General features: G+C 39.6%; 1 protein-coding gene across 2 annotated transcripts; it reads left to right on the top strand.

Annotated features, from left to right (window-relative positions):
• The first annotated feature begins 59,790 nt into the window (after positions 1–59,790).
• Positions 59,791–123,152, top strand: pcdh17 (protocadherin 17). Of its 2 annotated transcripts, none has more exons than XM_039609281.1 (5): positions 59,791–60,573; positions 61,342–63,928; positions 87,821–87,879; positions 88,310–88,482; positions 118,349–123,152. In XM_039609281.1, the coding sequence occupies exons 2-5, from the start codon at positions 61,643–61,645 to the stop codon at positions 119,044–119,046; spliced, it is 3,216 nt and encodes a 1,071-aa protein (XP_039465215.1). In that variant the 5' UTR covers positions 59,791–60,573; positions 61,342–61,642; the 3' UTR covers positions 119,047–123,152. The 2 variants fall into 2 exon arrangements, with proteins under 2 accessions (XP_039465215.1, XP_031585437.1); XM_031729577.2 differs by having other exon boundaries at positions 61,342–64,138.
• The last annotated feature ends 21,027 nt before the right edge of the window (positions 123,153–144,179 follow it).

The following is a 144,179-nucleotide window of genomic DNA, read 5'->3' as shown; positions in this document are numbered from 1 at the left end:
CTGCAAACCTTGATTATTTGAGTTACCGAGCCATTCTCCTATGATCTCTGGCATCATCAAGGCATTTTTACCTTGACGACTGCCGCTCACTGGATATCCCCCCACCCCTTTCCCTCTGCAAACCCTAGAGATGGTTGTGTGGGAAAACCCCAGTAGATCAGCAGTTTCTGAGATACTCAAACCAGCCCATCTGGCACAAACAACCTTGCAGTGTTCAAAGTCATTTAAATCACCTTTTTATCTCCATTCTGATACTCAGCTTAACCTTTACTAATTCCTCTTGACCATGTCTACATGTGTCACTGCCGTATGATTGGCTGATTAGATGTTTGCATTAACTTAATTAAAAAAAGGTATACCTAATGAAGTGACTGTAAGTGTTATAACCTGTGACATTTTAATATCTATACGCATCTACTTGACAGGTTTCTTCTTCTCCTCTTTTCCTCTTTTCTTGTGTTTGATACAAAAACCAGCTGGCAGACACTCTAAGAACCAGCAATGTGTTATTGTCAGAAACAAAGAAATCTTCATGATAATGATTACTGCTTTTATCTCTTTTTAAACTGTTTTTTTTCTGCACAACAAATAAATAAGTTAAAAAATATCCATGTTAAGTAAATTGCCTTCAGATACTGTAACCTTTTTTCTGTTATACACTTTAGCTTTCTTTTACCTTGTCTTATTATCCTGCTTAATGTGATTGATTTATATAGTTTACATTACACATATGTCCATAGCACATCCCTTGCTGGAATAATAAGACAAGCCATCACTGATATCAGACATACCAAAGCCTACTTTAAGGCAGAACATCCCCCTGTTAAACTATGCCAAAACCTCCCTTAATCCCTGTCCAATAGTCTCAAAACTGTACTCTTGGGGGGAAAATGTGGTTTGCAGAGCTGTCATTGTTAAATCACTACTGATATAATGAACTGTAAGACCTGTAAAGAGGACTCTTATAGCAAAATGTTCAGCTTTCTGCAGATCCTTTGGAATTCTACCTCTTAAATTGGTATACCGAACAGACAGCACAGCTTTTGAGAAACAATTCCAAGAGGGGATTATATAACATTTGTTAAGGGTATTAATCATTTTCTTTAAACCCCTGTTGTGCGTGGCAATGATGGGAACCCTATCTTTTGGCAAGTAATAAGTGATGGCCTCTGTGCTCTGTGTGTGTCTTGGAGTTTCACAGCCCCAGAGGTACATTACAGTTTCTCTTCTACTCCCTTTGTAAAAATACGAAGATGACCTTTAAAGGAAGAGGGGGTTTTTTTCAGTTTAGTTTATGTACCTAAATTCTAAAGTGTGTATGTATATTGTTTAGTGTGAATGTTAATTCTGGCAACGTGTAGGCAACATGATTGGATGTAAGAAGAAGAGTGTTTCAGAGATCAGCATGGAGGCTTTGTGACTGTTCGCACTGGCACACAGTTTAATAATTCAACAATATTTTTTTTAAATGCAGTGAAAGCAGAGGATTTCATCATGTACAGTACATGTCATCATAACAAGAATCAGGGAAATCTCTGTAAGCAAGGGACAAGCTCAAAAGCAACACTGGCTTTAACTGATCTCCAGGCCCTCAGGCAGCACTACCTTAAAAACTGACAAGAATCTACTGTAAGGAAACACTTTTAAACACCACTGTCAGTGAACATGTTTTGTTGCTGTAGAGAGGTTATTTTTTCTGGTTGGATCTCAGTAAAACAAAGTATGCTGTAATTTTCAGTGAGCTTGTATTGTTTGAAAAACATTTTATCTGGGAAAACATCTACATTGTCTTTGTGTTGTTTTCATTTAAATGCGGGGTTTAAATGAGCCGCAAATCAGAAAAATATCTTTTTATCTACATTTTACACAGAGTCCCTGCTAGGAAAAGAAAGAGCTCCTGCAAAGACTCTGTATGGGTTCACACCAAACTGGGGATGACGATGAAAAAATAGATGCACTCAACACAGCCTGGCAGATTATTAGTGTTAGACAAGTTACTTGAACACTGTAATCAATTACTCAAGGAACTTGAATCCACACCCACACAACACATCTTTTTTTAGGAATCGATACAGCACATTACAGTTTAACGGACAGAAAATCCTGCAATTTCATATAAATTACTAATATTCCTAAACTAGATTATTGTGTTCATCAGACACACTCACATGAATGTGAATGCATTCATTTATTTAATTCATATTTGCCAGATGGACGCTAATAGACTGCTCTATCCATTCAACAAAGAATGACCAAACTGATGTCAGCACTACATCAAACTCCCAACAGGACAGAGATCAAGGCAACCCCCAAATGTCAAACAGAGAGTTAGTGGGATTAGTCATGTAATCGCTGAATTTCATGCTGTAATCCCTCACATTACTCACTACTCAAAAAAGTAATACTATTACAACTAGAGATGGCACGATACCACTTTTTTATGTCCGATACCGATACCGATATCATAAATTTGGATATCTGCCGATACCGATATTAATCCGATATAGTGTGTTTTTTAATCAATAAAACTGTTTTTTTAATATCTTGCTGCATTTTGTATAAGTTCATACTCAAGTTGAAATAAACAACAACACTAAAGCTATTCTGTTATACCTGTATGTAAAAAATACACTGCACCCAAAATATTTCATAGTTCAGCAACACTGCTCAATCTAATAAACTTAAACCTACTCCATCCTCCCTATTCTGGTATTTTAAAGAGTACTTAGCAGAAATATTAAGCAACCTAACTAATAGGGTTGCAAACTCCCAGCAAAAAAAATAGGGAACCACCCCCCACCCTCCACCTCATGATGCTTAATCGACATAATCAACTTTAATTTGATGCAGTGTGAAAAAAATGCACAGAAATAAATTATTTTTCAAGAATAATTAAATAGATTCAACATCTTTCTTCTACAGAATTGCAGAATTCACAGATGGTACCTTCCCAAAGGAAAAAGTACTATAGCTTACTAGGGTATATTAGACTTAACAGTTACTATATACAGTAATGGACTTCTATACATTTTACATCAGATTAAAAATTTGGGTGTAAGATTCAGATAATTATTTATTAAAAGTTAGACATTTTAAATGAGAATAAGAAAGAAAAGTCTTTGTGCCCCCTTTTCCCTGTTAATGCCCTATCGGCCCCCCTGGCTAAACTTTGCTAGATCCGCCCCTGCACAGTTACCAGCCGTCAGCTACGTAGAAAAGGATCCTGGTGTAGAAAGTAATATTAAATACATTCTAACAACTGCTTATCAAGGTTAAACGCGCCGCTGTTGTTCAGCCGCTGGTTTCCTCTTTCTGGTGCAAAGTGGGCCAAAAACAAACAAGAGAGACGGACTCGCGACAGAAAAGCCGATCAGCTGATCATTGAGGAGTTTCATGAAGTAGCGGCAGGAGAGGGAGAGAGAGGCAGTCGCTCCATATATCGGTTGTTAATCTTAACGTGGGAACGCTTTACAAACATTCAGAGATGAACTTACACACTTGCTTTACTTCTCTCTGGGATAACTTCCTCGGAGATGAATTGCTGGATTGCTAGAGAGGCTACAAATACACACAGCCGCTCTATCATGTGAGCACACTGCTCTGACTGCTACGGTTATGAGCCGAGTTACGCCGTGTCGCAAGTTTTGTGAGATGCTTTTTTGATATTTAATGGATCGGATTACATTTTTTATTTTTCGCCGATATCCGATCCAGTAATTTACGTCAGTATCGGACCGATACCGATACGTAATATCGGATCGGTCCATCTCTAATTACAACACAGTATTATTAAATGTCTTACTGCCCAACAGTTGCGCCAATACCATTTAGTCACACTTTATTGTCTCCGTGTAAGGATGGAGGAGACACACAGCACAAGGGAGCAATGCATGGATTAACATGACCACCAAGCCTTTAGTTTTCAAGGTGAAGTGAGGAAGAGGTAAGAGAATCATTTTGTGCAATAGATGTGCCACTATATACCCAATCGTGTCTACCAGGAGCATATGTAGAAACTAGCAGAGCTCTAACAAACACACAATAGAGATGTGCATGACACCAGAGAACCATTCAAGAAAAGCAAAGGAAAACTTCAAAGTGGAAATAGACCTAATCAGGTAAGGGTTCAGTCCTATGTCTGTGAAAACCGATATACTTAAATCTTTAATGGAACCAATGGGAATAACAGCAGACTAGACCTGAAAAAAATCATGCAGTAGCTGACCTGAGCATGGTCGCCTGAAAAAATCCAGGGTGTTGACCTGATCTTAAAAAAAATCAGCTGATGTTCCAAGCTATGAATAAGAGGTTCAGGCAGGTTAAAGGCACCTTTTGTAATGCCTAAACCGCTTATGTGGACTAGTAGAGTGCACAGATCACTTACTCACTTTCTTGCTTTGTCAAAGTCAGAGTTGGCAATAGGAGATCTTTAAGGAGAACAACTTAAGGGAAAACTATTTAATGAGATCATATGGCTCACAACAGTGAGACCTGAGCACCTCAAGAAACTCCCACTGGAGGCCAGAAGGTTGAACAGTTCTTTCACAGGCAGAAATCATTTATAGAAGGGGATGACTGAACAATGGCCTCTGACCAAAACCACAATGGCTGAAAGAAACTGCTGATAGGTATGCCTTATAGATAGAAAGTGACAGGCCCCTATTGGTAAAAGCTGGATGAAAGACAAGACTGAGTTAAGCTTTTTCTGAGAATGCATAAATAACCTTAGAGGTAGACTTGAACGCTGTATATTTCTATAGCACACTTTTTTGCACTCTTTAGCTTTTATTATTTAATTTACATTTATGCTAAACTGAACAGACAGTATATTTGAAATAAATCTTTTTCCATTAGGACAATGTCCATCCATCCATCCATCCATCCATTTATCTGCTTATCCAATTCTGGGTTGCAGTGGGGCTAGAGCCTATGACAGTCTGTCGCAGGGCTAACACAAGAGAAATCCAATCATTCACGCTCACATTCATATCTATGATCAATTTAGAATTACCCAGCATGCATATCTCAGCGAGGAACCCAGAGTAGTAAGATGGAGCCCACACAGACACAGGGTGAGCACAGTGATTCCACACAGGAAAGTAGCAGCGGACTCAAACCCTGTGAGGCGACAGTGATCCACTGTGCCACACTTGGACATAGCTTTTAAATTCTTAAAATATGAAGAAAGATCATTTCTTTTGTGAAAATGGTTCTTAAAAATGAATAATAATACTGCCTTAGAAATATTTGCATATGAAGGGACATTCCTCTTGGACAATATACACAAAATTTAAGCTGAGCACGTACAGCATCTGGGTACTGGTTCATAGAAAAGACCGTTTTGCATAGTAAACAAAGATAAAACAGTACCTGCTGGCATTGTTATTTATTGACAAATCCCCCACCTGCAATGACTCACTTTTTAGCATAACGTGACCACTGTTTTCTTGGTGTTTGCATTTACAAAACAGCAGTATATATGGGTTGTTCTTTTTAAATTACTATTATCTATAGATAATAGACCTCTCTGATGAATCACACCTGTTATTAATCTCTGGCTCTCTTCCACAGCATGTCTTTCATTCTGTCTTTTGCTCCCACCCCAACCGGTCGCAGCAGATGGCCGCCCCTCCCTGAGCCTGGAGGTTTCTTCCTGTTAAAAGGAAGTTTTTCTTTCCCACTGTCGCCAAAGTGCTTGCTCATAGGGGGCTTTTGTATGGATTATTGTAGGGTCTACCTTACAATATAAAGCGCCTTGAGGTGACTGTTGTTGTGATTTGGCACTATATAAATAAAACTGAATTGAACTGAATTGATTAGGTTCTACTTTATGTGGATAGTCATGCTTTAACATGTTGGAAATGTATTGAAAAAATACTGTATTTGTAAATTTGTATTAATTTCTTGTGTTTCTTGCTACAAATGGGGAATATTCTGTAAAACTACAGTATGGTCAACTGCATTAAAGGATAAAGTTGAGTGTTAATAACCAGAAAATTGATACATAGAGTATGTATTGACCCTAATAAGGATCAAAAGAAGTCATTACATATAATTGAAGTGCAATTATGATATGATAAACTTTTACTAAGCTGCCATTTAACAAATCTCTTTTTCAGTGTTTAAGAGTCTCTTAAAATATATGAATTTATTAAGTTTATAATGTCATTATTAACAAATATATAATCTGCCAACAGAGTGTATTGCTATGGCTCTCACAGGGGCTTTATATAAAATATGCGTATTACAAAAAAGATTAACATAAATTACTATCCAATATGAGTAGTAAAAAGAAAATACAGATAAATATGTTGGGATTTCTTTATGTTTAAGTTCAAAATGATGATAATGATAAATCTTTTGCTGCAATTATGTGTCTGTGAGACACTGACAGCCTAGGATGTAGGTGGTATGCTGGAACTTTATCACCAGTGCACCTTGAGCTGAAATGAATGAAATCCCTCAGTTGTGGCCTGAGGGCCTGAAAAACAATCTGGACCTCAGAGGTGACAGCCCATGGATAAATAATGTAAATACTGGGAGACAACCTTTTATTGAAGTTTTTTGTGTGAGGTGACTTAGAATGACTACAGTGAGCATCCCACTGCCATGGGATGCAGTGCTGTCACGGCACAGTGTGAAGGGCCTCGAGTGACATTTGTCACTGAGACTGACTAGCATTCCAAATGAAGCATATAACCTTTGTGAAATGATAATCAATCATGCTTCATCAACTTTTTCCAACACCAAACCACAACATAACACTGTGTAAACAGATGATTTATTCTAGTAAAGTCATAGCCGTCATCTTGGTTAACTTCGGGTTGTGTTCCAATACTTCGCCTTAAAGCTGCTGTGAACAAATTTGCCGAAACAATATTGGATGTATTCTTATTATTTATGTGACATACACGTACACATCTGTTGAACGGTACTCAGGAGAGACATCTACAAATTCAACCTTTGCTCAAGATAAAGATTGCTGAAGATTTGCAAAAGATTAATAGAGCAAAAACTTTTTTTTCCAAACATTTACAAATGTTGATGCACAAGTACGAGCTAGAAAAGAACAACACTTTAAAACAACTGTGACTGTCATCGATGCTTGATTTCACAGTAAGTAACCTCTGCTAGTGTATTCACTTTGTGGGCGTCCACTGACTGGTTGTGGCACACTTTTTAAAAGATTTATGAGAGAATAGCTGCGCCTGTAGCACAAATACTGCAGCGACTAAGGACAAAAACCACCTGGTTGGAAGTTTCTCTTTTGATGAAGTCCAGAGAAAATATTTTTTCGCAACCACTGACTATGAAAATAAAACAAACAGAATTATGTGTGATCCAAATGTTGCAGTGTGCCAAGTATATTGTTTCAGTATATAATTTGATATATGATTGGATATGCGTATTGTTTTTCATGGTGGCTGTTAGTGTTCAGACAGTGCACGAGTACAAATGACAATGAATATCTGACTGACATTCTAAAATCAGGTTAAGCTTTAAGATAAAGTGAGTTTTAAAAATGCCACAGAGCTAAATCTGTTATTGGAAGTGAAATTATTGTTTCAGTCAAGATAAAACACAGTCAGATCTACTCCAGATCCGCATATTTAACCATATTTAAACAATGATCCACTATGAAAGAAGAGCCACTTTTAATTCCCTGCATGGCAGCTTGGCATGTTGCTTTGTACATCTACTCCGACGTATTGTTTTTCATTCAGAATTTATCAATACATCAATCTTTTATCTTCTTTCAGAAGGGCTGATAAACATACCAACACAACATATAACAATTTTGCATCAAATGCATCTATAGACACACGTCATAAAAACATGACCGGTTTGATTAAGGAGCTTTGCCAGCCTCTGTGATTAACTGTAAAATACCCAACTTAACTTACTACTACCACAAATAAGAAGCCTGGTGTACTGATTGTTACTATTTAGTCTCATCATTAGGAGACAGCTAAACCATATCATTTGCCGTGCCGAGTCTAATCAGCGTCCATTCTCTCATTTTCCCTAGATGTTGCTGAACAAAAGCTTCAGAAGACACAGGTTCAAACAAGAAAGGACGTACCATTCTACCGCAGTTTATTATTGCCTATTCACACATCAATCCTGGAAGTCACCTTCAATACTTCAAAAAAGGCCTCTAGTGAAAATGATGCTGTGCACAATTGAAAAAAAGAGATATATGTATATATGTATCCTAAGAAATACTGAAGAATAACGAATGAAGCATCCGACTTGATAAATTGGCTCTGGCGAATTCCTCCCTAAGTAATTATTCTGGAATGCTTATTGTTATACAGACTTGTTGAATAGGGATCTGGGCTCGCCTCTGGAGATACCCCTGATTTAATTGAACTGCATTCAGCGGCTCTTTTTCATTTTTACTTTTTAGTCTGAGGTTATTCTGATGCTAGGTCATATGTGGTCATTTTGCTTTTTTTGTAATATAATACAATGAGAAGTAATCGCGATTCAAGTTTATTCAGGTGTACGCAGAACTTCAATGTGACTGATTTTATAGCTCAAGGCTAGCATGCAGGTTAAATAATTCATAAACTTAATTTGCAGGCTGGAAATGCTCACACACACTAATAACATCAGCCTTGTTTACAGAGTTATGAATCACTTTCTGTTTTTTTGTTTGTTTTTTACATTCAGACACGGCATTTTTTTTCCCCAGCAATTTTTCACTGCTTAAATGCAGCATGCTAACACGCATAATTTGAAAACACTCAAATTTCATCTCTGGCCACTATTTTAAAGTGGCACAAAAAACAGAAAGTGTAAAACAGTTTTTTTAATTTTTTATTTTGTATTTCAGTACCAAACACACAATCTATGTATATATGTATATATATATAAGTATCTTGTGCAATGCCAATTGCAAAAAAAAAACTACAACAAATATACTGCAAGCATAAAATAATAATTGGAAAGAGAGTACATTTTTTACTTACTCCCTAGCTAGCAGATGCATTTAAAGCAGCATAAACAATCAACATCTATTCTTTCCAAATCAGGAGCATCAGTAAGCCAGCCTGCATCGATCTTACTTGATTGAATTTCATTTAATTGCTGTAAATTAGTAGAAGTGATTCTTGGAGTATCGGTTGTCCACATCTGCTGTACTGTTCCTTCAGATTATTAGATTCCTGCAGCCCCTGAGTGCCATGCCTAAGTGCCGTGCCATTATGCATGGGTATCCATCGTGTTTACATTTTTGTAAATCATATGGAAATAACTTTAAGCTGCAACAAAGTAACCCCATTCAACTTGTACGTTATGACTCAGTACTTTCTGATGTAGGAAAATGATGGATTACAATGGATCACCTATCCAGAGTCTCACTGGTGTTCTGTCACATTCTACTGCCTGATATTACTATTTGTGAAGAAAGCTGCAGTGGAAATAAAACTGGAACAGCTTGCCTTGGTGCAGTCACGCACCAAGCTTAATCAGATCTGTACTTATATATTTCAGTCATAATGGCACAAATAGGAATATATGGCATCTGCAGAATCTGCAGATCAGAGATGTTTTATAAACAGGTGATTCAACATTTAAGCAATGACAAACTTTACACGGTACATTCTGTTTGGAGATTTGTAATCATGGTTTCATGATTGAGATAGCTGTTTTAACTAGCTAATGTCAGTGCTGCAATTGGCTAATAGGGAATTTATCCATCACCGTATCCTAAAATTACTCCAAAGACTAAAATTGACACATTCTGCAAAAGGAAGTTTTAAAATTCTAAACACTTTTTTTGTGAATCTATTTTAATGTATGGTAAAATATTCAATAAATGTACCAAAAAAAAAGCAAACATGAAAATGACTTAGTAGGTCAGTAGTTAAGATGGTTGCTCGATTTAGCTCATGCTAGGTTGTATTATTCCCTATTTGAAAGTTAACAGTAATTTTGTATTACAGCTTTTCACCTGCTGTATTACACATACATTTTACTGTTAATGCATAATATAGCAAATGTTTTCATAAAGTATACAGTAATTAGCTAAAGTATTTTTAAGGGATAAACGATGTACATAGCTACCATGAGATCATAGATTGGGTTTTGAACTCTGATTTGAAGCCTCAAGATTAGCTTTTATCATCTAACAACTAACAACTTTTCAAGCACAAGTTATTAGCCAGTGAGCATACATGGATGATAATCTCCAATTCTGAAACATGGTATGATCAAGATTTACTAAACAGACTTTATTTTTCATTAAATATGACCTAAACAAGTAAATTCATAAACTTACCAAGGAAGTGTTTACAGAGGTCTAAAGCCTGTTTCCCAAATGGAATGTAGGTTTAAGGCACTTCAGCACAGGCTCAATTTTTCCTAATTTTTTTTACAGGGCCTTAATGCTAATGTGAATGCTAGCTAAGAGCTGCTGAGTCAGTAGTTAATGTAACATGGATGTCTGGCTGAGTAAGTTTGCCAGAAGTGACAAAAATAAGGGAAATGTGACACAAAAGACATTTGGGGAGATAATACGTAGTTCTGAAATATAATGTAGGCAAACTTATTTAGGCTTTGCAAACATTTTGCAGTGAGGGGGTGAACGTGAGCTATACTTTTCTTACTATAAACACTATTCTTTTTCTCATCTGAAAAAAACATTACTAAAATCTTATCTTTCTCCTAACCATCTCCTCTAATCTAGCACAAATAATCCTGTCCAGTTTAAGAATAACATTCGAAGGAAAACTGGAGCTAAAATAGGGGTTGAGGCTGTGATCACTGTAATCAAATATATTTCAGGCCTGTTTATAAACTAATCTAGTTTTTAGTGGGATTTTACTGTTATCAAGAACTGAATAGGAGATAAAAAATGAACATCTTAAAACACAGAATTGGGATCATTAAAAACTATAAGACTATTTATCACATGCTGAATTTAATAAGTATGAAAAAATGGTCAAAATCTCAACCTGATGTTGCATTTAGATTAGTTTGTGTAGGGGATGTGTCTGAACTGGCATGTTCTCATCAGCTCAGTTTTTTTGCTGTGGTAATTAAATAAGTATTTAACCTCTGCAGTGGCTTTAATGATTGTATTTATACCATTTGTTTTTGTGTACTGCTCAGAGATACTTTGCTTCAAAGCCTTTCAGATGCTCAAACACTGCCTGCATCATGAGAGCCAAAAGGACACGATAACATGCAGCATGAATTCGACCCCGGGTAATTTTAGAATCTTTTATGATTTTTATAGAAAGAGTGAGAAGACACAAGAGAACAACTGAAAGTCATTCAGATGACAGAGCAGTCACAGAATGATTGAAGATCTTTACTACTGATAGGTTTCTTGAACATAATGAAAATGGGAAGAACATAAGTTCTGATTACTTAAACAATCAAGAAAGACTAAGAAAATCAACCTGGATTACATTGTCCAAATATTTCCAAATTTAACTGTATAGGCATTTTATTTCATAAATGCACTTTTCCTGATTTTGGCTCTGAATACCACCAGCCAGCCCACACCTGTCCAAAAGCTTTTGAGTAAACTCTTCTGAAAATACGCCGTTGGATACAATTGTACATGTAATAAGCTTCATGCTCTCTACTCTCTCTGGTGTCTGTTTACATTTTGCAAATGTGTTTTTTTCTTTCTGACAGTAGCTATCCTAGCTACATTGCTAAATTAGGTTGTCAAATACTGTGCTGCCTCCTAATGAAACACACACAACACTAGTTTCACTTTTGTTCTCTGTGTTCCTACAGCACTTAGAGCTGTACTTAGCTTATGATAAAGAAGAGTCACATCTAATCTAGCGTTTACTTGCTTACGGTTGTGGTAAATTGCAGGAATAATTACATCGGTACTACACAGATAGAGCTGCAGTACACGTTAACTGTTCTTTGTGTGACAATACAATAAACATTATACGCATCAGTGCCAATTTTCAAACCTGTGACCAGTTATAACTGGTCACATACTGTTGCTCAGCCAGACCTGCGTGCATCACAGTGCAAACACTGTGTAGGGGAGACCAGGGATAGTTGTAACATTTTTGACATTTCTGTCTGTAAATTGGAGCTCTTTTAAGGTAGTGGATTCAAAATGTAATGCAAAGTATTTACATGTCTCTGCTATTAAATAGTGCAGTTCTTTTCTCTGCAGCACAATTACCCATTGCATGGTATGGTCTCAAACACAAAGAGTGAAATGTTACAATTAACCCCATAGTCTGGGTTAGTTGTAACATAGCCTGGGGTGAAATGTAACACAATGAAATAAGGGTACTGACAAAATGTTAACATGTAATCTTTTTTATTCAACACATGAATGCACTTAGAGCCATTTATGTAGCTGTGTGTGTGTGACAGAATGCAGAAATCTAGCTACTGAACATATTCCAACCCCCCCCAAAAAAGACAAATTATGGAATTTTCTGGAACCATATATTTGATTAATTTTGGTTGGTCTTCCTTGAGTTTGGCCTCATTAGCTCAGTGGGCATTATAACCTACAACTCTTGCAACAACTTTTGAACATAACAATGAAGCTAAAAAATTTTGTTGTGCACCAGCATCGCAATTCCATTACTTTTTATCATGGCTTACCTTGGTGTGGTTTGCAAAGTGCTTCAGAAAGATGAGGAAATCTGTTTCTTGCACCCATCCTGATTTATTTCCACTACCAGTACTTCCTACTGGTCCATCTCTGACACAGTGGTCTGCATAATGTATGTGTGGGAACACAAACAGTGGAGGAATTGTGTTGCCAATGGCATTAACCGCATATACAAAGGCGACCAGTGAACCTCTCTCTGCTGATGTCGTTGCCCCAACTTGTTTAATATAAGTTAAAGTAATAGTGTGGTAAGTTGTAACATCTGCATTATTGTTACAACTAACCCAGACTGTTGCTGTTACAACTAACCCAGACTGTTGCTGTTACAACTGACCCAGACTCCTATAGCCATGAACTAGCTAAGATTACAGCCAACGGCTAAAACATTAGCACTAAAGACCTACACAGAATATATCCCCATAGACATACAAGTAACATAATTTAAGTTTGATGAGTTTTACTGCAAAGCAGATAATGCTATTAGAAATTGAAATAAAGTAGAAAAACTTACATACAAATTACTTTTTTTCGTGTTAAATTGTCTGTGTTTGACAAAATGTGCTGATTTTTCACATGTGATAGCAAAACTGAATTGGGCATGCACAGGATGAATCACATCATTTGAAACTTAGCCCTGACTGGAGAAATTGGAAGTGTTACAACTGACCCACGTTACAACTATCCCCGGTCTCCCCTACCCCTTTAGCACCATTTTACAGTGCATAGGTCTGACAGACTTCAATAGAGTGCAATTAGCATTTAAAATAATTACAATGATAGTAGAGGCAAATGTGGGTCGCTAGCACTATCACAGTCATGTAAAAAGTAGAGTTGCCTTGGATTAGGTGCTTAACTTTGTGAAGGTTTGTATTTTCATCTAAACCACAATCTATTTGTAAATCTAACTGAGGGGTTTTGGTTAAAACTAAACAGCAGCAGAACAAGGAAAGTAATAAAAAAAACTAAATTCAATTCAAAGTGTGAAAATACTCTGTGTGTCTCTGTAACACTCCTGTGTCCTGGCTCGAAGCACTATGACTGTGACACTGGAAATGCACTAACACAGTACTCCCTACATTTAGACAGAGACTCAGAATTTGAATTCAATAAATGTCACATTTATTGACAATGTCATTCATACAAGTGCTTGAAAAAAGGCTTTATGGAACTTGGGTGTCAGCAGGTGACAGGTTTCTAGAAAACAGAAATAAAGAGGTAAATAATATTGTCATGTCAAAAAGTTATACCAGATAGACAGCAGGGTATGCAATAATCCTTATCTGTCATTTTTGTCCTTTATTTTTCACATAAAGATTTGAAACTTACAAAAAGCAGAGCTCTTTCATGTATGTCTACTTGGATCTGTATGAATATATTAGAGTTTGATTTATTAAACACCAAATTTGTTGTTGAAAAACAGTACATTTAAAATAATTCTTGAAAAACTAGTAACTTTTATAATTCACGTGTGTTTTTCTGAAGCTTTTGTTGCTTTCTCCTTCTGGCGATTGAAAGATTGGATTGAAAACAGGAACATTAAAAATAAAATGGAGTCAGCTAAATGTACGTCTTTTTTATTAAACCAATTATAATTTAATTATTTTAGGAATCATGCATGATTAAAACATTTTTTAAATTAAGATTAAAACCTGAAGTAACCACTGCCGTATCCCCAGGGGCTATTTCTACACCCGTTTTAGAAACACTGCACCTCTGTGCAAGACTTGCTGATAAACTTTAGGCAACAAACAATTATGACAGCAGAGGAACTTTAGAATGATGGATAGGCAGCATAGAAACAATGTGCCTTCTTCAATACAATATAAATGATTTGTACTGTACCATAATGAGAGAGAGCTCTGGCACACCAGAGGCCAAATAGTTTGGATTAAATGGAATCTAAAATAGGTCAGCTTTTGCCTCCGTGGTCAGATTTAATCAGAGTTAAACTTTTCATAAGATAGAGTGTAATGCCACCTTCAAAATCTATCTAATTTAAAGGAATTACTCATCAGGCCCTGGTCAATTATTTGCTTTTATCAATATCCGCTATCCAAGTTATACTGCAACAGCTTATTTGAATTTCATAACCAAACACTAATATTCTCCCTCATAAGATCATATGAATATTATGTAAAAGGCTTCAGGGAGATCGCACTGCAATGTGAGTTGCTTTCCCTGAAATGGCAGAACGCTTGGAAGGTGCTAATTTTCTTTCCCCAGAGGTGTAGAGGCCAGCAATCCTTTACCTTCATTATAGAGCCGATGCAATGATGAACTCTTTGTCTTGGAGGCAAGTCATTTAACCTCGTCTTACCCCAACCATTCAGTTTGTCACTGCACAGTCATGCCATGGAAATGCCAGAGGAGTGGTGGCGCAATGAATGTCATATGAAAGTCAGGGGACTGAGAGAAATTAAGTTGTCAGTTCAAGATAAATTTTCCATAATGGAGTTTGTGATTAGAAGGTATTACACAAAGCGCATGACCACTGGGGACTTAATCATATGGAAATACAGTAGAAGATAATGAAGACAAAGTGGCAGAGGACAGAACAAAAAATGAACAAGAAGATTCCTGGCTAATAATGACATAATGTTGAAGACTGGCAAATGCTGAAAGGCTTTTTTTATTCCATTGTAACTTTAGCAATCTTTGTTATTCACAAAGTAGTAACTGAAAAATACAGGCAAACAGAAATAATACCCTGAGTAATGTTACAGCTACAGCTCTGATCTTACCTCTGAACAGCAAAAAAGTCTACAGAATAGCAAAATAGATAAATGAAATTATTAATGTGACAAGAAATATAAAATCGCATTGAAGTGTTTTTGTGTGAATTACTACTTAAAAGTTTATCTGTAATAATAGCCTTAGTTTTAGTTAACAGAATTCAATGAAAAGTTCCCAGTCGTGCAAAATTCAACAGATTTTACAGAAAATGTAGCCGCGAGATTAAAGGGCGAGGTCAAGAGACCGAAGGGTTAAGCAGTTCTACAGGGAGCAGTCACCATGGCAACTTGGTCTGCTGAGTCAACAGCATGGTTTTAGCAAATGATAAAAAAAAAGGTGTTACTTCCTGCAGTGCCCCAAAGTGGCCAAATAATACCTTCCTTGATGATGTGACTTTTGGGACGATCTCAGGAAGGAGTACATTCTAAGTCTATACACAAAAAAGTTGCTGATATATTCTGTGACTACACGTCTCGCTTGTCTGATGATACATTTGAAATTTTGTGGCGCCACATTTGGTGATGATTGAAAAATATTAATGTTTTTCACAGCATTTTTCCGAATATCAGCTGGAACGCTGGAACAGTCATGAGCTCATAACAGGGCTAACACATTTTTGAGAGCTGAACCATCCCCTAGTAGTCAAAAACCTTTTGAACTTCTTCTAAATGGGCACCTGAACTCAGGTGCCAAGATATGACTTACTTATGACTCACTACTTGGCAACTTCCCTGCTGAACATTTTCAGAAATCAAAAACTCGCTAGATAACTATTGTGAATCTTAGTCATCTGTCAATTTTAGTAAAGATTGGAAAATAATCACGTCCACTGAAAAATGTTCTGTGTTGTGCTTAAAACATCCCAGTGGAAAATAATGATGAGATTGCACTGAACTCAGGCGTGTGGTTCAAAAGTTATGCGCATAAAAGCACCTATATATAACCTTCACCCACTGGTGCCCCCTATACACTTAAACGAAACTTAGTTGAGAAAGAATTAGACTTTCATAGCATATGGTTGTCTCGTGGCTGCCAACGAAGAAGATAAAGAAAGAAATTAGGAAGAAAAAATGGAAATATGGGCACTTAAGCTGTTTCACGCTTGACCTCCAATGGATGCATGTTTCCATCCACTTGTATAATGTGAATATAAGGAGTTGGCTGCACTGACATAAAGAATTGTAAGCAATAAATCTCTATTTTTCTATTGCTGAAACCTTGGCAGAAGAAAAGGGCACTGTGAAATTTATTTGTGTTATTTCAGCTATTGTTTGAATATTTTAAGTTTCTCATGTTTTTTTGTGTGAATTAAGAAAAATAATATGTTCCATTAATTTTACTGTTTTTTCATTTTTATTTGCATAGTGCAGTCAAATCTCAGTTGATGATTATCGCTTCCTTTTTGTTATAAATGTAAAGAGTTTTATACAAAGGTAAAATAGGGCGAAGGCAAAAACACAGGAGCCTTTTTATTCCAAGTAGATGACACATTTTAAAATCTTGAGCACATTTAACACTTTTCTTTTCTTCTTCTTCTGTTTTTTAATACACCAAAGTCCTTTTGTCATTTGGATTGGCCATCTAAACATTTTCAGATTTCAGAAGGGTGGTATCAGCAACAAGCATTTATCAGTCTACTCAGAGTAGATGTGAGAGAATGAACACATTAATCATTGTTATCATGACTGCTACTAGTATCAGTCCACTACAGTATGTGGGCTGCATAAATGTGAGGAGGTGTAAAAAGAGATGCGCAGCGTAGCCTATTAAATAACCAGGTTCACAAGAGAAAAGCTGTATCTTTGTAGGTGTGTATTACCAGGTTATTCCATTATCATGAAATAATGTGTGCGAGAACAAAAGAGGGAAAAAAAGAGAGTTCGTGGAGGTTATTATAAAAAATATAAATTGTCACGTTATTTGCCTTGATAATAGAGATGCAAGAGGGTTAGTCTGAAAACAATGCAAAGGAAAAAATACCCTTGCTGAGCATCTCGGTCTTTTCAACTCGCATGCTGAAATATACTTGCAAGGCAACTGGAACGAGATCAGCACTTACCCGAAAGAGTTAAAGCGGCGCCTGAGGCTATCCTTCTAAGAGAAGCTGAAGTGTTGTTTGAAGTCATTCCAAATAAGAATTGTCTCCTAATTTAATGTTTTCAAATCTTTTTATTTTGTCATCGTCCATTTTGCATCAGTATTTTGTTTGTTACACAAAATGTAAAATCTTACAGAAAAAGATGTGTGCTATTTTCAGTTGTTTTTGTTTTTTTAATCTTTGGAATATGGCCCTGTCAAACTTGCCAAAGTGAATCCTTAATCCAGCATTTTCAATGAAATATCAACAAACTTTACCAAAAAAACAACAACAAATTGCTGGTTTTCTCATCTAAAATGCAGCAAAGAAAACAAACTTGCTTTTGCTTGTTAGATGTTCTGCTTCGCATCAATTACTTGCACCACAGCCAAGATAACCTTTTTAAATCTTAATTTTAAGATTATGCTTGAGCACTGCTACACATTGTGTTTGGATGCACCTCACAGAGGTTGATTCTGTACCTCTGTATCTGTTTGAATGTTGGTCTGTATGTTTTATAGTCATGAGGCAAAGTTAGTTTGTTTTCCAGATGAGGATGACCAGCTTGATGTCTTGCAGGTACAGTGGCGAACTCTTTGAATCCATTCAGAAGTGACTAGAAAACCGGAGAATGAGAATCTTCTTCCTTTTTAGCCAAAAACAGAACAATCTCTACCAGCCCCCTGTTGGCCAACAGAACCAGAGGGCATTGTTGTTAACCCAGGCCCTGACCAATCCAGTATGGAAATCCCATTCTTTATGATCCACATGTTTGTTTTGGCTAATATTTTATGCTGTTCCTTTCCATTTATACTTGGAGTACACTGGCTCGTGGCCCTCCGTGGCTGTGATGAACAATGTGGAACATGCATTGTTTATTCATTCACAAAAGAGACTAGAGGAACAAAATTGGTCTGAGACTTCACACCTTGATCAAGGCTACAAATTCCCACCATGCCATGCATGAACCAGGTTTCCTGCATCCTGTAGGTTCTTGTAGATCAGTTTGTGACATATTTTTTTATATAGGTATGATGTTGACTGTCCAATTATGACTTGCAGTGATACAGAATCATTCCAGGCAGGCCCTAATGTGTGGTAAAATGTTCATGTACATCTGACTTTTTGAGTAATCCTGCTAACAAACAAACAAACAAAAAAAAAAAACCCCAAAAAGAAATACTGAATATATTTCAAGGGCAGTTATTAAAGGAAGCTTGAAAAACTATAACAAATGCCAAGCTACACTATGAACACAAAAATAGATCCTGCATGTCAAAGTAGTACATGGATAAAAGCACATGGATGAAAAATTAAAATACTCATGGGTGAATTTATTTATCTGCTTCAGTGTGTTTGTGTGCATGTTAACATGTCACACACATTTCAAGTTTTCTTAGAAACATGTCAAAACAGGAGCAGTTGTGTTATTAGTGATGCAGTCTCTGATTTTATTGATGTGACAAGCCAAAATGTGTGATATGAAAAAAAAATCTACACAGGTCTTATATCAGAGAGAAGACTCAATAAAAGTTACATTGTAGATTAAAATCCAAAGTACAGTTGATGGATTTTCAAAAAAACAGGAAACATTCAATCACTTTAATTATACAAATGCTTTACGTGTAGATCAATATTATACAAACCTCCAGGCTGTAGCTGTCATGCCAAATCCATCATATGGTAGATGTCACTAAGCCGAAACAAATGCTATAAAAAAGCATATGAGCATGGGGAAAAGTAAAAATGTAAAAATGCTCCATGCACAGTATTTCTCATTTCTTATGAATGAGCAGAAATCTGATTTGTAATGGTAACCTGAGTAAAAGAGGGTACATGTTAAAATTCCCTCATTTTGTCTTTGAAAAGCCAAGTTTCCCAAGATGCACAAAAAGCCCTTTGAATATTAAGTGATTAATGTGTAATAAACACAAGCAATATCAATATAAATCTCATCAAGTCTGCTGAATAAGAAATGTGTTGTTTGCAAAATGTATTCATTAGGACTCGTGCTGCCTAAAGTAGCAGGCATCATGGCAAAAGCTTAGCATGGCTTAGGACACAATTTCAGCATTTATTGCGTCATTAAAATTTACTTGCTCGGGGCAAGGTCACTCCTTTTTAAAAATATTCTGGAGAGGTCATGAAAAAATAGTTAGGGTCATTAAAATTTAATCAGGTCTCCATTCCCACAGGTATTGCAAAAGTTTTATGAACAACCCCGTGCTATCAAATATGCTATATATCACAAATAGCCTGAGGAAATATGACGCTGCGATGTACCTCATTCAAAACGCACACCAACTAGCCACATTTCAAAAACCACTGGGAGGTGTAGTATATGGGAATAACATTGATTAGCTTACTAGAGTGGAAGCTGCCAATTTTTGGGTTGCATTAGGCCAGAGGTTCCCAAAGTGTGGGGCCCATTGCAGGGGGGGCGCGGTATGAAAAAAGAAAGAAAAAAGAAGAACGCTTGGACACTGCTAGCATTATGGACAGGTTTTTGACGGGGCTCCCACACAAACGCAAAGCAGGAGATGAAGCATCGCCAAATATGTTTCCAAACCAACTTCCTTCCAAGTCAAAGACTAGAAAATATGGTGAAGCACATCTTCCCTTTGGCTTCACCTGCACAAGTGCCAAGGTAGGTCTCCCCTGCAAAATTAGTTTTCCCTGCGTGGGGAGCAGCGCTGGGCTCTCCAAATCACGGACAAACAGTATCCCACAGCTGTTTTTGTTTTTGAACCCATTTTGCACAGAGAGGCATTTTTTTTTTTAAATGTATTGATAGCAATGTTGAATATTATTACACAGGAAAAAAAAACAACTACACGTAAAATAATTACACCGTGACGCCTCTGCCTTTCTAAATGGAGGGACAGTAACTGCGTGTGTATTTGTAAGCGTGTAAAAGCTGCAGATAGTAAGATTAACAGTATTTTGTCTCTATCTGCCATTCTGCAATTCATCTCATGTAAACAATAACGTGGCGCACAGCGTGACGTGAAAAGAGGCACATACCTTTGACGTTGCGTGACGAACTCTGTGGGGGGGCGCAAACATTTTTCTTGTAAAACAAAGGGGGGCCTGGCAAAAAAAGTTTGGGAACCACTGCATTAGGCAACAAGTGAACAGTTGAAGTTAATTTTTGGAAGGTAGGAAAACGGGCAAAAGTGTTAAGTGTTATCATGGCTAGAGAACTCTGTCAGAGCAAATTCAAAACTGATTGATACTGTGATGTGGGTTGTATTCAGTAGTTGAGACGAGGTGGCAGAAACACTCATAACCACACTGGTACTGGGAATTCCACAGTGCTTGTCCTTTAATAAACACACTCTTCACCAACCTTACAAGGAACGGTTGAACAGCTGCTGTCTTAGCATGCATGAAGCGAGCAGTGTTCATACAACCCGTAACGTTACTTTGAGTTAGGGAGGTAACGATATCTCAGTCCATGCGTCCATGTGCACGCTTCTCACACACTCTAAACAGGGCAGTGGCGCATACTTGTGACATCACTAAACATTAACTCACGTTGTCTTAAAGAGACACCGCACAATTGCGACTGCTACAGTACCTTACAAAAGTGGTCCAGAGAACCATAAAGCATGAACCGGTGAAATAACAATGGGCACCAAAGTCTCGGTTATGCAGCTGAAGAGCAAAGCCTGGCTGCTGTGGTCCATTTCCTGAAATCCTTAATGTTGGCAATGGTATAAAGATGGCAGAACAAACATACCAGTGCAGGATGTTGCACATAGAGTGCCCTGGCTGACCACTGCCCACTGCTGAAAATACATACACAAGAATGTCGGAACTGGAGCATGGAGCAATGCAAGAAGGTGTCTGGTGTAATAAATCATGTTTTCTTCTTGTGCATCATTTACCTCAGAAAGACAAAGAACCAGATTGCACATAGAGAAAGTATGAGATCTGCAATGTTCTGCTAGAAAACCTGTCCATTGATCTTGATACTACACTGTGACACAAAGCACCTACATAAACACAGATTATACACAGCCCTTTATGGGAACTGTATTCCCTGATGTCTGTGGCCGTGGTAATGTGCTGTACTACACTGCAAAACAGTTTGAGGAACAAAGAAATCAAAGTGTTGATGGCCTTCAGATTTCTCAGAACTCAGTTAGACTGAGCTCCTGCATGAAGCAGGGACAAAAAAGAAACTTAGAGGACTAAAATGATCTGCTTATAATGTCTTAGAGCGTTATAACACAGAACACCAAGGGCACAAATAGCTCATTCTAATGGTTTCAATTAATACTTGACATATCAACTATTTCAGCATTTGTATAGGAATAATGAAATGAATATAAAAATTTAACTGATAGAGAAGAGTACATGCAATTCCTGGATATATAGCTGTAATCTGCTACAGTATGTTATGTTAGTATGTTTTGTTCTGTAGAATAGGACAAACATGTTCAGTATGCTAATCACTGTTTAAAAATAATGTGCAAGTGATGCTTAACTTTACTTTTGTATGCTTGTTGCTCAAGTCTAATTGGGTGAAATAATCTCACTGCAGATCCAGGGCATAATAAGATTAAACATTACCATCAGAAGTGGACTTTTCCAGACTATCAGATTTACACTCCAGTCCCATGCGACCTGTTTATTTTCAATTAGGTTTTGAAAATGAAAAATGTTCTGGCAGAGTGTGGGGGTGGAACAACACCTCTCTGAAAGTCTGCCATGGCCTGCTGCTCATGTTCACACTCATCCTCTGTGGGAACTCCCACTTCCCGCATACAAGCACACACACCAACTACATATTCTGGATTTGCATTTAATTTTATGAAAGACAGCAGTGAGATATGTACATTCTATAAGCATACAGAAATAAATAGCATACACTTCAGTTAAGCTTGAGGTGGTATAGCTGATGTGGATGAGAGGTTAAAGGTGAGTGAATGAATATTTAGCACTCTAAACACTAAATAAATAAAAACTCTGAATCTGCCAAAGAACAAGGATGCCTGCAATCAAGTTAAATGTCTTAACATTTGCTGTCTGAACCGAAACATTAGCAGCAAAGAAAAGTACTTCACCAGAGCTGAATAAATGAGTGTTATCAACTTGGCAATGTTTGCCACATCACACAAAGATAAACTGATGTGACGTCTGTGGTGTCTGAACAAGAAAAAAAAAAGACAAAGAAAATCGTTTATCATTTCACAGTTTTGCTCCTCTTGCTGTGGGCATGGTCAGTTGAACTACTTGTCTGACTCGATATAATTTCGAACTTGAAATGCACTATATTGCCAAAAAGTATTTGCTCATCTGCCTTCACCTGTATGTGAATTTCAGTGACATCCCATTCTTAATCCATGCACCAGCTTCAACTCTTCTGAGAAGGTTTTCCACAAAGTTTAGGAGTGTTTGTGGGAATTTTTGAGCATTCTTCCATAGGCACATTTGTGAGGTCAGACACTGATGTTGGACAAAAAGGCCTGGCTCACAGTGTCCGCTCTAACTCATCCCAAAGGTGTTCTGTCAGGTTGAGGTCAGGACTCTGTGCAGGCCAGTCAGTTTCTTCTGCTCCAAACTCACTCATCCATGTCTTTATGGACCTTGCTTTGTGCACTGATGTGCAGACATGTTGGAACAAGAAGGGAACATCCCAAAAAAGTTTCCTCAAAGTTTTAAAGTTTGAAAATGTACAAAATGTCTTGGTATGTTGAAGCATTAAGAGTTCCTTTCATTGGAACTAAGGGTTCAAGCCTAACTCTGAAGCAATAGCCCCACACTATAATCCACCCCTCCACCAAACTTTACACCTGGCACAATACAGCCAGAGAAGTAATCATGGCAACCACCAAACCCAGACTCATCTATTGGATTGCCAGATGGAGAAGCATGATTCACCACTCCATGATTCACCACTCCATGATTCAGTTGCTGTCCTTCCCAGTCGCTTCCACTTTGTTATAATACCACAAACAGTTGACTGTGGAATATCTAATAGTGAGGAAATTTCACAACTAGACTTGTCGAACAGGTAGGGTTTTATCACAGTACCATGATGGAATTCACTGATTCCTGAGAGCAAACAAATCTTCCACAAGTGTTTATAAGAAACAGACTGCATGCCTAGGTGCTTGATTTTATATATCTGTGGCCGTGGATGTGACTGTAACACCTGACTTCAATGATTTGGGTGGTTGAGTGAATACATTTGGCAGTATATTAGCAATATGAGCTAAACTGAAGAAATCTAGCTATGCGGTTGCTGAAATGTTCTATCTATGGTCTATTTGGTTTCCTAGAGTAAAATCAATATTGTTTTATGTAACTGTATGTATTTCACTGACTGGGCTTGATCAGTTGCCAGTGAAGGATCTCCGTTTCTGTCATGTGGTCTAGCTTTTAAAGGCTTTAAAAAGCTAGGCCACAGGAGGTTACTGCAGCAAACAAAAAATGGCCACTAGGCATTTAAGAAAAGCTTAGTGGCCATTTGCTGCAGTTTCGTTTTGTATAGCTCATTCAGTTCTCATCGCTAAATGACTCGCATCAGAAATATCCAGCATGACTGCAATAATTGTGTTTACTCAGGAAGAATTGTACCAGGGGAGCTAGGTAGGACTACTTAGAGCTGATTAGTGAACAGCTTCTGGTAGTATTCATTACATATTCTGAAATACCTTGCCTGACTTCATGTTAGCAACATGCCCAACTGGTCAGGAAGGTATTAAACACATTTCCTCTCCTTTTTTTTGAGAGCGAGCTTGAATCATTTAAATTGACGTAATTATTGAAACAAACTATTATAGCGGACTGAATTAATGTGAACCACTGGAGGGTGTTTCAGATACCCTTTGGCAGCAGAGCAATGAAGTAGTTTCAGTTCAGTTTCAATTAAAAGTTTGTGTTGTGTTGAAGCAAAGGATGAAAATAGTTCATAGGCAGATGGAAAATAAACAGAAAAATCAAAAGAAAACTAGAGAAAACTAGAGAAATTAATGTATTTGGCGATTAGACTCCTATGACCAAGACTGAAACCACGCAATGAGGAAGCTGATTGGCCTAAAGAAGTTGGGCAAGATGATGATTGGACTACAGTAATGATGGCAGCATTGATATTGACAGCGTGGGAAAGTGGTAGTGATGTAAAGAACACCCAGGAAAGCAGGCAGATGAGTGATTACAGATCGTCCTTATTGAACTTGTCCATAAGCTTCATAGAGTTCAAGTGTATAGTGTAAGTCTATATAGGTCTGAGGTAAATAACAACTAGCAAGTGTTATGCCTTATTCCCACTTTAGCTATTCATTTGATATCCATCCACTTATGTTAACTAATTACAGACAGTCGCTGCATGTCAGCGTGTAAATGTTTGTTCATGCTGGAAGCGAGAAATAAACTCCTGATGTGCATGTGTCTCTCTCTCCCTCATGCACTATTTTTCTGTGTTTGGACCACACATTATAGAATAGAATAGCCCTTTATTGTCATTGTACATGGACAATGAAATTTATGTGTACAACAAAATTTATGGATTAAATTAAATTAAATTAAATTATGGAGGGTGGATAACCTCCTCTTCCGCCAGATGGCGATGTTATTGTTCATCAGGGGGATGATAGGATAGTTGGGCTATAGAACAAATTGCTCAACCCTAATGTAGTCATTCTTGCATTACAGAACTCCTTCAATCATCTGTTCATTGGGCAGACTGATAAGCATGCCCTTTTCCTAGGGTGTAGGCATGTGAGCCTAAGGTTAATATTGTATGCTGATAAATACAGTATGGGACAATTCTTCTGAGGTCATGCTGCAGAGTAAAGCAAAAGCAATGTAACTAGTAGTGTAACAAATGACTTCACTTAATAAGCAGTACTTTTAAAAACACTAAATAATTGTCAGTGCTTTAATTTTTTTAGTAAAAGCTTAATGCTGGTTTTGATTGACAAGTTGGTACCATATGGTTTCAGTTTTACAGTGCCATCTAACTCTCACTCACATGTAGGGTTGTCAAAAAAAGAAACTTAGATATTAATCAAAACTACACATGAATATTGAATAGGATACACATTTGCAAAAGTATTGATGTCCTTGCTTCCTCTAGTCGACACACAGCTTCACACAGCGCCTGCAGACAACACTTTAGCAGGAAATTCAGAGGTCAGTAAAGCTCCCGTTTCAACAACACTTAAGTCTTGAACACTTTTCATAAATGTTAATCTAGCTAATCTTAACATTAGCTGTTAGCAATTACCTGATAGCCATATTAGCAATCGTTAGCATTAACACAGTGGCGAGAAGACTGTAGTTAGATAACAGATGAATAATTACGAAATACTGAGTTGTGACAGACCGAATTACGGATACACAGAGAACTGGTTGGGTTGCTGTACTAAGCAGTGGGGGAATCAAAGCTGAACTGAGCAGAGTGTCCAAAGTGTGGAGAACGAATCTGAGCAAATAAAGAGTGAAACGCGGAGCAGAGCAGCTGAAAAGGATGGATTTCATGCCTGAGGGGCAGAGTTGAGGAGATAAAGAACTGCAGACTGAGGCTGAGCAGTGGGAACGATGGATGAGAAAGAGGCTGCAGGCAGACGCGGACAAGATGATCAACTTTAACTATTCTGCTCTTACAATAATTTATTAAAATGTGTTTCTTATTTTGTTGTAGCCAGCTGTGGGGTCAGTTTTAAAATGCAGGCGGTGATCAGTTTAGTCTTTTAGTATTTTTTTTATACCACACTTAATCCAAAATTATTTTTACTTGTTCATAATGCTGTCCTTCTTCACTAATTCAATTATTTAGATGTATTAGGTATTAGATTGGATATTTAGATGTATTGTGTTGTCTTTTTTACCCTTTGTTTAGGTTCCAATAGAAACACTGCACCAAAAATGTAAAGGAATGTCAGTGGTCGATCTGCCAGTCCAGGAGTTCCTGCGGGTGATCAGGCTCCAAGGTGCCATGCAGAGAGCACAAAAGGATGTCGAGCCTTCAGGCTACCCTCATGAAGTCTGCTTCTGATTATTTGGTCAGAGACATCCATACCAATGGCCTGCTGGAGGTCATTTTCTAGAGCTCTGGTAGTGTTCATTATGCTGGTCCTTGCACATAGGAGCAGATAGCAGTCCTACTGATAGGTTAAGGACCTTTCCGGCCTTCTCCAGCCCTCCTAGAGTAACCGTCTATCCCTTGGAATCTGCTCCATGCTCTTGAGACCGTTCTGGGAGATGCAGCAAACCTTCTCCCAGTGGCACGTATTGCTGTGTCATCCTGGAGGAGTTGGACTGCCTTTTCAACCGGCGTAAGGTACAGATATCACCTCATGCCCTAGCCAAATGCAAAACTACTGAAAAAACAGTCCGAAAAAATGAAGAGGGAAAAAATATCAGTGGCCTCCACCTGCAAAAGCATTCATGTTTTAGGGGGCTGTGAAACTGTTGTTAATTTCATTAACACCAAAGCAGCTAAAACTGATTAACAACCCTGTACTACCAAAATAATGACATCAGTACCCTAAAAGATTAATTGGCTTCCTCGGTATCAGTATCATGTTTGAAATCTAGTATCATGATAACTCTACTCACATGTCCAGTTTCAAAACACCACAATGGCAAAAACAGCCATATTTTAGATATAGATTCTGTTTTATTCTGCACTAAAAATTCTGGCAAGTTTAGTTTACTTCACTAGCAAAATGACTGTATGTTGTAAAATTAGCATGTTTTTTAAGTGCTTTTTAAAAAAAAGAAAAAAAAGATGTGAACACTTTAATTTGTCCATCTCAGAGGTCTGAGACATCATTAGACAAACGTATCAGTGTGCCTCAATCCCTGCATGCTCATGCAACCAAATCCAAGTGAAAGTGGAAATCTCACTGAAAGAGCAATGCTTGGCCTCTCCCAGCCTCTATTGATCTGTTCCCTAGATGAGGGCAAGGTGAAGGACACAGCCCTCAATTGGATACAAGGAAGATGGCAGAAAGAGGAAGAGGACGATGACAGATAGAGGTAAAGTGCTGCAGGAGAAAGAGAAGAGAGCACAATAGGGAAAAGCTTTGGAGGTGGAGGAGAGAGAGAGCGAAAGGATCTGCAGCAAGGAATTTAGCGTAAAACAGACACTTATGTACTTCAGCTGGATTCAATTTGCAGATTTAAGTAATGTTTCAGCTCTGCACCGCTTTATTCAATTCTGTACACGTCTTGTTTCACACACTGCTCTACTAGTACGTCTACACCAACAAAAGTGTGTTTTATTGATGGCAAAAGCTCATCTCTACACTCTCGAGTGTCAGGGCATCAATGAAAATACATCACAGAGAGGAAGCAGTCAACTTCAGCCTCTACACTGACAATAAATCTGAGGGTGAGAGGGCCTTGTAGGATATGTGGAAAAAAAAAACCTCATTCTCGCTGATGAGAAAGGTATGTGACGCAAAAGGACACTCCATCTAAAATGGGCTTCTGTCAGCACAGAAATGAAGGAGTTGGAGCGGCAGGAGAAAGGAGAGAGGGAGATTAGCAGTGGATATGAGAAGGACAACAGATGAGCGGTTGTCTCCGCAGCTGAATCATATTCTCGGCGCCTATCAACAAGACACTTGGAGAATACAGTCGAGTCCAGTCTGGGGATTAAAAAAAGAAGAGGGTTGAACAACTGAGAAATAGGCCGAGGTGTAAAAGGGAGAAATGTTGAAGAGGAAAATAACAGCTTCCACTGCAGACTGAGGGAGAAGGAGAGCAGTGAAAATCAGCTGGAAGATGAATTTCTGTTGGCCTTGAGTTCCGCAGGCAATCCAACCCTGAGCCGACCTCTGCGTGTCTTACCATTTTACGTACCTGTTTTATTTGTGGTAGCAATTTATGCCTTTTCTGTTGTGGCCCATTTTCTGTTTCTCTGCTTCAAAGCAGTCAAAATGTCTCCAATGTAAACAGAAGGCTCAAACAACATTATTTTAGCACGTCCGACACACAGATTTGATTTAGCTTCCTTAAATAAACATATCAAAAAGAGTCAGGATTAAAAGTAGAGGTAGTATTGTGCACCCTGCAATTTCTGGACGAAGGAAGAAAGAAAGATGCTTTTAGCTGTTGTGCTGTTTAATGTGTTGACTGCTGTATGCTTGCTGGGAACGAAGCATATTTTCACAAGTTTTGGTCTAATGTGGTGACACTTTATTTAATTCTATTCAGGTGCTACACGTACCTGGAACTGTCCAAGCCTGGGCTTGCAAATGACTTCAAGCCTTTTTATCCAGTGCATGGCTGACTGAAAGCAACAGGATTACAGGTTTATAAAAGTGTAGAGAATACGTTCCTTCTTTTCAGTCTACAGAGTTTCGGATGTACGCACGTGTCACCAAAACTTGTTGGTATATAAGGTCTCTTTTCAAACATTTACACTTTCACACCGAAAGGAAATAATGGATCATTCAGTTTGTGGAATTTATAAACATAACGTTTGGGTGCTGTCTGCTCAATACAAACATACGAACATATAAAACCAACAGTTTCACATTATTTGGGCTGGTTCTAACCACCCAACATTTTGTTTAGTTTTCTTAAATTATATTATCATTATTATTATTATTGTTATTATTATGTTGGACAGCACCTTGTAGAATCTTCTTTGGGTTCTTTGGGTACTCCGCCTTCCTCCCACAGTCCAAAAATATGCAATTAGTGGGGTTAGGCCAATTAATGATTCTAAATTGCCCACAGGTGTGAACCATCTGTCCAGGGTGTCTCACTCTATGGCACCTGGGATTGGCTCCAGCCCTCCCACACCTCTTGAATTGGGTCAGCAGAAGAGAATGGATGGTCTTTATCAAAGTGTTGAGAGTAGGCACACAGTGGTGGCGCTCTGACATGATGGAAAATATCTGAGATCCCCAAGACCCATTTGGACATTACAACTGAATGCACAGTGCATAAACGTTTGTGCTGCTGTTTGAGGTCATGGTGTAATGCATAAACAATGGAAACTCCAGAAGAAAAACACTGAAGTTTAATGTATTGCGATGTATAGTAAAATTGCAGACTAAAACTGGGGACTGACTAATTTTCAGTCCAAAATCAGGTCTTTTTCAGAGGATTTTTTGTTTTGTTTGTTAACTTAACACTGACCTATGAATCACTCAAGCATAAAATAAAAAGTACCCATTTCAAGGGATGAACCAGTGTTGTGACTACACAGATGAATTAGTAAAAAACCAAATCTAAAATGTATCTTTAGGCACAGGCTGCCAGATTTCTAGCTGTAGATGTTTCTTTTAGGTTTGCTATGCCTTCTGCTAAGTTACTAGCTTATTGTTCCAATAATTTCTTCCCTTTTATTCAGTTGAATCTACAACAAAAAAGCCAACAATGAAACAGTTTGACGGTCATAAAATAGTATTTTTGCACCAAAAAGGTGATTCGAAAAAAGCTATTAGCAGAACACCTGGCATTTTTCAGCATCATCCACAATGTGTCCTTAAGAAATTGAGGAAAATAGACAAGAGGAGGACAAAAGAAGAAGTGAAAAAAAAAACATCTACAGGAGATGAACAGTATCTGAAAGAAATGAAAAGTCCTTAAAAAATAGGAAAGCATCCAGCAAAAACCCGAGACAGGACCTGAGAGATGCAATTGGCCCTTCACTTGATCCATCTACTATTCACTAAAGCCTCATCAGAAATGAGCTCAGTGGAAGGGTGACTGTCATTCTTAAGGAAGGGAAACAGGAAGAAAGGGCTGAGTTATGCCAAAAAAAAAAAGAAGAGTGGCAACAGGTCTTACGAAGTGATGAATCCAAATCTGAAATTCCTCACAGAGAACAGAGCCAACATCCAAAGAAGAGCTTTGAATGTCCTTCAAGAAGCCTGGAGAACTATTGCTGATGCCTACTTAACGAAATAAGAAGAAAGCTTTAAAAACCGAGTTCAGGGTGCGTTGAAAAACAAAGGTGGTCAGACCAAATACAGCTCCTTAGAGCTGTGTTTCTTTTTAGCCTTATATAATGTATTTCTATTCATACTTGCACGTGTTTCAATAAATCGTTGCTTTTCCTGGCAAATCTAAAGAAATGAGAATTGGATGAAAATTTTATGCGCAGCCACTTACCTCAGATGAACTGCTTGGTAGTAAACATGTGAAAAGATGTTCATTTAGGGCAGCTCAGATAAAATTATTACACAATATAGTACAAGTGAAAAGGTGTTGCTTTATTAAAAGCCCTTCTTTCAGATCAGGCCTGCTAACTATAGTGCCAGAATATTACAACATATTAACATTCTTATTTAAGCCGTGTCCAATTTAATTAGATCAGAGCAAAGAACCTGAGAAGTGAAGTCCATAAATTAGACTCGAAACTCAAAACCATTTAAAAGCATTTCTTTTCCACCAAAGCGAGAAAAAGGAGTTGGCGAGCTGATCTTGTGCCTTAGAACCATTTTACAGCAGCCATGTCACAAAGCTCCCTTGGCACACGGTGATTTGTAATTTGTAATTACAAGAATTGATTAAAATGACCTCACTGGGTTACAAATTATTTTTTTAAAAATCCAATTATTTAGACTGCTGAGGCCTTCAGCTGACAGATTGCAAATCTGCATTGCATATCTGTGAGAAGAGACACGCACACAGCCATCTCTTTGCAGGGGTCAAATGCTACAAAAATACTGTCTCCCTTGTAGAAAACTGTCTCATCTCCATGCATGTCTGAAACCAGCGTTGACTTCCTCATATTCACTCATGATACCTGCCAAATAAGGTATCGCCGTCCCTCTCCAAAACCTCTCTTTAATATTCTATTCCTTTCAAACAAAAAGGAGACCGGATAAAAAATTGATTCAGGCCGAACACAAAGGCAGAGGTGAGGAAGCTGTATCCATCACTGGCAGCCATTACATTTGTCACCAATTACTAATAGCTCTCAAAATGTCACTCTCCTTTGGTTTTAATCACATCCTGGAGTAACGCTACTCAATTTGTTTCTTAGTTTGTTGCCACAGACTCTCAGTTTGTCGACAGGCTGGCACGCTGTGAGTTATGTGACCCCATTTCAGAGCTGCGATAACTAATAGACTTGCATCAAAATTCATATCTCTTCTAAGGGCCTAAATTATTTGTGTAGCTTTTACCACGCAAATTAAATCTTACAAAGATGTGTGTTTTGCTGCGTGGCTCCATCTATCTTAGTCCGCAGCAGTAATTAGATTATCACTCAGTTGATGAGCTTCTATCACGCGGCCACCCATTTAGTCAACTACAGTATACACACACACACACACACACACACACACACACACACACACACACACACACACACACACACACAGACATAAACACAAACACAGACAAAAATCCCAATCAGGCCCGTGTTTAGATGATGAATAGTGAATCATATACATGTATGTGCCTAAGTTTTGTCTCCAAAAAGAAACAATTGAGATGTTGATTTGTAGCCATGTAGCTTATGTTCTTTAATTAATTTGATCATTACCCAAAACCTAACTCAGGAAAGCCCAGAGCTGGACACAGTGCGACATGCGGTATAATATGCATGAATTGAACAGTGCCTAGCGGTCGAGAGCGAAAAGAGAAAAACAGAAATGAAGAGGAGGCGGCGTAGTTAGAGAAGTTATTGATGAATGTGGCTATTGATGAGTCACTCTGTTTCCAACCAGTCCGGCCATCGTTCAGACCGACTTTAATCAGACTAAGCTTAATCGATAATCAAAACAGCAGCGAGGAGTAAGAGACCGTTTAAGTCCTGGCTGTGTCATATTTTCAGGAACGCGGAATAATTGGGCAAAATTAAAGTTTAGGCAGCTCATTATAACTATTGCAATTCTTCAGCACCATGAAAAAAAAAGAAAATCCTACTTCTGTGAATTCAAAAGCCTGTTTGGAAGGGAAATCGTGTTCGCAAATGTCAGTTTCCCTTTTATTTGATTGTATCAGAAGATTATCTAAAGCTTCCACATAAGCAAAAGGAATATTCAGCAAAGACTTCACATTTGTGTAACATTAATATCTAAAAACACTCTGAAGACACAGTGTAGGTCAACACCGGGGATAATGAATAACAGAAATGTAACAAGGAAAAGAAAAAAAGATCTGCAGTTGAAAGGTCAGCGCTTGCAGATAAAACTATAAAGGAAGATTTTATTCAGAGCAAAAGAAAGTAAAGAGCACTCAATGCCCCCCATCCCCTCCCCCAAAAAACCCTCCTCTAATCTAATCTACTTGGAAGCAAAAGAAGACGAAGGCTTGGATCACATCTTTCAGACAAGCACTGGGGTCTGATCTGAGTATGTAACTTATTCAGGGCGTCATCCCTGTTTCACAGCTGGCTTACAAAACAATCTATCTTCAAACACTGGACAATCTGCCTCGCCTTTTCATGCTGTTCTGTACACACGAGCGAAGAGAAATGCAGGGATGGGGATGGAGGGGGTGGAGGGGGTGACACATTAGAGGAAGAGATTAGAATGATGTTATCTACATCTGTGCATAGCCCTATCCAAACTATTAATCAAAGATTCATTTTCCTCCTTCATCATGAGGACTGTTAAATCCTTTAGGAGATGAGAGAATTACTACATCTTTACCTCTGTAAGCTCTTCAATTCTGCAGATTTAAAACAGCATAGTGTCAAAGCTTGCAACCGACCAGCAGCCTCACTTTGTTCTAAAAGCATTAGTCTCTTAATCTCTCCCTTCTTTTTGTGTGTGTGGCAACAGGAGTGTTGAAAGTAAGCCACGACTACTCGCAAAGTTAAGATCGTGAATAAATCACATCCACTCAAGCAGCTTATAGCCGCTGCAAGATTGCAGCGAGCGCCATATGCGAAAGAGTCCACTTCATCTTGTTTATCAAATGTACGAAAGGATCCGGTTTTTATGGATATTTTGCATAATGTTGTGAAAAGCCAAAACACCTGTCTGTGTTTACTGATCGCCAGGTTGTTAGAGTGATGGTAAAGCTTCCTATACACAAGACAAACAAGTGCTGCTGCCTTTCCTGAATCCTGTGAGGCTGTTTTTATAGCAATTGTTGAACCAGTCTTAGCTGGAATAAATCCATAAATGTAGCTGCGCTGTTTCTACCATGCAGCAGTTTGTTAATAATGTTTGCAACAGTCTGTGTACCCGAACCAATAATTGCCAATTGGAATATGTTGGTTGGGAGCACCTTGAAAGTGATTGTTTTAGTCACAAACTGTGATATGACTCTGTTAACATGTCAGCGCTACACACAAGGACAATTATTTCTATTGGCCATGCACATATGGGGTAGTTAGTCAGCCAATTACGAGCGGGCGCCTCTGTCCTAGATCTTGAAGGATAATAGAGGCAGTAATTATGATGTGTTCATTTTAATGTGGTTTTATTGACAAGCATGGTAGCAGCGCTGCCTTCGCCCCCAATTGCAGCTGCTTGTGAAAACAGCTTTGAGTCAAATACAATGTCATATCTAATTGAGTTGCAAACAGACACAGGTGTAAAAAAAAAAGTGCAGAGGTATGCTGAAATGCAATTCAGCTGTGTCAAATGAACTGTAATGGAGACGTAAAAAAGGCGCAGTAATACGATAAACAAATCAAATATCACACGCTTACATTAGAAAAATGCTTTTTTTTTTGTAATGCTGGCAGACGCAAAAGAAAGAAGATGAAGGATCAAAGTTTCTTAGAGGAGAATTCACCCATTTTTTTTTTTTAAAGCCGGTTTTCAAACGGTGTCTGTTATTTTGCTTTTTGATTTATTCACTTGTTTAAAATATTCAGTAGAAAGGACCTCTAAGGTCAAATGGTCATATTCTGGTCATGTTCGTTTCAAAACAATGTAAGTAAACCAAAAAAGAAATGAAAGATGCGCTCTCAACTGTCTTTTCATTCACCGTTTTCCCTCTCCTTCCTTATGCTTCCTATTAACATCTTTATAGACACTGTGATCAGTCTGACACTCTCTTTATCACTGCACTTCACTCTGGACAGTACGTCTTTAACATCCTTTTATATCACACGTCTTCATTTCCGTCCTTTTCTTGTCCCTTAAATCTTTTTATATCCATTCCTCCAGCTTCCTGACCCCCCCTCTCCACTTCCTCCTTTTGTTTTTCCCCTTCCTCCCCCCCCCCGAGACGTTAAGGTCACGGTCAACCATTTATAACCATGTGCTTTAAATGCTGCTAAGTCTTATCTCTGAATACTTTATGGACGCTTCATGACTGATGGCATAAAGCCACAGTACTCTACTGCCAGAGCTACAGCTCTTTATATCTCTCCTTCTCTGTCGTCCTTTCTGTCTGTCTGTCTGTGCGACTGTGTCTTTCATTCTCTCTCTGGATGGTACTTGTGGTACGCAGTGCATCATGCATCAACCCCACTTCTCAGCACACAGGTAGGCGCGTTACAGCCGAGGCTCTGACAAATAGAGATAGGGATGGCCGATCACATGATTCAGCCAGCCCACATCCCGTGTGCTCCCTTTCGAAGGACACTGACGTCATGGGCAGAGTCAGAGCTGGTGCAATGGCTGTGTCAATGTCACCTTATGTTCTGCTTAGCTGTTAGCGTAGTGTGGTGGGAGCCGCCGTTGCTGTCGTTACTGGCCTGGCAGCCTTGAATGTAGCGCGGTGGAAGCAGCAGAGTGAGTGACAAGTCATCCTAAACTGCCACTTTAAAACCTGCTGTGGCTAATGATGTGTATCTACAAGTGACATGTGTGCGTGAGTCTCTGTGTGTGTGTGTCCCTGCACATGTTGAGTGCTTGTGCACCATTACGTCTATGGGTATCACTTTTAATGTGTTTTCATTTAGTTTAGCAATAAAGACATTGTCCATTAACCTCCTAATATAAATTTAATCTATTTTAACCCTTTGGTAAAGGTCAAACCACAAGAATAATCTAAATAATGACCACATAATGTTGTTTTGCCTGCGATTCTTCTTCCATTTCATGAGGATGCCATCCATTTATAATATATATTATAGTGGAGTACATGTTCATGCTGAACAAATATGTTTTTTAGCCTCGAGGAGTGAGTGTTTAGTTACCCATAAAAACTCGATCGTCTGATTGCGAATTGACAAAAGTAGTAAGAAAAAGAAATAGGTGATCACCATCCTGCGTGTTTTGAATTACAGGTACTGTTTTTTTCATATAAAGTTTAACACTCTTTCTATATACAATATGTATTCATTCATTTTTTTGCGTGCATCTCTTGTATAGTAATGTGGAAGCATGTGTGTTTTAAAAACAAAAACAAAGGGTATTGTGTGAAGCCTAATTGCATCATTATCATTAACAGTAGTACTACTAGTAGCAATATTATTACTATTATTAATAATACTATTGTCAGGGACACACTCAACATCAAAAAGAAAGCACTTGATAGACGAGTACAGAATCTCTGTCTATGTCTGTGTGCACACGTGCACATGTGTTGGTAAGATGCGAAGATATATGGGCAGCACATGCACATTCATATACGCCTGTGCGTCTGTGTGGTGGGAATACTAAATAACTGTAGCGAAAAGCCCTCGAGCCACTGTCAAAATTATCTTCTGTAGCAAGTCCCTGTAGCGCTGCTTGGCTCTATCAAGGGCCTGTGGGTTGGACTCACAGTTGTGCCTCTGCTTGAAACTTGGACAATCTCACCCATAAACTTACCGCATCCATTGCAGGCAACACTGGTGCAAAACAAATAAGTAGATCAACAGTCCTGAAGTCAAATTTAACAAATCAGTTATGGCAGCTTGTACGGGCCTGTTTCTCCCTGTCTCTTTCTATTTCTGCTTCGCCATACCCAGTTGCCAGGATACCACTGTGTAATGCACAGTCCTAATTGTTTTGACTGAATAACAAGCTGTTTAATAAAGGCACCTTGTACAATGTTGTGATTCACGTCATGCACAAGCTCAGTGGATTAATTTGAGGAAGGAGTGTAGGTGCTAGTTGGCGGAGTCTCTATATGTTCCTCTAAGTCAAAACAGCTATACGCAAGAGACCATCTTGCGATAGGCTTAGAGCAGCAGCAATGCCAATGAGCTGTCGGACCACGCTCATCATCAGGCACACGCTTGTAAAGCTGTGTGACTGTGTAACCCTTCCCACACACACACACACACCCACACACGTACACACTGCAACCTTGAACTTTTCATAATGCTACATGAGAATGCAAATGTCCAAATCAGGGGGGACATCTTATAGATTTTACCCTACGAGTTCCCTTAAACAAAGTCAGCACAATGTCAGATCATTCCCAGGTGAAAGCAGCACAGGTAACTGTCCCATGAATTCACAGTGAGCACTGGGCATCATGTGGGCTGTCTCATGTAAACTCTTCACACACACAGCTCTCTTGCCTAAAGCAAGCACACTATCCTCAGTAGTGAGAATATATCTAAGGTGGAGAATCCTCTGCTGTGTGCTACGTGTGGGAAAGGGCAAATGCTGACAATGTCCTGACTTGATTCTCCTGACATTGTCCCAAGATCGTGTTTGAAAGCAGTATTTTCTCTTTGCCGCTGTGTTGGTATTGTCTGTCTGTCTGTCTGTCTCTCTCTCTCTCTCTCTCTCTCTCTCTCTCTCTCTCTCTCTCTCTCTCTCTCTCTATATATATATATATATATATATATATATATATATATATATATATATATATATATATATATATATATGTGTGTGTGTGTGTGTGTGTGTCCATGGACAGACAGACAGACCTATGACCACCTGCTAAAGTAATATTTCTGGGATATCTCCTTTGTGGTTCTTCCCACAGCAGACACACTGTTTTTTCACTCACAAGGTGAAAATAATGCCAGTCTCACTGCTGTGGCTGTTAATAAAAAGGTACGTCTGTTATGTTAGTCATCTCAAACCCAACATGAGTGCAGAACACTCCTAATGTGTGCACATGCACTCTCTCATCTGTTCCACTTTTTGACTCGTCCTTTGTAAAGACATTGTCTCAAGCATTGTCTTATCTCATCTTATCTTATGCAAAAACAGTTACCTCGAGGCGCTTTGTGTTGTAAGGTAAAGACTCTAATGATACAGAGAAACAACAATCAAACGACCAACTGGGAGCAAGCACTCGGCGACAGTGTGGAGGAAGAATTCCCTTTTAACAGGAAGAAACCTCCAGAGACTCAGGATGAGCAGCCATCTGCTCCTTAAAGCATTTTTCAATTAAAAATATAACATTACATTTCTAGGAAACAAAGGTCCATATGTTTAGTCCATATGTCGATATTTTACATAGGTTTACTACAAAATTTCTACATGAAATTGAAGTAATAAAACAAAACAAAAAAAAAAACAATTTTTAGACATTGGACTTCATAAGTTACACCTTGCTCATACCAGACCCCCTCTTTTCAGATGGCAGTATTACCAGGTCCTAAACTAGGTAAACTAGCCTAAATATTAAAGTACCACAGGCTGCAAGTAAATAAGGCCAGCCCACTTATAGCCCAGGGAGGAAAGTGGTGAGCTGTCCTATGAAGGACAGGTCCCTTCTATCATTAAGATGTCATTAGCAGATGATAGCAGACCTTGGCTGCCAGTTGAAGTTCCCCAGAGAGACCACCATAACATCACTGGGTCCAGATCATGTTCTAGTACATGGTCATCATTGTGGCAGAGCTGACTGTTCTTCTAATAAATATTCAATTCAAATAAAATATTATTTGTACCTTGCAAAGATGAGAAAAATGCAAAGATGAGAACCTCTATTCTTGTTTATAATCAAAACCTGCTGTTGCTGTTGTCCTAGAAGATAATGTGGTTCTATTGTTTCTATGCAGTAACAAAAGTTCTTATGATTAATTACAAATGCTTTCCTTTTTGTGGTGAATTGGGTCTCAGTGGTCTAAACATGCAAATACAACTTATGTATCATATGAAATCAAAGGGCAGAGGAAAGGCACTACTAGCCTTTCTTATTTTGTTGATGAAGAGCCAGCTAGCACAAGACAATGTGCATCCCGGTGTATTTATAAAACATTAAATGTTTTCACACAAAGGATTACACAGGCTAATTGTTAAGTTTCTCAATTTTGCCAAATTATTGTGGCAGCAGGATAAAAGCATCTATAAAAATGTTCCTGTTTTCTTCAATTTTTGTCAAAAAAATAAACAAATAAATCACAGGTGCTGACATATTTTACTGAATCATTCATTTATTGTTACTCTTTCATATTGCTAATAGAAATAATAGTCATTTTTAAGCACTGTCTTCTTAGAGAAAAAGTTTAATTTTTTTATTAGAAGAGCAACATAAACAATGTGCATATTTGTGCCTCTAATAAATAATGTAACCTTGTATTTAGAACACCATATGATTAAATTATTAAATAAGTGTAGTTGATTCACCCACTGGCAATTAACAGTGTGAAGTGACAAGAGCAGAGGCATTAACCATTGCCACTGCACTTATAGTATGTCATTATTTTATAAAAAGCTAAATTAATTTGTCATATGAAAATTAAAACAAGGTTACATGGCAACATTGAAATGTGACATGTTTGTATAAGCACGTGCTATGTCACAACATAGCACGTGCTCGTGGTTGAGGAGGATGCTCCCTCAAGAATAAGTAATAACTTAACTCTTCTAACCCTGTAACATTGTTTGTGAAAACAAAAATAATAAACAAATATGCAAATTAACAGCAACCTAACAAATAAGCCACACTGAAATTTCAGCCCTAAGCTACTGAACATAGCACTGGTATTTTGAGAAGTAGTGAGCATCAGTGTAATCCAGAGCAACCGGATCGAAATCTGCAAACAGTTGATTGCATCTACACAAAATGCACAACAATTAATAAGTTCAACAAATCTAAATGATATACCATTATAGACTCACACAGACAAAATTAAGGAAATCTGCCCTACAGTGAGTCTTTATATTGCAGAGACCCTATTAAGAATAAAATGGGTGTACAAGATAACCTTATTCTTGAGAAAATACAGAACTGAGGCTGTTGAGAGAATCACCATCCATACATCCATCCAGCCAGTCATTCATTCATTGTCTTGTGGTTCTTTGAAGTTGATTAATAGTGGCAGCAGGCTAAACGGGGTATTCCAGATGTCCTTCTACCCAGCAGCATTACAAAGTTCCTCCCGGATGATCCTGAGGTGTTCCGGTTCCAAATAAGATATAAAGTCTCTCCCAAGGTCTCCTCCTTGTTGGGCGTGCCTGGAAAACCTCCAAGTGGGCCTGGAGGCTTTCTAAGATCCAAACCACCTCGTGGCTCTACTCCTAGCTCCCTCTGTATGTCTGGGCTCATCCTGTCTCTAAACTCAAACGAAAGGGAATCGCCAACTGTGATGCGTAAGAACTTTTGTCATGTTCATTCATACATAAAGATGGAAAAGGGGGTGGAGGGTAGAATTTATTACCAATACCAAGGATTATGATGTCACTATTTTATATTATATGAATCATCCCTAAAAGCACATGTCTGAATAAGCAAGGATCAAAATTTCTGGTACCAGAAATGTCCTGGTTTCTTTTTGCATTGTTATTACAAATGACCGATGAGAAGGATTCATCTGACTGAAGATAAATGGTGTATATGGAGTGAAAAAAAGGGAACACGTTTGATCAAATGATATTGTAAAATTGTCCCACTTTACTTGAGTAGTTAACCCTTAATTATACTTCATAAATGTGTTTTTATGATGTGAGATTGAGGATACTGTATGAGGCATTACCTTGCTGGGCATTTACACCAATAAAAGTACAATGCTTTAAATGTTTAATGCGCTACATAAAGTAGCACATTAAACTGCACTTGCTAATGGTACTCAGTGTAGTGTGCTACTTAAAGACAGAGCCACTGAAGAGATTGAAGTAAATCTGTATAGTGTTGCGCCAATGGAAAATTACTTCCTGTTTATATATGTCAGTAAGTTTGAGGCTGCAGATGCAAGTGTAAGTGCTGCATGCAAATGACCAGGGTGCCTCTGCCTAGGCTCCATGGGGGATGCTAATGTGAGCATCAAGCTTTCTTTAGAATGCAAGTCAGACTCAATTGACGTGCACGCAAACATGAACTTATACCTGAAGAGGGTAAAGCTGTTATTCAGATGAATCTGAACCAATCAGCATGTGACAGGATTGCAGACTTTGCCCTTGCAGAGTCAGGTGCTTCCTACGGCAGCTTTAGAAAAAACAGCGATTTTCTAACTTGTCACTTTAAAGTCAGCTTCTTTGTATTTATTATGTTTGCAAAAGAGTAGTTTTTGTTCATTAGAGTCGTGAGCAATATATTCTTAAACCCTCTTACACTGACACCAATTTGAAAGGGAGTAGTGCAGCATATATATATATATATATACATATATATGGATGGATAGATAGATAGATAGATAGATAGATATGAAAAACAAGAAAGATTATCAGTGTGACTATCTTGTTAAACAGACTAGAGTCTTCTTTATACAAAATGCAATAGTGTGGCAATGTAAAGTTCATGACAGGTAGTTCTGCAGCCATAGTTAATGTAGCCTTGGTGCTTTGACAGAATGTGTTTCTATTAGATATACTCCAGGGATTTTCAGTATCCTCTCTTTCTAATGAAATGTCTCGAAATGTAGAAGTCATAGTTTGTGAATCACTGCTCCACTCACAGTCCCACACTCCCATTACATGGACTGTGGAACTGTACTGGAAGTAGCTACTCAGGCACTGCAGCACATTTTCTTCTTTTTTTTTGTCTGTGTGTTTTTTTGTTACGATGCCATAAGGAAAGCGACTGAAATTATTTCACGTTTTTGCATTCTGTCATTGCATTCATATTCACAGCAGCAATTCTAGGATCTGAAAACTTAAAAAAAAAAAAAGAAGAAAAGAAACACTTATTTTGGAGATTTTATGATTTTTTTACAAGATTGGGAAAAAGAGATGCAAGCTTAAATGACTCTCCACCATTCTTAAGAACACTAGAACGGACTTTCATTCTCTACCTTGGGTACACACAGACACAGAAACATGCACATCTGTGTAGCCACACTAGAAATAGAGCCACTGTTTCACTGCTCTACTAAAATAGTTAAAACTGTTTCTGTAACCTTACTGATGCATAATCCGTTACATCTTTGGTTTATTAAATTGTAACCAATAAAGTTTTTGCTGAGTGTAATTTTCACAGTGCTATATTTTTAAGATATATTTAAACATTCGGAATATAATTTAATAATTAAATCCAGGATGCATCTGTTTTTACAGTGTTAGAAATTCTGTTGTTACTAATAAAAACAATATTTATCATTTTAAGTACGGGATCAAGGTGTGTTCTTTTGTGCTACAGTCACCAAAGGGAGAGCAGTGGTTGGGAACCAGGTCTGCATTCACTCGTGGTCAGCAGCTGTGTTTAAAGCAACTTTGGTGCATCGTGACAGGGATGAAATAGCAATAAGATGGAGTCTGTCTGCAATCAATCTGTGACATGCATTAAATGTGATTACCTGTAATAAAACTGTAAAAGCTGTGAATCTGCTGCCAGTGTTGGGAAGGTTACTTTTAAAATGTATTACTACAGATTACAGAATACATTTTGTAACGTATTCCGTTACGTTACTCAATGAAAGTAACGTATTCTGAATACTTTGGATTACTTAATATATTATCATGCTTTTTACAACTACATGAATGTACTATTGCTGTGTGATTTAGTACTATTACTGAAGGATACCCCCCATACTAATAGCAACTAGTTTTTTAAATCTTAATGTAAAATGAGGAACAGTGGGGTGGACATTAGGTAAGGCTGCACTTTTTGCAGCGATCTCATATAGAAAACTATTCCGCGCGTATATAAAACAGGTCCACTAGCTTTACTTTGTTGTCTGGGTCAACTTTGCTAGCGAGAGACAGAGAGAGGCGTTGAAAGGCTGCTCCAACGGAACTTATTGTTTTGGAGGAAAACATGAACACAGTGTACAGTCGAGTCTTAATAGCTTACTTACAACTGGGCTCGTCAGGCACTCTTCTTGGCTGCAGTGGTTATTATTATATTTACATGCTTCCATCTCCCGTTTCTGCTCGGTGACAGCTCGTACTTTTCCACTTTCCTTTTTCTCCCTCCCTCGCTCACAGACACACAACAGGTATGGCAGTCCATTCTCCCTGCAGCACGGACTACAGTGCCCATGAGGCTACATTCTTTAGGGCGATGCCTGTAACACTCTGCCTATTGCCTTTAGATTAAATCATTTTTAAAAATATTTCTTCACGTCATTATGAGACGCGAGATTGAGACACAGGCATTTGAGCCTCTTAATTCGTGTTTTCTTTGGGTTTCCACCGGCGTGGAATTACCAAAAACAGAGAGGGCATAGCCTAACATATGAAACAGGAAAAGATCGCTGTGTAATCCCTTTATTTCAACAAAGTAACTGTATTCTGAATACCGCCTTTTTAAACGGTAACTGTAACGGAATACAATTACTCATATTTTGTATTTTAAATACGTAACGGTGGTACATGTATTCCATTACTCCCCAACACTGTCTGCTGCTTCATTAATTTAAGTCCAACTAGACTCATGGATTTGAAACAGAAATTTCTCCATAAAAAGCAAAAAGCTACTATTTTAAGTATTTCCAATCGGTCTGTTGGGGTCTGACAGCAGCAGGACTGGAGGCCACTGATATGACCAAAGAACCAATTCTGATGTATATGATACATTTTAAAATGGTTTTATGATCAAAAAGGTTTTGTAGCCTTTTGGGGTTAAGTATTGTTGTTTTCCTAAACAGCTTTGGCACATTTATTTACCGAGGATAACTAAATATTATTACCTATCACAGTGAATAGTATTTATCTCAGTTGCTTTGGCATATTTATTTGAACATTTTTGAGGTTCTGAAGATACATTTCCCAGAACAGTTCGTTCATGCAGCGAAACACTACAGATAATCTGTAAAAGACTGTAAAACCTTAAACTTTAAATCCATTTGTCAAAAAGAAATTTTTGCATCAGCGAATGCTTTTACTATCAAAATGACAAATTCCTTGAACGCTGTATAAACTAAAGTGGTCAAAATGTTTATGCATTCTGACAGAAAGAGTGGACTCCATAAGTGTCCTCATCTTATTAAAATTTTCCAAATATCTTGTCCTGCATATTTTCTCTGACACTTTTTCCTCCAGCCAAACTATAATTACTGATATTGCATATCAAAGTGATTACTTTGAAGAGTAGAAGGTTTTAAGTTCTACTTTGATTCTTGCTCATTTCTTTTGTCTTTCTCTTGCTGCACTGCCACACATCCTTACTCCTCTTCCTCTTTCGTGGGCAGACTTTTGGCCACATAAAATGTTCATCTCAGCAGACTGCTCCATGTTCCAATTTGTTAGAACTCTGTTGCACTCAAGTTCAATAAATATGTTTTACTACTATGGCTTATACTTTTTACTTCATGATTTTAATGATTACATGGGCTATTGATATGTTGATATTGGCATATGATAACTAACTAATCATAATGAAAAATGATCTACTCAGAAGGCATAGAAACTAACATTCGATCAATCTGTAGACGGTTGTTCTTAGTCATTTGCCCAAATGGAACAACATAAGGAATAAACTGAGAAACCTTTGGGGTATTTTTATGCATGTTTGGGCTGTTTTGGGGGAATCTGTTTAGAACATTAAGCATGTTGCATGAAAGCAAGTGAAAGAAACTTTGTGAGGCTTAATCTCTGACCTTTAAACATTTAGCGGAGGAACCACTTCACATCTATATGTGCATTACACAAGAATGATGATGATGCACTGTGCATTATGCATCGCTGTGTGTAACATAGCACTTTGAAAGCAAAAATAGTCTAAGCTGAATTGCATTCCTCTAATGTGCATTTAAAAATATCTCTGCAACACTGCAGGATGGATTTAGTGGCCCATTGTAGTCCAGTGGATCCACAAAAGTCAAAATATCGAAACAGTGGGGAAAAAAACTCCCAAAATACACATGAATCAAGTCTTAACTGAGATCAAACTCTTTTAGGGCTTCAATTCCACAACAGGAAAAAAAATATAACAACTTATTTCCTAGAGATTTTTTTCCTAGATAACAATATCCAAACAAGCTGATCTAAGAGCAGCAAAGCCAATATTGTCACAGTCATGGATAACCTATATTGAAGTTCTCAATAAGTCCTCTATTGATTTTTATTCTGTTCTCTGAAGAATTCAGAGTATCATGTGTCAGCCTGCACACTGAAAAGACAGCGAGACAATTTCTGTTCAGTTATTGCTGAGACAAAGGATAAAACCAAAGTTACCACAAGAAAAACAATGAATCACAACCCAACGTACAAAAAAAAACCTGACAATGGCAGTAATTCTGTTTAAAAGCACAGGTAATCCAATAAGGGCCCAGGTGGGCTAAAAGGCATCTTTGCAGGAGTGTTCCTTTCCTTTGACAGAGAGACAAGGATTACAGCAGTCCAAACACCTGGCCTTTCAGTCCTGGAAGAGAAGCTATAAATCAAGTGAGGTCACCATTTACTCTGCTCTCTTGTTTTCATCCCTGTCATATATACCCATTCACTTTAGATTGGTGTACTGAGTTTGCACTTGTACTGAACCTGTTAAGTACATACTGGGACTAAGGAGGGTCGGTCGGTCGGTCGGTCTGTCTGTCTGTCTGTCTATCTATCTATCTATCTATCTATCTCATGATAGATAGATAGAGGTGTGGTCTTCTGCTGCTGTAACGCATCAGCTTCAGGGTTTGAAATATTGTGCATCCATGGATGCTCTTAAGTTTGTTGTAACAAATGTTTATTTGAGTTATTGCTATCTTTCTATCAAGCTGTCTGGTCATTCTCTTCTCTTTGTATCAACAAAGCATTTTCACCCAGAGAACTGCTGCTCACAGGATATTTTCTCTTTTTTGAATCATTCTCTGTAAACCCTAGTGGTGGTTGTGTGGGAAAACCACAGTAGATCAGCAGTTTCTGAAATACTGAGACTAGTGCATCTGGCACTGACCACCACACCACTTTCGAAGTCTCTTAAATCATCTTGGTTTAACAGCTGCTTGATGATGTCTGGGATATTTGTATTAAGGAGAAATTGATCAGGTGTATTTAATCAAGTGGTTGCTGAGTGTGTTTGCTTAAATGTTTGTTTGTTTCTTTCTTTCTTCTTCTGTGGGTTGAATCTATTGAAATTTGATACAAATCTTAATTCATTTTATGACGGTGAACTATTTTTGTTTATCTCGGCCACTTTGCATATGTACACACTATGATAAGAATAATAGCCATCTGTGCAGAGTACACCTGAATATGTTTTCAAAAGCACCTTTGGTGTCTCTCTTGTAACCAGCAGGAAACCTTTAAACAAAAAGGTGCATCTTATTTGCTTTTTAAAGTAATTTTTGTATAAATTTGTGTAAAGCAGATAAATTCTTTTACATAAATATGTTATGCTTTACCTTACTGTTTATACAGTAGAAGCTGCTTTTTAAATTTTCTATTTTGTTTGGACTTGTATGTTAGAAGATAGAAATGTTAGTTTTGAATAGGAGGATGATTGGAGAAGACTTAGGAGTGTGGGAATAAAATTACAAGCTTTGCAGACAGGGATTCTGAAAGACTGACTCACTCTAATGGAAGGTGGCCTTTAATGAGAAGTACTAGTGATTGTAGGTGGTAATATAAGGAAAGACAAAGGAGGATTGAAAAGTCAAGGGTCACACGCGCTCACCTCTTTGGATTCTGTTCTTTATTAATACGGTGGTGTACTGTGCTCTGGGAGCTATTTGCATTATGCTCCTGCATCAGAGAAGAGACTCATTTTCTGCCTCTTTTACGCAAGACCTGGGGAAACAGATGCTGAAGGGCTGCATCATGCGCATGTATTTTTGAGGACCGGGTTGGGAGTGTAAAGGATGATGCTGTCGAGGGATAATCTGTGTTTTCGGTTGCTAAGGAACTGTCTGGCAGACCGTCAGAATAAGAGAGAAAGATCAATATTTTTAAAAACAAAACATTTTTAGGATTTAAAAAAAGAAAGAAAAAAATTCAGTAAAATCAATGATGATGACTCATTAGACTCCTCACAAAAGAATCTAAAATGAAAGACGGAAGTGAGACTGCGTTCTCTGATTTTGAATTTTCTGGTTTAAATCCCTTTTCATCAGTGTTCTTGTAAAAATAATGCTGTTATTTCTCGTTTGAGTAGAGCTGGAGAACTGTACACATCATACATTGCTGATTACAAATTCTACCTGTTACAGACGTCCGGTATTCTCAGTTTCTTTCTTTACACTTATTTGTTTTCTTAAGATTTTTGTTGTCTTGATGTTGAGGCTTAGTGCTCCAGTGTCCATTTAAAACACTGGACATAATGTATGCACACTACAATAGCAAATATTATTAAAGTAAGAAAGAGCTATATGAAGAAAGGGCTCTTCAACTTTAAGTGTTTTGATGACATTTTTAAAAAGCTGTCTGTAATGTAACAGACAAAAGCACATAAACATCGCTCCTACAGATTGTGACAGCTGAATGAATAAATGACTGAATGAGTTTTGTTATTATTATTATACATAGTTCAATGAAATTTGGTTTGGCTTCTCCCAGGACAAAAAAAAACAGTAAATAAATAAAATGAATAAATAAAGAGAATAATTCAAAATAGGTAAGTAATTAGAGGTAAAAGATAAACTTAAACTTGGCAGCAAATCTAAAAGAAAGAAGAGACTTAAGCAGCAAACTTAACAAGCGTCAACAACACAGGAGAAAAACAGCGTCACTGTACATGATTTGGATGAAGTAAAGTGGTACATCAAAAGAAAGAAAAGAAAGGCAGCGTGAGAAGAAGGTGCAATTAAAAAATAACACTTCATTAAATTTGCATTGGGTAAGTAGGTTTTTATTATTCTAATCCTTATTAAACAGCACTTAACTGCACAATGTAGGTGGCTGTAGAGTTATCGCTTAGATGGTTTACCTACAAGAATATGTAATTCTGTCCGCCAATGAATGCAAAATCTCCCAACGCAAACACAACCAAAACAGGAAGAAGATGTGTTTGTTCTCCACATGTAGCTTAAACGGTGACAAGAAAAAGTCCTACTGTCAAAAGAGGGAAAGAAGGTGAAAAGAGAAAGTGACAGAAAGCTTAAGTAAAACAACAGAAAACTGTGGGGGGCATTCACCCAGTAGACAGAGCTCCAAGATTTGAGATCGCTCAAAGTTCAGCATTATTTCCATGTGATGGATAAATAACAAAACCTGCCCACTTATTAGTCTAATATACAAACAAAAATCTGAACTCAAGCCAATCTTTGCAGTTGCACGGGCAAAGGTGTCCAGGTAAAGTTGTGAGTTGCCAAAATCAGCACAATAAACCATCAGTATTTAGGTGGTGAAGTGATACTGCAACATTTTAGGTGCTCGTCCTTTTACTTTCACTGTTGTGTATGAAAATGTATATCATGCACCTTTAAGGGTAAAAAAAAAAGATCATTTCCTAACAGAATGACAAAACCGGTGCATCTCAATAAGAGAAAGGAGTTTGACACCCACTGTTTGGTAATCACATGCAAATTATTTTTTAACAACACATCAGAAATATACCAAAACACTGCCAAAATGTCCTATAGGAGATCTGAATTGTCTCAGTGGTTCTGTTAATGAGCTTCTGTGCCATTCAACATTACTGATCATTTCCACCATTTTTTTAGCTAAATAACAAGGCTATAACTTGCTCAGTTAAGCAAATTAAATATATAAGGTTAAAGTAAATGTGCTAAAAAAAAGTGGCTATGATCAAAAACAAAACCACATGGTCTCATATTTTTACAGTAATTCTGCCCATTGAACTAGTCTGACCACAAAAAGAGAGAGAAAGTTAATAGCGTCATCCTGTCATAGACAAAAGGACAAGACAGGAGGCTGAATACCTGAATCCTGGCAAACGGAAACCACAACAACTAACGAGGCTGTGCTGAAAACAGCAGAACTGAGATGGGTAATTTCTGGCAGAGGGAGGCGTGAAAAGTGAACTAAAGACTCAGCAAACAGGAAACACTAACAGTCTGGCAACAAGTGAAGTCAGTGATTAGACATGATAAGTTATTGGCTGGAACCTCCAGCTGACTGCAGCCTTCACGCTGGCTTGGGCAAAGGAGAGAGAGAGAGAGAGCGCAGCAAGAGTAGCCTGTGAGCAAGATCAGCACCATGGAGAGAGCTAGAGTGCAGCGTGTTGACATGAGGTCTCTGTCAAAACTGCCTATGAAACTTCAAAGCAAAGACACACAGCGGCATATCACAGTATCTCTTAAAGTTTCAAAAATAAAAACTGATAAAGACCTATACAGTTTGGTGTTTCATGTTTAGGTGTCATTCAATTTTATGGGAAGTCTCCTTATCAAAAGCATCTGTCCTGATTCATCATATACATTTAGGAAAAATAAACTACTCTGGAGTATTCTGTGTCAGTGTGTTGGCTGTAAATGCAGCGTTTCAAACTGCAGAGATTAAAACAAAACCTTGTCTGTGAACAGAAACCAGCATCCCCATTAGGTTTGCCATACTTTCGTAAATTAATTTCTCGGAGTTACGGCTGTGTTTTCAACAAATAAGCTACCTAGGTCTCCAATAATTTGCAAATTCAGTTTTTTTTCAGTCTACATGTTTCCCTGCTTTCTCTCTTTGCCTTTTATCTCCTACTCTCTCCATGTGTGTCCATAATAAGACCCCAAAAAATATCACGCTGTGATTTCATGCCTCCTTCTTCCTTTTGTACTAGCAGAAGACTACAATTACATGCAGTGTCCTTAAATTGCTATGTTTACTCATGCTTCTTGCGTGGCCCTCATCAGAGGTCTTAGAGGACTAGAGATGAAAAAAATGATAGACTGAAAGAGAGAAATGAAAGGGGCACAGAAAAAGTAGTCAGTTCATCCAAATACATATTGTGAGTTAGAACCACTTATATGTGTTGCTTTCTTATTCGTCTTCTATGTTTTACAACACAGACAGTCTTTCATATAGGATCTTTTTTCCAGTTTTTGTAGCCATGTTTGCTTGTTAATAATTTTTAGTAGGAATAATTTCTAATATTATATTATATTTCTTATTAATTTAACCCAACAATATACATACTTTAAAAACCGACTGCACCAACACAGAGCAGTCAGATTCTTATATCAAGGAACTGTAATCCAAAAATCTGAAAAGCATTTGAATAAGAAGTAATTGCTGTTACTCAAATGTCAAATTATTCTTACAGTGTTGAGTTTTTAACATTTTGCAGTGAAAATGGACTTAAACGTGACAGCTACTGAACAGAAACGGGAGTGAGGCGCTGGTTTTACAAGATCCCAGACAGATTCAATATTTAATCTGCTGAAGTTCAGTCTGCTGCTACCAATCCTGCTCTCAAAGAAACACAACCAAATTATAAGTCGGACCTTCCAAAAATGGAATTAGTTTTAAACACGGACACAAACATCCCCATCTTCATGAGCAACACAAACCAGAAAATTTCTGCTAATCATGGAAGGAGAGTGCCGTGGCATGTGCGCAGAAAAGCTGGTTATGTGCATTGATGTCTTTGATGGTCTGGAGATGGGTTCGTGACTTTTAGAAGAAAGGCTTATTAGCAGTCTCTAAATACCCCGGCAAATGGGTTCATCTATTATATAAACATGGAGTACTGGCAATTTCTAACAGGTAAAGGGGGATTTAAAAAGGACACATTTGAAGATAAATGCCTGAACACACTGGAAGTGAATTCATAATTTACTTGACATTCAGAATTCTTTATTATCTGGCTAATTAGCTCTAGTTTTTTCTTAATCACAGCACTTATCTGCAAGGCATGACGATAGTGTACCAGAATAGACAATTTAATTCATTTTCTGAGATCCTATTTTATCTCTGCTGATATACATTATGGTAGCGCAGCTCATAATAACATACACTCACTGGTGACCTTGTTCGTAACACGTGAAATGTAAAGCAAAGTAAGGCAACAGTCTTTTCGTGGCAGTTTTGCTTGATGGGTGATATTAAGTCGGGAGTACTTTATGTTTTATTGAGGTCATATTCTCTGGAGTATGAGGTGAAATTGTTCCTAATATTTTGACCAACGGCAAAATAGAGAATGTGGTTGTGTTATTAAAGGTCTTCTAAATAAAGTGGCTGTCAGTGAAGCAGCGTAGCACTCATGTGTATTCATGCAGTGGGACACAAGAGGCTCAGAAAGGCTCTTCTAGGCTTACCACTAGATGGTGTTAATGTGTTTGCCTTTCCGCTCCTCTCGGCAGATGGATGTTCCATCTCTAATACTTGGGCCATTAATGTTAAAGATGCAAATGAAACAGAATCGTTTAAAATGTCTGTAGTGAATGTGATGAAGGAAGGAGAGAAAAGACATGACGGGGCTGTGTGAGCTGTGTGCATCTTCTGCATCCACAAAAGGAGGAAAAAGGGGAATGTGCGGTTGCCATAGACAACCAGATATTAAAGTAAAGGTGCAAAGTATAGAGTGCTTTGTTTTGTTTTTTTCCAGCTGATGAGGACTGTGTGGATGCTGAAACACGGGGAATGGATAATGCAAACAGCATAAATTGAATCATTGTAAATAAGCTATTATTACTCAGTCCATTCATCTTAGGCGAGTGCGAGCAGCTCTGGTTCAGTAAATCACTCAGATGCTTGTGGGGAATGCGCTGAATGTAAGCACCGCAGCTGATGCTAGTTTGTGTGTGAAACATCACATTCAAGTAGCACCTGTAGGCTCTTTATGAAGTCAAAAGGTTGTCTCCTGCTGTTGTTTACAGTTACTGATGATGAACACAACCCATATGCATACTTCAAGGCCTTGAGAGTGTACAAAGACTTGCAGCAGTTCAGAGGGAATCAGGTGGTGCACTTTAACTTGAGCGTGATGCACATCTAAGCGCGAGCGCCGCGCTGCTCCATCAGGGATGGGCAGCAATCTTTGTTTTGCTTTCAGGCCCTTTGATATCTCCTGGTGGGAAGGTGGAGGGGCAGGCGTTTGCAAGTAGAAGACAGAGGGGGAAAAACACACACACACACAAGTGAGAGATAGGAAGGGAGACAAGGCGGGTGGGGGCTGGTATCACATCTTGCTTAACACGAAGCAAAAAAACAGAAAAGCCTCCTGTTTTACCTTTACTGTCCAGGATCATAGCACAGAGCCACAGTGGATTACTCAGTACAAGTGTTAGCTTGCTGTTATTTATATACTGTGGAGAGTGAGATGATGAATGTAAAAAAGATGCAGTCTTGTAAACTCGGGTACTGTACGTATAAAACATTTGACTCTGATACCAGTGAAGCCACGTTATGAGCCTTGATGCACCTTTGCCTTTCCTCTGTTTATGGAACATTTCAACATATTTCAATCATAAACTGCATAGAAAATACTGGTAACACCACCCATGGGTTTATGAGGTTCCATACTGAAGCCATCATTCTAGTATTATGACATTTTTTGGCCCGGTGCATGGATGACAAAGTTAGCAATCAGCGAGGAGCATCCATAACCTTTACGGTTGAAGCACACTTTGACTCACCGAAACTGGAAAACAGACTCCTTGGTCAGTCGATATTGTCAGATATTTGCATTAAAAATGGCGTGAAAGCCACCGCTGTCACCAACACGGTCCAGAAGTCATAATCAGTGACTTGCATTAGAAGACAGACAGCAGCTACACCTTTAATCACTACCTGTGCAGTTGTACCAGGCTGTCAACTGTTCTTCTGCAGTAATGTTGGACCTTTTAACATGGGACTCTGTGGGGACTGACTCTCCATTGAAGCCTACCCCAAGTGGCCAGTTCAGGAACTGTCTTATCTCTCACTATATCTACTTTTCCAGGAGAATTTTTAACAGCTATGACCCATAAGACACAATCAAAAAATATTTAAAAATTGAAATGAATGATAACACTGCTTTGGATTTGTGGGGGATCATATTAAGCAGATGTTTGCTAAACCAGCCGGCCTTTTGTATTTGAAATGGGATAAAACATAAGTCTTCCTCTTTTTACTGCTGTCCCACATCACCTAAAATGCTCCAGGTTATATTTCAAATCAGTAAAGCTGCCTCTGTGATTTATTAAAAAAAAAAAAAAATCAAATCAAACCACAAAAACAAAAACAAAAGATACAAAAAAAAATCATTTGTAGCTTCTATTTGATAAATATAAAGCTTTACCTATTTAAATTGTAAAAATGGTGAATACCTTTTCAGATTTGAGAATTCATTCTTTCAGCTGCTGTATATGCAATGAACTCCCTCCTGATTCCTCTTGAGAGGAAGGCAGCTTGATGTGTTGAAGGAACCAAGCTGAGTCACTCTGCATTAATCTCCATACAAGTTCACTGACAATAAAAAAAGAGGTTCCAGAAACATTTCAAAGGTCTGCAGAGCTTATCACTGACTCCACACTCCAGTGTCACCCCCATCACCTTTAATGGTTGAGGGGGAGGTTACTCTATATGGGTGTTTGTCTGTGTGTCAAGCCACTGACATGCAAGCTGACCGAAGTGACTGCGGACCAGATGGACCCTGATGTGGATGGCTTGATCAAGTGGAGCATTATCAGACCACCCACTCCGGCTGACATAAGCTGTGAGGGATAAGCGTATTAGGAGGCAGGGGGTCCACGGGGACTATGGAGACACTTCAGAGTAATAAACTCATCAGGAGAGAGACAGATACACCTGTTCACTACAGGGTGACTGAGACAGAGGTCGCAGAGAGGGAAGCAGAGGTAGGAGTGGTCGCTGTAGTGCGCAGACAGGGAAAAAAAAGGAAGAAGCAAGAAGTAGCAGTTGAGACAGCGATAAAAAGGAAGAGACAGACATTCTTAGCTACAGAGGGTGATACTGTGAACATCCCTAGAGTCAAAATCGCCTTAGACAAGACAAATTGAGCTGGCCCAGTTGAGTCCAAGTCAAGCCAAACACCAAAGAGGAAATCTCAAATCCTGCCTGCAAATCCCCAATGTGTTAAAATCAAAATGACAGCGCTACCCAGAAGTGGTGTTGAGTAAAATAGCACAATTAAGATATCTGGGCTTAATTCTGAGATCAGTCATTAGATATCCAGCGTGATTAATTGTCACTGTACCTGAAACTGCTTGGTTGACACAAAACTGTGAGCCACTAAAACAAAATGTGAGCCATGTGAGATGTGCTTCTTTTTCTTAAATGAAAAGTTACGGCAGTAATGCAGCAGCTCTGCTTTGACAGACATGGGCAGCTACACATACTGGCAGGCATGTAACAGCGAGAGAGAACAAAGATGATCAAGTCCAGATATGGTGAGATGAAACGTGAAATAGAGGGAGAGACAAATCCTCTCCCTCACGCCAATACAGTAAACCCTATTCACGACAAATATAGACACTCTACTGGGTCACCTATATAAAATTGGTTGGTAATTTTCAACAATCCTACAACACTTGTTCTGTCTGAATTTCCAGAAATAATGCAGTGACCCACATGATTCTATCTCGGCAGTAGAAAATCACTTTGACCTATTTTGATGTAAAGTAGTCCATGTTCTTATTTCTGTCCTTTACAATATAAATTAGATTAAGCGGATGAAACGGAGGAACAAGTCTGGACATATTCTTGAACAGTATAGACATTATTCAGTGTCACTGAGAAACGCGTCTCCCTGCGAGCAAGAATCTAAGGAAACAACACCATCCCAAATTAGTATTATCTTAGACTGAGATAAGATGGTAAGATTGAGCATTAAGCATATAAAGCTGTGCTGGCAAGTTCTTTAACACTGGCAGAAGTATCAGTATATCAAATGATCTAGTTTATTGTTTCAGCACAGTGTATGAGTCAAGTGATAAAAAACAGCACATTTGAGCTGTGTATATATATATTCCTGAAATACTAATGGTTCTTGAATGCACTCAAAGTCAGACTGAGAAAGTATAGTGACAGTCATTTCTCAACAGTGCTTGACATGATATGTGATACTAAGCTTGAAGTTTTTAAACTTTTTTTTGACTGATAGAGTCCTTTTAATGGCTCTGTGGACTAAAATACAAAACTAAAACATGCATATTTTTGACTTTTTGTAATATGTTACATTTAAGAGCAAGAAAGATAATAGGTTGAAAATATAGTCAGGATTTTCAGATCTGTATTCAACACCAATTTGTGCCTTTAAACAGCTTTAATTATAGACTACACACAGTATCACTTTCTTAAGACCATTTTATGCATTATTTGCCAGATGCATCATTAGTGCGAACATTCGAATTGCTATCATTTGAATATCACCATCTTTATTGTGATGTCCTTGCTGTTGTGAAACAAACATGTGGGAATGATGGTTTATTAGAGTGAGCAGTTTTAAATTGTCAGCATTCCAGAAAAGAAAAGGAAAAAAAACCCCAGTCCTGCTAATAAGTGTTGATGAAACGCTTTTGCCTGTGACTTGTTTCTCATGGGGCTACTCTGTCACATCGGTAAGCCCTTTATGCCGTCTAATAAACACAAGATTGTTGCTTTAATTAATCTCTGCTAATATTAATAAGCAAAACCACAGCTTCCCAAGGTTGGAAGCTGTAAGTGGCTGTATCGGTTGTTTTGCTATATATTCCACAGATTTTCTTTTCACTTTGAAGTGAATAAAAGTCATTGTGCAGGCATGTGTATATAGGATCAAAGGTATATAGATATGCTGGGAGTAACTAGCTACATGTAGCACATACAAGCAAAATAAACTGTAATTGGTTGAAAACATATTAATTTGGGTTAGTAGTCCAAATACTTGCAGATATGAGGAACTCTTTGTTTGAAACTAGTTAATATGAGCATCCACCTCTGTAACAGTACACATGGAGACTCCATTTGAATGCTCGTGTTTGCAAATTTTGCCTTTGCGATCCTTAGCTTTTTTGTATGTTTGCCTCTACAGGCATGATATTTGAGCAAGAAAGGAGCTCGGCAAGAAAAACATGTTACGCGACTCATTTCTTCCACACATCATGTTGCTAACCAGAAGCTTTCTCTGCGTCTAGACAGGCCCCATTCACTGCCGGAGATTGCATCTTTTGTTGAACTTGACTCGACTTTTCTCGGATAGTCAAATCTTTTTTCTTCTGTACAGGGCTCCTACATTACTGCCCGATTAAAGCCCGCCTTGCAAAACTGAAATGCTCAAAATTGAACTTGAGGAAACGTCAACACAATCAGCCCGTGGAGGACATTTTGACTTTCTTACCCACATCCAAACACTTGTTAGAAAAAATTATGAAAATGAATCACATTTACTCAGCTATTTGATGAAGTCTTTTAAATAGATGCAATGAAGATTACTCATTAGAGTAACTCTGTTCAAATTCATAATCAGCACACCAAGGTCTATAACTGTGGCCATTATTTTCATTAAGACCTGTCCAAACAATGAGCATTGATTTTAAGAATCTATATTTTAAAAAATCACATGTTCTGACAAACATTATTCCAATAAAACTGTGGTTATAGCTAATGTAAAATTACAGAGCATCCGTGTTATTTTCCTATCAGAAAAAAACTAACAAAAAAAACCTGAGAGCTCATTGTGGTTTTTGTCATTCTGTGTTCAAGCTGCTTCACAAGTAAAAATCTCAAAACAAACAAAAAAGCTTTTTCACTGATAAGGCAGAATCATTTACGAGCATTGATCAGGAAATATTTCTCGACACGTGCAAACACTGAACATTTGGTCGACAAACACATTAAACCAAAGAGAAAACAGGCACAAAAACAGATTCAAAATGTGCTCAACCACAGTAAAAGAAGCGTTTGTTACACACGACCCATTTCCTGATGAATTGGAAATCAGTAATTAGAAATTCACTATTTTTGTCTATGATCTCGTTTGCATAAATCACTGCTTTGCTTCAGGTTTGATGATACTCCAGGTCAGGGAGCTGCTCTTGCAAGGTGAACCATCAGAAACAGTGTTTCCCGTGGCCCAAGCCTTACAGAAGTGGGTTAAGCCCACATTGTCCATCTTGCTGAATGGATCAATGGTATCTGACACTGCCGTCCCGCTCTCCTCATGACACGGTTGTAGAACATGGGTTGGACGAGGCACAGCTTTGGTATCTAAAATGAACTTCTTACATCAGGGCTGAGCTTTAAATTACATTTATTAAGACTCAGTGACTCGCTATGAATTTAAAAATGGTATCTCCTTTTCAAAATTCATGGTGTCCTTTTCTTTGACTTTTTCACCCTGCTTTTCAATATGGCCAGAATTTACCTTAAAAATAACAACGTGTGCATTGCCTGTTTCATTTGAAGCATACACACACTTTACCTTTAGATACCAAGGTATTGAGAAAGAACTCCCTGTAGGCAGAGAATAAGTAGACAAAAACAAATGAAGCTGAAAGGGTATTATTTTATGTTGCACATTTTTTTTATAGTTTTTTTGCTGTTCATTTTGAGGATATGTTGTGCCGTTAAAGTGCAGAGAGCTACCGCTTCAACAGCCTCTTTTAGACACTCAGGGATTAACTTGTAAAATATACAGTATTTGGGGTCAAATGCAGGTTGAACTAACTTTCAGTAAAGCGGATCTCATGCAAGCGACCTGTTGGAAAGAGATTAATATTTATAGAGCAGCAAGACTGGGTGGGTGCTGTAGCTAATGTACAGTGCCGAAGGCTTATCTCTTTGAAAAACAAAGGAGACACATTTCCTTAAAAAACATCATCAGTGCGAAGCTCTAAGCTTTCATACCGTCATGTGAGTAAAAACAAAGCCTTACTGATACAGCGTTCACCCAATATGGCCATACAGTGGGCTGATAGATACACAGGAAACCAGCTTTTCTCTCCTGCTGAACCCCAGCAAAGTCATGTAAACACCCCCTCTCCCTTATACGTGGCAAACCAGATGAACAGCGTAAAGAAGAAGAGAGACACAGATAGAGATGGCAACATGGCAAGAATTTATGTGGGAGACAAACAACAGGCGAGTAAAAAGTAGCGGTGACAGAGGTGACAGTTTGCTGCTGGAAAAAACTCTCCATGTGTAAAAGTCAGCTCTGATTTTTTTTTCTCCATTCTTCTTCTGACACCAATTCAGAACAAACTCTGGCTTCACGCGCTCCATTTTCATGGTTTAAATTTCTTTGTAGTGGTAGGAGTGTAAAACTTTTCATTGTTAGGGGGGAAGGAGAGGTGAATCAGACTATAGGAAAAGGAGGAAAAGGGAATTAAAAAAATGGGTTAAACAGTGTGGCAGGAAGAGGCCTTCTTCCTCTTATTATCACCTGAAGAAAGGCTATTGCCATTAGATTGAAATTTAATTTACAAAATAGGGTTTTAATGCAGCTGTTCACCAGCAGCCCATTCCAAATACGGTTTCTGTCAGTGCATTTCCTGAGGGCCATTTAATTGGGCTAATGAAGAAAGCTGCTAATGGCTGGGTTTATCTCTGGCAGCACTGGCGACATTTCATCAAGGCAGGTGATTTTCCAGACATTGTTCGAGCTCACTACGTAGCATTTCATAGCTGAAAAGCAAAATAAAGCAATCATTTTATTTAGGAAAATTATGAAAAAACCCAACGGTGAAGACAATGCGGTCTTGAGGAAAACAACTAATTCGACTTGAGTTCAAGAGGCTGAATTATGTAGAAATTATTTCAGAGAATGCTGCTAATCAATCGACTTTAAAGAAGAAGAAGGAAATAAAATGGCTTGGTACAAGTCCACCACGTTAACTCTTAATTCTGTGAACACTCAGATGAGAAAGTTTAAAGAAGGCCACAGCGAGGGAGTGAAAATATGCACCACAGATCCACACACACACAAACACACACAGCGCACAGATAGAGACAATGATGTGACATTTACCTTCATCAGTTATCAACATCTTGACATTAGTACATCAAACCTGCTGTTTAATAATGAGCTTTGGTCGCCATCTGACTGAACGTATCTGACACTTTTGTCATTCCCCCCGTCAGGGAGAAAGGTCAGCGGGAAAGTCAAAGAGGTTGAGACCCATGTATATACATGATTATATTGAGCAAAGCTGACGTGTTGAAATAGCAACACCAAATGAAAGGTTTAGTAAAGCCCTGGCGGAGCAGAAGCTCTGCTGGCGCTGAAGTGATGATGAAGCGATAGTTGAGCCAAAAGTATCACTGAAAATTCTTGACCTGTAATCTGCTGTTTTTGCGGATACACACCAGTTACTAACCGTGGGACGGATGATGACGAGCATCAGTGTGACACAGTGGGTTGGTTGGAAAACTTTTTATTACTTTTTCTAATCAGTTTTTCTGAATGCATGTCCTGACCCAGCTGATGTGGAAGTCTCTCTGAGTTAGCCTGCAGTTAAAAACTAATTGTATTATTAATGTTGTTGAATCTGAATATTGCCTGAGTTAGTTGTCTGGGATGCTGCTAGGGAGAAAGGCTTTTAAAAAAAAAAATGCTCATCACATTTTCCTAAAGTCTGAAATGATTTATTTAAATTCCTTATTTTGTCTAGCACACATTTAAAAGCACAGATAGTCAACATATGCTTATTTATGACTAAAGAAGCAAGAAAACAAAACTGTTGACTGACTGAACAGCTTAGCCCTTGTTCCAGTGCTTAAGGGACATTTACTGTTAATTCTTCTCGTTAGAAACAGCCATGACAGTTCACTGTCACTATCGAATAGGCTGCCTGCTGCAGTGTTTAATTCAAAATGTATCATAAATTCCCATCATACAGTTGCCTAGACATTTAGCAGCTTTAATTACATAGGAAATGATTAACGCAATCTCTGCTGCTTCTCAGGTGGCACGGCAAATAAAGCCTCTAGCTAGAACTTTAAATAAAAAAACGCTAAAGTAGACCGGTAATTGCGAAGTGTAGTAAGTAGCTCCTAAAACGTGCACTTCCCAAACACTCACAATCCCTCTTAAGAAAACTAAGACAGTTGTGCACCAAAGAATTAAACAGGCGCTTTTACGTCGGGATCAGGGAGGTTTCTGCTCTCTGTACCAGAGAAATTTACTTCCACTGGATTCAAATCTGTCGTCTTGTTATTTTTTGATGCTCTAACTGACACTTCCAACCACTTTATCCTGGCCCCAGTGCATATGTCGGCGGGCCTGCCCGCCCCCCCAACGCACCGTTTCCTTTATTGTAAACAACAATGAAGTGCGGTTTGAAAAAAAACCCATCCGCCACCGGTGAACTGCAAGCCACCAATCATTTGTAGTCAGTACCCACAGCGGCTTTTGAATCCCCTCCTTCTCTTCCCACCTCTTCAAATTCATTGGCTGCCAGAGGAGTAGCGACAATGTTTAATGCACCATGCGGTGTCCGGAGTTCAGTCAGTGAGAGGAAGCGCTCCGTGGGCTTAGGGCTGTGCTGCGTGCGCGAAATAGTAAATAACGACTGTGCGTGCGTGCTGAAGGAAATCACACATTTTCTGACAGATATAGGGGAGACTTGTGCCGGAATGCGGCGTTGTTGCTGACCACCTCCTCAGCAGCTGTCTCTCTGTGTATCTGTGTAGATATATATATATATATATATATATATGTGTGTGCCTGTGTGTGTGTGCGTGGACTTTGACGGGGACGACGGGCAAGGACAAAAATGCCACTACGGGAATCAGTAACTCTGTGCTGTCTCGAACGGCGGAAAAAACACTGACTGCCTTTCAAATATTCACTTTGGATCTACCTTACCACACATCTGGATTTTTCCCCTCCTTTCTTCTTATTCTTTTTCTTCGTAGAGTATTTCTCAGTTTTCCTTCCTGAAGAACGGTGACTCACTGCAGGCAGAAGGCGAGCCGCTGCATCCTAATCAGACAGCGGAGAGGACTTCAGCTCATTGACATTACAGTCATACTTTTCTGGAGCACTTTTTTTTTTTTATTTCCACTGCGCTGCACTGTAGCCTGCGTGTGCATTGGAGGCTTGTGGCTTTTCCCCCTCTCTCCCTCTTCACAAAGAGGAGAAGGAGGATACGGGTGGCACCTACTGAAGTGGGCTAAGGAGACGAAACTCTCCCTAAACCCTGTTGGAACTGACTGTTTTTAATTTTTGTCTTTCTCCTTTTATTGTTATTATCTTTTGTCTTTTTTTGTACTGTTGTATCCTTGGACTATTTGCGCAGTTTCTTTTGGTAAGTTATATATTTGAAATCATTTGACATCTCTTCTCTTATTTTTCCACTGTCTGTTGCTCGTTTCCAAACCTTATCTCGCAACCATCCCTATGCATGCGGATGCAACAGCTTCTTCTTCGTCTTCTTCCAAGGAGCGATGAATCTCTCTCACAGAAAGAGGGAGAAAGAGAGGCAGAGAGCACGAGTGGAGAGAATTACACGGCTGTGCTGAGATGTTGGCAGCTCATTTCTGAATTTTTATAAGGCTCATTTTAAATATCCGGATTATGCGGATTTGTTAATGCGTGTAAGAGGCTCATTTTATACACACTTATTCAAATAGCCGCCACAATAGGCCGTGTTCAGTTGTACGCCTGCAGTGATACCACATTATTAAAGTTGCCCTATTACAGTTTGAGTTCTCCTAATGTGTGAATGGGCCATTATCGCGCTCGGGTCAGGTAGTCCATTGTACATTAGAGATAGATTGAAAAAAATGCACTGAGGATGTGGTATTTATGGAGTAAATAAGCTACAAGGAGAATCATTATTTGCCCATGTATTTTATGCTGCGTGGAGTGTCTTCCCAAGGTTAACTAATTGACAAGCTTCCTCCGTAAATGTGGAGATGAATTACACATGAGCTTTGTTTCATTTTTGGCTCAGAGGTGGATCTGATTTCTTACTGGCAGAATGGCCAGTGCGGCTCAGTGTCTTTTCATTTGAGTGGCTAATTGATTCATGTATATTATAACATCTATATCTTGTTTCTGTTTTCCTTCTTAGGTGGTTTTTGAACACTTTGCAGTGACTATTCTGTTTGGAGACTGGATCCCGATTATTGCTCAGATGAGTCTGGATGCTCAGCTGAATATAAATTAGGTGCTCAGCGCCACAGATTGCTCGCAGAGGAAGAGAGCGACAGAGCAAAAACAATCCACAAAGACAAATGTCAAGGCCTCGCATGATGAACAGAACTCTTTATTTTGTCCTGGATAACAGAAATACCACATTTGAGCAAAATATCAACAGTTAAAAGGAGGGGCTAATCTCAACACAGATCATAGCAGCTTTTAACTGAGTGGAGATGTATCTTTCTATTTTCTTTTTCCTGCTCTTGTGGGCTCAAGCCCTGACATTGAAAAACTTGAATTACTCTGTCCCAGAGGAGCAGGGTCCGGGTACAGTGATTGGGAACATTGCCAAAGATGCCAGACTTGGAATTGAACAGACTGGGCAGGGAGGACAGGGTAAGAAAGCCAACTTCAGAGTGCTGGAGAACTCAGCCCCGCATCTCATCGACGTGGACCCACAAAGCGGATTGCTGTATACGAAACAGCGCATCGACAGGGAAACATTGTGTAAGAGAAACCCCAAGTGCCAGCTCTCAATGGAAGTGTTTGCCAACGACAAGGAGATATGCATGATCAAGATAGATATTCAGGACATCAATGACAACTCACCTATGTTTCCTTCGGATCAGATTGATATTGACATTTCTGAAAATGCAGTCCCAGGGACACGCTTTCCCCTGACCAGCGCACATGACCCAGATGCAGGGGAAAACGGCCTGAAAACCTATCAAATAACACGCGATGACTACAATCTCTTTTCTTTGGAGGTAAAATCCCGTGGTGACGGGACTAAATTCCCAGAATTAGTTATTCAACGACCACTAGACCGGGAAGAAAGAAGCCATCACACCCTTATATTGTCAGCCACTGATGGGGGTGAATATCCTAGGTCAGGTACCATGCAGATAAATGTTAAAGTTATTGATTCCAATGATAACAGCCCTGTGTTTGATCAGCCCTCGTATGTTGTGGAAATTCCTGAAAATTCACCTCCTGGTAAAGTCTTGATCGATCTAAATGCCACCGATCCTGATGAGGGGAACAATGGACAAGTAGTCTATTCTTTTAGTGGCTATGCTCCAGAGAGAATCCGAGAGCTTTTCTCCATAGATTCAAGAACAGGGGTCATAAAGATTCAGGGTGAAATTGACTATGAAGAAAGCCCAGTTATTGAGATTGACGTCCAGGCAAAGGATCTAGGTCCCAATCCAATCCCAGGCCATTGTAAAGTGACTGTTAAAGTGCTTGACAGGAATGATAACTGGCCATCTATAGGCTTTGTGTCTGTGAGACAGGGGGCCATCAGTGAGGCAGCTCCTCCAGGCACTGTCATTGCTCTGGTCCGTGTCACAGACAAGGATTCGGGCAGGAATGGGCAGCTTCAATGCAGAGTCCTAGGTAATGTACCTTTTAAACTTGAAGAGAACTATGACAACTTTTACACAGTGGTGACAGACAGGCCCTTGGATAGAGAGATGCAGGACGAGTACAATGTCACCATTGTGGCCAAAGACAATGGTATACCTCCTCTAAACTCCACAAAATCCTTCACAGTAAAGATCCTGGATGAGAATGACAATATCCCTCGCTTTACCAAGTCAGTCTACCTTCTTCAGATTCCTGAGAACAACATACCTGGGGAGTACCTGGGGTCAGTTCTGGCGCATGACCCAGACCTTGGGCAAAATGGCACCGTGTACTACAGCATAATTAACTCCAATGTTAGTGGGGGTGATGTCAACACCTATGTTAATGTGAATGCTGCTAATGGAGCCATCTATGCTGTCCGATCTTTTAACTATGAGCAAATAAAGTATTTTGATTTCAAAGTTCTGGCTAAGGATGCAGGATCTCCGCACTTGGAGAGCAACGCCACAGTGCGCATCAGTGTTCTCGATGTCAATGACAACATCCCTGTCATAGTTTTGCCACTTCTTCAGAATGATACCGCTGAAATCCATGTGCCACGTAATGTTGGTGTTGGCTACATTGTCACCACAGTGAGGGCGGTAGACAATGACTACGGTGAAAGTGGGCGGCTCACCTATGAGATATCAGATGGCAATGAGGAGCACCTCTTTGAGATTGATCCGGTGACCGGCGAGGTACGAACGGCCCACCCGTTCTGGGACGACGTGAGCCCCATTGTTGAGCTGATCATTCGAGTATCGGACCACGGCAAGCCGACTCTGACCGCTGCCGCCAGGCTCATCATCAAGGCCTCCAATGGACGACCTCCTGATGGACTGCCGCACATGAAGGACAATCAGAACTGGGACATGTCTTTGCCTCTTATTGTAACTCTTAGCATCATATCTATCATGCTTTTGGCTGCCATGGTGACCATAGCTATCAAGTGCAAGCGGGAAAACAAGGAGATTCGCACTTACAATTGTCGCATTGCAGAGTACTCGCACCCTCAGCTGGGAAAAGGGAAGAAGAAGAAGATTAACAAGAACGACATCATGCTGGTGCAGAGCGAGGTGGAGGAGCGGGATGCCATGAATGTGATGAATGTGGTAAGCAGCCCTTCCTTGGCCACCTCTCCCATGTACTTTGACTACCAGACACGCCTGCCACTCAGCTCACCAAGGTCAGAGGTCATGTACCTCAAGCCCACTGCCAATAACCTCAGCGTGCCCCAAGGCCACGTGGGATGCCACACCAGCTTCACAGGCCCAGTCACCAGCACCACAGACACACCTACTAACCGCATGTCCATCATACAGGTAAGAGAAATTGCACTCCTTCACTGTTGTGCCACCATTTTTACGTCACAGGACTCACAAGGGTCCCACTTCCTGTATCAGCCCCCCACCCCTTGTTTTGTAAAATGAAAGAAAAAAAGAAAAGACAAGGACAGGCAGAGAGGCCCAGAAGCACTGAGACAAAGACAAGAAAGGAAGAGGGGGGGTGAGCATTAGAAGGATTAAACAGTCATTCTGGTGCTCTCATAGAACAGAGCCAGTGACATCAACACAAATCGGTTGTGCTTGGAATATGTCACGGCAGGCTTTTGAAATCAGTTTTCAGTCGCTGTCATCTCATTGCTGTGGAGTCAAGAGCTTAGCCTGTGTTATAAGCAGGTATATATCCTATTTTGGACCATTGTCATAATTCCAAAGAAATGTTCTTGCTTTAATCCAAAAAATTACATCTAGATCAGTTTGGTTTAAATGATTTTTACCTGAATATTTTCTAAATTAAACATATACAGGGTGACAGCAACAGATGTCCTAAAGTGATAGTGAAGCTCCTCCAAGCAGTGACTGATGCTTTTTCTTTTTTTCTTTTCTCCCTTTTCTTTTGGTGAGACATGACATTCTATAGCTATATGAGGTTTATTCTAGTGGGTTTTAATTCCTAGAGATTAGGAGATTGTACCTATTTTCACAGCTACTTTATAAGTCTTTGAGCGGAGTACTGGGTGTATAAGCCTCTAATGTGATAACTTCTCTGTGTCTTTGGCCTTAAGCCCATTAAAAGTCTGTCGTGTCAGACAAGGATTAGAGCCTGCTTAAGACATTGGTATGTAATGCTGGGGATAATGGGCAGTCGTGGCACAGTTTACCCTTATTGCGATATTTACCCGTTACTCTGGCCAAAGCGGCCGCCCACCCTGATTCTGGTTCTGTAAGTTTCTTCCTGCTAAAAGAACCTCCATCTTCTTCCCCACTCTCTCCAAGTGCTTGTTGGTTTTTCAGCTGACAATGCTATGCTCTGGTGCCATGACCTTAATGTGTTAAGTGCCTTGAGAGAACATATGCTATGATTTGGCACTGAATTTTATATCATAGTCTTATACTGCTTCACACTGTTAGGGCATGACATTTTTGCCAGTTGCACTTTATTAATTTTTATTTTATTTTTTATTTTTTTTACATTTTTTGCTTCCCCACTGCTTTCAGTGGACGTGGACTTGATCATGACGGTGATCAGATGTGACATATTCCCACCAGGGAGGAAGACCACTGTCTGTCGTTCTCACTCTCAGCCTCATCCCTGCTTCTATTATGAACCAGCTGCATAGGGCAAGGGTCAGCAAAAAGATCGTTAAGGCTTCCTAATCAGAGAGAGAGAATAATTGCTGGGCCTTTCTGCAGGCTGTTTCTCTGCTAATGTAGTGATGATGAATTGGACAACACGAGGCTGTCTCACACACAGACACACATGCACACACATAGTTTGAGAGCTTCCTTTTCGCTCTTTATTCAGACTGTCAAAGGGGAAACTAGCAGGAAAGGCAACAACACATTCCTTGGTGTCTTGTTTACAGACGGTCCCCTTCGACGCATCAGGCGTGCAGGGTGCTCTATTGTATTATTCAACAGAAACCTGTGTAGAGGGAGATGGCCTGAGGCATTAAGTTTCTTCAGAGGCTTTACAGAAGCGTATCTCATTCCTCCCTCCTCCCTACGCCATCCTCGCTTCTCCCTGCGCGTGGACAGTAAGTAACCTGAGTCGGCTAGCGTGGCTATGGGAAAAATGTCAGGAAACAAAGACAGAATTCCCCTTCTATCGATCCCAAGGCCTCTCAGCCCATCTGTCACTACGGTTGTCACAAAGGAGAGGCTATATGGGAAAAAAATAAATGAGGAGATGGATAAACTGGGTGAGCATATCACATGGTCACTCACTTTCACAAGGGCACCTTAGTGCCACTGTCTTCATCTGTACATACAGGTTTACCAAACTTGTTCCAAGTAGAGCCGCTGTAGTTGTCTTCAACTTCCAGTCTTTCTCCATACTCCTGTTGGCCTCTAATGATGTTTTATAGCAGTGAGCTGGCAGAAAGGCTAGGGCTGGTTTCTAGCTGGGAGAAGGGAATAATACGAACACATCAGCAGAGCTCTGCTGACCTTATCATTGTCACCACAGTGCCAGATTCATTTGTAGAGAGAATTCCTGGAATAAGAAGATGGATGATATGTAATGATGCCTAATTTTCCTTAAGGCGTTGAAGGGAATTACTTAGCGTAGAATCAAGGTTAAGACCAGTCTGCAGCAAATTGTCTCAGTGTTCGGGAAGAAGGAATTACTTTCCATCACTTCACACTTAGCCCAAGTCCAATCTGTCACGAACATGCTTTAGGCAGCCATGTGCACCTAGTTTGCACGTTCCTCTTTTCTTTTCATTTCTTTTACTTTTGTGAACAGCTGACATCATCACTGTAACCAAACAGTTAAAGACACCTTGTGTCATGGCGTTCAAACGGCCCATATTTTATCATATTGATTTGTTTTGAGTTTTGAGTGTTTCTAATTAGATTCACCACAAAACTCTAATTAAACAGATTCTTGTCTTAGTGGGAGACCGTTCGTGTTAATAAGGTGCAAGTAATACAAAGGCAAAAAAAAAAAAAGAAAAGAAAAGGGGGTGTCAGGAAGGCTATAAGAGCTGCCTTTAGGTGGCGGCATTCTGCCTTGTGTGGGGTGACGGGGAGGAACGGGGCTCCAGTCTCTGCTGACTTGACATTGTCACTTGTCATTTGCAAAGAAGACTCCCTGCTGCTTTAATGAGAAATGCCAGACATTCAAACACATGAAATATCGCATAATTTTTTTTTCTTGTGGATTTGCCAGGCGAGCAGCCGCACTTCTTTGAGTGGCAATATCTGGATTTATGGAATTTTGGGATTGAGTTCACACACAATAAAAAGATCCAAAATCCTATTCGGTGAATTAAATATTCCTGGAATAAAAACAAACGTCAAGTGTGGTGACTGTGATCATTTGAAAACCCTACTTAGTAAGAAGAAGAAACAAACAAACAAAATAAAAAATCACTGTTTTCATCTGTTTGGACTGAGCACATACCTGCCAGCAATGTAGCCGGAGCAGATGTTGAAAATTGATGCTTCGAGGAATGGTCTTACTCTGCATAATTTAGGGAGATTGTGTGAGTGTGTGTGGATGTGTGTGGGTTTAACGTCATTGTGTATTCCAGGCGTGTGATTTAAGCCTTTAGCTGGCAGGCTCCGTGACAGAGCCCCTACTCTTTTATGAGCGTGACAATCTTGTATTTGTCCGAACGTTGAAACGCCCTTCCTCCAAGAAACGCGCGCGCTCGTGCACCCAAACACACAGATGCACGTGTGAGAACTGTTTTTGAGGATTCCGCTGAAAAGTCTTATCAAAGCCTCCGCTGTGCATTGTATTGAAATTGCTCCCACACCTCAGTGGCCACTGAGGCAGTGAATAGAAAAGCACTCTTTATTTCATTTCTCTCCCTTCATCTTTAGATAACTACTTTCCTTCGGAGCTTTCTGTTGGAACAAGTTTGGTAAACCTGTACGCACTGAAACCTTGATCGACAGCATAGCAACTGGATGCGCAGGCAGTCATTTCAGGAATGGGAGACAGTTTAAAAAAAAAACAACAACAACTTTTTGCAATTTGTGTGCATTTGTCCCCCAGTTGAGCCTCTGAGTCACCGGGCAAGATTAGTTTTATTTGAGCTTGCCAGTCCTTAAAAAATATCAGCTTACCTCAGGGTATATCTTCATATTTCCTCAAATAAACCTGCTGCTACTGTACATAACGCTACACACTGAAAATCTGAATTATTAATAAGCAGTTTTATTTTTTTCTTCATCTCCCCAAAGCTCATATGATAGATACCAGTAGAGCGTTGCCTGAGGGAAGAGCTGTAAATCAGGACATCTCTCTTAAGCCAAAACACAGAAACGCTTTTGTTTATTAGTTGCCATTATTGGCATTTTCATCTGTGGTGCTTGCAAAGGTGCACGCTTCAACAGCATTGCTGTAGCAGCTCTTGTAATGCACAGAACAGCAGCTATGTTTGCATCCTCTTTCATTAATAAATCATTTAACAAATCAGAGGAAAGCGGAAGATGTCACGATAAGCATTGACGGTCTCTGGCTACATATTTGTGGAAATGGGCGGAAGACGGTGGGCAAGAACGCCAGCCAAGATGGAAACAGAAGACGGAGACTCTCTGACAGAAGCAGAATTTGAGCGTTCGCTCGCTTCGTTCCTGTCCTTACGGTGCGTTTCGTTTTCCCCTCTACTTGTGGGGCTGTGACGCTTTTAGATTTTTAGAAAAGTTACCTGAAAGACTTTAGAAAAGTCCGGTGTGGTAGTAACGCACACATCTGATGTCTTTGTCTTCCTCGCTCACTGTTAATGTTTTCTTTAGACACAGAAAACATCACACAGACTCACAGGCGTAAAACTTCCATTCGTGCAATTAACAGTTCATTGCAAATATAGATGCTACGAGTATCCGGTGAATTTGCTTGAGATTTCACTGCAGCTGTAGAAGTCAATGTTTTATTTATTGCAAGTTTTCAAAAATCCAAGTAACCCTGCTGAATAATTGAAATGTTGGCCCCTGACTATATGCTCACCGCTACACACACGCACTCCTTCTCTGTAACTTAAACTCAAGTCAAATCAAACTGTGGATCAAACTGAAATGGATACAGAGGAGACAAAAACAATGTGCTGTATGTAAAGAGTGCCATATTTTGGTGTTATTTAGATGTCCTTTTAGCCAGCTGCTGTGCCTGTGCGCTGCGTAATTTCATTATTTTTAACAGACCCAGCGGGGTGACAGTGCAAGGCAATGGAAGAATTGTATTCTCTTTTTTTTTTTGCGAGGGTAGAGAAAGAGACAGGATATGAAAACACAAGTTGAGCTCTGTGATAGCCAAATTGGCCGGACACATTAAACCAATTTGCTTGGTTCAGTAGGAAGCAGCCTATTGGAGATGACATGGGCATGATAATAAGACTGTGGCTTGTCAGTAGACATCCACTCCTTAGTTATTGTGTGTTTGTGTGTGCCTCTATGTGTGTGTGTGTGTGTAATAGAGGTGGAGTGGATGAGCAGCACTCTTCTGCCTAATTCCCTGACACCAGAGCTTCATCTTATCATGTCATTCCATTGAGCAGCAAGTGCCGTTGATTAGCTTGGTTTACTTTTCATATGCGAGCTGGCGAGTCCTTTGCGACTTATTAATTACTCTGCTGTTCTGTAATTACAAGGCTGCTGAGACCATGAGCTGATGTTGCCTATGTTGGCTGCCGCTGTGCCTTATTTTCCTGACCACGCTGACACTGGCAGATGCACGCCTACACCGTGGATGCTGTCACTTTACAATCTTTCTACTGTAAGGTGTTCCTTTTTAAAGAGAATACCCTCCGATGCGTCATATTTCATTCAAGGAGGGGGAGAAAAATAAAAGGAAGACGGAAGATTGTGATAAATAAACATTTGTGCATGTCCCTAGTTACCTTGTTGCTGCTGGCATTGTGCTCAAACAAGTCAGGCACAAGGAGCCAACCAGGCATTAACAGAGCTCCCAAACAAACGAGAACACAACATAAAGCATAACCTTCACAGTGGAGGAATCTAGCATTCAGCTACCATGTGTCTACCTGTGTTTGTGGGGGGGTTTGTGTGCGTGCACACACATACCCTCAGAGCTACCACCGGCTGTGCTCTGAAGCACCGGTCTTGCTGGTTCCCTCAGATTGGAATGGGCTTCCCTGTAGTGGCCGCCTGCCCCCTGAAGACTCTTAGATCCCCCCTGGGGTCTTTAGACTTAACGTTTTAGGCAGCGGGGTGTCTCAGCCGCAGCAATAGATGGGTATAGATAAAAGTGACCACACAGTAACGCGCGCTAACATACACAAGCACACCGACGGCTGCGTGCTGCACACGGTGTGGCAATGCATTCTTTGAGCTGCCAGCAGCTGGGTCTCCTTGCTGTAAATCAAACACTTTCAAAGTCAAACAAAGTAGAACTCGCTCGCTCCGCTGTGTCTTGGCGCCGGTCCAACCGGAGAGAGCTTTTATTTCTGCCACATCTTCCTTCACCGTGCCCCCTAGGCATGTGCTGCAGAAACAACACGCAGCCGAAAGAATGAGTTATGCGAATCTGTTCTCACCTTCTATCTCATTAGTATTAGAGGAGTGATTTATCCCGCTCGCCTCTCTCCTTCTCTCTCTCTCTTCCCATGTCCTTGCCTTTTACAGTTCAGCACTTCCACAGCTACATTAGTAATGAGATTAATTGATTGGAGGGATACACAATGAGTACCGTTTTATTTCCTCTAAATTCACCTAACTGCGTGTCAAAAACAATCTGTTTCCAAACAACTTCTTCCCCTTTACGCAATCACTACTGATTGGGAGAGTACATTACACTCTTCCCAATCAGGAAATTACAATTTGCTGCAATATGAGGAGCATCTTTTTTGTTTCCTCACTCTGCCACTCTCTGTTTTTTGCGTGCACGTGCTGTGAATGTGTCTGCGAACGTCTGACGCTCTAATAAGAGCGATCCAGAGATCCCACTGTCTCTTCTGTTCCAGCTTATCTGTAGCGCAGTTTGAAATCTGACTCCCATGTCTAAAGCCCTGCGCGCGTCTGAAGGGAATTGACAGCCGCTGTGTTTTGCAGTGGCTGTTATGTGTTTGTGGCAACAGAGGCGAATGAGTCGGCGCTCTCAGATGTTATTGTCTAAACAAAAGGCCCTTTAAGTGGTGGGCACACAAGATTTGTCGTCAGACGTCGCCTCTGCCTGCTCTTCGGGGTAGCGATGGTGATGCAGAGTGCTAATGGTGTATTGAAAATGGGATATTTGGCCGGTCTCATCTTTTTCTATTGTACTACACAGATGTACTCAATTGGCCCCCCTCTCTGGGTTTATGTCTTAGAGAGAAATCTTTTTGGGGCCTTTAGCATACAGATCAATTGCTGGTTTGCTCCATTTCTTATTGATTTTTGCTCTGTTTGGTACTGAAATACTGTTTTTCATTATCTATCGCTCTGAGCATTGTTTAGTAAAAGAAGAACTCGCGCTCGCTCGCTCTTCCCTGGCTTTCCCGTGCTTTCTTTCTCTCCCCATTTTAGGGTTCCCTTTCTTTCTGCTCTTGTCATCTCTGATAAGCGTCGCGATTGCTCATGTTACTGACGACCCAAGCCAAATTCATAATGATGAGATTATCTTGTCAACAGTACAGGGTGTATATGTCTGGCGTATTGATCTGCGCACTGTCCTAATAAATGAAGTACCACGATGGAAGCGTTGGCTCAGTGATGACTCTGAACGCGTCTTGCTTTTTATACACTCTCAATGCTGCTGAGATGATGAATGGAACTTTGTCTCCTTTTCTCCTGTTTCCTCTCTTCTCCTTCTCCCTCTCCCCTCGTCTCTACTCCCTGGATTGATGGGGTAAAACGTCTCTCTTCACACACACACACATGCACATACACACTGTCTAAAAATGCGTCCTCTTCTGAGGTCACGTTGACACGCTGAGTCTATGTACTCCCAGGTGGAGAGACATGGGTGCAGCCGTGGGAGAAACCAATCAGGTAGTCTGCAAGGGAGGGTGAGAGCGGGGAGGAAACAAATTACCAGCGCTGGTGCCAGGGCCTATGAGAGTGTGTGTGTGTGTGTGTGCTTGCCTCTGTGTGTGTCTTTAAATGACTGTGGTTTGAAGGGGAGTTCATCTATGCATTTGAAGAGAAGGTCAGTGGGGTTTAGAGCGCGAGATTATGTGCGATTGTTTCTTCTGTGGGCTAGCTGATTAATACTAAAGCTGCTCTGACAGATTCTTAATGCACCATAGACACACTTAAAAGAGAGCGAGAGAAACCAACGTCCAGAGCTTTGACAACGGAGAATTATCCTAAAGCCTTTTCTGTCAGCCTTTACCCAGGTGCACGGACAGGATCCTTTCTGTCTTCCACTCCTTCCTTGGCTAAGCTACCTCACCCCCGCTGACCCGATACATGTACAGTAGATAGGTCACCTTGAAGTGAAACATAGTCCATCTGCAGCAGACAGGGAGAACCCAGGTGTGTGTATGTGCACTTGTGCATGTATTGATATTAGACATATGCACGCGTTCTGTGCCTTTTTTTCTGTGTGTGTGTATTTATGAATCTGCGTCTGGCCTTGGTTTGCTGCTTTGGGGAAATATCTAAAATCCTTTCATCCACAGAATGGCTCTTCCTCCATCAATTCAAACGGAATAATTTGCTCTTTAATGATTTTGTTCACAAGCGCTCAGCTTCTGTCTTGTTAACCCACAAACAAGACCACAATTTGTGATGGCTTGTTTTAGCACTAAATTACAAAAAAAGCTTTTTATTTCTTTCTTTTTTTTCCTAAATAAAAATAGAATACATGTTGGATAAGTACAAGATGAGAGGGTTTAATAATATTAGTTGGAAAATGTGAACATAAGCCGAAGTCAAACACTAGCTTATTACAAATGACTCCAAAAGCTGAAGGATACAGACTTGGTGAGTTTATTTTATGAATGCCTTTTATGTATTCTTGAGTGTTTGCCCTACTCTGTAGATATTTCTAGTTACTTGTGTAAATCCCCATTATTTAATTATATTAAAGATATGAAAGAAGAATTATTTTCTTCGCCCTTTAGAATGAATTTTGCATAATAATTGCAGCAGTTCCCGACAATGTTACCAAAATATTAGCTTGAACCTCATTTTGTCTGTGTGCCATATACAAGTATACTAACTAGGGCTAGGTGATATGCCTAAAAAAACTGCTGTTGTCATTGTCATATGAAACATGTGGGTGAGGGTGGGGCTATCCTGGGGCAGTTTACAGTTTCAATGTGGTCACTTTAAACATGGAGATGGTAACTTACATAGCCTTTGTGTCTGGCTGTAGCTATTTGCTAACTATTTCTTGCTATAGCAAGCAGACTGTTTGCTTAACTTAGCTTAACAACTGTGCTTGGCTGGACTGGCTCTGTGTATCCTTTTCAACGTTATCACCCTTTTAATAGTTATTATCAGTAATCACACACTCACCAGCAAACTTTTTAGGTACACTTTGGTTGGGCCCAATTTTGCCTTGAGTCCTGCCTTAAATTCTTTATGGCACAGATTCAAAAAAGTGCTAGAAGCTCACCTCAGAGAGATTTCTGTTCGTATTGACGTGCTGCAGATTTGTCAGCTGCACAACCATGATATCAGTCTCCTGTTCCACCACATCCCAAAGGTGCTCTATTGGATTGAGATCTGATGACTGTGGAGGCAATTTGAGTGCAGTGAACTCATTGTCATGTTCAGGAAACCAGTTTGAGATGATTTGAGCTTTGTGACATTTTGTGTTATGCTGTTTGAAGCAGCCATCTGAAGACTGGTCCACTGTGGTTATAGTGGGATGGACATAACCACCAACAATTCTCAGTTGGTACTAAGGGACCCAAAGTGTAGAAAAAAAAACAAACAAAAAAATCCCTGCAAACATTACACAATCAACACCAATCTGAACTGCTGATGCAAGACAGGTTAGATCCATGCTTTCATGCTCTTTACACCAAATCCAACCTTCTGTTGTCTAATTTTGGTGAGCCGGTGTGGTCTTTTGCTGCCGATGCTCACTTGCTTCATGTTTCAACATGCTGTGTTTTAAGTGATGCTTTTCTGCAAACCTTGGTTATATCAAGTGGATTTTGGAGTTAATGTTGCCTTCCTATCACCTCCAAGCAGCCTGGCCATTCTCCTCTGATCTCTGACATCAACAAGGCATTTTCACCCAGAGAACAGCCGCTCACTGGATATTTTCTCTTTTCACAACCTTTTTCTTCAAACCCAAGAGATGGTGGTGTGGAGAAAGTCTCAGCAGATCAGCAGTTTCTGAGATACTCAGACCAGCCATATCCAGAATTGCTTAAATCACCTTCCCCATTCTGATCCTCAAGTTGAGCTTCAGGAGACCAGGCTGCAGGCCTAAATGCACTGAATTGCTGTGATTGGTTGATTTGATAGCTGAACATTCAAGTCTTGTTGTCACCATAAAGTTCATATTTAGTGAACAGACATTAGGGGGCTGTCAGTCTTCTGAACCAAAACAAACAAGCATATTTATCAAGCTGTCAGACTTTTTACTTCAAATTGAAAAGTGCTTAGTGCTCAAATACTATATTCCTGCTCTTTCCTACACTTACATATGAACAGTGTGTTACCTCTGCTTTAGATTTTCGGGCTGACTTGGCGTTGGAATAATGAGTTAAGGAAGGTCAAAGCTGACTCATGACTTCAGTTAACTGCAGAGCTTTTGTAACTATTGATGAGCAAGTACTGAATGATTAGTATCTAGTGCATCAAGATCATACACTACACACCTTTTCTTTTTTTCATGCGTTCCCCTCACTTTCAAAGGTGTATAAATAATGTAGCTTTAGCTAAAGTCCTCTAACTCCCATTCCTCATTCACTTCTCTTTTACCCCAAGTTCACATATTTTCCTTTATCAATAATAATAAGACTGGTCCCAGCTGTAAGCTTCCCAGACCAGCTGGTTAGTCTACATAAAATGTCTCAAGCATTGAGGGAAAACAACACTGCTATTTTAGAAAGCTGGCAAACTGCTGCGTTAAGGGTTTTTGTGTGTTGGAATAAATATGTATGCCAAAAGCCACATTTATCATTTACTCCTGAGGCTAAACTGCCACAGATGTGGATTGTGTTGATAGAAGAACAAACATGCCGTGTTGTCACGCCCCTCCTCTTCAGAAAAGTTTTCTGCGAGCTGGCTGCAGAGATGGCAGCTGAGACTGAATTGCCTGCTGAATTGTTGCCATTGTTGTTGTATTTATAAACGGCAGTGCTGGTAGGAACGCCATCCATACAGTAATACTGCAGAAGATGACTGCAAATTTAACAAGGCCTTTAATTTTTGAGTAAGATTAGAACGAGGCGTACTTTTTGGAAAATAGAGATATGGTCACAACATGTTCCAGTCTGCCTCTTTTTTTTTAAGGAGGCTGTAATTTAGGGCAATTTTATTTAATTTCCAGGTCCTATATAATTATTTTTGGCTTGGTATTTGACTGCCAACTACCGAACAGGCTGCCTCATTATACTGCTCTGCACATAACTGCGACTGCACTTCATTATTCTGGCTCCAGAATAGTATATGAATACACACTCGTCTCAGTCACCACTTCATTCACATACATTCACTGCACACTTTATTAGGAGAACCTGTTGAGCTGCTCGTTAATGCAAATATCTAATCAGCCAATCACATGATAACAACTGAGCATCAGAATGGGGAAGAAAGGTGATTTAAGAGACTCTGAACCTGCCTGTTGGTAGCAGATGGGCTGGTCTGAGTATTTCACAAACTGCTGATCTACTGGGATTTTCCTGCACAGCCATCTCTAGGTTTTACAGAGAATGGTCTAAAAAAAATAAAATGATAAAATATCACAGAGCTGATACAAATGCAGCATTAATTTAAATAACCTCTCAATACAACCATGGTGTGCAGAAGAGCATCTCAATACAGAAGACCGCACTGGGTGCCACTCATGTCAGCTAAGACCAGGAAAACTGCGGCTACAGGTCATAGTGGCAAAATGTCCTAATATTTTATCTTTTCCATGGCAAAATAGAGTAAAGACTATAAAAACTGAGATGAGAAAACAATTTAATCTCAATCCTCCGCTAGCCTACACTTAGAATATAAGATCAAGGATATAAACATAGTCAGAAATGACTGATATGTTTTCTCAGTAATATATAAAAATGAGCAGTCATTTTGTCTAATACATTGAGTACACTAATAACATTGGGGTTATGTGTTAATAAGCTGCCATACTTTTAACAAAGGATATAAATGGTTGCTAGGTAGCATAGCATAGAATTTCTCAACAGATCCTGTAATGGTGTATCTGATCTTTTGAAAGATCTTTTGAAATGACACATTATTTCTCTGATCAGATGAATGGACTATTGTTGGTGCTGAGTCTCAGTTTCTGCAGTTTTTTGCATTTGGATGGCATGTTTTAGAATTTGGTGTAAACTATGTGAAAGCATGAATCAATCCTGCCTCACGTCAACAGGCTGGTGGTGTTTTAATGGCACGTTGGGCCCCTTAGTACCAACTGAGGATTGTTTAAAGACCACAGTCTCACCACAGTATTGTTGCTTATCAAGTTCGAACACTCTGTGATCGCAGTGCACCCATCTTCTTCTGGGCTCACATCAGGCATGACGGCAATTAAATCAGGAGGAATCGTGGCAGTTCAGAAGAAAAAATTGGGTATATCTCAGTATGAGCAAGATGTGCCTAATTCCTAAGTGTTTATGACATAATGCAATTAAATAAACATGTTGAAAATTGGTGAGTTTAGTTTTGGAATGACATCACTAAAGGCACAGTTACTGGTTAATAAATATATTCCTTCACTGGATCCACACACACACACACAGACACATTTTCCCACGGTGGGACATTTATACTGACTTAGATTCATTTTTGGCAGACCTACCCTACTCGCCTAATCATAACTTCTGTGGACCTTTGAGACTCAGTGTGTGCCAGCAACACCACAGAGCTCTGAAACCAATAATTTTAAATGGCTTAAGCTACACCACAACAGTTTGTCGCTGTGTTGACCAAAGCACACCTGCAGTAAGCGCTGTCATGAGTTTGTGCACTCACAGTGGTCAAAGCTCAAATTGCTTGAACTTTGACCTCTGTTCATGGTGTCCAATACCTCAGGGCCATTTAAAACAATAGCAAAAATGGAGTAAAAGCTGATATGAAATCCTTCAGTTATGAGTTTGTGTTTATATCAAAACACTGGCAGGAAAATCCAAGTTTCAGTCCATGTGGGCATATCAAGCAAACACAATCTATTGGCTAGTAACAGCTTGGATTTATTATGTAGTTTATAATACAATGATCTACCTATATAGGTCTGAGTTTCTCAACTTGAGTTAAATATATGCAGTTTTCATATGGACTATGTTATTGAATTTGTTACTTAGGTGCCCTAAAACTTTGTAAAGTATAGCCTTAAACTGAGTTTTGCCCTTTAAACATGAATTCGTTTAAGTTAAGTTTATGCTAACCTGCTTTTGTCCCCAAAAGATCGGTAGGTACTCATAATGTGACTGTGTAAACACTCTTATGTCCCCACAACATGAATAATACAATGACACACACACATGCACAGATGAACACATACACTGATACCCTGACACATGTAGAGACCAATTCCCCGGTCTGGTAGAAGAGGATTATGGCAGACTTCTCACTCAATTCCAAAACCCCACGGTCAGTCATGGGAATTCACTCAATTTGAATTTAGTTTGCAGCTTGTTAGGATGTGAATTGTGCCAATGCCACCCTTATGAAACTGGAATTAATTTTACTGCTTGAATATCCCACTTGCATGGCATTTCAGCAATCCCACATTTAGTTTGCCTAAAGACAAATGTACAGCAGCTGGTGAGCAGGCAGTGCAATTTTACAATATTGCATTCTTAGGGTTTCTTTTTTTGTTTCTTATGTTTGAAAAATATGTCTAGAATGATTCTTTTTTTTGGGGATGTTATAGGTAAATGAAAAATATGATGAGATTACAAAAAAAAAGATAAAAAAAATGACTGTCACACCTCTGATTGGCAGCATTCGCTTATGCCTAATAGAATAACTACCCCACATGGTGTTATAATACTACTAGATTCACACTACTGGCTTTTAAGGTATGCATCTGTGTACACAAAACATTCAGTGTCTGGATTTCAAGATTTCTAACATGTATAGAAAGAGGATGTTTTTATTAAACATGAAATATTTATTAACAGTCATTTGCATTTCCCTCGTTGATGGTCTGATCAGATCAATCGTCTTTTATTCTGCAATACATGCATGTTTTTTATTGATTTCTTTTTTTTCTGAAACACTCATCTTGAATTCCTGGGATTTGATTTCATACCACAGATGCATCATAAAGTGGGTCACATTCAAATTGGTTTCATTTACTTTCATTTAAGAAAAGCAATGAAAAAAAAGAGACGCTGACAGTTTGCCATAGTACAGAGCATCTGTCGTGTGTTGCCAGTGTGGCAGATAATTGTAATCTTTCCCCAAGGGGATGTTGGTCAGCATTATTGTTGTTTATGAGAAATGTTGTTCTTTTTAGTTAGATAAGGATGATTCACTCAGTGAGGGCTTAATCGGCCAATTAATAAAACAATTACATGCAAAGAAGTTAAAAACTGGTTATTATATTTATATATATGTATTATAATTTTGCGGTAAACAGATTGTTCTCTATCACTGCGTATTAAGACAAGCCGTCTGCGGCGTTTTGTTTATGCAGGATGTAGTTTACCCCATCGTTTGATTTTTCATGCATTATAAAACAGGCTGGGTTGTCAGATCTCCTGTACCTGTGAGAGTGCGTGTGTGAAGTTTGTGTGTAAGTGCGAGCCAGGGAAACAAGTTCAAGGATATGCACTCTCTCCAGAGGTTTGCATTTTCTTATTGTGCGTGAGTTGATTCTCAAGATGATAATGACAGGCTTAAAAATAAGATTTTAACAATGCTTTGTTGACCATCTCTTAGACTCGGGCTGTGTTTATCCCCCAGAGTGTTCTTTTCATGCTCTTTAAAAGTAATTTAGTCTGGAAAATTAAACGACAAACATTATTACAAATAGATGAATGTGCTTTACAAAAGCAGCTCTTAGAACTGATAGACTCTTTCATAGCTGTTACTCTTAAAGGCAGATGCAGCAATCCCAGTTGCACATAAAGATCCTACCTTAGAAATGCTACCAAAGTAGTCATTTGTAGACAGAAGAGAAAATTATATATATTATGTACTTGCTGAGGCTCTTCTTCAAATGGAATGATATATCATCAGTAATCACACAGGCTGTCTTTCTATTTTTCTTCTCACCTATCGTTGATTTTAGTCTTTTATACTATGGTGTGATTTGAATAACAATTCATCTCTTTCTTTTCTGTTTTCCGATTTCTTTTCAGTGCAGCGTTCCTTAAATAAAGACTAAGAATAATAATTTTAAAAAAGCCCTTGTGCCAGTTGGGCGACTCCGTGCACTCTGCTGGGCTCTAATAGTTTCTCTAATGCTGCTGTATGGTCAACCAAAAATAATAGACAATCAATCAGAGCGGTTGCATACAAATTATGAATATTGTGTGTTTGCTGGCGAGGAATGAATATGCAAGGGAGAGGTCATGCTGTTTATGCGTCTATACATAAAAGCCTCTAAAGTGCTACTTAGCCCTATTTAATGAAGAAAAGGCCCCACTCCCACCAAATGAATATGAACAATAAATATAAAAATATATAAATGATAAGAATAAAAAGAAATGCATTTGTTATGAATAATGAATTGCGGCAAACCATGATTAACAAGATGAGACTATTGAGTTGGATTAGAGCTGTCTGAGTCACCAGCTACATAATAAACCAGCAATTTTACAAAAAGGCCTGTAGTAGTTTTAATAAAACACAGTCACAGTATTTTAAGGCAGTGGCACCTTTAACACAGTGGCCAAGTTTATTCAGCCCGAGTTTATTAGATTCATGGTACCGAAGTGGAGTTCAGTACAAGAGATTGGAAGGCTGTCGGTAAAGATGCTTTAAATGACAAATCACTACAAGTGGGACAAATAATCAATATATTCTGAGATAAGCCCCACTGATATGTTTTCGTTGTGCTGCCACTGATTTCACAAGATGTACTCTGCTTTCTTCTCTTCCTTTAGACATTTCTGAAAAAAATCAAATCAAATGAAACCTCTTTCATAATGCGTGGTCAAAAAGGATGCAGCATTGTGAATGCAGGAAAAACATATAGTAATGTTCAAAATTCTTCAGTCGACCTTCATTTCTTTATGATTTGATAGAGAATTGGGAAATAGCTGCTGTGATTTATTACATGCAAACATAGATGTTAATACAGTATATAAGACAAACACAGAGTTTGTACAATTGTAACGAGCTTGAAAGTCAATATTTGGTAATACCGCATTTATTCTTCAACACAGCCTGAATTCTCTTAGGTAAGCTTTCTTGTAATTTCTATAAGTAGTCTTCAGGAATAGTTCTCCTGGCTTATTGAAGGACATTCAAAGCTCTTCTTTGGATGTTGGCTGCCTTTTGTTCAGTTCTCTGCTTCAACAATGTTGGGGTGTTGATGCTGGGGAGGCCAATCCATGAGTGATGGTGTTTGATTGTGTTTTTACTGCAGTCTTTTTGGGATCATTGTCATGCTGAAAAATGAAATCAGTTTTTCAGATCACAGTTTTTTCAGATGGTATTGCATATAAAAATAAAAATGTAATAGTACTTTTCTGCATTCATATTTGTCAATCCAGCCATCCAGTGGTCCAACACCACTGGTTGAAATGCAGCCTCAAACCAGTCTCCACCATGTTTTACAGATACCTGTAGATGCTTACTGTTGATCTCCTCGGTGCATATTGTTTGAACCAAAAATGTTAAATTAGGATTCAGCCTCCATAAGACCTGTTGCCACTGATTCTCAGACCAGTTATTGGGTAATTTGGTATACCTCAGCCTTCTCTCAGTTTCTCTTCTATCAGTTGCTTCCTGACACTCCCCTCCCAGTGTGACCATTTCCGATGAGACTTTTTTTAAAGAGTAGGTGGATAAACTGAAGGGCCAGATGCATTTCTCAGGTCCTGTGTCAGGTCTAGGGCCGTGCGACCATAATCTCATATCCCGATATGAGAAATTTCTCATCCCGATAACGATATATATCACAAAATAGTGAATTTGTTTTCCTTCTCATCTGTAAACTCTCTCCATACTCTTTCACGTGATTCTTGCGTAGGTGGTTGAAGAGGTGTGTTGTGTTTGAGTCTGTGGTGGGGATCGGTTTGCGGCATAATTTGCATAGTACAGTTTTCTGTCCGTGTCAGACTTTTCAAAATCAAACCATGTCCATGCTACAGAGGTAGCCCCTTGTTTAGTAAAAAGGTGCTCGATTTGTTTTGATTGGTCCTTCTGTTTGGAGCTACCTGGTTCTGCCTTATCTTCACTGTCCATGCTGGTATTCTCTGTGCCTGCATCCACGTAGTGACCATCCAAACAATGAAAAAATATTGCTGTAAACAATGTAGTTTGCGATACCATAAAACAAACAATAGTGTATAATATGAAACGATTTTTCAGATACTATTCATCTGCTGTACGTAGTTTTCAGGGTTACCACTTCTTCTTTTGTCTTTCACTGCTCCACTTTTCTCAAATGCACACCATAATGAGACATGCCAAGTTTTTAGCTAATAGCTCTTTGAGAATTACTTTGTTGGAGCAAGAATACTGTTTTATGTCTGACACTGTGTTATCTTTGGCTTTTTTAAAATAGATTTTTATCAAGTCAACTAAACAAATTGCCTTTTCGCAACGTTTCTACTGGTAACAAAGTGGCTAAAGATACAATTTAAAACTGGTTCTTTGCTAATGTGTCTGTTTTGTGTAGACAAAACACTGATTCTTTTCTTCAGTTAGGTGCCCTTTTTTGTACTTGAATGATTCATAGGTCAGTGTTGTGGCTTAAACAAAACGGTCAGGTACAAGGACTGAGCTGAAGATTAGTGAAAAAACAGCTAGTATCAAAAGAATAAACTTTGAAAGACCTTCAAAAAGTCTTTAAAATTTTGGCTCCTTGGAAGCGAAATATCAAACCTGCTTCTCAATATATTCTGATAATGAGAGCTATAATCTATTATGTGTTTTTGTTTTTGTAAGAAAAGACAACCACAGGGTTTCTTTTCATGTGTACACATAATCAGCATATCTGTAAAATTAAAGTAGCTGAATTTAAGGGTTGCTGTACTAGAGGCGTGGCAAAATAAACAACAACAGGCTAGGTGTGAATGCCCCTTCCTGATGATTCACAGCACTGCATAAAGAAACCTTTTTTTAGCCTTTTCTCTGCTTTATACAGAGGGCTGCTGAGCACGCATGCTTGATTTTAGCTGTGCCTCGTGTCATTTATACAGCTGCACTCGCTCACACTTGGGAGACACCAGTTTAACTACTGCTTTGAACTTCTGTCAACAGCACGGCTCACCCGGGCACCTTAGAATTATGCTAGAGGTTGTATTTAAGTGTTTGAGTGCCGCTGACATGTGGTAGAAATGCAACCAGCGGAGTTTTTTCCTTTTTGCTTGTTATTCTGAGGTAGAGCGACTTCAAAATAATTGCATAGGATTTTTCTTTTGTACCTGTATACATGAGATGATTTGAGACATCCATATAAGTGTGATTTCCCCCCCCAAAAGAACTAAATCAATGGCACATATTTTTAATTTGATACAATTTAATTAATAATTACATTGTTTATGTCAGAAGGTTCAATAAAAACTCAAGTTTCACCCCCAAATTTTAATTTTCTAGCAATTATTTCATGGTTGAGGCTTTATGGGGCTAAATCAAAGCCAAACTAAAAGCACTGACATTTAAAAAAAAGATGTAGAGTTGAAGAGTGGAGTCAAATAAGTCCGTGTGCAACATACCATAAAACGTTGCAAAAAGATGTTTTCCCTTAGAGAAAGCCTTCATAGTCCTATCGAAAGGCATATTTTCAGCCTGCGTATCGTGCCTGCGCTACATATGTCTAAAGAATGCCATGTCACCTTGAAATCCAAAATTGTCTTAATGTGAAAAATTCTTCTTTCAAAGACTATTTTATGATGATGTTTATACATTAGAGCAGCCCAATACCAGGGGGGAGGGAGGGTATGACATTTTGCGTAGTAATGTGTAAAACTATAAGAAGCTTCTCCGTATAACTGAAGGAGCGCTATTAATAAAGATTTAATCGTTCTGAATATAATGATGAGGGTGGTTTTGTAGATGACTGTATCTGCATACAAAATGCATCTCTTTTCATCTAAAATTGTAATTTTTTACTGAAATTTTTTTGAATGCAGTGCCTCATTTCTTCAGACATAATGCTGTAAATGACTTTAAAGCACCAAGCTCTGGAGACAAAGCCCCTCTGTGCCTCTGGCTGAGGGACTGTCATTATTGCTTCCTTACTCAGGAGTGAAGCTATTTCCTCCTCCACTGCCAGTCTCTGTGGTGTCGAGGGAAGAGCGGCACGCAGAATGCTGTCGAAAAAGGTGGAAGCTTTGTGGCAGAGTTGTAATGCGTAGCACTCGCACAACGTGCTTGTGGAAGGGGGATGCTGCAGATACGCACCCCTCTCTGATGCTGCGTACGCTGCTTCATCTGTCTGTGGTGGAGAAACCTGCAACCTGAACTCCAGTGCAAAATAACCTGAGTCTGATATGGGCAAAGGCTCTGCCATCGTTGGTGTATTATGATTGTTTTTTTTCTCTCTTGTTCCTTGTTCATTAGACTATGTACACACAGAGCCTGCATGTCACTCACCATTCCCTGTGTGTTTGGTTGACAAAGTTAAAAAACAAATAGAAAAACTGTATCAAAGAACCTTTAAATTCGCAGTGTTATATCGGACGACCTTCTCTTGGAGATTAGTCACAGAAAGTAACAGTCCAGCGGGGTTTTTTTGCATCACATAGCAAAAGGATGCCTTTCTTTACACTAAACATCCGTTTGCACACATCACCAGTTTGTTGCTGAAACAATGTTAAAGTAGTATCTAGATTCACACGGGCTAACTGTGGTTGTTGAGTTGTGATTGGTTTACTTGTTTGGACTGGACCCCTTTTAGGTTATTTAGAAGTTAAGTAAGAGCCTTACTTAACTGACGACTGATTGATTGATTGGTTGATTGTCTCTAGGAAGATATTTGAATGTTAAGTTGATCTGACCCCTTGTGCATCTGAGCCAGTCGATTATCATTGCAGTGTAATTGCTGTCTCCACCCCTTTCTTAAGATGTTTTTCACTTTGCTTTTATGCCTTTCGTTTTCAGTTTTTAGCCAAAGGAGAGATGGGTGAGGCGTCCATCGTCTGCCTGTTCCTGTCACTTTTTCCTCCTGGGTAAAGTTAAGATGTTGGTGAAACTTGCACACAATGATCAACTAATTAGCCTTTATCATTCAAGGTTGCATTTGTCCCTTCACAAGAATCACTACTGCTCCTACAGGATTGGTCAGATTTTAGTGAAATGAGATAAGTTTGTTGTGGACATTGCTGTTTGGTTTCCTTGACTTCTCGCTGGATTTTAGTTCTTATTCGTTTGCGCAATAGAGCCAAAAGACAACAAAACTGTAACTCTGTGTTTGCACTTTACACATTACAATAACCTCTAAATTGTGATGAGTGATGAACCGAAAGAGCTACTATGTTACTGATGTTCTGTTTTTTTTTTTTGTGTGTTTTGTTTTCATGTATTTCCAGCTTCCACCGCACAAAAATGATCTGTTCCTTTAATTTTCTCTGTTTTACATGGTTTTTTTTTGTATAGCTTTAGCTAATCCGCTCTAAGTTTTCCAGTTGGAATGATGTCACTCAGATACATAGCAACGCACAATAACAGAGGGTTTATCTTTTAGCTTACAGAGAAGGGGTTGAGTAGGAGCCACTCGCACTGCCTGATGTGAAGAAACGCATGTGCTCACTAGCATACACTGAATGAGAATAATGTGTGTTTTTGTGTGTGTGTGTGTTTTCCTGGCAGACAGTAAAGGACAAATGCATGTATCATACCTAACAGGGTAGGTGGAGGGAGGGGGTGTACTCTTGTTCCTGTGAATAAAAAGAGAGCAATCCAGTGATGTGTGAAAGAGAATCTGCAATTTGTCCTCGTTCACCATCCCTACCTAAGATATCAAATACACACGCAAACACACACAAAGGCAGATATGCACAAATATAGCCCCATAGAAATGAAGAGTGCCCCAAAATGCACCAGCATGCCCTGAGAATAGAATAGCACTCCAATATGCTCGTCCCATTTGTCTCAATCGGCCGGCTGTCTGAGCGGTCAGTCTTGGGACCTCAATGGGAATACAGAATAGAGTGCAGCTTTTTACACTTACTCAGCCACACTGTACTCAGTATCTTTCTGACCTCTGTGGCCTTGCTACATGGAGCAGATACAACGCATCATTCACTACAAATCGACAACATGCTTTTGCAATTTTCATCCACGCTACCAAACAAACTAACCTCTGATCATATCTGCACAAAGTAGATCGACCCAGAACTACTGAATTCATCTCGCGTTAAATGGGTTCAGTGCTTCTCTGAGCCTTTAAGGTCTAAAGCTCATATTTTAGGCCAGTAAATGAGTCAGATTTTAAACCTCATAGGCCAAATATACAGATACTGCAGTTTTGGTCAGTTTAGTTCCACTCAATTTACTTTGATTTTTTTTCTTTTTATTCAGTTCACTTCAGATCACTTTCAGTAGGTTTCACATTTGGGAAACACGCAGTATGAAACAGTCAGCTGCACTTGTAATGTTAAACTAATTAATTAACTCTTTGATACAGCGTTTAATAATACTACTAGAAATCATAACAGTAAGATAACAGACATGATCCACTTTTTATCACCTTCCCTCAGATTATCCTGTATTCATTGCGGGCGCTGACCGGCTCAGTACAAAGCATCTCGTGCCGCTATTATCGACCCATTAATTGGAAAGGGGCCCATTGTAGTGAAAGGGCTGGGCAGTACAGACAGACAGGAAGAGATGGAGCCTTAAGATCAGCCTGGAATAGTTGGCAGGAAACAGGGTCCTATGAAGTGGCTTAATGTGCTTTTTATTGGCTCGTGCGGGGTGGAGCATGTACTTTAGGTGTGAAATGTCTCTTTTCCCTTTTTGATAACAAACAAAACAAAATACCATCATATATACCGTGCAGTGGGGATGTGCATTTCCATTCATCATGCTAATCAAAGCAAATTTAATGCTAATGTACAACAGACCATTGACATTTCAAGGTTTTTTGGTCCATGTGGATGACAAAAAAGAACTTTTTGAGTCTGTTATAATAATGAAAAAGTAAAAGTTCTGTTCACAAGGATATTATTTGTTTTGTGTGCACAGGTGTGGAAAGTAAATTAAACCATATAACCGGCAGGAAAACTATTTTCTGTTAATGTCCTTTCCTCCTGCTCAGTGCTAACAGAGCTGAGTTGATTGAAAAATATGCCCAAGGTTGATACCCTGGTCATAAAAGTACAGAAGGGGCACATCAGTATAAAAACTCCCAACTCTCTTTTCCAAAAAAAAAGAAAAAAAAACGCAGGCTGTTATCATTTCAATGCCAAACGATTTCATTCATTCTCCTTACTTCGTGGTCAGATTCCAGTCTTTGATATATTCTGTGGGTGTTTTCTTTTAGTATTGGTTGAAGGCTGAGGCGGGATAAAGTGTTTAGGTAGAGATAAAGGTGCTGGTGAAAGCATGGAAGGTCAAAGAACTGAGGTGGCCCGCCTGACCTTCACACACCCTTTTTCATACCGAGCCACCGCTGCGCACGGATGACATTGAAATACTCTATCGACTGTGAGTCAAGCTGTGCATGTGAAAAACTCTGGCACAAGTAGACATTACTCACTAAACATGACATTTAACCGCCACGAATTCAAGACACAGAGAGTTGTGCACAACACAGGGTAATTATTTGTGTTGCTGTGATGAATACTGCTATAACACTATGAAAGCTATATCTCTCAAAGACATTTGTTTCCGCCTTTCCTCCCTACCTGAGCATTGCAGGGACTTTGTTTATATCCTCGCAATAATTTTGCCTAAATATAAGCACATAACTTTCCCTCTCCCTGTGTTTTTGCTGAGAAGTCTATATATCTTGCAAGTTTTTTTCCATTTTTTGTGAGGTTGTTAGCTATTTCTGGAAATTCCAGAAACCGCATGAGGATTTTCCTTTAACATGATCAAAACCACGACACTGATCTACCCTGTAAAACTGAGACAAATCATACGGTGCTTTATCCTGTTTATGCAGTAGGGCTTCTACCAGTATTTCATTATACTGCTATGGTTTATCACAGATGCCATTCTGTTTCTTTGCATCCATGTGCGTAAAAGCATGTGCATGTGTTTTAGTTTCCTATCGATTCACGTTACTAGAAGGCCCCTGTGTACGATCGGGTTACCCATATGAAATAAAGCACCACAGGGTCCAGAACATGCAAGATGCAGTTCCTCACAAACAATTTATTTTCGTGCACAAAAATAGAGAAGAGAAAAAAAAAGTGCAGGATATTCTTAGAGTGTCAGCAGATTCCCGTGGAGATGTTGTTAAAGGAACAAGGAGCAAATAGCATTTTAAATTCTGCACAAACACCCCGACCAGGACTCCAGAACCGTATCGGCAATGTTCTCTATTTTCATCAAGACTGTTGTCCTAGCGCTCATTGATTATATGATGTCTGCCAGATTTGATGTTCGGCTCTGTGGTTTACTCTCAAATGGCTAATTAGCCTGCCTTATGTGGTTAATGAAATGCTCAAACCTTGGCCATGAAGGGCTCCCTTTTTTTAATTTTATAGCTTTTATCACCCCTAATCTGTCCTCTGCCTTATTTTTTTATGCATAATTAATCATATGTCACTAGGAATTCTTGTTTCGCAGCAGGACTCATTTCTTTCTTGCTTACAACATACTTTTGTCTCTCTCTCTTCTCTACAGACGGACAATTTCCCCACTGAGCCTAATTATATGGGTAGCAGACAACAGTTTGTTCAAAGGTAAGAGTTGGGATCTGTGGCCTTGACTAGACATCAGACCCTTGTTTTTTTTTCAGTTTTATTTTATTCCCCACAAACTACTTTAACATTAACTATGCTGACAATGAACTGTAGTGAGTAATAAAAGGAAGAAGACGGTCGTGTACATTTAATTAGCTTGAAAGTCGGTCACTAAAAATATTCTGTGTTACTAGAACATTGTCACACACAGGATTGGACTCACAGCAGACAGCAAAGCTAGTGCAGTATTTTTAGAAGCGTTTTATTACATCCTAAATCCTTAAATCATTATAATAATGTTCCTTGCTTGGCATTCAAGAATGGTGTCTCTAAACTTCCTTGGAGGGTTAAAAAAAAAACACCCACTAAGAAATCCTCCACCACACTCAGCACTCACACTCCTTTTTTTTTTATTTGTTTGTTTGTGTAGTAGTTCAACATTCAAAGACCCTGAGCGAGCAAGCCTCAGAGACAGCGGTCATGGTGACAGCGACCAGGCTGACAGTGACCAGGACACCAACAAAGGCTCCTGCTGTGATATGTCTGCGAAAGAAGCCCTCAAGCTGAAGGCTGCAGGCGTGAAACCACCACCTCTGGAGCAAGGTGAGCCCTTACCGGAAAAAAATGTGATTACACGAGAAATAAAGGAGCGTCGTGCAGGCCAACACACTTGAATGAGAAGAAAAAAAAAAAGGACTCTCATTCCGTTTTCTCTGCTCAAGTTATTTGTATTAATGGTTGAGCTTTTGACTTGCCTGAGCGCTCCCAATCTGAACTTATACTTGGCTACTTTATTTCCCCTACTTTGTTCTCTGCACTTTTCACATTTAAAGTGCATGGGGGTGTGCGGTTGTATCGGAGGGTGTGAGCGAGTGTGCATTCTATACACGTCCTCAGTTTATCAAAGCAGACAAGCCCATTATGTTTTTATAAGCCCAACTACTTCAGCTTCTCCATTTAGTCCCCCTTCCTCGAGCACCCGTCTCTGAAACTTTGATAATGTAACATGGAAAATGACTTAGTGAGCGGCAGGCGATGTAGCTTTGTAGTGCGGTGATTAAATATGAATAATTATTCTAAGCGCTGCGGGTCGGGCAGATTACACATGACATGTGTAGAACAATAACTCCCCAGATATGAGTTGTTGCGGTCCCCCGCACCCCAGCGACCTCGCGTGATTCGTGCAGGGTCAGGGGAAGGAAGCAGGAAGTCAAGATCACACACGGGTGTGGAGTAAGGTGATGGGGTGGGAGGTGAAATTCTCCCTGCAGTTTAAGCCAGTCGTGTACATCGGCGTGCATCATTACCTGCTAGGAAGTACACAGATTCCCACAGAGATACAAATTTCCCAAGTCTGGCTGACAGGATCCAGAAGTACAGTCCTGTATCCTGAACATGGATTCTCAATAATGACGCTATTAATCCAGGGAACAGACGGGCTGTTTTTACTTCTTGCGGAAGGACAATGACAATTTGTGCAACACTCTGTGCTGCAATATGCATGTCTCACTAGATAGCGTTTTTTTTTCCTTTTCACTGGTTTTTAGAATGGGAAAAAAAGCCCACACATGTTGGCAAGAGAAATTGGCCAATTAAAAAGCTCCATATGTTTCTCATTTTGAAAATGTTCTCATTTAATTGTCCAAGAGGGACTAAATGGATTGCATTTCTACACACGAGACACATGACAAAGGGAGACGAGAGAGTTTCGGGCATTAGTCGGCGTGCAAAAGCTGTTGCTGGTGGTGTCGGGCGAACGCGCGCTGGCCCCGTCGGCCTTTGCGCCAGCCGCGACCCGTCCTTCCGCCCTTCCTGCGTGTTGCTTCGATCAGGAATGTCTTGTTCTCGTACAAAAGATCATCGCATCAATACGCACATATACGCGCGAAGGCCAGCGGTGCTGGAAGCTCAGTGAAGGGCTATAAACTGCCTGTTCTCGCTCACTTTATTCTCACCCTCTGCTCTGTTTTCAGCCCCGCTCCATGACTTTCGTTACACTTCTCTACCGCTCCTTGTTTGGGGAAATCGATTGATGTGAGATTAGACAGTTAACTGGCTGCAGCTGGCTGTGTTTTGCCAATAACATGCAGGCTTAGCTAGGCTTGTGGGGGAGGGCTGGAGCAGGAGGCCAAGCCCTGGTGCTGGAGTGGTAGTGAGAAGTGAGGTGTGGTAAACATCGCTCTGGCGGTGTTCCAGCTTGTCTTTATTAACTTGCAAAAATACCAGTTGAATGCTGAAAGGCCTCGCTGTGAGTTAAACCGCACCTAAATATTACACGATGCAGTCATGGTCAGTCACTCTCAGTGCTACTGTTGACTTTATTGGTACTGAATCATTTTATGCCTAATTGATGAGAAATAACAAGAAATCAAAGAATAAAGGCAACAGAGGAAACTCAAACGTGAACTATTAAAAGGGAATATGATGTGGCTACATTCAGGTACTGCCTAATATTTAAATAAAACTGTGTGTGTGTGTGTGTGTGTGTGTGTGTGTGTGTGTGTGTGTGTGTGTGTGTGTGTGTGTGTGTGTGTGTGTGTGTGTGTGTGTGTGTGTGTGTGTGTGTGTGTGCATACTCTTGTGCTGCACATGGAAGCACACAGGTCTGTCTATTATCAGATGGGAGAAAAAAAGAAGAAAGAAAAGGGAGATTGTCATTGGTCACTGTCTCTGGGGTCGTATTCCTGCAGGCTTATTTTCTTCAGATCTCAGCACTTAGCGTCTCCTTCATAGGTCTCTCTCTCTCCCTTTCTGCCCCCCTCCTCTCCTTCCCTCCTTCATCCCATCTTAAGTCCTCTGTTTCCCTCTAAGCGTAGCCCTCCCAATTACTCTCTGTAGCTCTCTCTGCTTTCCTGCCAGAACACTGCGGCCTCATTCACTGGCTCCGTATAAACAGAACTACAAGTGCACAAAGCATGTAGTTCAAGTCCCAATCAATTCCCAACCCTGTTTTAGTCATAGCCCCTATACTTGCTAGGTTGTAGCCTACAGCGTATCTACAACTGTGTCTTTGTTTTTTATTTTGATTTCTATTTTTAACATTCTCGTTGGCTTTTTTCCTCCTTTCTCCTCTTTTTCAGTAACAGCCACGAAAAACATACATTAACCTCGTACCGTGCGTGCAATCCATCGTCTCCTCTGATGCTCAGTGTTCAGCAGTATCCTGCTAGACAACATAATCTGGACATCTTCGCACCACAGGTCACTCTCAAATTGATTAATTAGCTCCGCAAAAGTGGTAGCAATGTATTAATTAAGCTTAAGTATATCAAATGCATTTTTTTGCCAGTTTTAAACGCCGATTAATTGATGCTCCAGTGTGCCTGCAGCAGACATTAATGTGGGCCTGTCTGGCTCTAGCGGAGTGGCTGGCAGCACATCGCTCGCCTCTGTGGAGATGACTGCCACAGTCGCTATCACGAACAGACAGGCGGCAGTGGTGTTGGGAGATGTTACCCACTGATATAGCTGTCCGAGCAAATGGAGAAAGAGAGAGAGAGAGAGAGATGATGATGGAGGAAGAGCAGAAAGAATAGAAGGGGACGGATGCTGTTTAACTGTACCAGCTGACCTATCCTAATTAGCTGCGACTGGATTATGATAATCAAAACGCCTCCTGCCTTGTTTTAAAGAGAGAAACTCGAGTGTGACAGAAGAGGAGGGGGTGGGGGGGCAGGGGGAGGATATGATACTACAAGGACAGTGTGGGTACAGTGAGGGAAGACAGCGAGAGACGTGTTTCTGTGACGGCATGGTAGAAAGCGATGAAATGTACTTTCCTCTGTTATTTGTTGAGGGGTGATAAAAAATCCCCACCCCCACAGCATCCCACAGCTCGTGAATGTCTCAGAATAAGGGGAAATGTCAGACTTTTGTCAATTTTTCGCACGCACACAAACTCCTGGCACAAATATGACTAAACAGTGATGTAAGTGCACGCACAGATCTGCTGCATAAATAAATGATGATGCCGTATTTAGCTCTTCATTTCCAAGATGGTTGTCTTCTCTGTAGGTGTTCAGCAATTTATGGTGATGAGAAGAGAGTGAGTCCTGGGAGCTGGGAGGCAAACAGTTTATATGTATATATATATAATGGGTACATTTTATGAAATCGGATTACCTCCCTGGTGGATTTTAAACATTTTCCTTGCCTGAAAATTGGTAAGAGATCAAGAACGTTACAATTAGAAGCCAAGAAATTTGAAGTCGGTCAGCACTAGCTTCATATTGACTTCATCTTTATTGTCAGTACTCATACTATGTCTTGGTCAAGGTATTTGCTGCTACAGTAGATGGCTAAATAGACAGTTGAATAGGTAAAACACACACTCTGTTATGTTATGTGAACATAATGTGCAGTATGCAGGGAATATCTGCTGATATCAGTATAAAAGTATAAAATGAATTCCTTACTTTTATACATATAGGATTTCATACTATATAACTATGCCTCCTTGGCTATAAAGCACATTATACATCACTTATTTTAATCATTAAAAAATAGAGTCCTCATTATGGCCTTGCAACACTTTTGGAGATAAAAAATAAAAGAGGGCATGACTTTACATTTTTTCGTCCGAAACAATCAGGAGAAAATGAAGTCTTTTATAAGTTATGTTGTTGAATAATAAGCTTTCTCTTCCGTTGCACACTGAGAACAAACTAACTATTCAGACTTCAATCCATTTTAAATATTCACCCATCTTCCCCCCGTGGCCTTACGCAGGAGCCTTAATCTTAAGACTCCTGCGTTACTGTATTTTTTCAAAGGGTCTTGATTCCCCACAATCTCGGCCTTTTTCCTTTTTTTTTTTTTCCTTTTTATTCGGAGCAATTAATTTTGAATCGCGAGTGAACCTTTTGATAAAAGAAAATGCAATTCCAAGATTAATTGACTGGTCAGAAGTCTGATCAGATGCCCTTTTCACACTTGTAGCCATGGCAACCTCTATCCTTCTCTCTCTGGCCTTCAATAAACCTTTATCTGACTTGTGAAAAAGGCCGTTCCATTCAGCGTCATTCATATTTCATGGACAGATAAATGCAGACATGTTTTTCATAGGGTGGGTAGATGTATATTACATCTCTAATTTGAATCCTTCTGAAATTGTATTCAGAATGCAGCTCAGTAAGAACACTGTCTGTTCACTATGTGCACGTACATTATTGATACAAATAGTTCACTTTGGCCAGTAAAGAGTGCTTATTGTGCTTAATCATGATCACAGTGTTTATGTAATTTGAAGATATTCATATTTAGCAAAGTCTTTATTGTGGCCAACTAATTCTACAAGGAACAAAAAGACTGGGCACAAATATTACTGAGATGTTATTGTTTTCTTGGTTGTATTGTTAGTGCAAAATTTTATTAGAAACAGTTATGGTGAATTATGGTTTGTCACAGTCTGATGGACGAGTTCATGCCACTCTTTTTTTAAAATAATAATTCTTTTGTGGGTTTCCTTTTAGGGATGAATTATTGCTTAGAATAAAAGTAAAGTTTTCAGTCAAAGTGAGAGAAAGACGGAGCAATCAGACAGAAAAAGCGTTCAGACACTGTGCATAAAAAAAAAAAAAAAGTCTAACTGCTGAAAGACAAGCTGCTTGAAGATGCATTCTTCTTCTTGAAACATTTCCGCCGGGCATTGAATCCAAATTGGAGTCTTGATGAAATCACGGCACAGCCAGAACGTGACTCCGATTTATCGGATGAAACTAAAAAGCAGCAGCAACGAGGGAGCTGAAAAATGATGACTCAGTATCAGAAAACGTGGTTAATGGTTCATATTCCTATTTATAGATCTTTCATACCTGTGATATTTCTGCACAGTGTAACCTGCACTTAACTTAGAACCCCCGCCCTGTTTGTCCTGCATGAGCTGCTCATTAAAAGGTTTAACAGGCAAAGGGAAAAATGAATATTACAATTGGATATACTCACACAAAGGGCAGCTGTAATCCTTCTGGCCTGTCAAATAGTGGGCTGCTTAGGTGTGAGGGGTTTCGCGCTGTCCTATAACCTTCATTGCCATTTTGCTCAGAATAAATATTTGAGCTTTAGAGCTCACTGGTTTTCAAACCTGCTCTTAATATCACAACTTAATGTGGATCAAATTTTTCTGCAGGTTCATCTTCATACCTATAAATCGTAACGTGCAGTCCACAGAACATCTGTACATGATCAGCTACAACAAATGCAGGAAAACAGTTTCAGTATGCAGTACTGTGCAGAAGTATTGAACCTTTCATATAATTTTTTCTGCCTTTTAACTCATTTTCCATCCAGTTCTTGTATCTGACCTTTGTTTAAAGCAATTACCACTGAGCTATAAATCATTTTGAATAAAAAAACACCTATTTCAGTAAATGAACTAGTGTTGTGTCTATATAAAATAGACAACTTAGCACGAACCAATTTTAAATTGTATCTTTAGGCACATTGTTACCAGCAGCCTGTCACAAAAGCACATATTTTTCCCCCATGTCTTTAGCTGAATGAAAAATGCCGGTTTGACAGGCACAAAATAGCATTTGTGAACCAACAAGGTGATTCCCAAAGAGCTATTAGCTGGAAACTTGGCATATCTCAGCATGGTGTCCAGTGTGTCATAAAAAAATTGAGAAAACTGGACCAGTGGAGGATGAAAAAAAAAGAAGTGGAAGGCCTAAAAAATATCTTCCACATTTGATCAGTACCCGAAAACCAGAAGAAACAAGGAAAAAAGTCACCAAGGACCTGACATAGGACCTGAGAGATGCAAATGGCCTTTCACTTGATCCATCTACTGTTCAGTGAAGCCTCATCACATTGTCTCAGTAAAAGTTTGGCAGTCAACAAGCCATTCTTAGGGAAAAAGGGAGAAAAGGCTGAGGTGTGACAAGTTACACAAGAACTGGACTAAAGTGCTGAATCCAAACTAGAAGCCTTTGGTTCAAATCATCATAAGTCTGTACGATGGAGGTCAGGAGAGATACAGCAGTGACTGCTGGGAGCTGCATTATAGTCAGTGGTGCTGGAGATCTTGTCGAAATTGATGAAATTGCAGATGCAGAAAAGTACCATCAGATTTTGATCCACCATGCAATACCATCTGGAAAGCATCTGATCAGCAACGGCTTCATTTTTAAGCATGACAATGATCCCAAACACGCTGCAAGTGCAGTAAAAAACATATGTGAATAGAAAAATACACAATTGAACACCATCAGTGATGGACTGGCCTCCCCACAACCAACATTATAGAAACAGTTTGGCTTTCGTAGACTTTAAGAAGCATGAAGAATACTCCTGAAGACTGATTTTGCCTCATATACTGTATTCCAATGTATGTTTGCACATACATTGGAAACGCATATATATACATAAGGGGATAGCAAAACTTGCGTACTCTGAGAGAAACGCCATTGTTCTTCACACGATGTTAAAGTCTTTTTTTTCCTGCAGGTTAATGGACAAACATCTGCTGAGAGAGAGGCTTCGTCTGAGACTGTTGTAATTAGTCAGTTTGCAAACATTACTCCAAACAGGTAGCATATGGAGGAGTCATAGTTTCGTGTGATGCCGTCACATCTGTCTTTTTAAACATGATTAATTGAGGCTATCAAGGTATGTTTACACCCAGTGCTTTGTGTCTACACCAGCAGAGACATGCATGTGCATGGTTCTGATGAACTCTCGCATTGCAGCGTGAAAGCTCTTTTTTTAATGCCTGTTGGCTCTTTTCGTGAGTAATCAGTAATTTAAAAAAACAACAACAACAAAAAAACAAGCAGTGTTTTAGTTTCTCCTTATTAAGTATCTGTCCTGTCTTAGTATCAGACCACTAGAGAATCCATTTATAAGTGTGTAGCATGGCCTTGGGTAGTAGATTAGAAAATCGACCGTCATCTGAAAACAGCAGATGCTCGTGTTTCTTCTTACTGTTTGTGCAAGCCATTGAGAAGCAAGGATTTGTCTTTCATCTTCTCGTGCTCCTCATCTTCTCAGCTTTCTGTGTCCTGTCCCTGGCTGGGCTGATAGTCTGATTCATGGCAGCATCACCAGCCACTTCCCTGGTGGGGAAAATGAGAACCATCAGCAATCTGGACTTCTCACTCAAAGTCAAATAAGATTTGTGAGTGTTTGTGTGCTCATACACATGTGCCAGATCGTGTGTTCACCCCGTTCTTAGAGGATGTGGCGGTATCGCACAGCAGTGAGGCGATTTGCAGCTAAGCTAGTGGAATCCTGTTGAAAGCCTAAAATCTTGTGGGGTGAAGGGAGGGGAAATATCACAGTCTTAGGATTTCTTCTCTCTCATTACGGGAGATTGAAAGGGATTATTCTATTTTCCTCAATACACAAAGTTTTATTAAATTCCATTGTTATGATTGCAGTTCACGAAGGGTAATGTCCGTTCTTGTGTCCTTCCTCTCGAGCTGGAGCTGATGGGCTTGGCTGCAGGAGTGCGACTTCCACCTCTAAACCTGGGCCCGACTGCATGGCGCATCACCCCCTGATCCTCATTCAGCTAGTGAAGCCTCTCTCAAGCACTGTGGCACCACAGTGTTGGAGAGGATTGATGAATATCTCAGACTCTTACCACTCGGGCCGTAAATCTCTGACATTATCCCTTTCCCCTGGTAGCCGCAATGAATAATTACGGCATGTTTATGGAAGCAGTGAGTAAAAATATGTCTTATTTCATTCTAAGCACCATTATAACCTCTCGACATAGCATGATTGGACTTCTGATCTTAAAAACTCTGCAGGAAAAAAAAGAAAAGAAAAGAAAAACAACACAGAGAATGCGTTTCTGCCGCTGAACCTGAATGCTTACAGGTGCCCCGGCCACTCTCTCCTCGCACCGCTGTGTAATGAGAACATGACAGGGCATTAATCCAAGTGTGTGCCCGCTCATAATACATCGAGAGGACACACAAAGCCGTTAAACACTGTGAGAATGTTACTGGAAGCTTGATGAAAAAAATGTAGGTGCCCTAAGTATAGGGATTAGAGTCATGGAGATTTAAACATAATCACACTTCAACCATATTGTTAGGGCTTCATCCACTGTCAGGCCAACTGCAAAACCTCAGGGATGATACCAAGTATTAAAACACTCGGTTACATTCGACTGTTAACCCAGAACTGCTTCTATCTTCTTTGTTTTGTATCAGACGCCACACCTGGCAGATGAATTTGTATGCGTTTGTTTTACTGCCTCATTTGAGCGTAATAGAGCTCAGAAAGCTGGGCTGGGCGGTTTGACTAGTTTGCATGTTTCATATTTACAGTTTATACACGCACACAGTCTTGCTTGCTGTAAACACACTAGTAGTTCATATCATCATCGCCGTGATCATCATCCAGGGAGCGTAGGCTTTCATTCTGCAAACTTAACAAAAAAAAATAACTGCCACACGTGTTTGCACTCTACACACCATCACTCACCCTGTGTGCGTGCACGAGAGAGAGAGAGAGACACAATCCAGTTATTTATCAGTTCCATCATCGTGACAGACGTGTCTCCTCTCCTAGTTGTTCTCTTTGTAATCACATGAACAACAACCTTGTAGATGTGGTGTCTGTACTGTAAATTAAATTAACATTGTGTGCCTGAACCCCATGGCTGTGCAGCTCTATTCTTTTTTTTCTTTTTTTTCCAGGCGATAACCTCTCCCTGGAAATTAAATTTGCGATTACAACAAACACAATTAGGGTAGTATCTTTTCTAACTTTTGATTCAAAGATATTTTAAGATAGAAATTTCTGGGGTTCTGGGGTTTTTCAGCTCCTGGGTGGCACGAGGAGTGTAGGTTTAGCGAAAAACATCCGACAGGCAAAACGGTTATTCTGAAGTGGTGTGTGTCTGTTAGATGCACAGACTGAAGGGCAGCAATAACTCCTGTCACCCCGGTTTGTAAAAGGCTGATTTAGTGGGTTTTAGAGCGGGCATTGTATTACAGTCGGACCGTCCTTGTGGCTTTCTTTTTCTGCATTAAAAACAAAATCATCGATCATTGTGTGACACTGAATTGTGGGCTGCGAAATGACCATTTTTTTCCCCCCACACCCCCAACTATCCAAAAGTTAAACAAAAGAACAGTTACGAGGCAAGTTTGTTGTCACAGCGCCACTCTTGCAGTATGTGCTGCAGAGCAGCAGCAGAATTGTTCCAGTATCTGCTCTCAGTGGGTGAAACATGTTGTCCAGCACAGCAGTAGGGAGGATACTACGGAGCAGATTATAATGATACAGAACATCGTCACTCCCTGGACCAGAGCCACTCCGCGGCCATCTGTCCTCTTTCCATGGACAGCCGGGCATTTGTGCTTTTGTGTGTGTGCGTGTGTGTGTGTGTGTGTTAGAGAGTTTCCGATGTAATTCTAGACATTAACCAAGCTCTTTTACATATGCTTTGATAGCCTCTGCTTCCCCCCTATCATTTTTCAGCCGTATACATGACCATTCTCATCTCTCTCTCTCTCTCTCAGTGCTCTCTCGCATACACCTCTGGGTTTCCAGTTTTGAGGCACACTAGGGTTTTACAAAGTAAAAATATCTAACTTGTACTGTTAATGAGCAAGGCGCTGCTTGTTTTGCTGCTCTTCAAATCATTATACATTAGATTCAAATGGAAATTAATTAACTGACTAATTGACGCTTGTCATTCTTTGCAGTGCTTACAGGCAAAAGATGAGTTTGTTAGTGGGGGAAAAACAGTCCTTGAAGGTTTACTGCTGTTGCAGATATCTGTTGCTATCTTGGCACTCAGAGCAGTGCTGGCCTCGGGAGTTTTTGCCTTCTCGTTTTTGTGGTAATTTATGACCTACTTCCACTTTAGAAACATTTTTACGCCAGTGAAATATCCAGATTTTATTTTATTTTATTTTATTTTTTTTGAGGCCAAAGTTAAATCTTTTATATGCCATTTTACAATAGCTTCCTTTAACTCTTACTAAGTCGGCAAGCACCTGCAAATAAGGGGGAAAAAAACCCAAACAGTTATTTATGAAAGTAAATCTAACTTTACCTGTCATTAAAGAAAGCTCCTAAACTTCAGGAACATCCTGTATAACTAGTATTAACCCTACATGCTGTTACCTGTCAGCCGTTATGCTCTTAAATGCACTGCACACAAACTTAATGATAGGGCTTAATATAATTTCTACTGTGCTGTTCCTTTGCTATGGACAACACAAGGTGAAAGTAAAAATTCACTCTCTGCAGCTGCGGCATGGCCAGACAGTGAGGCGCAAACACCAAATGAAAAGCAATTGTTTGCATGGAGATAATGATAATGTCCAGAGCTGTTATAAAAAAAGTACAGTTGAAGGCCTCAGCGGAGTATATGTGAGTAGAATATGATATTGAGCGACAAAGTAAAGGTTATGTTTTTACCTTAAGTTAACATCTATCAGACTGCTTAAAAAGAATTCTGATTTGATTAAACTCCCACCTCCAGCGAGCGTGATCGCTTTCAAATCACGAGAAGCTAAAGAGCCGAGAGGATAAAGGCTATAAAATTTGAGACACATTACAAAGGTTACAGGAAGTGACATGTAACAGTTCATATTTTAGTTTTTACGATAATTTTAATTGTATTTACATGCTGTGTTTTTGCACTTTTTTTTGTCTTCGGTAAATTACCATAAATTGGAAGTTTTGCCTTTGATAGCGTGTCGCAACAGCAAGAGTTGCCCGTTCTGGGTACAGTTTGTATTTTTAATAGGCTGAGGATTATTCTATGCTTTACTCTTACCTAACTTTATACTATGGCTTTAAATGAGGCACATATAGCATCTGCCTTCGTTACAGAGTGACTGACGGAAAGGCACAGCTTTTACCTTTAAGCGGGGCCGTGTTACATATGTCAAATTCACACCTCTAGCCAGTTCACACAAGTAGAGATGCCCGTTCTCTTGTCAGCTTTAACAATATCGTGGGAGGTGAAGCTATGGGTTGCAGAGATCTTTCTTTTTTTCCACATGACTTTGTTTCTGATCTCACCATCCTGCCATCTCTTAATGAATTCTTGTCTCATTTAAGGCAGAAGCTCCGGTACTGGATTCAGAGAGTGCAGATATTGCTGCATTTTTTTTTCTTCTGCAGTGATATCTGCTGAAGCTTTTACTGGCAATAATAGTCTGAACACTGAATCCCTCATTTCTAACAGGTGCATAGTTTATCCAGGTCTGAGTTGGTGTATGTTTTGCATGTTTCATGTCCTCTGAAACGTAAACATTACAGCTGATATCTTTTCTTCTGAAAGTATTTAACTTAAAAACGCAGACCCGGCTTAAAGAGGGCATCTAAACATGATGGTTTTGTGCGTGTGCGATTTAATAGGGCGGTCACAATCAGTTGACTAAAATCTTTTGTGAGATTTGGATGCCACAGTGCTGTATAGTTGGACTAGTATTGTGCTCAGTTATACAATATTGAGTGGAGTACCAATATAAATTATGAAAACAACAAATGACAGATTGTTTGATCAATTCTGTGCAGTCGGCGACAAAGTGGGCGAATTACTCCGCTTTGATTATGTGAAAATTCCTGCAGTGAATTCTGCACATCTTCCTCTGAATCACTGAGATGCGAGTGCGAGCGCCCCTCTGTCTGGGCTATTTTCTTGGCTGATGTAAATGAATATCTGTGGTGCCCTGGGGCATTGTTTCCCCATGTTACACAGCATCAGGAACCAGGGAGATAAATGGGCTTGGCCTGTCCAAGGCATCGGGACTTCTTCTCTGCTCAACCATAACTAGTAATGTCCTTTCATCCTCTGCCTGCAGTGCTATAGATAATGGAGTATTTGAAGAAGAGGAAATGCTAAAACAAAGAGACGAGATGTGGTTTATGTGATGGCAGTGGATGGGATAATCAAAAGCAAATGTGATATAATGTAGAGAAATAGCACTGGGGTTTGAATGCATGAAATATATATATATATATATATATATATATATATATAAAAATGGATTAAAATATAAGAAATCTAAGAAAACGGTTGCAGAAAAGGAAGGAAGAATATCTCAAGCAGTTGTAAATAATCAGAGGATGAGAAAATCTCATGGGTGGTTGGATGGAAAGATGGATGAAGAGGGGCGGGACAGCAGGCAGGCTCCATGGGAGATTGGCTTAAGTAGCATGGTGCCTGGCTCCCCTGCAGTCACTGAGCCTCAAGTTCAAATTCAAAAGAAAGAAAACCTGTCAAACCAAACACATGCCCTTCTAACACACGCCTAAACCCAATCACATGCACACAAAATCAGGAAGTTCTTTGGTGTCACTGCAGCAGCATAAAAAGAAAGAGCCCTGATAAATGTGGGATGAACCATTTGTAACATAAATGTAAACTTTGTGCTGTTTGCCCTAGTAGCCGCAAGAATTTCATCAAATATCTTTTTCACATGCTTGACGGCGCACTATAGCTTTCCCTTACCGAAGGAGATCGAGAGCATGTGTATATGTGTCTCTTTGCGAGCATGTGAGGATGGCGACTGGGAGTGTTTTTCTCCGATAACCTCAGTTTGTTACTTTTTGATCCTGCTAAATTAAGATAAGGGGCTTGGTTAATTAAACTGTCACATGGCAATACCTTGAGGAATTGCGAGGCCAACGCAGATTTAATTGGGTGGCTGCAAATGTCCCCGCGTTGCCTCTCTTTTTCACGAAGCAGCCCCACAGATGGGGCAGAAACACCCTCACGGCTACTGGCAATGGACTCAAGAATGACACACATGAACATTTTAATAAAGAGGGGTGTGGCCAGCGAAAGGTTGATCTGATTGCTTATGTGCTACTGTAAATGCTGTTCCCATAGCTTCCTGCTTTACAGGGTTAACGCTAGGTTAGACTTAACAGGAGGAATTTTAATTGCTACTTGAGTATGCGCGAGTGGGATTTGTGTAATTTTTCTGTACATTGCAGGTGTCTCCTCAGTGCATTAGCTGCAAGGGTCTCCAAAGCCCCGTGGACAATGTCAGCAAGCTTAAGATGCATCTGTAATCACCAGCAGCCAATTAACAAGCTGACCTCACCTTCCCACCTCAAACCACAACAAAGATCTATTATGGAGATTTGGAAGGCTTGCAGTGTAAACAACTAAGTGTGATGGATCTTCCTACAGTGCTTATGGGTGTTTGCATACACGTGCTTCATTGAAATTCAGAGCCACGGTGAGGTAGACGGATGGATGTTTTGCTGATGTGTAGGTTTTTCTGTAACAGGTTTAAAGAAAGCATTTGATCAAAGCACATATCCCCCAGATCCATTCAAGTTTTGCTTTTGCTGTAGGAAGCTAAAAGTATTTACCAGAGTGTCCTATCACGCATAAACACTCTGCGTGTTTTAACTCAGTGTTACTCATTTCAAAGGGAAGTGGCAGCAATTTGCGGACACACAATGAATGACGTTAATTGAAATGTTTTAATCTGATGCAGTTTTTAGAAAATCAGCACCAGTGAGATTAGTGTAGGCTCTTAGCGGCGTTGTGGGGTTAGTGTTGCTGGAGGACATTTCCTTGATAGCGTAGCGCCCATTCAGTGGTGATGTTTTGAAAACAGTTGTCCATCTGCCCCTGGAGGTGATCAAAATCTGCCTTGATTAACAAGTGGGAAATCTCGGTAATGGTCCCTTGTGCTGACTCTCATCCCCTCCCAAGTGGGGATCAAAGAGGATGAAGTTTTGAGCCCAGGGATAATCTAGTTCCCTAGATTGTGATAATGCTGCTCGGGATGATCGTGTGGATGAGAGCGGGTTGGGGCGTGCTCGTGCCTGTGGGTTTTATGCTTGCATGTACTTGTGCGCCAATGTGTTGGTGCTCAAAAGAGAAGAGGCAGACAATAGCAGAGTGAGCCACTGAAATAGTACACATAGGCTGATGGAAAATAGGCTGTTGCTGTATCTAGGCAACCACATCAGAATTCAAGACATATCAAACAACAGGTGATCGCCACCATCTTCCTTTTTAGTTTTAGGCTGATTAATTGTAATGAAATATTAATTGATGGTTTGCAACAATGCAGCTGTTTAGAGACAAATTGCAGTTTGACATATTTAGACAGGCAGACATACGTGGGTACTGCTCTTTGATACAGTACCTACAGATGAAGGTGATATGCTTGAAGGACAAGGACAGTTATCATTTTTTCATTTATTCCACAAAATTTCAATAGATGATGTGTTACTATGTGGATACAATTAATAGATCCTTTTCAAAGAAATGACTTCTTTAAAACATTTTTCATAAGTCTCTACAAGTCTCTGACATTGACTGTGCTTCACTTGTGAGATGTTAGCAGGTGCTGTCTCTTTCAAAAGTATTTAATTGGAATTGAAAACTTGGCTATTCATAGCCATCATTTCTTTTGTTCTTGAGCCATTACTTAGGATCATTAGCCTTTCAAAAGTCAGTTTACGATTCAACAAAGGATGACCCCAGGTTAAATTTAGAACTCATAACATAATTTCTAGTTGAATCAAATGACTGCAAGTTTTAAAAGTCTGTGACGCTGCCTGTGCGAAGATTCAGAGTTGGTCTAAAGCGGCTCATTTTTGACAAAAAGTATAATCCGAACTATTTCGATCAGTATCTTCATCTTGATTATTTAACATGGTTATTCATTTACCTAACAAGCAATATGGGGTTACTAAACTTTAATCCATGCATTTTCATGTGCTTCATTTCCCCCTAACTTTAAACCTAAATGAAGCGCATGAATGATAAAAAGAGGTTCACGTCATATCGAGTTAAACACCTGCCAAGCACTCGTTGCCCCCAGCAACTATCTTTGATTCATCTGTCCAGAACACATTCTTTTAAAAACGCCTGGTTTGCCTTTATTCCAATATGTAATTTAGCTCTAATGTTTTTTTGGCCAACAAAGGCCATTTTTGTGGCACATGTCCCAAATACATCAGATTTGCCAAATTTTGTTCTGACTTTAGACTTGTGTGCCTTGACATCATCGACTAAAAGAGTTAGCAGCAGATCCAATCATTTGAATTTTGAGGGATTCTTATGAGCTTCTTGGATTGTCACACCTTCTGCTTTTGACTTGGAGTTTCAGTGTCTCTCCAGTAGAGCTGGAGGAGAAAGTCTTAGCTGTCTTAGCTTGGCTGGTAGGTTGGTTTGTTGGTCTTGTTGAATTTGCAGAGGGGACCAATACCGGATCAGATTGTCAGATATTTGAAATCTGCCTCTTGCTGGTCTCAAAGATCACAAACTTTTGAAGATCGTAGTGATTATTTAAAATGTTTGGGATTAGCCTGGATGACTGAATCATCATCAGGTTCTCTGGCTATTCTAGTTGCGACTGCAGCAAGTTCAGCATTCAGCATGCAAAACATAGATGTTAATTTGAAACGATGGAAAGTGCTAGTGCTAGCAAATGCTCACTTAGCAAACCAATCTGTTGTTGTGTGAAGCTTTAAATTGTGCTCAGTTTTATTTTGAGTTTTCTGAGTGTTTTCTCAGTTTTACATTTGATTTTTTTTCTTTTTCTTTCTTAGGAAATAAGTTGGCAGGAAAATCACTAAAACAGAGAGCTCTTCTTCTTCTGCCACGATGGCACCACATGCTTTAAACCAAAAGAGATTTAAAGCAGCCAGGCTGTATCTGTCAGATCCTAAGGAGGTATTTATTAGTTGCCATAATATGAAACATATAATTGTAATCTTTATGGCTTTAAAAGGTATCCAAAATTTATATCGATTAATTTTTAACAATTTATTTAAATAATGAAGATGGTGCCATTTGCTCAGAAGCATCACTGTTATTTCTTGCCATTGTTTTAAAGAAGTTGCAGTGTTTGCTTGTTCAAGTCTGTTGAAAAATTCAACAGTTTATGAGATGTTTTTTTCATCCAGTGCACCTTTTTTGGTAGAAAAACCCCAACATTTGCAGTGTGAAACAGCAACAAACTGGGACTTTGTTTATGAGTCTGTTTGGGGGTTTTTTTTGCTTTTCTTTGCGACTTACAGTTTGCAAAATGACAGTAAGCTTAAGCTCTGCTGAATCTCATTTAGGTCTTAACTTCCCTGTTGTTCTGCATGGTCTCCTCCCACCCTGATCTGTGTCTGGTGTTGGTGTCCAGCTGTTCCATCAGCACGACAAGTGGTTCAGGAAACTCCCTCATTGTTCACTGACCAATCGCAAACACACCAGAATGCTGTCAACGAGCATTTTCCACCCAGTGGTTTGCATTTGGCTGCACCTGTGGTTTCGGCCCAGAGGGCATGGGATGCATGAAGGGGGTGGGGGGCAAAATAGGAAGAGGCTGGGCACTGGCGTGGAAAGGAAGTCAGATTTCGGATTAGACTGTCTTTCTGTCTGTTGAGATTAAACGTAATAGATTCATTCTGAGTTTCCCTCTTTTTGTTGTGTTTTCCTCAAAATGGATCAGAGGCCAGCTGAGCCTTACTACCCACCCGTATTTGCATTTTCGCAATTTGCATGAACTCATCGGAGCTCGGAGGCAACTTACGGTTGTGTGTGCACATGTGCAGGCATGCGTGCGTTCCTGGCATGTGCTTTGTAATTTGACAAGCAAAATAAAGAACTAGTCCAAACAATCTAATAAACGCGGCCGAAAGAAGCTGCGCCGCATTCCCTGGGTTCTTGGCCCCAAATCACCTGGAAATACAAAGCGTTTATTTTCCAACATTTACTGGAATGTTAAGAAATTACATTCACCGCCCCTCGCTGACTTATCACATGTTGTAACACTGTATCACACTGCAGCTGAGAGCCTACTGAGGAGAGTTACTAGGATAGATACTCAGTCTGCACTGCAGTGCTTTGCTAGCCTGGGTTGTGAATCTTATCAGGCAGAGTTGTGGTAGTGGATTTTGTGTGTGTGTGTTTGTGAGTTTGTGTGCCTGCGTGTGTGTGTCCAGGCCCCTCTGGAGTCCATTAATCCCAAATCTAACAGACTTACTGCAGAGGCAGCCTTTGATGTGTGCTGAATCCCTCTCTGGAATATTGGATGCTGCTTCCATAATACCCACTTCCCTCTCTCTTGTCAGGAATACATTGTTTTGTTTTTCCCCCCACGACGCTGATATTGTCCGGCAGGACAGGTGGCTGCCGTGTTATGAGTTTGTTTACAATTCAGGTGTGTTTTTAGTGGTTCTCTGATCTGTAATTTTACATCTCTGAGCTCCTTTAATCCCATTCTTATCTTGTGTAAGCCTTCTAATCTTTGACCCTAATCTTAAAGCGTCACATAGAATGGGGCAGTGCAGATTGACAAGAGTTGTTTTTCTCACCTTCAAATTCAATGCATACATTTGTCAGCGAGAGCTGGGGTCCTCCAGCCTTGGGGTTTTCTGTCTTGTGAGTCTGAAAGGTATTTATTGTTATATATTTCTATTTATTTGTGTTTTATTGCAATGGCCTGGACTTGAACCCAGCCTATTTTAAAGCCTCGCGCTTATAACCCTCTAGTCTCAGGAGTGAAACAGATGGAGAGGCAAAGAAAGTATAAATTAGATAGTGAGATGGAAAACACATTTCTATTTGAAATGATTATCCTCCCTGACGGCTATACTAATAGACTGTTATTGCATTTCCGTCAGTTTCTTTTAATCTAATCATGCTTATAAACAGATGAGTGAGAGTGTTAGTGTTTGCGTATATTCATCCATACAGAGACATAAGCAACCAGTGTCTAGACGGCAAACACCAATTTGGCTGGCGCATGGAGGAACATCAATGCTAAAGCAATGCTGCTGAAACACTAGGCATGTTCTTCTGCATGGAGAGGAGATTGCAGTGACAGACAGAGAGCGATAGGAGGAGGAGGAGGTGGCGCAGCAGAAATAGAGAGGCTGGCAGAGCTCGCTGTTGCTAATACATCCAAAGTGTGTCAGTTAGCTCTCTAAATGTGTTAGGCCCCGGGGCTGAGAAAGCCAACACCATCGACTCAACCTACCGCACTTCACCTTTCCACTTAGCCTCTGTTCAACACCCGCCAATATCCTTGGAGGGGGGGTGGGGTGGGATGGTTGGGGGTGTGTGTTTTTTTCCAGTGCTGCTCATTGGCACGACTGATCAGATGACTTGATGCTAAAGTGCAGTTTTCCTATTCCACATATTAGTCTCATGAGTACATGTGCTGAAGTGCTGAATTTAGAGAAGGTAGGTGGTATGCAGCGTGGCAGGTAGCTTTACAGTTGGTGTGCTTTCACACTTACTTCCCTCCTTTGGCAGCTTCGCTTCAGTGTTCAGCAGTCGGGGTGTGGGTGATCCCATTTTGTGACAGTAAGTCATCATACTATTTTTTATATGACAGATCATGCATACAGAAGAAGTCATCTTAACTTGAATATATGCCATTTATTGTGTAGAGTGGAAAGTTACAATGTAGCTAGTATTAAATTGTGCCATAATATTTAAAAATACATGTAAATGGTGTGCATTCCTGAAAAAAATAAATAAATATATATATATATATATATATGTATATATACAGTATATATATATATATATATATATCTATATAAATAGCGCATGATCTGATATTCCCGTCTTGCTGTTCTTCCTACATCATCATCATCATCAGTAATGTTGGTCAAACGTTAACATCGCAACTGACCTTTGATTTTGTTAGCCAGGAAGTTATCACAAGCAAACCACCATGACTAGCAAAACCAGCATTTACTGCATTTTATTAATGAATAAAGAAAATGCTTAAAGTGTTGATCATTTCTTCTAAAAGATTTTTTATATAAATGAGAGCCTTTTTCTCTATGACATCACAACAACATGACTAATGTTGTTCCTGGACCAACATTATGATGATGATGCAGGAACAGCAACAACAACACGGCGATATCAGATACTCCGTATGAAGCAACAGCTGATCCATCCCTTATTTATTTCATCATTTACTCCAACATTTTTGCACTCTGGACCTTTGCGCGTATAACTAGACAATAACAATATGTAGAGCATATGTCACGCTGATATTGTCCGTATCCGGAGGCAAGTTCCCTGTATGTGTGCGCGCACTTTGCCAGTAAAGCCGATTCTGATTAAAGGAATTGTGATTACACACGATTAATGTAGACAGACTGACTTTCTGTGCTCCAGTGAGTCAAAGTGGAAGAAAAATGAAAATATTATGCACACTCTAACAAGCAGGCTTGGTCTGTCAGATTAGTCTGTTTGAAAACATCTGAGTGATGTCATGTCAGGTACGTGATTAAATTCACAATTAGTTTGTTTTGTTGGGGGGTTTTTCACCCAGGGGATGCTTTTAGTTCAGCCGAAGTAATGTAAGAGAAATACACATTTTTAAAAGTGTCGCTAAGAAATGCGAAATGCTCTGGTTGGTTGGTTTTTCAATTCTGTATAATTTAGTCTGAGAAAAACGAATGTCATAGCAAATCACGGGGGTTTGTCCTCCGTCGTCACCCAGTAATATTTAAGGTAGGCTTCTTACAAAAATTACGATTAAAAAAATTACAATTTCTAAGACCTATACTGATAATTGGTAATTGAAAAAGATTGCACAAGATTTTCTTCTTTCACACACATTAAACAAATTTCCAAAATATTTATCAAGTATAATTATTTATGAGTTCTCACTACCACAACATAACAATGCGGTTCAGCTAATATATAATATGTATCGCTGATATTATTGATCAGGCTCTGTTGTTTTACTTGCTAAGGAAACAGTATTGCTAGTGGCAACAACCTGTCGAATGTCCACAAGGCTTGCAGAATTTTCCATTTGCCCTTCTTTTGTATGATAATGCATTTTATCTGAGACTTCAGTTGCAAAGCAGAATAGTGCTATCATTTGATATGAGGGAACCATGTCCTAATGCAATAGTGAGGATAGTACTATTCTGCTTTATGCTGTGTGTGTAAGTGTTGTATTACAGTGATGGTTCTGTGGAGACAGAGCGTCAGAAGCACTTTCCCTAATCCTGCTAAAGCAGCACACATGGGAATGATTACTTGCACAAAGCCATGACACTCTGAGTTGTTCAAATCCTTTTGTTCAAAAGAGAGCGACAAACAGAGCGGCAGACAGAGCGGGAGACAATAAAAGAAAGTGATTTAATTCAGTAAATGTGACATCATTTTATGTCTAGTTGATCTTCTTGTTGTATGGGTTGCCCAAATGAAGCCTCCACAGTTCTCCTCGTTGTTTTGGGTCGGTTATCAGGACAGGGCTGTGGCGCTTTATTTTTAGGCAACAAATCGAGTCAGTTTAAGAAAAGATCCCCCAATTCTAGAGCAATGGAAGTGGATCATTAACGCAGCATGGTTAAAATGTAAAAATTTGTCGGAGGGAAGCACTTCAAAAGACGACCCTATGTGAATTAGAAACAAAAGGTTTCCTTTCATTCTTTCTTTAATAGGGTGTTTTAAACCTGTTTTCTCCTTGGATAGAAACAGGATTTCTGTAATGAGCTGGTGAGTCACAGATTCTCTCGGCTTAATTTTTTTTTTTTTAATTCCCTGCCTCCTCCCTCTTTTTTTTCCTCTTTCTCTCTCTCTCACTTTATTTCTTGTGCTCACTGTCTCTCTAAATGGGCCAAGGCAACTTTCTTTGCTGTCTACTGGGGGAAGGAAGTAGATTAAGGCTGTTAACAGGCAGAAGGATGCTGATCAGCCTTTCTGGTCTCTGCTCTAATGCTCGGTCCATACTGTGCTCTCCTCCTCCTGAGGATCCTGGGCTATAGGCTCCCTTTGAACACATTGCGTTTGTTTTGAACTGGCATGCGGTGGAAGAAGTGCTGTTTAACTGAAAAGCCCATTTGATTCGCACAAATATACCCCAAAACGATTTAAAAGTGTCATGCAGAGACGAAGGCAAAAGAAGAGAAAAAATAGAGTGCACTGTCTTCACATCTGCAAACAGTAAGTAGTAGTGAGTAGAAATAAAGCATTGTGCAGGCCTGCTGCGTCTATTTGTGTTGCTTATGAGTGAACATGCTGTGATGCGCACACTCTAAAGACAAGGCACACACAAGCACGCTATATTTAGATGACAAACTGCCATAAACCCAGGCTAAAGGGGGAAGAAATAAACAAAAGAGAGAGAGGGGGGGGAGAGAAGCAAGGCGGTCCAGAAGCATCCCCTGTCACGGTGCAATCCCCCATGTCCTAATTACACAGGCTTAGAGGAAACGGAGGATTAGCCACTGATTCACCACGCTTCTCGCCTCATCTTCTAATAAGTTCCTTTCTTGTCTCCTTGCCACCCTTTGTGCCACCCTCCATGTCTTTCTCTCCAGGTAAAGGTAGCAAGATACTATTGACTTGCGGCTTTCTCTCTTTCTTTGTTACATCTTGTCGACACGCCTGGCTCAGAGAGCATGAGCATGTTTTACTTTCAAACACGTCGCCATAAAGAGTCTTAAAGAGGTGTTTGAAACTATTACTCACCTGTGGACCTGTTTTTGAACATTCATGTAGTTCTACATGCTTTCAATATAAGAGACAACATTTAAAGATTATTGATAGTACAATTTCTATATTTCTTTTTTCTGATTTTTTAAATATTTTTTGTAATCCTGCATTTATGTGACTTTATACGGCTAATGCCAAATGCATATTTATAACCCATTGCATGATGTTTGTGAGGAATTGTCTTTAAAGTCATCTGGACTCTGGCAACATTAAGATTTTGTTAAATTAACTTATGATAAACAAATTGCATTGGAGCTGATTAGTGCAGAGTTGTTGTAGAGTTACCTTGTATAAACAATGGCTAATGTTCTTCAATGCTATAGATTTTTCAGATTTATTGTTTGCTAGGTATAAATAGCTTAATGACAGTAGGATAGATGTCTGAGGGCTGTTCCTCTCAGACATCTATATCTAATAGCTTCCCTGTGGCTACTCTCCTGAAATTGCTCCACCATTAAAACACTTACAGGGTGAAAGAAAGAGGAGCGATCTATTGCCAGAGGAAATGTGAATTATACAAGGTCTTAAGTCACAGGTTGGAAAGGAAGACTTTTTTTGGGGGGGGTTGGGAGGATTGTCCGTGGAAAGAATCTGTCTTGACTGACCATACAATATTTAGTGAGTGTCTCTGGCTGCTGTGAACACCGAATACTCAGAGCTGCTGCATGCTCGATAATATATATATATTTTTTCTTTGTTTATTCTGCGGTTAGCCTTCTTTTCCTTTGTTTCTGTGTCTCCAGCATTGAAAATCTCTTATTGAAGAACACACAGAACTTGGCTGAGCAGGTTTCTCAAACACAACAGTGGGAACTTTGTCACATGTCAAAGATGTGGTTACAGGTAAACAACAGTTTGCCTGTTCTCAGCTCTTTTTTGGCCTTGAATTGGTTCCCGTGGCCGTTTAGTACTGTGGAACCTGTTCCTCTAGTCTGAGATTTGCCTGTCAACAAACAGAGAAATGCTGACATCCACCTCTTTTTTATCGCACTCGTGCCTAGGCTGACCTTTGCTAACAATTAAGCGGGTGGAAATCTTCAATAATTGATATTTTTGTCAGGGAGCACATGGATTGTGTGTGAATTGCAAGTCTAAAACGTGTTCTGAAAACGCACTAAATTCAGGGAAGGCTATCCATATTCGAACCGGGTATATTAATGGAGGTTCATTAAAAACCAATCGATATGTCCTCAAGTTGTCTGCACACTGGCACGGGAAAACTCTAAGTGGTCACTCCGCAAGGACGTCAACAGGCACACACATGTGCGCTTACAAGCAGCAGCGGTTATAAAACCACGTAAATCATTTGCAAACAAATTTGTATTTATAAGAACTGCATCCCACGTTTTACTGCCCTCATTTCTGCTTTGTGTTAAAGGAAAAGTGCTGTTTGAGCACACCGTGTCATTTAAGCTAAGGAGCATCCGCCCGCCCTCATCTACACAACCCACAGACCCTTCTTGCCACCCACTGCACACAGCAGTGCTTGTTCATCATTGATTGGGCTTTGTGTGTTTGTTTTTGTTTGAATATGAGCTTATGCTCCTCTTCCTCTTCCTCTTGGGTTTTTATCCCTCTCTCTCCTATGCATAAAGACTCTTTCCCCAAGGTGTTCTTTGAACAACTTAGCCAGGCATTAGCTGACGGAGGGACTTGTAGCTCATGAGGGAACGCCTGAAGAGAGGACGTGTTTGATCCTAAGATATCTGCCCTTGATTCTGTCTCTCCTGTGCCAGCCACCCAGTGTTCCCCACCGCCGCTGCCAAGCATTTCTGCCTATAAGTCGGCATTCTTATGCCTCCGACTGAGATAAAATCTATCACGCTGGAGAGGACTACCCTTCTCATTGTGCAAAGTCACCCACTACACATGAAAAATAAAATCTACTCACTCTAAGGTATGCTTTACATCAACTCCACAATTTAGCAGGAACATACAGTAAAACAGAGCAAAAAAGTCTATTTAAAACTTCAGCTTGCTCCAAATTACCAATTTATATCACATCACAGGCAAAATTTAGTGTTGTTTTTGGTTTCAAGCAGAGCAGTAGACCGGCGTAAAATGCTGGTCCCCTAGCAAACTGTGATGAGTACACCAAAGCAGCAGTTTCATGGAAATACTATTGTTTTCCAGCCTCTTGAAATTAAGTTGGCAAAACATACTGGCCAACTGTAGAGAACAGCCAACGTTCCCAGCACAGCTTTGTTTTAGATTCATAACAGTATCAGATGCAGTAATTCACTTGAGTAATGTCCTCATTTTCAACACAGCAAAACTGTGCAGCTAAAAAGAAATATAGACTGACTTTAATCTGGAAGAAGCTAAAGCATAACAGGTCTGTCAACAACTTAAATGACAGAGGACAGCATAAAACCACTTCCACAGATTTTCATTAATAATAATTTTTTTCAATAATTTTTTTTCTTGTGTGGCCCCTTGTCGACTGAATTCTTGACAAGATAATGTAGCACAGTCTACTCACTAAGACCCAAAGTTCGAAATTCTCTATTTAAGTACTGTTTTTGGTCGACCGGCGACCTGAGAAGTCAGATATTTAGCAAACATTAGGCTCAGTCAGAGTGGAGACTCTCTCATCTGTGCAGTCCAAATATTTAGTTACCCTGATTGGCTGAGAATGTGGGAATGTGTGTGCGTGTGGGGTGGGTGGGTGTATACGGATGGATCAGCTGGGCTAGATAGCAGTAGGTGAGGAGATTAAAAGGAAAATGACACACACACATGCACACCTAAACCCACACTGCGAGCTCCCCCAGGTGAACAGGTGCAGTCATGGTCTGTCACAGATGCTCTGCGCGATTCGTCAGCTGCCATTCCTCCTGTCCACCTTGGGTGGTATGGGAGAAATTCACCACAACACAACCGCAAATATACACAAATGCACTGACATTATATCAGATCCTTTTTTAGCCTCATAGGCTACTTCTGTAGCTTATAGAGCTGTCTAAAGACTCCCCAGGTGTGACTGAGAGGAAAATGACTGATGAAATTTATGATTTGTAAGTTTTTAACAAGTTCTTGAACTTAGGGAGCACTCTAACATGCTGTGGATTTTCCCAGTGTTATGTTTTTGCTAGCCGCAGCCTTTGAGTACACCTCCCTCTTGGTTCATCCCTCCCTTCCCAGGAACCACAGTGTGTGACAGTGGGACATTAATCACAGGGCTGGGTAATAAAGCGAGGAGGGATGGGCATGTAGGGCCAGGGGGGCAGGCGTCTGGAGGGAGAAAAGGCTGTTTAGGGAAATCACACCATGCTTTATGACACACACTGATACACAGGCACACTTTTACACTCACAGGTTTCGTTGCACACCCTGTGCACATCATATTGAAAGCATCCAGCCTAAAACTTTGAAAAATTAGTTGAAGAGGAGAAGAAAAACCCCAACTCATTATTTAGAGAGATGTGACCATTACCTCTCTATTAGTCACTGCTTTGCCTGCTTGTGTCATGTCATGTGGCCCAGTCCTTGTTAATGAAGTGTTAATTTAGAAAGACTTTCTTTTTGTGAGCAAATGAGAGGGAGGTTTTTTTTTTTTTTTTGTAATTTAGAAAGACGCGATAGGTGTTTGCGGCTCATTAAAGAATAACACCTTCACTGCTGCCGCGATGCTGAGGTGAATGGAAATTTCTGTTAAGCTGAAAATTTGAAACAGTAAAAGAGTGTGAATGTATATGATCACTTACTAAATGATAGCACGAGACACAGTTCTTTAATCCACTATATGTGTAACTTTTCAACCTTTTTTTTGGTAACATCATCTTCATTCTTTCTTGGCTTTTAACTCTGGAAACTCAATTGTTATTCATGTAGTAGGTTTATAATAGTTTCCCGGTATTATAGATCCTACACTTCTGTGGAACACAGCTTCAGCCCGGTAGATCCTTAAGATCGACCTATTGAACTGACTGAAAGCAGAAAAAAATGTAATGTAAAGACTCTAATTCAACCACTACTAATAAATCAACTTTAAATCTTCCTCAGAAGACGTGTTTTTTGCGATAATTCTTAAATTCTTAAAAAGTATTTACAGTACATGGATCTCCTTGGAAAACAAGGCCATGGACAACATCACAGAGGAATTCAAATTGGTGTTAATAAGTATAAGTCATATACAAAAAGCTCTGTTCTAAATTTGATCAAATGTAGCATAACAACAAAGGGTAATGGCTAGCTTTCAGTTTAGCTAGCTCTCAGAGAGATTTGAGGATGTTGTGGGTTACATGGTGTTACTACTGATCATTAGGTCATTTTAAAGAAAATAAAGTTCCTTCATCCAGCCAGGTTTTTTTCTTTTCACCAAACTTATTATCTTATTCTGGCTCATCTCACAAGACTGATGTTGACAAATAAAACAGTGAACATGAATCATGTACTTATTTGCTTTCTTTTGACACATTGTGTCCTTTTGCTATTGCTGAAATATTTCTTAGTGCAGCTTTCTGACTTTTATATCCATTTTAATGTGCTTTTAGCATTGAAGATAACTGGCAGCTACAGAGATGTCCTATCAAAGTCATTGTCGCACATTCTTGAAATTTTGCCCGTAAGCGAGGCAATTAACCCTGCTAAATGTAGCAGCTCTGTTTCTCTGTTAAGAAAGTATTCACAAGTTTAAAAAAAAAGGTGTGTGTGGAATTAAACCTTTTTGCTGGCAATAGAGGTATAATAAATATCTGATTTCAATAAAGGATTCAGGTCAAGAGTCTACAATATGGCTACAAAGATACAAAAATCAACCCTGCCTGACTCTTGACTTGGAATTTTGATAAGTGTTACAGTCCCACTTTCCCTTGAAGCTGCAGCTGAATCTTACCTCTTTCTAATGATAAGATGTTCTAGTCATCCTACACACTGAGAAATCGCACATTTTTTGCTAAATATGAGTGGATCACCTCCTGCCTTTCATGGGTTCCCATTTATTTCACAGACACTGTGATTATAAGCTGTACTGGCCTTTTCGAGACTTGAATGTAACATGAAGTCTAAAAATATAGATCTCTTTATAATATCAATGCCTGGTGTTTAGGCCAGTTTTGCAAATGAATGAACAAAGAAAGATAAAAAAAAATCCTCTGTGCATGGTGTAAATATGGATTAATATCTTCATTTTCATCTCAAGGTTTTGATTTTACAACAAATATCTAGAATATCGACTTCCAATTGAAGATGCCAAACGTGTGCAGGTATAAAGTGGTGGAGATATAATTCAGGTAATGTGCTTCCTCGATGATTGGCTAACATAAACAGTATCAGTTCAGATGAGCCGATTTTCAGTCAATCGGTGTAGTTTATATTGGACCACATAATCGCAAGAGAGAACCTGCTGAGCATGCCCCTGGTGGCCATATCAACACAGGCAAATGTGTGCCCATTTGCCTGTGTTGCCCATTTGCCCATGTGTGCCATCATTTTCATCTACTGCCCATCCCAGAGAGCTGGTCAAGACTAGGTGAAGAAAGTGAGAGAAGGAGAGAGAGATGAATGTCACCTCTGCTCTCATATGTCATATTGGTAGTCATAGATATGAGGAGAACGCCTCAAGGTTGAACGTGCAGCTGAGACATGAATAATCTATCAGAGGTTTCCTCCAACTAAACAGAGGAAAATATGTCAGAATGGATTATTTATACTTTAATATACACGTGTTGAATGGACAATCACCAGACTTTGCTGAGGCCAGATGAATTGTTTGTGTCTGGAATTCACGCACTGGTTTGTTAACCAAGCGTGGTTACATGTATTCCCTGTACGCTGTAGCTTGGTGATGGATCACAATAACAGCACGTTGTCGTTGGAAAGTGCATTCAGGTTTGTTTTTTTGTTTTTCATGCACAAGCTTTGGACCGAATCATCGATCTTTGTGCTTTGACATGTTGTTTATACTTTCTTACCCAAATCACTTTTTGCACAAAACACAGGCACACACTCTCCCATTTCTCAGTGCGTGCAGACGCATGCACTCACCCCCACACTATTTAAATGTAGTCCATCTCGTACTGGTCTGGCCTCTGCTTTCCAGCTCACCTTATTTCCTCTTCAGATGACTGCTTCGGCATGGGAAATGTCAAGCTCTCTTTGCCAGCGCTGTTTGGCTTCTTCAAACATTTGTGAAGTGTTAAGCTCATCTCTACAGCTTAGGAGGGCAGTCTCTTAGGAATCTAGACTGCTGACCCGCAACGCAGCAAAGACAGCCTAGCCAAGTGCACTCAAGCACATCCACTCTGCCTGCTCATTCGCATCAACCAAAGATTGTATTAGCCCCAAGTTTGTGGTCTCTAAAGCAGCACTCTCACCGTGCTGCAGAGGTTCATGCATTGCATAATGGAATTGATGGGGGTAGCGTCGCAGCTCTTAACAGCAATGTTGTCTTTTCACATTTAGTTGGAAATAATAGTGGAATGCTGCTCTTAGTAACCTCATTTTAACTGCAATTAATGTCGCCTTTAAAACAAAGCCAAAGCAAACACTCTCCTTGGTAACAAATTCTTCTAAATTCCACCTACCGATTTGCGTTTCAAGAGCTGAAACCACAACAGGCTTGTTAGACGAAGATAAATTACGCTGATTTTTAAATGTGCTTTGGTTCCAAACTTAGTGTGCAACAATGAAGAAATCAAGGTTTAAATCATTAACAGTCAGCCAGAGAGGTGAAAGAGGTGACAAGCTGTAATGAAAATGAGCAAGAGAGATGTTCAATTATTTCTGTCTGCCACCTGTTCTGCTCTCACTTTTACTGGGCTATATAAACAGATATGAAAATCCTGTGACTAGAACTGCCTTGCTTCTCTCCCTGGAGCCCAGCTGCCTTAGTGTTGCATTTCTGCAAGAAATCGGAAATATGGTGTTTACCATATTTGGTTCCACAAACAGAAAAAGGCGCATGGCGTATCTCAAAAGTAATATGCAATTAGCTTGAGCTCTTTAGACGTCTGTGCAAATAACCTTTGTATTATACCGGAGACGGCTGTTAAATTTTCCTGTGTGTTATAACATTTGTGAGATTGCCCCAACCTGTCCCTTTTTAAGTTTATGCGTCTTTAACTAATGGCGTGATAATGTTTTTCAGTCACATTTACAGTATATTTCACGGTCACATCTCATGATGATGGGAAACAAGGACCTATTTGTGTTCATTTTATTTGTGCTCTTGGAACTGTTCGGATATTGTCATTCTGTGTGTCCTCTTGATTTCGTCCCACCCAGCCAATGGAGAAATTCCATTTATTATGGGACAACAGATGCTTTTTTTTGGTTGTTTGTTTTGTTTCATTTTTCATATTTTTTTTTCACTTATGCCCAAAAGGAGGGAAAAATGTGCTTCTTCTTTTATTATTATTCTTTTTAAAACCAAGTTCTGGATCCGTTTGACACAGGCATGAACACTCCCATAATCAGCCAGAGTGTGCATCCTTCTGAATAGAGATGAAAGAGGGGAACACACACACTTATACACACATGCGTGCACACGCCAGCAACAAGAGCACACAAATAAACAGGCACAAACACACAGGGAAGAAGCACAAGCCATTTGGCACAGCCTCTCTGTCTAGGGAGGGCTTCAAAGCCCACTGACATGAATTTATGATAACGGCACTATGCCTTTGCCAAACCTCAACTGTTGTTGTTTTTCCTCTTGCTCCCTCCCCATCCTTTCTGTATGCTTTGCCATCCCCTTGATCAGAGCTTTGGAAATTGCTAGCAGGTGTCCCCCAGTCCCCTTGAAAAGCTATGTGCACGTACTATATGTGTATAAGTGCACGTGTTCATAAATATAAGTGTGTGTGCATGTGTGGTTTGATAGGGGGAGCCTGATCGGGCACTTCCTCTTTTGCATCATTTCATTAGGACTGGCTCTAGTTCTAAGACTTAAGGCTCCTATTTCCTGTGCAGCTCAGTTCCATGATACTTCTATGAATCTGCTACCCTCTCCCTGTGTGGTTGTACTCAATTCTGTGCTCACTACTGACATAAATATCACTTTCTTCTCTGTCCACTCCCCCCTTCTCCCTTTTTTCCTCTCTGCAGATGAGGATTGTCTGAACTGTACAGAGGAGTGCCGGGTACTCGGTCATTCTGACCGCTGCTGGATGCCCCAGTTCCCCACTGGAGGAAACCAGGCAGAGGGTATCGACTACCGCAACAATATGTTTGTGCCAGCAGGGATGGAGACTGTGCCAGAGACAGAGACCTACGAGACTGTCAACCCCAATGGCAAGAAAACGTTCTGTACTTTTGGCAAGGAGAGACGTGACCACACCATCCTGGTTGCCAATGTCAAGCCCTACTTGAAGGCGAAACGTGCTCTCAGCCCACTGCTCCAAGAGGTACCCTCAGCCTCCAGCAGTCCTACCAAGGGCTGCTCCACCATGTCTCCCTGCTCCTCAATCAAAAGCCCCGCCGACGGGGCCGAAGGCAAACCACCTCCGGCCACCTGCTCTGGTCACTATGGGCCTCCTGATGGTCAGTACCTGTCACCCACCAAACAAACCAGAGAACAGGGGGTCTACCCATCCTTGCCTCCTTCAGACCCAGTGGCCAAGGTGCTCGCAGAGGCTCGCTCTAGGATCAGCCAAGAGGCAGCAGGTGAAATGGAGTGTGTCCTGGAGCAGGTGGAGCCAGACGCAAGCCGTGACGGAATGGACGCTGACCAGGTGGTGAGAGACATCGACAAACTATTGCAGGACTGCAGGGGAAGTGAAGCCACTGGCACGCTCAGGAAGTGACACAAAGAACTGCAGCAAAAAGAAGTCAAGACGGTAGAGAGAGGAGTAGGGTGCTATTCCACGAACTCTCATACCAAAACTCTCACCAAAACAAACTGAAAAAAGCTTAAATGGCTCCTATGACAGGAGCTCTTTTCACTGTATTTGTTGTAAGAAAACACTGAACATTTAATATATCAGTCATTCGGCACCAGTTTCGGTGCTGAGATCCCTACCAACAGAAAGGAACTTGGTAACAAACATCTGAATTCTTCTGAATTTATAAACTCTTATGTTTTGGATTCCTAAGCAAATTGCAGAGGTTCTCGCCTCAGGCACCTCGCAAGCTTATTATCTAAGTGCCCACCAGCTCATAAGTGTGTTGTTCATGGTCTCGTGAAATCCTACATATTTAAGTGTGTAGGTGGATTTCTGTTATGTGTGATGGACATCAAAAACGATCGAAAAAGGACTATTTATGGTCAGATGCGACAATCGACGCGGATGCAGAAACAAATTCTAATCTGTTTGGGGCAGTAAAAGGACCGAAATCCACAAGCCGACCTTATCCTTTTTGAATTTAATCTAAGTGTTTGGATCCTGTGTCTGAAAAGATTGGTTAATCAGGGGTGTGTTCGCAGGGGTTTGTTATGAACTCGGGGGTCGGAGTGGCTTCAGTGTCCCGCTGAAGGTGAATTATTACCAGTGTAACCATGCTTCACCTGTCATTTGTAGCTACATGTGTAAGCTGTGTCTGTCTCACACCTCTATTTAAATGTTCACGTTGCTGACCGGTGTAGCTGCACGCACACAAGTTTACACACGTGCACTACACTTTGCGCAAACATACGCTGACACACGCACTGATGCCTCACCACACTCAAACAAACACACACACACACACACACGCACACATAGACACAAATGCTTAAACACAACTGTCCATCTGTGGAATTGTCCTATACATGTACGTCATCAGCTTTCAGTCCCTTGTGTACGGTGAATTATCATGTGTGTGACTCTGCCTTAAGGCAAGTTGTAAAAAAAAAAGGGACATTTTTCCTCAACTGTGAAAAGATGATATCTATATGATTATATAGATGACTGTATGTATGAATCCATGTATAGTGTCCAAATATTAACAAAAATATTTATACATTTTGTAAGAAAATGAAAAAAAAAGAAGACGAAATGAGGAAACTAAACGAAATGTGTCCTGGCGTTAAGGTCGAGAGCGGCGTATTAACTGAAAGAACTACAAAGGACACTGCCATTATTTCGAAGACAAATATCCAAAAATATAAGCAAAGAAGAAAATGTCCCTTCACATTCTCACTATACATAATATCATTATATGTGTAAATGTATCCAATTTAGATGTGTTTACATCAAAAAAAATTGACATATTTTTTATTGATTTTACTGCAATTTCTGTGCATTTGAGCCAAATTGTTATGTGTACAAAAGCTATATTGTGTATTTTATTAAATTAATATATAGTTGTGTTGCAATATACTTGGGCTTATATTGTATTTGGCAAAAGTTGCCTTAGTAGCTGTCGAACTCTGTGAGTTTGCTTTAGTTTGGGTTTTATGTTGGTGTTTTCTCTTTTGTTTTGTTTTTTTCCATCTCTATTCTGCATCTTTGCAGGCTGGCTTCAGTGCTTTTGAGATGTCGCCTCTTTTTACCCTGAGATCCAGCTGGATCAGATACAATAACTGTTGAAAGCTTCATGAGCCAGCTGATCTAGAATACGGTTCGAACCAACGACAAAAAGCAACAACCACAAGAAAAAAACAGTTCAAATATTTTTACTGAGCAGATTTTTACAGGGCAGCTATTTTCTTTAACTAGTATGCGTATTTTCTGTTCATTATGTTTTTACTTTATCTCCAAAAAAAGAAACCTGCCATATGGAAAGTGGAGTGGTTTCCTTGGTGATCATAAAACTGCCTTACTGTCTCTGCAGAGAGCTTGTTGTATCTGTGGAGCTTGTGACTGCTTATAAAGCCCTGGTCCACCAGAATGTGCATTTTCTATAAAGGACCAAACGAGGTTCTTTTTTCAGCAGTCTGTGTTGTTTATGTATGTACTCAATACCTGTTAGAATTATCATACTTTGCAGAGAAACTTGACATCTAAAATTCTACCTAAAGTTCTCTTTTTTTCCCTTTTTTTTGATGTCTTTGCTGTTTAGGTACATGGTTTTATAGAGCCATGTGACTTCGCATTCAGGCTTTCTTAAGAGGAATAAAAAAGATACAGACATTTATTTTTGAAAAAATTTTGGCACATTTCGGCCACTCTCTGAAATAATAGCGGGAGGTGCTTTTTCTAATATTCTCTGGCGGTAAAATACGCAGAACAGTAGGCTACTAGATTAGATGTGTTTTGGAAAAATGTGACCACAATCACCAAATGTATGTGGAGATGCAGCCATGAGAGGGAACAGTGACTTCAGATCCATGTGACTCCTGGTGCGTTTAACACCGGGAAGAGCTGAATGGGAATCTCAACAGCAGATATAACACCCTCGTTCCTGTGAACACACCACATCCGAGTTCTTTTGCTTCTTTCTTCTTAATTGAGATGCATGTTTGGACATTCTCCTGTCAGTCTGCCATTTTGTTGTACCTACTTGCCATGTTTTTTTTTTTATTTTTGTTCATTCTACCCTTCATTTGCTTACTTTTCTCCTCCTAAGCCATTGGCTTTCTCGCCTCTGTGGAGCACAGTATGCGTTGCCTTTTTCTCCTCTCTTTCATCTGTAGAGTATTTGGTTTCGTCTTACCCTTGCTCTTTTTCCTGGGAGATGGCAGAGGCTGTTTTTAGAGAGGGCTTGGAGGATTTTGACGGAGGAAGAAAATATTTATGGCTCTTTTTAAATGAGTTTTTTTTTCTCTCTCCTTGTTGTTATCTCTCTCAAATATCTGGATAAATCGAGCAAACCTGACATTCACAACATACAAACAGTTAAAATGTGCTGTTCTACGAGCACACTACAGCTGTGATCCATAAAAAAAGTCTTGTCACACACACATACACAAAAACAACACCAAGGCACTTCAGCTACACACTGCCTTTTATTTAAATGCTAGCCCCTTGGAGGTAAAGGCTCAAAGAGAGGGCAAAACACTACCCAGACAAATGTGACACTTCCACACTTGTCTTCATGCTTTATTTTTCTTTTTATCTCTTTGTGCTCAGTCTTCATGCTCGAACAAGCTTTCTGTGCGTGTGTGTGCGCGTGCAGAATTCACTTTCATGCCTTCATATTTTGACTAAACACTCCCTTTCTTCCTTGATTTCTGTTCCTTCTTTTCGAGAGGTTTAATTCGCCCTTAAATTAAACCTCTTTTGTTGCGCTCTCTTTCTTTTTTCTTTTTTCTTTTTTTACTTTGACATTCACTCAACAAAAAGGTCAGAGGTCATCCCAGGATTCTTGAGCCCGGCTGCTGAAAGTGCTGTCCCCTCTAATGGCGTTCCACAGGCCCAGCCACTGTCTGTACGCTCCCAAACGTGAGGGCAAATGGGGAAATGAGCTGGGTTCAGTGGACAGAAGGTATTCTTTAAAGCCATGGCCCCTCTCTCAGGCTTTTTGCTGTTTAATAAAGCAGAGGCTGCTGCTGAGGTCAACACATAGTGGGAGGTGGAGCACAATGTAAGGCCTTTCATTGTTGTCTAATTACACACTGTTGGCATCATACACTGTTAGCAGTGCATTACTGAACTCTAGAGTGGGTTATTTTTGCCCACTTGAGACTGTTGGTTTTATCAAGTGATTAGGACAGGGCCTTGTTGAATGTGGCTAACCACCTCTGGTCTCTGACTCACACCAACGCAGGTGCACATGGACTCAGACAGCCACTGCTTCACACACACATAGACAACATGCCTTTTTTTTTTTTTTTTGGTAGTTACAGCAAGCACCCAATGTTTGTCAGTGTTGTCCCCTCACCCTCCAGGCCCGCACTGATAGCATAGGACTCCACGCTACAATGGGCAGCTGGTGAAAAGACCAGAGACATTCATTTGTATGGATTATTTCAACTGCTATTGTCTAAAGGCTGTGTTCATTGTGATCTATCTGGAAAAAAAAAGAAAAAAAAAAGATGAAAAGTTCAAATAAAAAAAGCAATTACTAATAACGTTTGCTCTTGTCCTTTTATGAGCCGGTTGAGGATTGGTTAGTCGCGGCTTTGTTTTGATTTCCCTTCGTCTCCCGAGCGATAACCTCGCACGTGCGTCCACGGAGCCAATCTTTTTCTTGTCAAATAGAAATGCATTGTTTACTCAGCGAGTGCCAGATTAGTTTGGAACAGATAAAAGACTTCAGAAATATTTCCAATTGTGTTCTTCAGTGTTAAATTCACATGCGCAGAGCAAATCCTACCAAAGTACACACACATAGAAACTTGCTGTGGGCAAATGATCCTCGATTCATTACATTAGTTCACATTTTCACCACATAAAGATTACTGCTCATGCCTCTTTTTCTTTTTTTTTCTTGAATTGCTTAGAGGCAAATAAATTGGCGGTTGAAATTATGTCTACTACTGCTTCTCAAATAAGATTTTGTATTCTACCCTTCAGCTAGATTTGCATTCAGAGGCCAATTTGAAGCCTTTTCAACACTGGTCTGGTTAGATATACCACATTGCTCCCAAATCTGGTTTGCTTAATTCCTAATTTGTTTGTGTGTTACATTAGAGATGCTCCGAATGGCAGGTTTGACCTTCTTTTTAGTGTTTAGTGTAGACAAACTTTTTTCTTTCTTTTGAACCGCTGACTGGTGCTTAAAATATTATTGCTTTGAAATGGGTTTTTAATGTCTTATTTCAGTGTTTCCCAATACAAAATGACAGACCATGGGAGCTAATGATACACCATTACATTTATCTAAGGAAACTATTCCATCATTACTGTTTAATTGCAGAAGTACATATGGCTCTTTGTGTTTGCGACTCCACGGATCCATCAGCGTACTGCTGTCTAAGGATTCGAGTCAGTAATTTTCCAGACTGCGGTCCTTCTAAGCATTCACACGGAGATGTCCTACAACCTGAAAGTGGATCATTTCTCAATGCTAAAGTGATAAAATATCATGATTTTTTTTCCCCACATGCTTTCTTTTTGTATTCTAAATACACTAAAATTAATTGTATCAGTAATATTGATGTGTGCAACATTTCAATAACGAACAAAAAAAAAACTTTTTTGAAGGGGACTCAAACAAACTCATTTTAATTTTGGCCACAGAGAGAGTGTTTTACTCCAGCCTGGATTTACAGACCATTGGTATGCACCAAGGCTTTTTTTCTGTTTTTCATCTAACTAGTTGCCTCGAGGCAGATATTAATTAAAAAGATAGTCGAGGCACTCACACACAGCTTGTAGGACTGCAGTGGCTGTACACGCATCGCATGGTTGTCTCATTTGGCCCAGTGATAAGAGTTTCCTTTCAACCTAAAGTGTACCTTCAAGCCAATCATAGCATTATATTATATGTGCCAATCGCTTCTAATCAGAATTTTTCCGAACTCACACAAGTTGTTATTTAAACTGCAGTAAAGTGCAAAACAGTAATGATGTGATGGAATACGCAATAGGTAGAAGCCACAAGCGCGTAATGTGACTGTTACGGAGCTAAAAGACACCACTCAGTGTCTGTTAGTACATTGTGTACACTGTATTTCACAGCATGCATGAGTAAAAAAAAAACTGATGTCAAAGTGAGGACAGAATCATAAATTCTATGTATAGCTTCAGTTCTAAGAACAGGAACATGGTGTTTCTATTTGTTTGATTGTTTGCTCGTTTAGTTATATATAGTGACTGCAGTCACTAAAATGAGGTTGTGATTTAAGCCTAAAACAAGATAGCAAACTCATATTTCAGCATTTTAATCAAGGTCCTTGATCCAAATAACTGTGCTGATGGGATTTAATCAAGTGCTGTTCTGTATTGAGCTGGCTAAAAGGGCAAATGGAGAGGAGATCTTTTCAACATGAAGAAAAGAAAGTATTCATCATATTCTATTGTTAAAGGACAAGGATCCTCCTTTCATTTGTGGTCGCATTCAGGAAGGTACTGCAAATTGAAAATATGTGCGTTATGTGTATGGCTGTAACTGTGTGTGTGTGTGGTTTCATAAAAGAGACGTGAGGGACACTGGTAATATAAATGTATGCCTCACAACACAACCCTGTCACCTAAAAATGATGTTCCTATACAGTTAAACTGCTTTCCTTTCTTGTGCTTTCCCAGCTTCAGCTTTACTGGAGTCAGCCAGAGAAGCTTGTGTTGGATGGCAGGTTTACAAAGTGCAACACCTTTACCCCTTAAATAACAATAATTGTGGACTTTTTAAAAAAAAACCAGATGACCTTTTTCTAACTTGCCTTATTTCCATTATATAACCTAGCAAAAACCAGCGCTACAGGCTGTTTCTGCCAGGCCTGCATTAAACTTGGTACAGTTACAGCTGAGAAAAGAAAATGTTTATTTACTAACAATTTGGAAACGTTAAAAATGCAGTAGGAATGTATAACTTAGGAGAAAAGAAGGAATGGCAATGGCCCCATTCTGTATGTGTATATCATCGTTAGCTATTTACGCTGATTGTTATACATTTCTTTTCTGTTATTCCGAAGCATCAATGTACCTATAAATCATTAGCCTTAATAGCTTCATTGCCACCAAATTACTACTAAATATGATTTAAACATGACTACATTTGAATACTTTTGGAACTGCTCATGATTCTTTGACCATAGCATGCAAATGTCCAGAAAGATTCCCGTCTCATGGCCATCTGTTGTGACTGTTTTTCACCCTCAGTTAAAGTTAAAAGTGTGGCAGATGAGAAAAATAAAAACTTGCCAATTGTTAACATTTAAACCAGGGGTCCCCAATCTCAGTCCACGAGGGCCGGTGTCCCTGCAGGTTTTAGATCTCACCCTGGGTCAACACACCTGAATCACATGATTAGCTCATTACCAGGCCTCTGGAGAACTTCAAGACATGTTGAGAAGGTAATTTATCCATTTAAATCAGCTGTGATGGATCAAGGACACATCTAAAACCTGCAGGGACACCGGCCCTCGTGGACTGAGATTGGGGACCCCTGATTTAAACCCTTTGGTGCCCAAACATGTTCTTTCACATTCTTTATACAAATACGCACAAAAAAAGAAACTGCACTTTTTATTTGAATATTTTAATCAGCCACCATATAGATGTTACTCACCTTGGACAGTGACACAATTTTTTTTAATTTTGTCTCTCTACATCCCAAAGTGATTTTAAATGAAGTGTAGACTTTCAGTTTTAATTCAAGGGGTTTAACAGAAGTGTTGCATTCACATTTTAATTTATTTTCTCCCACTTTCAGAGGCTGAAAACTAATTGGACGAACTAACATAATTTTAAATATGAGGGTTTGTTTTTACCACTTGGATAAAAATCCAATGACCGCCTGACGTCTAGAATCCACGGGCATCACCAAAATCTGCTTTTTCTCCAGTTGCTGTCTGCTTGTGTGTCTCGCTGCCTTCGTTTTTGTTTTCAGTAACTGAAAAGCATGCTCTATTGAGTTAGTTTGCTGCCTGGGTCACTGAAGAATATCCCATGTCTTTGCCTTGAGAAAATTTTGGGTTGGTTTTGCAGTATGTTTTGGCTCATTATAGAATAGAATAGAATAGAATTCAACTTTATTGTCATTGCACATGTCACAGGTACAGGGCAACGAAATGCATTTATACTGTGAAGTGCCATTCCATTTTTGCACACTCCAGGAGTCAACCTGTTACTTTTGTCATCAATAAACATTAGTGAGCCGGTTCCCCTGGCAGCCATACATGCCTATACCATAACGCTGCCTCCACCATGTTTGAGGGTAATGTGGTATGGTTCACATCATGAGCAGAATCTCTCCTTCTTATCAGTCCCCATCATTCTGGTACAAATTAAATCAAGTTGATTCTTTCCAAATGTTTTTCCAGAACTGTGCAGCCTCTTATTGATCCTTTCTGGCAAAGTCTAATCTGGCCTTCCTGATCTTGAGTATAACCAGTTGGTAAACCCTCTTTATCAGCATTCAAGATGAAGTATCCTGATTGGAGAATGATACACCTACTTCCTTGAAAATGCTCTCAACTTGGCTAAATAAATAAAGGGGTTTCCTTTACCAAAGAAAGATTTCTGTGATCCTCTGCTTTTATTGTTTTCTTGGTCTTAAAGGCCTCTCAGTCTTGCTGAACTTGTGAATGCATTCCTTCTTTTTAAGATGTATTTGGGTTTTTTGTGGGGTTTTTTAGCCTTGTGATGGCCTCCTTAATTTGCTTCAACATCTCTTTGGACCTCATATTCCAGTGAACAGCTCCCAAAATGCAAGTTCACCAACTGGAGTCTTTTATCTGCTTAATTTGTCATGAAATAATGAGGGAACAGGCCTCAACTGGCTATGAAACTGCTGTCAGTCAAATGTACAATTAGTTTTGAGCCTCTGAAAATGGGAATATGCATGAAAATAACTGTAATCCGTTCACATTTTGCAAAACCCCTGCAATTAAAGGTAACAGCCTGCACTTCAATCAGATCTTGATTGTTTGATTTAAAATCCACCGTGGTGGCGTCCAGAGACAAAATTACAAAGACTGCATCATTGTGTAAATACTTATGGACCTGACTGTACTTATTACTGCACCCAGCACCTTAGACTGTCGGTTCTCTACACATGAAAACCCTCCTTTCAAGTGTGTAAGTGTCCAAGTGTTTCTTACCCGGAGCAGAATCGAAAGCAGCAAAATAATGGCTCTAGACAGCTTCTGTGAAGGGGCCAGCTCACATCAGTGAGGGAAAATGCTAGATGAAAAGGTCAATAAGCAACACGGGAAACTTAATATGAAGTAGACATATGAATTCCACCACATGGATTAGCGCCTCTGGCAAAGTGCAGGACTGACTGACACTGCTGAATCAATTCATAAATATCCAATGTCTCATGTGTAAGACACTCAAGTGTTAAGAGGACCTTTCACTAAATGCCACCTAGACTTTTAAAGCAATGCTGTTCACCTATTTTGTTTCCCATTATGGGTATTATGATTACTTCTTTTACTTCATTTTATCTCATTTATTTATTTATTTTACTTTTTGGTGTTTCAGCTCAAGTTTGAGAACTCTGAAGTTGTTGGAGTCTCTGAATTTCTTGCAGTTTCACTACCTACTACTGCACATATGGATGTTTGAACATGTGATCTTTCAGGTTCGTTCACATTTATAGCAGATAGAAAATGGTTCGTTCCATCTGCAGTATACTGCTGCCTGTAATCTGTAAATCTGTGGAGATGATGACAATTTCCTTTCACTTCCCTATTGCATTATGCTCGAACCGTTATTTTAACAGTCAACAAGCAAGCGATTCAGTTGTTAGGCTTTGCGGCTTTGCTGATAGCTTGCCACAGAGGCCATCACAGAAAGGATGTATTGGATGAAAGAGAAGACAGATACCTAAATGGCTGGACGATAACAACAGGATGTGATTTGGACAGAATGTCAGGAGGGAACAGGAAGGTCAATATTACAGTAACAGAATATGACCTTCGGGATATTCTTCTTACTACTGAAGCTTTTCTCCTTTGGCACAGCTGCACCATTGATCCTATGCTCTAATATCAATTAGCCATGCCATCATTAACTGAGCCTTACCACAATGTCATTTTGACAATGTTCCTTGGAATATATCCTGAGCTACCTATTCAGTGAACTCTATATTTAAACTTTCTTTGTCCAAGAGTCATCTTTGTGAAAGAAGTTCCCGGGTAGGGCTAAAGGCAAGGTTAGAAAACTTTAAAAAGAACAGGCATCGTCCAATCTGAGGTCAGCGCAGCACAAAAAACAAACCGTGCACGACGCTGAGTTAAATTTCACTCAAATATGTATGCAGGCAGAAAAGCAAACACACACACGCATACTGAAGTGATTCAGTACAAACTCCAATTATGTTTTGTTGCACAATAAATCTCATGATAAGGAAAATAAATTAGTGGGGCAGATAATTAATTTTAACTAGCTTGTGCTCTTTATCTGCCATATTGACTCTCTTTGTTAAAAGTAAGAACATGAATGACATTTCCAAGCAATTATACAAATCAGTGCTACGAGTTCTGTCTGGTCTGTGGGCTTTTTCCTCGCCGGCACTGCTGCTATCCTGAAGTGGCCTAAGCAGGGTAGTTGGTAGAGGGTGTGGCAGAGAAATACAAGGCAAACCATTAAACAGAGATCCACTGATCCAGTGAAAATATGCTTTGCAGATTTAAACAAAATGTTACACATTTCCTGTCATCTATAGAGTGGAGAATTTATGGCAGCTCATTGAAAGTCTATCTGCATGAACTGCATGATGAATGGTTCTACCAGGAAAATTCTTCACTGTGTTGGCTTAAGGCTTTGGCCTCGAAACCCAACTGTCCGCTGAAAATCTGTGAGACATTTGTCTGTTGGCACATTTTCAATTGTTCTATTTCAGTCAAACCACTGGCTTTGGTATGCTATAGCGTATACAACAATGGCAACTGGCAACTTTTGGTCGGATGAAAGCCCCATTCCTCTGCCTTGCACCATTGTTTTCAAAGTTTATGTATATCCAGTATGAGCACAGCAGTGGGTATCATGCAGGGATGTCGGCCCCTCTCTGAACTCAGAGGCATGGCTGACAAAGGCGATTAAAGCCTCTGACAGCATGCCTGCATATGATTAGACCATCCTTTAGAGCTTTGAACCCCCCCCCAACTCCACCGTCAACTATTCCCCAAACTTATACAATGAAACACAATGAATACTCAGTCCACATCTAGGAGTGAGAAACTGAACGATCAAATGAGAATCAGCAAGGGAAAAACAAACAAAGAGTTGCTAAATAAGCAGCGCGACAGACAGAGGCCTTTTCCTCGGCTAATGGCTATTGCAAATAGAATGGGCCTTGTGGGATTTAAAGGGCTGCGGCTGACAGTTAAAGCAGTCTAAAGCTGATCTACAACAAAGTGAGAATGTGATGAATCCGCACAGCACCAACCTCGACAGGATGAGAGGGTGTAAATAACAGGCACTCCCCAGAGATGTGTGCCACATAGCACAAAGGCTCCCTGGTTTGGGTGTTTGATTTGTTTGACTGCTATCTGACATTTACTTAACCAGTTGCACGGAAATTATCTTAAAAGATTCTCAGTTTGGCTCAACAATGGTAAAAGCATTTTACCATTTGCCTGTCTGTGTTTGAGGTGCCACTGCACAAATATCTCCACTGCATATATTGGATTAAAATATCTTGCACATAACGGGTAATGCACTGCACATACAGTATTTTGCCTGTATTTGGGCGGGGGTAGTAATTCAACTTTATATGAAAGCGCAATTTAACACTGAAGCACTGCTGCGAGCTGAGCATTAGGAGTCACAGTTAAGTCATGTCCTTAGGTTATCCGTGAAAAAAACATTGGTGCATCTCCATTTATGTCTCTTTCTGTTCTTATCTGGTCAAACATCCTTGCCATCACATCTCCGTTACCTTAATGGAAAACATTAGAGATGCCCTTCTAATGTTTCACCCTTCAGATATACTGCTCTTTTCCTGCCTCTCTTTGTCTCTCTCCTCCTCCAGACCACCCAGCGAGCGAGTTACGTGAGTGTGTAACTGTGCATGTGTTGTGCATCTGGGCTAGTGTTACAGCTCAGATCACAGCCCAGTGCACATCTGAACACCCTGTTTTCGAGTGTCAGTTGAGTGGCAGGAGGATAGTGACAGTGCTGTCTCAGATCCTCTGCCTGTGTGACACAATGTGCCTGACACCCGTTTACAATAAGGTGACACACTGTGCGTCAAAGCATGCGAACGCAGATAAATTAATCAAGCCAAATGGCTCATTTTGAGTCTAGAACTCATGTGTAGTTCTAAGTTGATTAATGTATCAATTTATTGACCAGATGACTGCTCAACAGATGGCACTATTGATAAAACTATTGATTGCTTTCACACTAGATTCACATACCCAAGCTGCCTAGCCCATATTTGCTAATGAGACACATCAATATCTCATACCAGTGTTTTGCACATAAACATATTTCTACAGAAAAGGAAATAAAATCCTTCTAAAGGAGAAACTCGAAACAAAGAAGCATTGGAAAATATTATCATGACCTTGTTTTTCTGCCTCTACAGTTTGCATAGCAAGTCTTATATGCATATACTGTATAATGTAACTGCATATAACATGTGTTTCTTCTAACCATATAGTGATCAGTCTTACTTGTCAGTAATTACCATAATGATGTAGCTTTATATCTTAATCATAGAGGTGGCAGATTAGACCACACAAAAATGACCACTTCATTTGTATTCATACGGCACCTAATCATAATCATAAGTCATTTCAGTGCAGTTTACCTACAAAGGTCAACAATAGAGTACGAGACAATATTATGGGAGAAATACAATTATTCCCCTTTGAGCATGCACTTGGAAACAGTGGGGAGGAAAAATATCCTTTTAACAGGAAGCAATCCCCAGCAGAAGCAGCCACAGGGAGGGTAACCATCTGCCTTCACCGGTTGGGGTGAGAGAGATGCAGAGTGAGAAAAGATGAAAACTTGAGAAACAACAAACAATGAACACTTGGCAGGGTGGTGGAGCCAGTAACCACATATCAGAAACATGCAGTTCTGGAGGCAGAGATACCTGCAGAAAGGGACAGGGAGAGGGCGAGCAGAGAAGCAAGAACTACTTCAGAGAGTGAAACAAAGATGCAATAGAGGATCACCGGGTCATTGAACTGACAGCAAATCTTATCTGATGTATAGATATGTGAACTGAAACTCAAATATGATGTTTTATAACAGTTCTAATAGAGATAAAAGAAAGACAAAATTGTAAAAATATGTTAAGATGAACTTGGAAAAGCAAATAGCCTAAAAAGGTGACAAGTTGGGTCTGTGTAACATGTCCAGTGACAGGGATTCAGATTTCGTGAAGCACAGAGGGACAGATATGAAGTATAATTATATTTAAAAATAAAAGTGTGGCATACATTTAAACGACAAAATCCTTTTTAATTTTAGTGCGACAAACTGAACCATGTGATCAAAAAGCATAAATTATAAAATAAAAAAGGGGAATTTTTCGCTGATCATGTTGTCCATTCATCACCTCCAAGGTCATTTTGACATGCAAAAACTCTTTAGAGGGCCAGATGGTTCAGACCTGATGTACATGAACCGTTAAATTTTCAAAGGTTGAGATGGTGCCACGAGTGGCAAAGCTGCATCTGGCATGGTAGTGAGAGGCCTGTGTGGTATCTAGACCACATCCATTCCTGATGGCACCAACCACAGGGGTACAGACTGATGCCCAGTGATGACTAACAGGGTCATTTAAAGCATTTCCCAATGCCTGCACGCCTGTGATGTATGTATGTATGTACATATGTATGTATGGTTGCGTATATGTCCAGTGATTATCTGTCATAAAAACAAAATACAAATATTTTAGAAATCTATCAAAAACTTTAAAATTATAAATTGTAGGTTTTTGTTTTGTTTGCTTTTTAAAGAAAATAACTAACCAATTTCAAAACTTTACACCCAAATTTGCACCGGCATACTGGACTTCTTTAAAAAACAGTCATAAATTAATCAAGCATAACATTCAACCACTAAATTTTTTTTTTTTTTTCTGTTCTGAAATTAATTAAAAGAATAATCATGTGTTTTACTATTTTGTCTGCTTTTCTTTGGGTGAAACAGTTAATATGAAAAATAATGGATAACAACAACAATAATTATATTTTAGCATTATAAAAATCATTTTTATCAAAGAGTTTGAACATGCTGGTAGATTAATGATTATAGAAACAACAAATATAATTTTGGTAATTACCAGCACTGTTAATTTAGGGCAGCTGTGACATAAAGTTTACATGAGGTGGTAGTTTGTAGCGTTATATGCATGTATTTGTAGGAATAATATATGTAACACTACCAGTCAGAAGTTTAGACACACCTTCTTTAATGGGTTTTCTTTATTTTTAGCAAGATATATGGACTTATATAGCAAAGGAAAAATTGATAAATAACTCTAAATATGTCTTATATTTTCCTCAAATTCCTCAAAGTAGCCACCCTTTCCTTTGTTGAGTGCACTGTAAACCTTTGGCCTTCTCTCACTTTACAGGTGAGCCTCGTCAGGGTTCATTTGTGGAATTTCTTGCCTTCCTAATGGGGTTGGGACCATCAGTTGTGTTGTGCAGAAGTCAGGTTGGTACACAGCTGACAGCCCTATTTGACAACTGTTAGAATTCATATTATGGCAAGAACCAGTCAGCTAAGTACATGATGACCACCCCAGGAAAGGAAGACCGAGAGTCACCTCTGCTGCTGACGAGTCACCAGCCTCAGAAATCGCAAGTCAACAGCACGCCAGATTAGAGCCCAAATAAATGCCACACAGAGTTCCAGTAGTAGACACAGTAGTAGTAGACACATCTTTGCATGAACTGTTCAGAGGAGACTGCACGAATCAGGCCTTTATGGTCAAATAACTGCTAAGAAACCAATACTAAGGAAAACCAGCAAGCACAAGAGTTTTGTTTGGGCCAAAAAGCACAAGGAATGGACATTAGACCAGTGGAAATCTGTGCTTTGGTCTAATGATTCCAAATTTGAGATCTTTGGTTCCATCTGCCGTGTCTTTGTGCGATACAGAAAAGGTGAACGGATGGGTTCCACATGTGAAGGTGTGATGGTGTGGGGGTGTTTTGCTGGTGATACTGAACTACCATGGCTACCACAGCATCCTGCAGTGAAATGCCATCCCATTGGGTTTGCATTATTTATAGACATGACAATGACCCCAAACACACCTCCAGGCTGTGTAAGGGCTATTTGACCAAGAAGGAGAGTGATAGAGTGGTGCACCAGATAACCTACAGTTTCCTAAATCCAGTCAAGATGATTTGGGATGAGATGGACCGCAGAGTGAAGGCAAAAGGGCCAACAAGTGCTCAGCATCTCTGGGAAATCCTTCAAGACTGTTGGAAAACCATTTCAGGTGACGACCTCATGAAGCTCATTGAGAGAATGCCGAGAGTGTGCAAAGCAGCAATCAAAGCAAAGAGTGGCTATTTTGAAGAATCTAAAATATAAAATATTTTTTGAGTTATTTCACACTTTCTTGTTTACTACATAATTCCCATGTTTTCATTCATAGTTTTGATGCCTTCAGTGAGAATCTACAATATAAATAGTCATGAAAATAACGAAAAACCATCAAAAGAAAGTGTGTCCGAACTTTTGACTTTTTTTGACAACCTTTTTTGGTAGTGTATGTGTGTAGCTTTGTTTTAAGCTATATTCATACTGGGATGATCATATTGATTAAAAACAAATAATTTCATAATACCTTGTAATAGTGAAAGTAATAACCAGATACAATTAACTAAGGTAAGGTAAAAAGGTTATAATAGCCAATGGAAATATCTGGATAATATTAGAAAGCAAGGTAAAATCAATACCAGTAGTATTACAAGATGTTAATAACATTGTGGGGACGTTTCTAATAATTAAAATGATTTATTAGTATAAAATTTGGATTCCAAAATGATATCATGATGACATATTACGGTGATTTTTTAAAAAATGAATTTATTTTTTATTCTTTTATTTTTTTTACATTATAGACTTTTAATCTGAATAATGCTGCAACTTCTTACCTGGAAATACTTGTGGTATCCTCTCATAAATCAAGCCTGTAAATTGGTAAATATTAAATTACATTATGGGGAACCAAAAATCAAAAGTCCTAAGGCAAATTGCTTCTTTAATTAGCACAGCCCTTTTTGGTTATGCTGGCATAATTGGATTTTTTTTAAACTAATCAATCAGCCTTTTAACACGATATACTTGCATTAGGTAACACACTATGGTGCTTGAGAATGGGTCTTTATTTGTATTATTGTAGCGTCTTTACCTTACAGTATAAAGCGCCTTGAGGCCACTGCTTTTGTGATTTGGTGCGATATGAATAAAACTGAATTGAATAACTACCAATTTCAACATTTCTGGTCATTCTAACTTTAAATGCACAATTACATTCCACTGACCTCAATTAAAAGTAACTCTTATCATCGCACTTCCAAAACCTTGGCATTTTACACCCAAAGCTGTCTACGTGTGTAGATCGTCCTTGGAGAAGCTAAATATTATGATCGCTGTGAAGTGGCATTTCGCCGTGTACCTATAGCTCAATGAATAGGTATTTTGCACATTAAATTGCATAAAAGGAGCTGCCAGTGTGTATGGAACACAAAACTTTCCCTTGGAGAGCAGACAGCACTCAACAGACGATTGCTTGTTGTCACACATAGGTTATGTAGGCCAGGATATGTAGACTGGAGAGTACACAGAGTGAGAGAGCACTCAGTACCTCCCCCTAAAAACTGTTCATAAATACTGCAGCGTGACGCTTTGTCTTGCTGCTGCACTAAACCTACCCTCACTTACAAGACAGCTGTGCTTTGGCAATGTTCTTCCCAGCCAAACACAGCATACAGCCTGACAGCCACCATATATTCAGTTGTATAGTTGTTAAAGTTTAAACGCTTTTACTGTCAGGCCAATACAAAAACACAGTAATGTACTTCCCCACAAGCATGAGATGTAGAAATGGAAAAATAGGGTGTGTGAAGCCCTTGGAGATGAGAGTTCGAATATGACTGATGAGACTGCACAGACCCACAAATCTGACATCTTTACTTGTGGAATTGCAGCATTTCACCGGCATTATTTATCTAGTTTGCACAGGTGACAGCATAAAGCTTTACATGCAGAGTACAGCTCCGTGGCGGAAGCGGAGATGTTGTGCTAAGCTCTTTAAGGTCACAGCAGTTTCAAATAGCAAAGAAGGTGAATCACACAGCAGACACACCTGATTAAAAACTTAAACCTCTCTGCCTGCAGGAGATGTTTCTTCGTTAGAAAAGGTGTAATTTAGAGAGGTGGGAGAAAAAAAAAAGTCTGCTTTTGACAGGCGAATGTTGGCGAGGTTTGCTTTTCAGCACGAAGCCTGACACTTGTTTACGCAGTAAATTCAAAACTGTCCAGCTTACAACGTGATACAGCTGCTTATTTGGATGGAAAGTACCCCATAAAAACATTTATTTGCATAAAACCTTTGATTTAACACAGATGAATGCGCAGAAGAAAGCAACAGCCGCTTTGTTGAGATTAGAAGACTTTATTTGTCACATTAGTCAGAATTACCTGTGTTGGTGTCAGCTGTGTGGAGAAGGAGCAGCACAGGAGGTATGGGGAGAGGAAAGGTGAGAGAGAAGCACTGTAGGGAAGGTACACAAGGGGGGGAAAAAAGGAAGAAAGAAAAAAGAAAAGGAAGAAAAAGGTGCAATCATTCAGCGCCTCATTGCCTTATAAGGTGCTCCCTCACCTCCTCCTACTGATAATAACTATCTTTGCACACTGTGAGCCACAGGAAAGAGGAAAAGCTCCCTTTGCTCCTGCTTCCTACTTCCTAGGAGGGCTTGATGTGTTGGAGAGCATCTCTGCTGGACTCAACCTCTTCTCTCCTCAGTGTGGTGGCTGGAAAGATGTCTACTACAGCAGCTGGAAGTCTGTTGTGATGAGGGAGGGCTGTGGAGATAGATAAACTACCCACTGATGTCTGCTTTAGAAGGCAGCGGGCTCTGTGATACAGCCACTCACACTAACAGACTGAACTCGACTGAGAGATAGACAAAAAGATTAAAGAGGCGGCATGTGTGGAAAGGAGCGTGTTGACTATAATATCTCTTTGTCATCTGGTGCATCTTCTAACTTCACTTTTTGATTGAGGCGCTCGTGATGCTCTGTGCCAGAATCGTAGAGGTCACGGTAAACGCTGCATGTAAACAAAATGGAGAAGAGAGGGCAGATCATCAAACCGTCTCCACTCACATGTCCTAATTTTTGTTTCTGTCTTGGCTGTTTTGTCCAAGAACAGATGCTAGAACAGATGAACACATGACATTGAAAAGGTCAAGCCGTCTTAGTCCCGCTGTAAAATTTGCAATAACATTTGGCTGACCAGGCTACCTTTGTTATTATTATTAATATAATAATAATAATTATTATTATTATTACAACTGGATTTCTACCTTGATTAACTCAAGTTTACCTTTAAACCAAATGTTCTGCGTTTGGTACTTATTGCTGTGCCAGTCATCACTTTTGATAACTTTCAAACGAATCCATTACCTACACCTGGATTTGGTTTAGCGGATAGAAATACTGATAGTATTGATACCTACGCTGGTATTGGTATCAGATCGATACTAGCGCAATAGGATTGATACTTTAAGTACTAATTTCAGTACACAGTAGCCCACTGAGATGTGTTAAAAATTCTATATTTATTTTTGGAAATATACCTCAAACAAATCTGCTTTATTTATATGCTGTAGCACATTTAAACAGAAGTTGACTCCAAGTGCTTTAGAGACAGGAAGGTTTACATTTCAGGTCTCCACAAAAAACCCCATTTCAAAATTAATTAAAAGCTAAAAGTTTTGTTGTATTAACTAATTAATGTGGCAAGTAATCACAGTAATCATTGTAAATTACACTGATTTAGTAGTCATTAAAATGTGTTCACATTTTGTAAATTAATGAGGATTCATTTCATAAATGATAACACACTGCTTTTCCCTGTATAAGCTTTATATTGTAAAAGTATCAGTGTCAGTGTCAGTATGAGTATTGGTATAATAATGACCCTGTGTTTACTTGGTATCAGATTAAAACCAAAATTTGCAGTATGGGAAAACACTAATTTTGTTTACCTCTTCTTTTATATCAGTTGCGTATCCAAACCCTGATGGGATAGTTTGATAGACTTCCATGAGCAGTTTCTGCCCTTGCCTATGTCTAGACCTCTGCTTATTATAGCGCAAAATAAAGCAGGCTATACACTAGTTAGCTGGTGTTATGCATCACCCCGCTGATGCTGCAGTCTCATTTGAGTTTCTTTCCTCCCTGTTATTTCATGATTATTTTTTTTGTTTCTGCTTCTCTTGGCTTTAAAGTCGTTTTGCCAACTTTTCACTCTCATCCCCCACCCACCCTGCCACCCTCCTCTCTTCCATTATATCTCTCCTTGTCATACAACTCTATAACGATGTCTTGCTATGCTTCATGAATTGAAGTGTTTCCCTGAAATTAGAGTCCCATGCTGCCTCTTATCCAAATATAAGTATGTGGCAGGCCTCCATATTTAGGTGTCAGTCAAAGCTACAAGCCTCCACTCATCACAGTGTCATAGGTGCTGATGAGAAAAAGACTGTAACCTGTATTCTCATACGAGCATTCGGCAACAGCTCAGCGGCCCCATCAATTCCGCCTCCATCAGCCTGACAGAGCCGTAATAACACAAATCGCTGCGACTTTCAAATGCAAAATGAAGGCATATCAGTAGTCTGCTCACATCCTCTGCCACTTTCACAATGATACAAAAAAAGAAATTAGGCAAGGTGATGTTATGAATAATAAAATGTACTTTGATGGTTACAGTATATTATCTTAAGACAGCTCTTAAAAAACAAAAAACAACCTGATTTTCTAATGTCGACTTAACAAAACGAGCCAAGGTAAGAGTCACAGCAGGCAGCCAAAAGCTTGCGAGCCTGACACCCACTCAGGGTTTTGCTCTCACACTTGGCCAGTACCATTACAGGTTTTTCTATGTTGGCAACTATGTAATACCCCCAGAACAACCGATGCTTCAGTGCCTTGCTCAACTGCATTTTGATGGCTGCTATTGAGGGTAAGAGTGGTATTCACTCAGCTTTTGTAGTCAGCTCAGATCTGGCAAATTTTCAGTCAGACTGCTGTTTCTCTAACCTTCAAACCTCTAAAAAAAAAGTTAAGTGTGTGCAGTGCTAGAAAACCATCAAAGTCTCTTTGGAGAATGTTTATCTTTGTTTAGTCAGGAAGTCAAAATAATGATAATATTATTATAATAGGACAATTTTTTTAAAGCGAATAATTATGTAATACCTTGTAATAACCAAAGCAATAACCGACTAAGGTAAGGTAGGTGCAACAAACCATGCATGTTTTTGGTTTTTATTTTAGGCTGCTATCTGCCAAATATTAAAAAGTCTTAGAACTGAAAACTGATGATGATGTATTAAACTTCAACGACTATCTGTTTTATTGTTTTCTTTTCTTTTAATGATTAGTTTAGTGGATGGATGGATGGATGGATGGATGGATGGATGGATGGATGGATGGATGGATGGATGGATGGATGGATGGATGGATGGAGGAATGATGGAGGGTTGTTAGATGGAAAACCTGTTTTGAAAATGTCTATCGTAATGCTGATTCAGGAAGCTGGAATAATAATGGCAGATTAGGTCACTTGTTGCTAGTGTAGAAAACCTGTCTAATACACGGGTTTGTAAATTGTACTTTTTAATAACCTACTGCAACTTACTTTACAATTATCCTATTCTGTTTAAATCACTGAACTTTAATCTAAACAAAAATCACCTATCAGCAGGTTTAACCATATGCTAGAAAGGCAGTAGACTTCCAGGCAGCCAGTAGTAGCAATCATGAATCCATCAACTGGCCATTGCTATTGCTGTACTGCAGTGTCTCATCACCTTTTTGACCTGCTTTCAACAGACCAAGAGGGGATTCATACCAATTTAAATAAGGTGTAGTTTTTGATTTTCGTTGGGCGGTTGAAATAGTAAATCCATTTTTTTTTTACACTTATCAACAGAGAGAGAAATGTCCGGAGAGTTATCTTTTACGATTTTCTTACAGTACTTTAAAATTTTGTCAATATGCACTCTGGGTTTATTGCTTGTCTTCCATCCAAACATGTTCAAATCAATTTTCTCCTAAAAAAAAACATACCCAGAGTAGATAACAGGAAATGGGGTCATTGCACAAAACATCTTACAGCATTTGGCATTTTTTGTAATACAGAGTGAAAAAAGGAATATGGAAAATTGTAACCAAGCTTTTGATTATACTTTAAGACAATGCTTTGTAATTTTACAGCCAAATTACTTAACTTTTATTTAATTCAAAATACATTTTACTGGAAAAAACCATCTGATTTCCTATATTTGTATTTGTATGTTTTTTATAAATGAAAAGCATGGAAATCTCCAAATGATCCTATGTTTCCAAGTTAATGATGAGCCATGGCTCACCGAAGTAACCGCAGACAATCTACTGCAATCACTGCCATGCAGGTGCATCCCTTAACTGCAGTAATGAAGCCATCTCTCATTTTTATTGCATGATAATGTCACATACCACAAGGCTAAGTCTGGCCAGAAATGGGTGCACAAACATGACAAACTCAGCACACTGCTGCCTTTCCTGTCAGTAGATGCTATCGCATAAGCAGCAGGCTGATTTAAGTAGGGAGACCACCCTTCAACTGAAGGGCCTGATTTCAGTACCCTGTGACTGGAGGCCACACAAATCCAAATACTTAGACCATCTTAAAGCTTGTGCAGCGTCACAGACTGTGTCGGCTCATCAGCAGAATAATTTTCCTTTTCCACTGTTGTTAGTAAAATGTGACCAATAAAACTGGGTCAATATTAAATGAAGAATAAATACACTTCCCAGTCTTCACATCGTATTTAGTCAATTTAACACCACTGTAAGTATAGGAGTCACCATGAGCCTGTGTGTGTGTGTTTTCATACCATTCACCATCTGCACTGCAGTTAACTAAGGCCATTTTGAGGGCAAACCTCAGTGTAAAAAGATTATCTTCTATATTTGTATCTTTTGAATATATTACACATGTTGCATCATAAAACATCTGCCAGTAGTACTCAGATAATCACGGATGCTAAATATAGATAACCCTGTGCTGCCAGTTTCTACCAGCAGAGAGCTATCAGGGGAAAGAGGTGTTTAAGGGAAGCTTGCCAAAAGTGATTTCAGACAGAAATACACTAAGCCAACTATTTGGGTTTAAAGTGCACAAAGGGCTGCTGCAGATGAATCAAGCTGGAACGGCTAAGTGGAAGCACCGAGCTGCCCTCCGTTTTGCAGTATTTTTCTTCATTTGACATCTTGTGTTTTTAAATCTATTATTAATATACTGTAAATCATGTGTGCTACATTGCTTCTGTTTGGATGGTAACAGAATAATAGAATGAATGGATTGTCTCCCGTTCTCCATGCATGAAATAAGGAAAGCGAAACAAACCGACCATGTCATCCGTGGACAGCTGTATTGAAAAATTACTGAAGAGGATGCAGATTTTTGAAAATGTCTGCATTGCAGTTAATGTACACCCAGCTTAGAGAGGCTACATGATGGCAAATCAGAGCTTTTACAGCAATTTAATTCTTTATAAACAGAAATGGATGGGAAGCAATGACAAATTTTGCATCTAAATATTTGCCCTTTGTTGTTGAAGCTTATTCCCAATGTACTTTGAAAAAGTCACTACACAGCTCTGATAGTGACATTATGTTCGAATAGTAAGAGGAGGACAGTGCTGCACATCTATTAAAGTAAAAACAAATTAAACAAATGTGCTGAAATAGAAGACAACTTCATTAAGTTTGCAGACACAGACAGTTGGAGACATCACAGATGAGGAGTCATTCCTGTTATACTGCTTTGACGTCAGCTTGGAGTCTGCCTGATGGGCGCATGCGCAGTTGGTCCATTGTAATGTAAAGTCTAAACGGATAATTCTGCACACTCACAGAAAATTGGGACGGCGACATCTGCTCAAGCGCTCTGTCTGAAGACAAAATCGACATCACCCGGGCCCAAGTGGAGCCTAACAATCTCACAGATGCGGACACTGTACTTCTCATGCTGGGAGGAAGAAATTTATGTATGATGTTACAAAACATCGTACTAAGATTATCTTATCTTATCTGGATTCAACTTCCAGACCAGCAGTTACTACAAACAAAAACTCCTTCTCAAACTCAGTTGCCCAGTTTATGTCAGCTCAGGGGAATTTTTTTGCTGCTAACAACAACAGATTTCTAACTTGGAAAGTTCCGATTTCATAATTCAAGATGGCAGCAGTTTTGCCAAAAACAAGAAAAAAAAGCAGGCATTGTGTTAAATTACTGCTGATACATAAATGGCTCTTCTTTGCTTGGGAGCAAAGCAAATCCTATCCTGCAGAAATTCACTATGGTGGATGTAAAACTTAAGCAAAACATGTAAGAAAACTAACCTTCAAAGAAAAAAAGAAATAAAAGAATAGACAACTAACATTATAGACAATAAATATGAAATCAGAGGTTACAAGTTCACAGATGAAACAGAAGGAAAACAGACAGGAAATGCTGAGGGAACTACACACATGAGAAGGAAAAATAAAGTCTGCACAGGAACACCCTCAATAAAATCAGAAATTCATAAAAATTAGATATAAGACCATTAAAGTGATCCAAAAAGGATCTCAAAATGTCATAAAAAAACCCCCCATTAGAACTCAAATAATACCACAACGCTCAGTGTTGGTAAAGACAGGAATGAAAACAGGAATCCTGACTGAAATCCAACACAAAAGCCTGTGTCTCCTAATATTAGTTTTGGTCTTATTTTGTTATTTGGTTATGGAATGATGATCACCTTGGAGTTCTCTCGTATAAAGAGATCTCCCTTTATTGCCCGTGCCCTTACTATGATGCTCAAATTTGGAAAGTCGTTCTTTGGCTTCGCTCTTTGCTCTGGCTTTAGACGGTGTGTTGATGTTGACGGGATGCATTTGCCAAACTCCTAAGCAAGAACAGCTGTAAGCAGTTTCAAAGTAATAGGTTTTTGGCTTTAGATGCGTAAAGGGACATATGGTGAAGGTACATTTTCAAATGAATTCCTCTCATATTTATGGACAAATGCTACAGCGAGACAATGCCAAATTATGGCTGTCAAAATCCCAAAGCAGATTTATGCTTTGACTTACAAAGAGCGGATAACAAAACAGCAGATTGTCACAAACGCAAAGTGTTTATTTCTATTCATTGTGCTATCACTTCAGATTGGATTTAATAAATAAGAAGAGATAGGAAGAATACTGTGTTTCACATGCACTTTACGTGTGCACTTAATTAATCGTGATCATCAGAAGCTGTAATGCATATTGGTTAACTTCATGCAATGTTCAGTAAACAGAAAAACAAATTGATGGATTTCTAAATGTTTCTGAAGTCCTTGATTTTATATGCACTTATTCACATGCCTGTAAACAAGATCTTTCAATTAACCTAAGCAAGTAGTTTTGGTGTGTAAAATTAACCAAACCACATCAGCAGACAAAGTCATGGGAATAAATCATCTGTATAATATATTATTCATTATTATTGAACCTCACATGCAACTTCTGGACTGTTTTTTGGTTTTTTGCCTCTTTGATTGCCTCTCTGGGTTTGGACTATTACTTGGGTCTGCTTTCCTTCATTTGGGTCCTAATCTGTGCATTTTTACACTTGAAGCCTGCCTTGGGCATGACTTTACGTGCTGCCACTGCTGCATGTTCCTTTTCTTTCTACCGTGTCTTTGGGTTCTTTTAATCACCTAATAATTTATTATCTTATCTGGTATTTTATCGATTTTCACGACCAGCTCAGTGAATTAAAGACGAAATTTTTGAAATTGACATTGTTTGCTTATCATGTGTATTTTGTGTGCTGATTGGTTCGGGAGGTTTGGGAAGTTTTTCCTCTGCCGATGTGTCAGCCCAACAATAGGTTGCATGAATAAATGCAGAACATTAAATATACATTAGAGGGTTTTCTTTTAGGAGGCCAGGATATGGGTCCAGTTCTCCTCCAGCCTAACCCTGATTGCCCTTTCCTGTCTTATCTGCCCTTCGGGTGTTACTATTGAAACATTTTGCTTCTCAAAAGGTTTCAGAATGTTCCACAACAGAGAGGTTGGTTTATTCCAACTGTTACTTTACAACCAATTTTTTTAATATATCCTGTATTTCTGTGAGGTCAGATTGTTGTAATTAGTCATTGGAATTCCAGTGTAATGTGATTGAAAACAAAAATGAAAGTCAGTATTTTTTATGACGACTTTTACTTCTCAATACATC

The sequence above is a fragment of the Oreochromis aureus genome, linkage group 1 (genome assembly GCF_013358895.1).
Source record: "Oreochromis aureus strain Israel breed Guangdong linkage group 1, ZZ_aureus, whole genome shotgun sequence".
Classification (NCBI taxonomy): Eukaryota; Metazoa; Chordata; class Actinopteri; order Cichliformes; family Cichlidae; genus Oreochromis; species Oreochromis aureus.
Note: the sequence above shows the minus strand (reverse complement) of the source record. Positions and strands in the feature narration are given on the sequence as shown.

Coding starts and splice junctions, on each gene's coding strand:
- pcdh17 (XM_031729577.2), top strand. CDS start 61,643: ATGTATCTTTCTATTTTCTTTTTCCTGCTCTTGTGGGCTCAAGCCCTG. Junction 87,880..88,309: donor AGACAACAGTTTGTTCAAAG/GTAAGAGTTGGG, acceptor TTGTTTGTGTAG/TAGTTCAACATTCAAAGACC. Junction 88,483..118,348: donor ACCACCACCTCTGGAGCAAG/GTGAGCCCTTAC, acceptor TCCTCTCTGCAG/ATGAGGATTGTCTGAACTGT.